At 39.3% G+C, this 144,179-nt stretch overlaps 1 protein-coding gene and 1 long non-coding RNA gene across 2 annotated transcripts; one reads left to right on the plus strand and one right to left on the minus strand.

The window, feature by feature from the left end:
- Positions 1-26,590: 26,590 nt before the first annotated feature.
- Positions 26,591-109,769, minus strand: LOC142102423 (uncharacterized). Its single transcript, XR_012679263.1, has 3 exons — positions 109,527-109,769; positions 38,945-39,033; positions 26,591-28,797 (listed from the first exon to the last, which is right to left on the minus strand). It is a non-coding gene; the product is annotated as an uncharacterized LOC142102423 (long non-coding RNA).
- Positions 109,770-109,880: 111 nt separating this feature from the next.
- Positions 109,881-113,202, plus strand: SLITRK2 (SLIT and NTRK like family member 2). The gene is made up of 2 exons (XM_075187322.1): positions 109,881-110,015; positions 110,215-113,202. Exon 2 carries the CDS (start codon positions 110,258-110,260, stop codon positions 112,799-112,801), a length of 2,544 nt encoding a protein of 847 aa, XP_075043423.1. The 5' UTR covers positions 109,881-110,015; positions 110,215-110,257; the 3' UTR covers positions 112,802-113,202.
- The last annotated feature ends 30,977 nt before the right edge of the window (positions 113,203-144,179 follow it).

Consider the following 144,179-nt stretch of genomic DNA (forward strand, 5'->3'; position numbering starts at 1 on the left):
CTTTGTTCAGCCTTATTAACTGTATGGTTATGCAAGTGTTGTTACTCTATGTCTATTTGTTCTTAACACATATTTGGTGCTGATATGTAATAACGCCTATCAAGTGGTCAAAGTGGAAATTTAGAAGAGGCGGTATGGAATATGTAAGCGAGTGGAATTTAATATGTTTACAATGAAAGCAGGAGAAGTGGCAGGAGAAGTACCATCTTATACATCCCACTTCGGTCGCTGAGCCTATCCCTGAAGTCTGTCCTGATAGCTGGTACATGCTGATGAGGTGGATTTACATATATAAGAGCTGTTTATTATCAGGTCAGTAAGTTTTCAGGATCTATTATTTATTATCATTTGCATGTATGGGAAGTTCATGCGGAATGAATTTTGACATATTGCCGAGTGATAAAAGAAGAGATGAATGCAGTTTAGGAATACTACAGCCATCTCAGACCCTAACAGATCTGATGACAATGCATCTATAGTAAATAACATTTTGTTTTCTAATATTTTATATTTTATATCTTATATTTTATATTTATATTTTCACTGAATTCAACTCAAAACAACATTTTCAATTTTGCATTTGTACAAATGAAGCACATTTTAGTAATGATCAAGAACCAATTGTACTGGACAGGTTTAAATTATTGCGATGCTAACCACCATGGCCATCGCACTTCGAGGGTTTCCGGATCATGATTTTTTTTTCTTTAAAATGTGTATCATTCGTGTTTATTTTTTATTTTATCAGGATTATAATATTTTATGATTCAAATCTATTTATGTTCCAGAAAAACAATCACACAGCTCTGCTAAAAAGCTGCACTTCCTTTGCTTCGGATAGTAGCAGAAAATAAATAAGCTAAAAGGTACCTCTTTCAATAAATGCTGACTTTGGATACAAAAGTGCCAATGCTGCATATTTAAATATATTCTCCTTGACTACAAAAAAAAAACAACACGCAAGGCTAAATATATCTAAACACTGTTCATATAAAAAATACTTTTCAAATGAAGAATTACTTTAATGTCAATGTAGGAAACTCAATTGTCCAACATATTATTTATTTTATATAATAAGTACCCACCAATAACAAATTGACTATATTTAACAATAAAACCGGTATGCAAACAAAATACTGTATATTAGCATTAAATATTATCATTTATATCATTAGAACAACCTATCCAGCTGTGAGCGGATCAGCCCAATTTATGAAGATCATTTGGGGGGAAGTTTTCACTGAAACACTGTATGAGAATTATAATGGGAGAAACACATACTATGTAGTTATTAAAAACGAACAAACAAACAAGTAAACACTGACCCTGCTATAGCAGGACGACCAGCACTGTCATTAAATTTTTCCCCAAAAATAGAACATGTGGATCCCACTCCCATGCCCGGGATGCATAAGTTTGTTTTGTTCAATTAAATATAATGTAAATCAATTAATTGATATTAGCGTGTATTAATCAAGATATTGATCATGTTGCATAGTGGCTATGGATTACATCCTGCCAAAAATTATTTATTTTCAATGTGGCAAATGACAGAGAAATTGTGTACCCATTGCAGTTCTTTAATTAGCCTTGTACATAACAATACCCTTATTTGTATCATACTAAAGTTTAACTCAAATGCACTGTTTAAGCAAACAAAATCACACAATTCGTCCCCCACTGTTAAAAAAAAATGTTTCAAAGGGTCCATTTAGCCAAACAAAAAAAATATTTACCCTTTGCACTTATCTTGAGTCAATGATGACCAAGTAGCTTTAACCATGCCACAAAAAAAGGAAAACAAAGCAAAAGCAGTTTTTTGCCAATAATCTTAGTCTGATATAGTGCAGAATGGGGTAGGGAAAATTAACAAACAAAAGCAGACAAATAAAGCATACCTATAACAGCAGGGGGCAAGCCACGATGACGCGTGAATCGCGTCTTAAGCCCCGCCCCGACCACTTAATTAACTAAAATGGAAAGGAGCGGTGAGGTTGCCTTGCTCTAACAGAAGTCTGGGAGGACTCCCAGAAATTCGGGAGTCTCCCAGACATTCCGGGAGAATAGGCAACTATGGAATAAAGTAGATTGTTAAAATGAAAGTTTATTTAAAAGTCATGTATTTTTCATTATGTTAAACTGTAATTTGCATATTGGAGGTGGCTTTATGGATTTCTTCCTCTTTTTTTTTTAACCAAAGACCCTGATGTTACATAGGGTCCTTACTGCACTATCCCAGTGCCCAGAGCCTAGGACAGTCATGATGAACCCCTAACAGAGTTTATTAGGTTGTTCTACATATTATATTCATAAAGAACTTTGTGAAGGGTGTTTCTTTTATTTTTAATACCCAGACACGAGTTGACCAGCAAAGGTAAATTAATTAACATCATTTGAGTGAAATTTGGGCTTTTCTTCCTTTCCAGATCTGTTTCGGTAAATGCATATAGTCATTCTAAGCAAAGATTTGGATACAGTACACTTTCTGATAGTTAATAACAAAAGTTTCAGAGTGGGCCTAGATGAACAAAGAACTGAAACTGTCAGCAGGTTGAGCAAAACTGTGAATTTACTCTATAATGTCCTGGGGAAAAATATAACAAAAGCAGTGACTTCAGTTATTGCTTGTATAATATACACTGTACAAATGAAACTCGCCAGAGTCATTCCAAAGAAAAATCTCAGCTATTCCAGATAGTTATTTATTGAAAATAATTACTTTGAAACCGCTGGCTAAGATATATTCGGGAGCAGCACGGTGGCTTAGTGGTTAGCACTTCTGCCTCACAGCGCTGGGGTCATGAGTTCAATTCCCAACCATTACATTATCTTTGTGGAGTTTATATCCCCGTGTTTGCGTGGGTTTCCTCCGGCTGCTCCGGTTTCCTCCCACACTTCAAAAACATGCAGGTCGGTTAATTGGCTGCTATCAAAATTGACCCTAGTCTCTCTCTGTCTGTGTGTGTTAGGAAATTTAGACTGTAAGCTCCAATGGGGCAGGGACTGATGTGAATGAGTTCTCTATACAGCGCTGCGGAATCAGTGGCGCTATATAAATAAATGTTGATGATGATGGTATTCATAGGTAATTAGAGCAAGGAGGTTGGTATTAAGTTGTTTTTACTTTTGGGATAAAGTTGGCGACAAGTAATGGACACATTTTCTTACATATAACTAGCAGGTCTAAGTAGATGTACGTTACCACACACAACAGTGAATAGACATTGGACCCAGGGCCATCTTTTCCATTGGACACGATGGGCAGGTGCCCGGGGGCCCCACGGACAAGGGGGCCTGATAGGCAGGGCTCTTAATTAGAATAAATAATCCTGAAAAAAACAAAACCTGCAAGATAAACCTTCAAGGGTCACTGAGCAAGTACATCTATCTATCTTTATCTCTATATATCTATATCTGTATCTCTATATATCTATATATCTATCTATATATCTATATATATATATATATATATATATATATATATATATATATATATATATGTAGGGGCCCCGGTGCACTGCTTTGCCTGGGGGCCCATAATGTTGTTAAGATGGCCCTGATTGGACCTTAGTCATTAAGGAGAGTAAAGCATAAAAATGGAGTAAGTTTGCACCTGGGCAAAACCATGTTGCATTGGAAGGGGAGGTACATTTAAAATATGGGGACAGATTATAGTTGGGATAAGGCATATCCTAGATCAGCTTTAAATTTCAGTGTAAAAATAAAGCTAACAAGTATTTGTGTGCTACATGAAAAAACAGCCAGTATGTAACTTATGTGCAAAATAATAAACTAATTTATACCCCATGCATTGTACATGGTTTGTCCAGGAGCAAACTTACTCCTTTTTTTGCTTTACTCTTCGTAATGCCTCAGGCAAATTGCCTATTCCAAAAATGAAGCCACATGAATGAGACAAATGATACATAGAGAGAGACATAAAGATAAACACGACAAATCATTTTTCTGCACCTTCTCGTATCTCTTCTGTGACTGGATTAATAGGAAAATGAAAAAATATAAATGATTCTCTTGTAAGAATTATACATTACCATACCTGGCATGACTTTCCCCCATTTAGAACATAAACACTGGCTTTTCTCCAGATTGGATCTGGCAGGAATGCAAAATATTAAATGGCAAAAATAAAATGTAACAAAATTCCTTACAACATTAAAATGGTAAACATTTTTTAAATAACTCAAAGTAGATATTTCTTAAGTATAATTTGCATTATACAAAATATTCACATTCTGCTAAAGTGGCAAAATTAAAACTGAGCAAAACACAGTTTTTTTCTATTTGATTAGCTATTGGTCAATCAATAACCACATCATTACCAGCACTACTAGGCCCAGCTAGATTTCCTAAAAACTGGAGTTTCTCAGTCATCTGTTGGTCTCTTTGTGAGACACAGCTGCTAGCACAGATACAACAATCGTTAAAATGACATTCGGCACATCGTACTGCCATTCATGTAACATGCTATGGTACTTTTAAGTAAACACATTGTATCATGTAAAGTGTGTTTTTCGAAGCGTTAAGTTTCAGTTATCTATTTTACACGCAGTTCCCTTTTTCTGCCCCCAGATGTCACATTATACTGACAGTCACATTGAAATAACTAAGGAAACTTCATAATTGATAAATAAAGACAAATCCATAACCGGTCTCAATGGTGGACTCACTAAAACAGCAGGACAACAAGCTTGAGGTTTCCAAAAGCACAAACCAGCCCCAGATTAGACATATAGCACATTTATAATTGTCTTGCTTGATAATCCATAAGGCATAATATATACAAAATTTATAGACTAAAATATGCAAACTGTGAGCACTGTGAGCACCTGGGGCCTGATTCATTAAGGATCTTAAATGAAGAGGATCCTTATTTCATGCTACCATGTTACAATGCAAGGGGTGCAAATGAGTGTTCTGTTTTGCACATAAGTTAAATACTGCCTGTTTTTTCATGTAGCACACACATATCAACTTTAAATTCCAGTGTACAAATAAGCTATCAAGTATGTGTGTGCTACATGAAAAAACAGTCAATTTTAACTTATGTGCAAAACAGAACACTCATTTGCACCCCTTGCATTGTAACATGGTTTTGTCCAGGAGACTGAAATAAGGATCCTCTTCATTTAAGATCCTTAATGAATCAGGCCCCTCATGCGCAATAACAGTGAACTTCACAATTTAGCCAAGTACAAGTGGCTGTGCTTGTTTGAGCGGTGAAGGCTTGGCTAGGTCAATTCAGTTCACAGTCATTCAGCACCTGGTATTTATAGTGAATAGTTCACATTGTTTAATATGCATTTGCGAGGATGGCATTTCTGTGACAAATCAGGAAGACAAATTTTAATTTTGTAGACTACCACACACCAGTACTGGTTAGTCACAAGTGTTTGCTGACAATGTCTGCCAACGTTCATCAATCCTGAGATTTTGAAATGATGCCTGATTGTTCCCAAATTCACTAAAGAGTCTGTCCACAAAAGACATTTGAAAATCTGATAACCAATATCTGGATTTCGATACTTGATGACAACAGTACGCTTGAGCTGATAAATGAATCATTAACTTTTTCATATGGTCAAAACATTTCAGGTTATTGTGTTATGTTATGAATAGCTTTTTATATGTAATGTGACATATGTTTTTTTTATATTTAATCAATATAACTTCTTTATTTCTGAATTTAGTATGTGTTTTGCTTCATAGGCGCATTCATGTAATCACCTGTCCCCTCACTGCAGATAGCTGTTGTTGTTGTTGTGTGGAATATTTTTTAAGGTGTTTATAATGTAAGTTATAAGGCTGGGAAGAATTTTGGCAGAGAAGATAAAAAGAAGTAATTGTGATGTCCTTCTGTCACTTCACTTTCCGCCTATTGTTTGGACATTAATGATCTCAAGAGCAAACGGTGTACAGGACACCATTTTTAAAATTCAGTACAAAAACCTGTATGCTCCCATGACTAGTATTTTTTTAAATTCTTCAGAACTGTGGTTAGCACTTCTGATGGGCAACGGGACAGTTTTTCAAGAGTGCGTCCACATAAATGGTCCTTTAAAAAGTGTGAGGCACATATAGAAACCGTTGTAGTTCCTACACTGTTCATCTGATATGGATGTAAATTCCCTCAAATTAAAGCTGAAAGTCTGCAGTTAAAGCACATCTTGTTAGTTTCATTTCAAATCCATTGTGGTGGTGTATAGAGCCCAAAATATGAGAATTGTGTCGATGTACCAATATTTATGGACTTGACTATATAATGGGCGGCCATCAGATCATAATTAAAATTTAATGTTACATCACCTTGTTACCACATGGTCGCTGCCACTGCAGAACAGTACTGACATTTAGACAAACAGCATGGGCAGCCAAGTGGCAGTAGAATTATTTTACAATATACTATCCACTAGTAGTTCCTTGTTTGTACAGTCTATGGAGAAAACCTTAATTTATCAATAACTGAAAGAACTTCCCATACAATTATGAAGTTAATACAAGTCTTTAAGTGGTTTGTTAGGGTTCCCGTGTCGGACGCATACATTATATTTTAAACATCACAAAAAACAAGCATGATGCATATTTATAATCTACTGTATAAAGTGCAATGCATCTGTGAAACATAGTGATTCAGCCACAGAGCTTACAATCTTTTATGCAGTTGTATCCAAGAGTTCCTTTATGGTCCATTGTGGACATAAATACCTCTCTTAATGGTAATTTATAACATCATGTGTCAGGATTAAGGACACTAGGTAAACATGCTTGTCCTTTTTCCAAATCCACATAAAGTTGCAGATTGACTGTACGTCATCTGGTACGAAAGAACCAGCTCCAGTTCTAAGATTATGGCCAGAGAATGTTAGACTGCAGTATACTCATCACAGCACATAATGCCCTTAATGGCCATAAAGTAACTCTTGAGCTCAGCTGGAAGATGAGGTATAAAGAGATATGTCTGTATTTGTGTTTGAGGTAAGTTTAAACATAATTTCTACAAACAATGATTCTATATATTTTTTCCTGTAGCTGATAGTACAATCAGGGGCTGAAAATAAATGTGCAAAGCCTTATTTAAAAAAACAGTATATGCAGTGATATAATAGTGTAGAAACAGCAAAATAAAATCTAAGCTTCTAAGGGATAGACACTGAAATTATAAGCCTCAAGAATCAAGTACATAAACCAATATCCTCAGGGTTTAAATCATTAACAATTAGCTACCATGGAACGAAACAAAATACCAATAATATGCACTCTGGCAAGCAAAATTGGCATATTTGATATACAAAATGTCACTATAATGCAATATAAAAGATATAGAGCGCATCGTCAAAGCTACAAAATTAGCCCTAAGCATATGATTTCAGCAATGTCATGAGATGAAAAACAAATACAATAAAAGTCCAGTCAATGTCCTGTCCAGTTAGTGTCCAAACAGTTAAAATATGGATAAACACATATCAGCATGAAAAATGTTAATAGTGTGAAGAAGGCAGGAGGACACTAGAAGGACACAAAGCTTCCGATAGAACAAGCTTATAAAATGTATTCAAAATAATACAGAATAAGAATTGCACTTACAGAGCCATAAAATAGTACAAACATATCATGGGTTAATCCTTTGCATGTCCTCCTGCTACGCATTTCGGAAAGGTGATCCTTCAACAGGCAATATGAGAACATTTCATAATAGCCCACCATGACCTCAATTTGTAAAGAATAGGCACAGGTGTAATTAGCTGGGTGATTTCATTTTACACACATCTTCAGTTAAGCAGGATCATATTACTAGTACATAAAATCCCCAAAAAAGGTAACCACATAAAAACTACATAATTTTTCTATTTTAAAGCTATATAAGCCAGAAGCATTCGAATTAAATTGATTTTTAAATCAATTAGGGATTAAAGTTTTAAGAATCTATATCCAATAGGCTTCCTTCTTTTTTAAAGTAGCAAGTCCGCCCCCCACCCTCCTCTATTGCTTAAAGCAGTGGTTCCCAAACATCTTGAGTTTGCGGCACCTTTAGAGTCTCCATAATTTTTTCAAGGCACCCCTCCAAAATAATTACCAAACAGTCCCGGTTTATAAGTCGTTGGGTCAAAATAATGTAATAAGTATTTAGTCAGGACAGAAATATTTAGTAAGTTGTTTTCAAAAATAATACACATAAATCCAAGGGAAAATAATATTTTTATATATTTTTTTCAATTCTATTTCTGTCAAAGACTAATTTACAGCTAATATTAAGAGGAATAAGATCAAACAAAATAAAACAACATGTACAAAAATCATCACAATGTGCCCCTTTAACTTTACACTGTGCCCATTCACGATCACACTGTGCCCCTTTATCCTCACACTGTGAGACCCTTCATTCTCACTCTGTGCGCCTCTTCATCCTCACATTCAGTGCCCCTTCATTCTCACACTCTGTTTGTGCCCCTTCATCCTCACTCTGTGCCCTTTCATACTCACACGCTGTGCCCCTTCACGGTCACACTGCGTCCCTTCATCCTCATACTCTGCGCCCCTTCATCCTTTCCTATCACCATTTCCCCTCCATTTCTTTACTAACCATTCTTGGCCTTCTTTCTTCTATTTCTTCTGTCTTCTCTTTTGCCTTCTTACCAATCCAGCGGGGCCCAGGACCCAGCATCCTCCTCTCTCCTGCCACTCCTCACTGAATATGTCAGACAGCATGACGTCACACCCAGCATTAAGTGACAAGCAAGGAGGGAGAAGAATGCTGGGTCCCGGGCGCCACCGGATTGGTAAGTTTGTTTGTTTTTTTCCCCTGGCCACGGCACTCCTGGGTCAGCACCGCGGCACTCCTGGGAGTCGTGGCGCACACTTTGGGATGAGCATTGTGTATTTCATTAAAATAACAGTTTATAGCATGGGTCTCACTCCATAATGTCTTTGTAATGTTCATATATATGTTTACAAATTTAGATTTTAAACTGGAGACTCTGGTATATATAAATCTGGGAATTTCTGGCAGCTTTGTTTCCAATAAAGGGCAGCACGATGGCTTAGTGGTTAGCACTTCTGCCTCACAGCGCTGGGGTCATGATTTCAAATCCCGACCATGGCCTTATCTGTGTGGAGTTTGTGTGTTCTCCCCGTGTTTCCGTGGTTTCCTCTGGGTGCTCCGGTTTCTTCCCACAATCCAAAAACTTACTAGTAGGTTAATTGGCTGCTATTAAAATTGACCCTAGTCTCTCTCTCTGTCTATCTGTCTGTGTATGTTAGGGAATTTAGACTGTAAGCTCCAATGGGGCAGGGACTGATGTGAATGAGTTCTCTGTACAGCGCTGCAGAATCAGTGGCGCTATATGAATAAATGGTGATGATGATGATGTCGTTAAAACACGCCAATTCTTATTAATAATAGTTTCCATTTTCCTATAATTTATCCAGAGATAATGAATATGAATATAGCGAATTAATTTTATGTTTTTTTATTGGGTTCACCTTTTAAGCACCCTTACTGATCTATTGCACCCCATTTTTAAGACTTAAGAGAGGAATCATATACACTTTCTTTAAATCTTTCTGTAAGAAATAAGGATTGTTTTTCATAATCATCCTATAATGTAAATGCATTTCTAACTCCCAACAATTGACTTTTTGGGATTGCTCTAAACCACATGTTCTTTTGACTACTGTGTGCATCAATATATCTATTATAATCCACTTGTGTAGAAGTGGGTATGAAAAATCATATGTGAATAACAGGTGTTTATACAAAGATTAAGAAAAATAATGGATGTATAACTCATTATATGGGTAAACACTAAAATGAAAGTATTTTTATTTAAGCAAATGAGATGATCAGTTCAGTGGGGATTCTTTACTGTGAACAACAATAAAAAATAATTCACTATATTCAAATATGCTTTATATCTGGATATAATAACACTTATAGGAAAATGTAATCTATTATCAAGAAGAATTGGCTTATTTTGAAAACAGAACCTTTATTGAAACCAATACTGTCAGATATTCCTAGCTTTACATATACCACAGCCCCCAGTTTAACATATAAATTAGCTCCCTGCTTTCCTGGAGAAAAAAACAAATAAGCTGTAGAGATAATGGGTGGATGAGTTGAGGAAAGTGCAAAGTGTGTGCCCTGGGATGTAGCCAAATAGAAAAATATACTCTTATGTCAAAGGATGTTATTTCCACTTTAAAGGGAAAATAGGGTTGCCAATCATTGAATGTCATAGGTCTGTCAAAATTTTCTTACATACATCAAACAATTATAAACATTGTGAACGTATATATATGAACATCAGAGACACATTCAGATACATAGGGCTAGATTTACTAAGCTGTGGGTTTGAAAAAGTGGGGATGTTGCCTATAGCAACCAATCAAATTCTAGCTGTCTTTTTGTAGAAAGTACTAAATAAATGGAAGCTGGAATCTGATTGGCTGCTATAGGCAACATCCCCACTTTTTCAAACCCACAGCTTAGTAAATCTAGCCCATGGAGTGTCCGATACTATATGCTATCCTTTTAATAAAGTACGTAAAGTTGATCTGTCACATTTAAGATTTCTGGGAATGCAGTATATCCCTTTAAGTAATAGAGGAGCGGACAGACTTGCTCCTTTAAGAAAGAGGGAAATAAATTGGACATACTCTTAACACTGTGATCTGTACTAGTAATAGGATCCTGATTGACTGCAGAACTGTGTAAAATGACATTACCAGTTAATTCATGCACCAGTGCAAATTTTATACAAATTGGAGTTTTTGTGCTGAGCCATTATTAAGTGTTATTACATTGTCTGCTGCCAGGTCACCTATCCGAAACCCATAGCAGGAGGACACAGAAGGATTAACCCATGGTATGTTTGTACCATTTTATGGATCTGTAAGTGTAATTCTTATTTTTTATTATTTTTAGTAAATTTTATATAATTGATATATTGGAGGTGTCTGTTTCCTTCCAGTACTCTGTCTTCTTATTATTATTATTATTATATTCTCCACTGTGGCAGTGGACAAGATCACCCACAGGCAGTGGCATTTGGGTTAATTTCCTATGAGACAACACTCCCATTCTCCTTTTGGCAGGTTACGTTGTATGAAAATGATAATGACAAAAGCCTTCTTGCATATTAGCAATTAAAATGTATAAGAAAATATCCCGTTTTAATCTGATATTTATATCATAATAATTGTTAAAAAATAACAGAACTAATACATGCATGTCACATGGGATGATGTAATAGACAAGATCCGGACCAAGCAACTTAATTTTATTGGTGTGGTGCTGGGATTGAGCAGAGTCACACTGACAGAATATGAGATGTCTTTGGTGTCTCTATATTAACTTCATTATTCAGAACACAGTTGACAGTGCTTCTAGCTAAATTATATATAAATACATTTTTTTTATATTTGACAAACCCATTCTAATGTGCATTATATTACTCTGCCTTGATGGTTCAGGCAGCCATTAGGTCATTATTATAGCAGTGTGTATGTAATAAACTTAATCACTTTTGTACTTGCACTTTATTCCAGTCTATTAAAATATTGTGTATTAATTAAGAGAATGTGCTCATATGTCTTTATCAGGAACTTCATTATAAATGTCAATGTTGGAGGGTTTGTTTGGTTTTTTTATCAATATGGATTGGTTTTGCATAATTGCCAACATGTAGTATGTGGCATTGATTTTCAATAGGACATATAAAATAAACCTGATTTATATGTAATTACGTAGGCTGCTATTAACATCACATTAGCTGTATAATTTCATAAGACTTGATATGACAGATATCAGTTTAAAGTGCATGATATTTTCTAATAGGGCCACAAGTTTTTTATATACAACACAACATTCTGTAACTGTCATTTTCATGGTATGATGAGTACTTATTACAAGACATTGACTGTCCTTTTAGTGTATTTGTCATTTATCTTATGACATAGCTGAAATCATGTGCTGAGGGACAATTATGTTTTCCAGCATTAAGCTTGAGCCATTTGTAGTGTGCACTGTTTGGATATATGTGACACAAATCATATTTATTAGGCAATTTGGCAATCACAATTCATCTTATATGAGTATTTCTCTTCCTTCAATGGCTGTAATTAAAATATTAGATTACACCACCCTGAATGTTAGTTAGTTTATAGCCCTGTTAATCTACTTTGCTTCTATAATTAACAATTAATAAACATACTAAATGTTTATTAGAAAATCATTATATAGAGTAACATATTATAAATATCAACTTTAATTTCAGTGTATGTACTACAAAAAGATCATTGACTAGCCAGGAACTAGCACAATGCCTGTAATTATCAAATACCTGGACGCAGAAACTAGCACAGTGCCTTTAATCATTAACTGCCCAGAGCCAAGATCTTTCAAAGTGGCACTAAACAATTGTGGGGTCCTACACAACACATAACTTATAAAAACAACCTCACAAATAGTTAAGTTAAAACCTGACCGATAACTAATAGTTCATAACAATTCAAAGGATCTATAATTTCTTCTAAAACTAATAATGTATAGGTTTTCAACACAAGATCATTAACCAGCAAGACCATCTAAAAAGAAAAAAATAAGTATATTTGAATCCTTTTAAAATCAGTACCCATCTGGCTTACCTATCCTGGCTCCTTCCCCCCCCCCCGTCTCGGGGATGAAGTCTGTGCGCTTCTCTCCTATTCTCCCTCCACTCCAGGGCCGTACTGGGACTAAAAATCAGCCCTGGCATTTATAGCACACAGGCCCACCTGTTGTGCGCTCCATGCACTATATTGTTGCGCACTGATGCTGGCACAGTGAGCGCTGCTGGTGCTGCACAATATGATGTAGTATGAGTGTATGTGTGGGGGGGGGTATTTATTTCTCCTAATGACCCTCAACTTTACATTGTTAGCACACCAATTACATCAATATAGACCATGGCAATACATTATTAGTACCCAAATTAAAGCAATAAATAACCTCACACACACACTCATACTACATCAATACCCACCCACATTACAGCAACCAGCATTACCCCCCACATTACAGCATCCAGCATCACCCCCCACATTACAGCAACCAGCATCACCCCCCACATTACAGCATCCAGCATCACCCCCCACATTACAGCAACCAGCATCACCCCCCACATTACAGCAACCAGAATCACCCCCACATTACAGCATCCAGCATCACCCCCCACATTACAGCAACTAGCATCACCTCCTACATTACAGCAACCAGCATCACCCCCACATTACAGCAACCAGCATCACTCCCCACATTACAGCAACCAGCATCACCCCCACATTACAGCATCCAGCATCACCCCCCACATTACAGCAACCAGCATCACCCCCCACATTACAGCAACCAGAATCACCCCCACATTACAGCATCCAGCATCACCCCCCACATTACAGCAACTAGCATCACCTCCTACATTACAGCAACCAGCATCACCCCCACATTACAGCAACCAGCATCACTCCCCACATTACAGCAACTAGCATCACCCCCACATTACAGCAACCAGCATCACCCCCACATTACAGCAACTAGCATCACCCCCACATTACAGCAACCAGCATCACTCCCCACATTACAGCAACTAGCATCACCCCCACATTACAGCAACCAGCATCACTCCCCACATTACAGCAACTAGCATCACCCCCACATTACAGCAACCAGAATCACCCCCACATTACAGCATCCAGCATCACCCCCCACATTACAGCAACTAGCATCACCTCCTACATTACAGCAACCAGCATCACCCCCACATTACAGCAACCAGCATCACTCCCCACATTACAGCAACTAGCATCACCCCCACATTACAGCAACCAGCATCACCCCCCACATTACAGCAACCAGCTTAACCCTCCACATTACAGCAACCAGCATCACCCCCACATTACAGCAACCAGCATCACCCCCCACATTACAGCAATACCCTCTCCTACTTAGTAGCAATACTAAGCCCCAAACACACTACAACATTGCCACCACCACACCACCCCATACTACAGCAATTATACAGGCGCCATTGTAGGAAACCAATGTTTTGATTTTTTCAAATCTCCCACAAAATAGCAACAACAGAATACTTACACACATATAGTTAACAGGTACCCTTTTCCCTCAATTAAATAGTAATGGCAGAATTTTCATGAATCATTCCACATGAATGGAATGGCTATCTCACAAATATATCAGAAAAAACATAACTGTTGAATGATCATTTGAATCCACACGGCCAAATTAAAACTATTTCCATCTACAGCAAAATGTCAGAGAAAATTTTTTATTTTACTAACAACTGGATATGCGTCTTTTCTATTTATTTTAAATAACACAGTATATAAATTAAGGGGGATACAGGAGGTGGGTGAGAGATACTTGGATGAGATCCATCAGTTTGATTAGATAGGAAACATTTAGATTATTTACCTGGAGACGTCTACCCTCTTGACTCACAGGCAGGGCCGACAAGAGGAATTTTGAGCCCCGGTGCAGTAACTTCTTTGGATCCACGTCATATTTAACAATGAGAGACTTGCCTTTGGCAGAAGTTCATATTATGCCCCACCGTAGTGCCCCCAGTTCATATTATGCCACACCGTAGTGCCCCCAGTTAATATTATGCCACATCGTAGTGTCCCCAGTTCATATTATGCCACTTCGTTGTGCCCCCAGGACATATTATGCCACATAGTATTACCCTCAATTCATATTTGGCTATGAAGTAGTGCCCACAAATCATATTATGGCATAGTAGTGCGCCCAAATCATATACCCTACAGTAGTACTCCAAATCATATTATGCCACAATAGTGTCCACAAGTCATATTATGCCACAATAGTACCCCCAAATAACATTATGCCATACAGTAGTGCTCCCAAATAACATTAGTGCCCAGACAAAAACTCATTCACAAATAAAAATTGGTACAGCATATCAGATACTGAGAGTGTGAGTCCCAGGAGCAGCTTAATACACCATTTACAATGCAAACAAAAATAGATATATTGACACAATCACAGATAAAATTTATGACAAGCAGTGTTTTTTTGTCTTAATTAAAAATCTCTGTACAGATAAATATGCAAGAAATATTACAGCGCAATAATGAGCAATACGTAGTGTTTTAAATGTTATTGGATACACAGTAGTGCCCCCAGTTCAAGAAAGTATGGTTAAAAACACATTGCACACGAGAAAATATATGAACTTACCTTATTATGGCATCCTGTGTTCTGTTTTCCTACTGGGCGTGCTGGGCGAGGAGGGATCAGCAGCTGTTAGCTCACACAGGCATTTCGGAGAACGAGCAGAGGGCAGTGGTCGAAGTGGAAATTTAGACATGGGGGTATGGAAAATATAAGTGAATGGACTATGAAGGCTTGATTTTTTATTTTTTTTAACAATTGTCCCCTCTGTGCATTCCCATTCTTCATTACTATTTGTGTTTTATGATGACTGCATCCCTGACATTCCCATTCTTAAGATGTCTCTCCCTTTACACTTTCTTTTACCTATGCCCCGGCACCATCTTCTCCTTTGTCCCTCTCACTTAACCCCCTGCACCTCCTTCTCCCCTGGCTCTCTCACACGTCTTCCTGCACCACATTCTCCCCTGGCTTTCTCACACGTCTTCCTGCACCCCCTTCCACCCTGGCTCTCCCACATGTCTTCCTGCACCACATTCTCCCTGGCTCTGTCACACATCTTCCTGCGTTCCCTTCCCCCCTGGGTCTATCAAACCTCTTACTGCTCCCCCTTCCCCCTGGCTCTCTCACACCTCTTACTGCTCTCCCTTGCCCCATGGCTCTCTCACACCTCTTCCTGCTTCCCCTTCCCCCCTGGCTCTCTCACACCTCATCCTGCTCCCCCTTCCCCCCTGGCTCTCTCACACCTCTTCCTGCAACCCCTACCCCCTGGCTCTCTCAACCCTCTTCCTACACCCCCTACCCCCCTGGCTCTCTCAAACATCTTCCTGCACCCCCTTCCCCCTGGCTCTCTCACACCTCTTCCTACACCCCCTACCCCCTGGCTCTCTCATACCTCTTCCTGTACCCCCTACACCCCTGGCTCTCTCACACCTCTTCCTGCACCCCCTACCCCCTGGCTCTCACACCTCTTCCTGCTCCCCCTTACCCCATGGCTCTCTCACACCTCTTCCTGCTCCCCCTTCTATATGGTGCTTTTAAAACCTCTTCCTGCTTCCTTTTCCCCCCTGGCTCTCTCACACCTCTTCCTGTACCCCCTACCCCCTGGCTTTCTCACACCTCTTCTTGCACCCACTAGCCCCCTGGCTCTCTCACACCTTTTCCTGCACCCCCTTCCCCCTGGCTCTCACCCCTCATCCTGCACTCCCTTCCCTCCTGGATCTCACCCCTCAACCTGCACCCCCTTCCCCCTTGGCTCTCTCACCCCTCTTCCTGCTCCCATTTCCCCCTGGCTCTCTCACACCTATTTCTGATCCCCCACCCCCCCTGGCTCTCTCACACCTCTTCCTGCACCCCCAAACCCCCTGGCTCTCTCACCCTTTTCCTGCACCCCCTACCCTCCTGACTCTCTCACACGTCTTCCTGCACCCCCTTCATCCTGGCTCTCTCACAACTCTTCCTGAACCCCCTACCCTCCTGGCTCTCTCACACCTCTTCCTGTACCCCCTATGCCCCTGGCTCTCTCACACCGCTTCCTGCACCCCCAACCCCTCTGGCTCTCTCATGGCTTTTCCTGCAACCCCTTCCCCCTGGCTCTGACCCCTCATCCTGCAATCCCTTCTCTCCTAGGTCTCACACCTCATCCTGCACCCCCTTCTCCCTTGGCTCTCTCACACCTCTTCCTGCACCCCCTTCCCCCCTGGCTCTCTCACCCCTCTACCTGCTCCCCCTTCCCCATAGCTCTCTCACACCTATTCCTGCTCCCCCATCCCCCCTGGCTCTCTCACATGTCTTCCTGCAGCCCCTTCCCACTGGCTCTCTCACACCTCTTCCTGTACCCCCTACCCCCCTGGCTCTCTCACACCGTTTCCTGCACCCCCTACTCCCTGGCTCTCTCCTGTTTTTTCCTGCAACCCCTTTCCCCTGGCTCTCACCCCTCATCCTGCACTCCCTTCCCTCCTGGATCTCACCCCTCTTCCTGCACCCCCTTCCCCCTTGGCTATATCATCCTTCTTCCTGCACCCCCTTCCCCCCTCGCTCTTTCACCCCTCTTCCTGCACCCATTTCCCCCTTGGTTCTCTCACCACTCTATCTGCACCCCCTTTTTCCTTGGCTCTCACCTCCCTATCTGCACCCCATTTTTCCCTGGCTCTCACCCCTCTTCTTGCACCCCCTTTTTCCCTGGCTCTCACCCCTCTATCTGCATCCCCTTTTCCTGGCTCTCACCCCCTTTCCTGCACCCCTTTCCCCCTGGCTCTCTCACCCCTCTCCCTGCACCCCTTCTGCTCGGCTCTCTCAACTCGCGGCACCGCCACCCCCCACCCCACATGCAAGAATCGCGGAACCGCTAGACGCTACCCCTCCTCACAAAAATCACAGAACCCCCCACCCGCTCAAGAATCCCCCTCCACGCCCCTGCCTGTTCAGGGGGAAAAAAAATCTGGAAACTTTGTCCAGATTGCAGGGCACAATGCAGAGGATAAGGAGGGAGGGAGCAGAGAAGCCCTCATCTGGCACGCAACAGAGGTGGCTGGTTCCTGGAGAGGAGCCAGCCACCAGGAAGTGTCGGGACGGCCCATCTGGCATTTGCCAAAAATGCCAGATGGCCAGTCCGACCCTGCTCCACTCTATCCTTTCTCACCTCCTCCAATAATTCTCTGATGCCTGCTCCCACATCTCCTACCTTATCAACCTGCTCCTCTCCTTCAGTACCTTCCCCTTCAAACATACCTTGGTTTCCCCATTCTAAAGAAACCCTCCCTTGATCAAGAACTGCCTCACCACCTTCCACTCCTCCCACTCTCTCATGTACCTGTTTTCAATTTGGCTTTCAATCTCTCAATTTCACTGAAAATGCTCTCATCCAGGGTTGCTATGTTCTTACTGCCAAATCAAAGGGTCGTTTTTCTCTACATATCCTTTTTTACCTCTCTGCAACATTTAACAACATTGATCACCATATTTCTTGCAAACCCTCTTTGGCCTCCATGACATTGCCTTCTGAGGATTCGCCTTCTACCTTGCCAATCAATCCCTCTCTGGCTCTACCACTGCCTCCACTTCCCCTCTTCTAGCCCTTCTTTTCCCAACTTATCAGCTCTTTTGACCTTCAATAACAACTCTATGCCAACAACACCCAGATTTACTTCCGCTCCCCAAACCTCTCCACTACGCTTGCACCACCACTACCCCAACCTCTGCCCCGCTCAGCTTCTCTCTTTTTGTGTCGCCCCCCCCCCCTCTTTCTACAATGTAAGCTCTCAGGGCACTCTCTCCTAATGTTTTCATTACCTAATTATGTAATTTTGCAGGCTGTGATTATGTAATTATGTAAATGTTGACGTGCATAGTTATGTAATTTTTGCTGTTTTTGGATATATGTAATTTTGTTGTTTGTTCATTACCGGTATGTATGGCACTGTAGACCCCTTGTAGTGCCTTATAATTAAAAGATAATAATATACAACAGATTGGTAAGCAAGAAAATATTATATTTTACTGCACCAGGGTACAGAGTACTGTATTCATTAAACTTCATACCACAGATTCCTTCTTCCGCGCACAACCTCTCCTCATGTACAATCATACCTCTTACCACTAGTAAATAAAGACACCGACAACTTCAGCTATGGCTTAAAAAAGGTCACAGTTTATTAAATGTATAAACCTGGTGGGGCGAGAGCACTTGCTTTCAGCTAACTAAATAAAAGCTAAACCAAACAGTGTACGGCCCCCCGGCCTACCACTGATACCGGGACCTAGTCCCTTACGATTGGCCGGTGCTAAATCTGGCGTAATAGTGACCACATCACTTCAGGGCTCACGAATGAATTGCCGTACAATGCAGAACACAGGGTTCCCGTACCGGGTAACCACGAACCAAGATGCTTCGAAGTATGTGGTGGCATTACCCAATCAGCGATAGCACCGTACGCCCGAGTTGCCAACTGCAAGGGCTCTCCTGCTTAACCTTACTTACTCTGTGACTACCAAACCTTATAATATAACAAAGAAAAAACAAACAACAGGGTGGGTGGGAGGGGATTTCTGCGACGGAAGAGACCCAGCATCCTCTGCGTGAGAATATATGGGCACACAAACCTAAACACTCCCACAGGATTCTATTGGCTGGAGGTGACCAACAACTTAACCCTCAATGGGTAAGTGCTATGCCTCTGAACATGTGGATAAGTTTAAGGACGTTTGGCTTAATGTGCCTCACTTCTCATAAACTTCATACCACAGATTCCTTCTTCCGCGCACAACCTCTCCTCATGTACAATCATACCTCTTACCACTAGTAAATAAAGACACCGACAACTTCAGCTATGGCTTAAAAAAGGTCACAGTTTATTAAATGTATAAACCTGGTGGGGCGAGAGCACTTGCTTTCAGCTAACTAAATAAAAGCTAAACCAAACAGTGTACGGCCCCCCGGCCTACCACTGATACCGGGACCTAGTCCCTTACGATTGGCCGGTGCTAAATCTGGCGTAATAGTGACCACATCACTTCAGGGCTCACGAATGAATTGCCGTACAATGCAGAACACAGGGTTCCCGTACCGGGTAACCACGAACCAAGATGCTTCGAAGTATGTGGTGGCATTACCCAATCAGCGATAGCACCGTACGCCCGAGTTGCCAACTGCAAGGGCTCTCCTGCCAAGCTGACGACCTTAAAGGTCAGACAGCCCGCCACCAAGTGACCTAATGACCTCAACCAAAGACAACCCAATCTGCTCTATGAACGAATCATTCCCTACAACCGACAAATGTACCCCGTCTTGCCTATATAAATGAACTTTTGTAGCTGTGATCAAAGGATGAGGAATAACCACCCCTCCCAGGGACTGCAACGTCTTTCTCGCCATTCTATTGGCTTTGGAAAGCAGTGTTTTCATAATGGCCATCGATATGGGGGACCTCCACCTAAGCCTAGGTATAATATTAGACCAGCATATGCGCACTTGCGGCCAGTAAGCCTGAATAGCGCGCAAATCTTCTCTTATTGCTATAAAAAGATCAAGGGACTTCCCTTTACCCAAATCGTTACCCCCTAGATGCAACACTAAAACGTCTGGTCTTCCTTCACTACACTCCAATTTCTTCAATAAAGGAATAAGAGCACTCCACTCCATACCCCTATAACCAAACCATTTAATTTGAAACGAATCAGGTATTACTGAACCTCTTACCTCCCTATCGTGCCTGGATGCCCAGTACACATAGGAATGACCTACCAACCATATCTGTCCCTCTCGATCCGATGGACCTGTAAATAAAATCCGCATTAAAACCAGATCGCACACCACGATCCTCCTGATCCATCAACCTCAGTTTACAACTCCTTTACCTGCCACCTTTACCACTCCTCTGATAAAACCTCTTTCCAACCACTTACCATTCCAATATCAGCTCCATATCAACCGTAACCACATATCATATATAAAAACATTCTTTCAACAAACCTTCAAATAATATTATAAGCCTACAATAACAGTAAAGTGATATGGGGTTTAAACGTTGACCCAGGTGGAGGTAAACACCCAACCATTCATGGAGGCGCACCACTAATCAGGCCTTGATCCAGAAAGGATGAGAAAAATCCCTCCACGCCCCCGCTAAAAGCGACGAGCAGAGGAGCCCTGGGCTAACGTACAACGAAGGGGGCTGCTAGCCTAGCTCAGGTCTAACATATTTCTTATAAACATCAGACTTCCATCTACCTATAGACTTAATTGCAGATATAGACGCTCCTCTCCCAGCCGCTGCAGTAGCTGCCCCAATCCTAAAGGAGTGGGTACCGTACAACTCTGGGTTCAAACCAACATGCTTCAGCGTAGCTTTAAGTACTGCATTGAACTGAAACTTGGTCAATGGAGCCCCATCCGCATGTATCAACCATGGCTCAGATCCACTGCGTCGGACCCCCTCCAATCTGGAGCATAACATAAACGCACAGATACTCTGGTCCTCATGAGCTTTGATCGACATCCAATACCCTTTGCTCATTTGATCCGTCTTTGATCTGAGAATCTTACAAGAGAGGACATTATGTGCAAGTAAAACATGCCTGGCCATTAGCGCATTGCCGATAACATGTTTAGAGGGGGAAACCAATTCGCTGACTCTGAACGCGCCAAAAAAGGCAAGTGAAAATGCAGTACTAAACAACAGGGTTTCATAATCTGACTTTGTAACACTAGCCAGCGCAACTATCAACTGCCTCAATAGACTCGTCTCTATGGGCCTGCGATGATCCTCGACTGATGGCTGCTCCCTCGCCCAACCTCTCATGGCCCTTGATATAAGAAAACCCTTTGTTACGTCATTAAACCCATATAAACGGGCCATAAAGGAGATGCCCGCTAACATGGAGGACATAGCCGCCTTAGATAAACCCTCCTTGAAACGCTCCCAAATAAAAGCGTCTATATCCTCTTTCTGACCTCCATCTTGTCGACCCTTTGATTCCAGAAATCTACACCACTGCTGCCAGGCTGCCTGATACACTCTCCTGGTAGAAGGGGCCAACGATCTTACAGCTAGATCTTGCAAGCCTGTTCGACAATCTGCCAGATAGATGGGGGACACGGGGAGCCAGTAAGCTTAGCTTGAGGAGCCAAAGTTCTAAACCTTGTCCATTGAAAGCGCGATAAGGCATCTGCTATGTTATTGTTTACGCCTGGAACATGCCTAGCGCTAAAAGTGATGTCCTTGTCCAGGCAACGCAGCACCAAATGTCTTAGTAAGGCTATAGCGGGAGGAGATGAAGAACTCTGCTTATTGATGCACTGCACCACCCCCAGGTTATCACACCAGAAAACGACTTGTTGACCTACCAGCCTATCGGCCCACAATTCTACCGCAACCACAATGGGAAAAAGTTCCAAAACCAGCAGGTTTTGAACTAACCCTCTAAGCCGCCATAGATCGGGCCACAATGCAGCACACCACTCCCCGTCAAAGTAGGCTCCGAATCCTGTCGAGCCCGCTGCATCAGTGTACAGGTTCAGCTGCTCGTTAGAAGCGATGGGACTAGGCCAAATACGAACCCCGTTAAATTTAACGAGAAATGACAACCAAATGCGCAAATCCTGCCTAATTTCCTGCGACAGTGTCACCCAAGCATGAGGACGAGTGAACCCAATGATTGCCATTTGCAGCTTCCTGCAGAAAACCTTCCCCATGGGTATTATTCTGCACGCAAAGTTAAGAGACCCTAAGAGAGACTGTATGCTCCGCAACTTCAGGGACCTAGAACGCATGGCCATTTGAATTAAAGTCGCCAGCTTGTTAACTTTTTCCAATGGCAACCGACAACATCCTTTAACTGTGTCAATCTCTATGCCTAGAAACGACAGGCAGGTAATAGGTCCCTCAGTCTTGCCCTGAGCTACTGGAACCCCTAAAATTGAAAACAGATACTGCGCATCGCGCAATACGTTGGAGCAGACTGGGGAATTGGCTGGCCCCATGAAAAGGAAGTCGTCCAGGTAGTGAGCAATACCCGGATGACCAGAACCTGCTTGCACACACCAGTGAAGGAAGGAACTGAACTTTTCAAAATAAGCGCAGGAAATAGAACACCCCATTGGGAGGCATAAGTCTACGTATATACCGTCTGGAAGCCTAAAGCCCATATAATGGAACGACTCTGGATGCAGGGGTAACAACCTAAAAGCCGATTCTATGTCTAGCTTTGCTAACAACGCCCCTTCCCCAAATGATCTAACCAACTCCAATGCTTCCTCAAACGACTGGTACAACACTGAACTATCCTCCGGGTCAATAGCGTCATTAACTGAACTTCCTTGGGGGTGCGACAGGTGTTGTATCAATCGATACCTCCCCGCTTGTTTCTTTGGGACTACGCCTACCGGTGATAACACTAAATCTGCCAAAGGAGATACTTCAAACGGCCCTGCCATGCGACCTAAAGACACTTCCTTTTGAACCTTCTCTAACAAAATCTCGGGAAAAGTATAGGCAGACTTCAAATTCTTGGCAGCCTGGGCGCACACAGCACCCTTGATGGGTAAGCTAAAACCATAACTAAATCCTCTAAATAAAAATTCTGCTAACTGTTGGTCAGGGTGAAGGCGCAACCATCTAGCCAAAGCTTGCACCTTCACTGGTGAACGTGCTTTACTGCTTAGCACCTGACGCCTGCCCTCCTCTGCCTGCCCCTTCTCTACTTCTTGTGCAATCCCGAGCCGGGTGAGTCCCTCTGCATAGGGTGCAAATGTGCTTGTATTTGCAAGCGACTCCCCTTGTACATGTACCGCTATTGAAAGCGAAGCATTTATTGCGAGCGGGAAAGGAGGCCCCCTGCCTCCCCGGCCCTGGAAACCTGGGCACGGCGTTACTTCTCAACTCTGAAACTGAACGTCTAACCATATCCATCCATGTTTCAACATCCTTGGTACCAAACGGGATGTCCCTCTTACCACTCAACCTTTCTCTGAACACCTGATCATACTCTCTCCAGATAAATGGGGCATCTGACTCGTACATCACTGTTATCATATGCAGATAACGCAGAATATCACGCATGGCATCCGGTCTGGTTTCCAGATATACCGCGGCAAATGAGCAGAAAATTGAAATCCACTTGGTAAACGTTTTGTATGTCTCCTCACCCATACCTCCTTTACTTGCTGCCTTTTCTAACTCTTTTTTCGCACGCCCCGTGATTGAAAAAATGTCTACATAAAAACCTTTGTTTATTCGGTCTCTTATGCATGGCCTAATACCGGTAGTAAGCCCTGTGTTAGCGCAACGCACTTTGTCACTGCCATCACCTCCTTCTTCATAAGCAGGTACTGCGTCTCCTGAATTCCTAACCCCTTTTGCCCCGCCAAAATGCTGTTGCAACACTTTCATGAGCTTGCGCGGCCCAGCCTCTGTGTCAGATTCGTTGCTACCCGAGGATGACATGGGAGGACTACATGAATGAGCTACCGGAGAAAAACAATTTAAGTACTCACCGCTGCTTGCTGCTTCCTGCCCGGACGCAGGCGAGGCCTCCCTGGTTCCGTGCGACGTTGAAGTACCGCCCTGTGGACCCGACTCGACCCGACCATCAGCGGAAACACACTCGCCTCCTGGCATACCCTGTAATACTGAATGACAAGACATATCAACAGCGGGACTGCTCCCTTGTAAATTCACCCCCGTGCCCACCGCCCCACTGTTAGTACTGGGAACTTGGCCCGGGAATGGTACTAAGTTGAAACCAGGCGGCATAGGGAATTGGCTGGACGGCGCCTGTGATTGACAGGCAGAAGTCTGCATCATTTGAAGGTGGGCACTATGTACGGTAGCGGATATCGTGCCAGCATAAGGGGTAGGCAAAGACATGGGAAAATTAGGAGGGGGGTAAGGGGCGGACCATTCCCCAATGGCATCACCTCTGAGCGGCATCCTTTGCTGAGACTGCGTCTGCGTACGAAACTCAACCTGTGCGGGCTGGGGAAATGGGCTTCGTAACGGTAGATAGGAACCGGGACCAACTAATGTCTGAGAAGGCATATACCATGTATGCGGTTGCGCCTGACTATGCAACACATTTCCCACCTGACCAAGCTGTGGGAACCCTGTCCCGTTATTGTGCCAGGCTGTCGTGCGAACCTGAGGGATGGGCTGGGTAGGGGGGAACGGGGTAAATGAGGAACCGCTAACATCCTGTGAGAATAATAAAGGAGACATTCCCTCCGCTTGAAAGCTAGAGAAGGGGGGCTGTGAGTTAAGAGCTGCCCTCTCCCTAGCCTGATACTGAACAAAACTGTCTTGTGATTGTACGTTTTGGTGCAACCTGGGGTCAGGTATCTGAGCAGGCAAAACCAGATCCCTCGCAGGCTGAGACACAGGGATTGGCGGTGGAAAGCATGCCAAAGACATGAGAGGTGGGGCGCTGTTGGGCCTCGTGTTCTGCGGCTGCCTCCGCACCACAGTCCCTACTTCTGACCGGGCATATGATGGGCCGACTTCCTTACCCTGGTGCCTTTGAGCCACGGGCCTCTGTTCTCTTCCCCCCGCCCTTGAAGGGTTAATAGTGCGTCCTCTACTGTTTTCAGCAGACCGAGCAAACACCAGAGAGGGAGACCCTCTCCTTGCCGTGCTCTGTCTGACCCTGTCTGGAGCTGTAACGCCGGAGACTGGCTGCACAGCCTCTCTCTCTGGCGCATGCGCCCTCCTATCAATGGCCGCCGGGGTTGCGCCCTTCCCCCCTGCTGAACGACCGCGGCGGGAAGAGCGTCTAACCCTTTCTCTTCCCCGCCCGGCCGCACTAGGTGCTGCGCGCTTCGCCCCGCTGCTGCCTCGGCGTGCAGACATAGTGTCAGCGCCGGAGGAAACAGCGGGCATCTGGGCTGTAGAGGAAGCGGGGGGGACATTGCGGGGAGGAGAATCAGCTCCCTCCGAGAATCTAGAGGGGGCAGGGGCACTTCTCTTCGGGCGGGACATGTTTTATGGCCAAAATACACTATGCAGGGAAAGAATTAGGCGATGGAAAGGATAAAGGCAAAATAAAGAAATAAACTGGGAGTTTAAATTGGGAGTAATGGGAAGCAAAATAAACCGAAATAAACAGCAGTAAAAGTAAAGAAACAGCAGTAAATACAATCCCACTGTCTATGTCAAGCTTCAATTCCCACCACTACCGCAAAAACAGCTAGAAACACAGTTGAAACACAAAATGCAGCTACTCAGCCTGACACAGCTATTCCCAGGGGATTTCTGCGATGGAAGAGACCCAGCATCCTCTGCGTGAGAATATATGGGCACACAAACCTAAACACTCCCACAGGATTCTATTGGCTGGAGGTGACCAACAACTTAACCCTCAATGGGTAAGTGCTATGCCTCTGAACATGTGGATAAGTTTAAGGACGTTTGGCTTAATGTGCCTCACTTCTCATTCTAAACAGCAAGTGGCGCTTATGTGAATGCATGCTCTCTGTCTTGCAACCATTGTAGCTCTGTAGAGCTTAAGACTTAATCTGTTTCTACGTGGACTATATAGAATCAAAAGATAAAAAAAAATTAGTTTATGTTTTAAAACATAAATAAATGAGGGTTTGTAGTGTCATTTTTGCAAGGACAGTTTGTTTTTAATTTTGTGTTATTTTTGTTAAATAAACAACAAAATAAATAAAACAAAACCTTAGTCAGCATCATTGTTAGACAGCCTGGGATAGTTTGCATTATTATTATTATTATTATTATTATTATTATTATTATTATTATTATTGTTATTATTATTATTTACCATTATAGAAAAAAGTAAAAATAGATAACACACAATTTTAAAATAAACTTTCATGGTATAAGATTCATTCAGTAATTTATCAAAAATACAATAACATTTTATTTTCTCTTTTTTTATCCATTGTATTCCAAATTGGAAAAAAATCCTAGAAAAAACTCTATGAACAATGATCCACCAGCTCACTACGAACAACTGCCACTAAATTAGTCTGACTAGGAGTAATCAGGACTTCCCTTTGCTGCCAGCCAATCACAAGTGGCCAGTGTGAGACAGCACTTTTGTTTATCTCTCCCTGCTTTAGTGCAAACCAAGCTATTCAATTATGTTGCTAACTAAGGATTCAGGAGGGGGGCACTCTAAACATTTTTTAAGTTTATCTATGTTGTTATTATCATTACACAGTGCGCTCTGTCATTCCTCTTATGGGTCATTTAAATTTCATTTAAAGGTGGGACATGCATAGAAAGGAGTGGCAGGGACTATCACAAATCCATGATTAATAGCAAGGTACTGTGTGAAACGACAGCTGTACATAGACCACCGTGCTGATTTGCAATGTAATGCAGCTTGTCGGATGGGTGACAGCACGGCACAAGAATGTATCAATCTGTCAGATTGATACATTAATAGAGGGGTCCTTGTTGGAATTGGAGGAAAGTTAAAGGAGTACACATCTGTGTACTGCTGCTCTTATGACAGAACAAGGTGTGCAGACAGATTAATTATTCCAGTGCCCGCAGTATTTTTAGAGTAGTTTGCTCATGGCGTGTTCTGTTTTGAATATAATATGAGCAAATGCTGCCAATGCTAGTCTGAACTAGCCATTTGTCAAGTGTGGGCATATTGGGCAGGGATACCATTACATGGCTCTCTGATGAGAGGGACTATAGCTAGTAGCCTGCTTAAAACAATTGTACACACACTACAATAAAAAAATATTATCTTACCTAGTGGGTGCATCAATGTAAGATGCAGACCTTGGTGGAAGATTAACAAAGAAAGAATATCCGTGAATAAAATCACTAGAACAGAATAAAAGGACGCATGCCCATCCCAGCTCTGCTTTTTATTTTTATTTTTCAATTGACAACTTCAACAAGTTTTATTAGAACAAGCAATGCAAAGCTAGAGAATGTGGTGTATTTGACAGCTCATTGTACAAATGCTTTAAAATTACAATTACTTTACATGGTGAATGGATACTACTACATAAAGCATTTGTATTGCTGAAACAGGGAAATTGAGACTCATATAAGCTGCATTATTTAGCTCAGCACAAGTAACTGCAAGCTAATTAGAAAATTTGTGATACAATGCATTTTGTACTGGGCCGAAGGTGGTATGTTTCATACTGGAAATGAAGATATTTACTCCCTGCCTGGTTTTATTCAAGGTTTAATATAATCAAACATTCAAGTGTTTAGGGATATTTTGTCTATGTATTGGTGCTTGCCCTATATGTGTATACCAGGCGGAGGTAAAAGATTTACAATCCTGGATCACAACTCCAATAACTGGAGCCTAAGATTATTTTTTATTAACTGCAAGGGATGGGCTAGGAAAAAGGAAAGTTGGTATTAGTTAATAAAGTCATACAATGTTAGATGAGTAAAACAATCACATATTACATTACTCCAGATACAGTAAGTATATTAACAATTGCACGATCTAAGGGCCTTCTCAATACACAAAACACATTTTAATAGTCAACCCTTCAACAATCAATCCTTTCTCCTTCTTTGCTAGCAAAAAAGAATCCCTAGTGTCACAGTGTTGGTTGCTCCCATGAAGGAACCATTTGGTTCGTCTGTCGTAGCTATCAGAGACAAACCGCATTTGGCTAATCAACTTAGTCCTGAGAGACAATGCTGAAGTCAATGGGTAGTAGAAGGCAGAATCGTGTTGGACAAATCCAAAGTCGATGAGTTGAAAATTCTAGAATAGTGAGGGCTGAAGTTGAAGTCGATGAACAGACAAACAAAGCAAGACTTCTTGAAGCGCCAACAGTGAAATGCGAATCCTAATGTTGCTTGTACAAAGCTTGGTAGGAGTGAGGGCCTGCATACAGGTGATGTCACTTTATCTTGAAGGACTTGACCTTTAGCAGAAGTGCTGATTGTAGTAAGTGTTCTATAATATATTGCATCATCTAGTAGGCTTTTGTAGTGTAATGCTGCAGGTAAGGTCTTTTAGTCCTCATTTTCTTGATCTTTAGCAGAGGTGCCGAGTATGTAGTTTTACAAGTGTTGCAGTTTGGCAATGTTGATGATGAACTGCCACCAGCCATTTGCAGCTTGTATTGTGGTGAATCCTTACACCTAGAAACAAGAAAGGCAGCTTGGTATAGACGTTGATCACCCTTTAAAAAATATAACTCATAGTCAAGCAAACTAATGCAAATTTCCACTTTGCGAAACTAGACGTAAAAAAGACAAAAAAAACCCAGGAAGCATTGTATGCTCTCACTGTACGCTGTCAGAAGCTTTCAAAAAATATACATTGGGACTAAATCCCTATTAGCTCAGGATAAGTGCACAAATCAAGACTTTTTTGCGGAGTGTAATTGGCCATGAGCCCCCACACACAGCAAGGAACATTCCTACAATGTGTCCTCTTTACCCATTTATTTCATTTCAATACTCTTATTTTTGCACAGATCAACACTTGCACTTGCTCTGTATTTTACAGGGAACATCCACACTCCATCTGACTCCTCTTCTCTGCCTATATCTGCTCTGCAAACCTACTCACTTTTGTAGAAATCTAGGCTTACCTTCAAAAACTGAGCTGCACAACACCTCCAAACAGGGTTTTGTGCTGTGCCTCATAAATGAAACCAACTGTGTTTTGCATTATGCAGACATAAAATGCAGCATGCTTATTTCAGACAAATGCTATACCAGGGAGAAACACTTGGCACCAGTGCTATCTTTCTCAAACAAACCTGTTCCACCTGTAGCTAGCAGTAAAATGTTAGTAAATGCATTATTGTAGAATTGCTATACATTTTTGGAATTGAAGCATAAAATCTTCACTTGCCCTTCTCCTTCCTCTTCAGATTTTATCCATTTGATAAAGAAGTGTAGCATAGCAAGAACTAGACGTGTATGGAACAATTATTTCATTTTCAAAATTTGATAGGTTCTGGCTGACCTTAGAGTCTCAAACTAATTCACAAAAAACACTTTCTTCCATTACCAATTTTGTAACAATTTCCCCAGTAGCCACAACCAGATCAGGGTGGTTGGGAAGAGCCCTAGAGCTTTACAGCACAGGGCTGGTAGTTTATAAAGGCACCAGTCCTACACTGACAAACCGGAGTTAATGGACAAAATGGGATCCCTGGATGGAGCAGCAACTTTGCCACACGATTGGTCCCAGTATAGACCACTGGAAGGTTCCTAAAACGGCTGCCAATTATACTACAATATTAGTGTATAGTGTAGTACCTCACTATAATGAAAGCTGTAATTAATTTGTAAATAAAATGTAAATAAATAGAATGTACGACAAACTGCTTACTGGGATCACCCAGAAAAACCTTTGTCACTCAGCCAATCACAAGTGGCTTCTCAAGTGCAAGCCAATCACAAATGGCTAGAGTGGGAAGCTGCTTGTTATTGGCTGAGTGGTGAAAACTTCTCTGGGTCCATTCAGTGTATTTTTACTGTGTGATGGGCCACTGAACAGAGAAGTTTGTGTCAAATGTTACGTACTATTGTAGTTGAAGCTTTGATACTAAATGTTTAATAACTATAAGTGTAATTATCACATGGGCCTCTGACTCAGAGGGGCAGATTAAATTACCCGTGTTGATCTTTAGAACAAGGCGACTGTGCATTATTACCGTTACTACGGTAATTTCTCCGCTGATTTTTGCTTGCAGCTCTATGAGTTGCGAGAAAAAAATCAGCAGAGATTTTCTGTCAAATCCTGTGGCCGCGTTGTTCTGAAGAGCAGCGTGGCTAATTAAAACTGCCCCAGAATCTGATAGAAATGGAAAATACAAATGCAGCACATGGACAGATTGCACAGTGCTTTCTATACAGTTTTGAGAACAGTGTTGCATGTCATGAATACATAAACTCTTAGGGCCTGAGTCATTAAGGAAAGTAAGGCAAAAAAGGCGTAAATGTTCTCTGGGACAAACCATGTTACAATGCAAGGGGGGCAAATTAGTTTATTATTTTCCACATAAGTTGAATACTGGCTATTTTTTCATCTAGCACACAAATACTTGATAGCTTTATTTTTGCACTGACATTTAAAGTTGATCTAGGACATGCCCTACCCAAACTATAAATCTGTTCCCCCATTTTAAATTACCCTCCCCCTCCAATGCAACATGGTTTTGCCCATTTTTATGCTTTGCTCTCCTTAATGATTCAGGCCCTAAATATTTAACTGATCAAATTTACTGCAATTGTTCATTAAGAATTTAAAATGTCACTCAGCTTCAAAATTAAAAAAATAGACAGTTCTCATTCATTTTTACATAGGTTGAAAGTTAATAGACACTGCTTTCAGTTCAGAATGCAATTTCCTAAGAGTGAAAAAAATAATAATTTCAGTGACATGCATCAGTAGCTTGGCGTTCACAAAGTATATGCAACAAAAGCATTACCATAACACTGCAGACAAATATTTATGGACTTTCCGAATGAAGGATACATTCATATATATTTCATAGCTCAGTATGTAAGGCGTTTTATTTACCAAACAGCTTATAATATACCACTTAAATCTGCATAAATGAAGTAATAAGCAAACAGTGACTATGTAGATAAAATTAAATGAAGAGAAGGGATGATATTTTGGCACAGTGTATCATAGCATGTACCTAAACAGCTGTGTACCTCACAAAGCCTTGCAAGTAAAAAACTCATAACATATCAGCAATAAAACTGATATAAAGATAACCTACGCTAGTACTATTTAGTACTGTATAAATTATACTTGCCTACTTTCAGTAGGCGACGTCCGGGAGAGGGGCGTTACTAATAGGCGAGAGAGGGCGGGGTGCCTCGAATTGCGTCATTTTAGCCCGCCCCCACGAGTAAAATGACGTTTTGTCACAGGGGCAGGGCCAAAATGACGCGATTCTCTGTGAATCGCGTCATTTTAACAAGGGAATTGCGGGATGCGGGAGTCCAGGAAAACGACCCCCACTTCTATGAAACTCCTACTGTAGCAGGCACTGTCAAGTCAGTAGTGAGGATACAGGGTAATTTCATACATCTGACTTTTAGGGGGGTATTAAATTATGCGCTATGTGCTGCCGAACTCCATGGGTGCGCACATTTCTGGATATTACAGTGCCCCAAAATTGTAGGTTTACCTCTACGGGGTTAAGTAAGCAAGAAGACAGCAAAAAGATACCTCAGGGGATGATAGTATTTATAATTTAAGTTTTACAATGAATCATTTTGAAATCACAGAGATAATGATAAAAGGTCTGAACAGGTCTTTATACTAAAATATTGAAGCCAGAGTAGCAGCAGTTTAGATAGATCAATGGATATAATCATTATTGAATCTGGTTAACATGCCCACATGTTAAGAGTCTTACATATGGTGATAGTAATATCCCAGAGGTAAGTTAATCTGCCCCAGTACTGTTTATGAAACTATTTATAATACTGAGCAAATAGATCTGCTTTTGATAAGTCCATTCTGAAATATTTTATTACCTGTTCAAATAAAAATGAACCTGTATTAACATTTTTAAGATCTCAAATTCTGCAGAATAATTCCCACATGCCTAACAAACTCTCTAATTTAGTCTTCTCAATATGACTCAGTTATGTGGTATTATTTATAAAATATAATATTAGTATTTCTACTACAACTACTGCCTAATATAATTAACAAATGTATGTGTAAACAAATAATACATTTTATAAAAATGTTTACATTATTTTAGGGTTAATATGAATTGAAGAGGGCAGTACAGTACATTTCCTGTCTATTCCAAAAGAAAGCACATTTTCATCATAGAATAATGAGTCATCATCCGTATGATACATTGCATTTGACCTTGATTTTTCCTGACCCTGATAGCGTGCTGCCTGTCCTGACCCTTGGCTTTAGCTTATTTGATAACTCTTCTATAACCTAATTTTGCTCCTTGCTGTCTGTTTGTTTTGACTTTTACTCTCAATTGAACCTGTCTCTGGTTTGTGACTCTGTACCATAGTGCCTGTCTGTTGCTAAGCCAAGTTTTAAACCTTAATCTGCCTGTGGATTTTGTTTTGGACATATTAACTGTGTTATATTGTGAATTTGCTATTTGGTACTCTATACTATAGTGAATGTCTTGTCCTAGGGACAATTCAGTGACACAGCTCATTAAGCACATTGGGCCTGAGAAATTAAGGAAGGTAAGGCAAAAAAAGGAGTAAATGTTCTCTGGGACAAACCAGGGGCCTGATTCATTAAGGATCTTAACTGAAGAAACTTCTTATTTCAGTCTCCTGGTAAAAAACATGTTACTATGCAAGGGGTGCAAATTTATTTATTTATTTTTTTGCACATAAGTTAAATACTGGCTGTTTTTTCATATAGCACACAAATACTTGATAGCTTTATTTTTACGCTGACATTTAAAGTTGATCTAGGACATTCTCTACCACAACTATAAATCTGTGCCCATATTTTAATTTTACCTCCCCCTGCAATGCAACATGGTTTTGCCCAGGTACAAAGTTATTCCTTTTTTATGCTCTGCTCTCCTTAATGACTCAGACCCATTGGGCCTGAGTCATTAAGGAGAGCAATGCAAAAAAGGAGTAAATTTGATCCTGGACAAACCATGTTATAATGCAGGGGGTGTAAATTAGTTTATTATTTTTCATGTAAGAGAAATACTGGCTGTTTTTTGTCATTTGTGTTCCTCACTATATAAGGGGTAAATAATTTGCTTTTCATACAATTAATAGTTATGATACAAGTTCAGGAATAAAAAAGAGAATTCTCACAGCACAGCTGAAGTATAACTGTAAATGTTTCTTTATATCATTTAAAGCACAATCATTTTAACTGATATTGATATCAGGTTTTAAAGACAATGTGATGTTATTGAAGTAAAAAAATGATGGGATAAGGAGGAGGCAAAAAAGTCAGTTGCCTTATGAACAAAGAGGCTTTGGGGATGAGGTCCAGCTCTGCATACAATCAGTGTTTTTCTTACTATCAGCAAGAGGAATGTGTTTTAATGTCAAGTCTGCCTGTGACAACCATCAGTAATAAATATTCCCTACTTTTTATGGCTGTTTAGATTCAATTAATGAACACACCTAATGGTAAAATTTAAGTTTCACAACATTAATATGCAGTATCCATTCAATCATGTTATGTGTATGTGTAGAGGACTAGAGTGTTCTCTTAATAATTGAGCGAATAATTTGGCTAGTTGGGTAGAGTGCAATTGGGGTAGTGGAGAAGCTATAGTCATTGGAGACCTATCTAGGTTGGGATCTATTATCATATTAAAATCACCTCCCATCAGCAAGTGGCCCTGAGTTTCTTTATTGACAAGACTAAGTAGTTTTTGAAGAAAGGGAATCTAGCCATTGTTTGGGGCATAGCAACAAACTAGTGTAACTCGTAGCTGGCCCAGAGAATCTACTAAAATGAGGAACCGGCAATCTGGGTCTGCCATCGAATGGCGTACCACTAATGGCACAGCTAGTCGTACAAGGATTGCCACTCCTCTGTGTTTGGATGTAGCTGAGTCAAATAATATTTGAGAGAAAAGTTTTCCTTGGAATATCGTATGGGATTGAAGGAAAACTATTTCGGCCTGTGACTTTTTCAATGCGGCCATAAGTATGGAAGGCTTTTGGGGGGTATTCAGCCCCTTAACATTGACTGTCAAAAGCTTAAGTGACTTGTTGTAATAGGAAATTAGGGCACATCAATGAGGGGCCCCTCGAAGCCTGTGGTTTCTGAGTAATACAATAGAACCAGGAGTGCGTGTGTTGCTAAGTAGATACGTGACAAGGGGTGAAAAAGGAAGGAATTAAACGGTGTGGGGGATGGACAAGAAAGAACTGTCTGCAGCCTTTCAGGGAGGGGGAATTCGGGCCGGTCATGGTGTACCCGGCCTATGGTTGCTCGACTTCATGTAGAGGAGGGGGCGCCGCTACAGAGCGCAGCATCCAAGGGGGGAAGATAGGGAGGGGGGTTGGACTAGTGTAAGTTAAGTCTGGGTAACAGAGATAGGGAGGCGGGGGCATCGACCTATGTAAATATGATACGTAAGTACAACATTAACATATAAGAATATTCTTTTAGGAAAGAGATATAAACAGTAGGAGAACATTTATGTCAGAGCAATATAAACTTTGAGGAATTAGAAAGGCAGAATAACTATAAAAGATAAACATCACCATCGTAGAATTGTCCATAGCACTTGTGAAACGGGCAAAAGGTTAAACTGCAACCTCAAGATTAGGAAGAGTCCCTCAGTGGCATTAGTAAGGGTAAAAGATGAATTGAGGAAACTTCTCCAGGCAGCATAACAGAGTATGTCCAATCTGTCTATGTAAAGATAGTGGTTATGTCGAATTCGTACATGTTAGAGAAAAAGAGAAAAGGCAAAAAAAAAAAAAAAGGAGGACAAAGGAGCAGCAAAGAGCCAGCATTAAAGGTCAGCGAGGGATGGGCCAAAGAGGGTTTGGACTATGCCCAGTGTTCTCCAGCAATTCTCAGTTCTGTAGCAACATGAAAAGATCTATTATTAGAAATGTCAGTCTCTTACATGTGCAAGACGTGCTCCATTCGGCCGGTGTTGTTCTCGTTGCCGTTGTCACATCCGTAGAAGGTGCAGCGTCGGAGGATTGCCCCAATTTTTCAAGAATTTGGGCACCTTCTGCTGGGGTCTTAGTGAAGACTTGGAGACAAAAAGGAAAGCACCATCGGTAGCGAAATCCATGTTGGTGTAGAGCCTTTATGATGTCTTTTAGCTCACAGCGTCTTTGAATGGTGAGAGGAGCCACGTCCGCAAACAGTGGAATATCATTTCCAAGATACGCGATGGAGTCATGATTCCTTGCTGCCTGCATGATCTTCTCCTTTATATGGTAGAAGTGCATATGAAGGATGACATCTTTAGGTTGCTGACCTGGAGTGTACCTAGGACGCAACAATCTGTGTGCTCTGTCCAGAAGCAGATCAGCTTCAGTAGCGTCCGTTAGTAAGGTCTTAAAGAAGCCAAGCAGAAAGCCGGGGAGAGCTAATGCGTCCACTGATTCAGGGCTATTTTTAAGGCGAATGTTATTCCTACGGACTCTATTTTCGATATCTTCACACTTCTCCATCAGAGACACGACATCAGAGCGCAACGATAAGAGCTCTTGAGTGTTATCCGCTAAAGATTTGCAGATCTCGTCCATCTTGGTCCCTAAAGCATCAGTGCGTTCGCCCAGATCGCTGATACCTTTGCGGAACTCTTAGATTGCTTGTCGTAGCTCGTTATGGAACGTCAACTTGATATCTTGAACCAGCGAGCTGATTAAATGTTTCATAGGGGGGGGAATGTCTTCCTCTCCCACCGCGGCTAAGCCCGGCGAACGGTCCGGCTGCTGTTGAGACGTGGATGCTGCTTGCGGTTTAGTGTGCTTCTTGCTTCTATCAAAGAAGCTAGAGGGGTCCACAGTTAGAGGGGTCCATTGTGGAGGTACGTTTTGTTCTAGTAGTCATTACAGGTCAGCTGTATTCTTACAGTAGGTCAATGCTGCACGATTAACGGGTTGATGCCCCAGCTTAGCGTGGTTAGTACATACTAGTTAAAAGAGAGATCCGGTGAAAATGATTGCGATGAAATGGGTGGTTAGCGCGATATCAAGCCTCAGTCTGCATGGTGCATGAACTTCAGGTGTATTGTATTTTGTTAGCACTGTGAGACCAAAGTACCCGACAGCCTGCAGTAGCAGTCCCTGAGTTGTAATAAGGAGCTGATCAGAGATTGTAAAATAGATAGCTGTTGGAAGAGGGAATCAACCTTCTAGCCTCCAGCGGATCTGCACAGCCTCTATCCAAGCCAAAAGGGTATATATATATATATATATATATATATATATATATATATATATATATATATATATATATATATATATATATATATATATGTTAAATACTTGCTGTGATGATCACTCTTCTCAGACTAGCTATACAATTCTGGAACACACAATGAGAAGTCAAAGATGCTATGGCAAAGCCTGCCGACAATTCTATGGAGACAGAAATGGCACTGAGGCACTGTGCAATACAAGGAAAATCTTCACCAACCTGTCTGCTTATGTGTGTCCTGTATTAGGAAGCCTGTCCCAGGATCCCAGCACGCAGAGTTGATACGTTAATGGGTGCAATGTTAACCTCTGTGCATTCACAAGGGTGTTCAATAAAGCAGGAGGCCAGTGCTCAGTCCGCCAAAAGAACAGTGCCCCATGTCAGCGCCGCTCAACGGGTCCTGCTCCGTTGGCCACCCCGTGTAATTTTACCGTGTGTAATTTTAACTAGTATTAGTGTTTGTATTTTTCTAAAGAGTGCTATAATTTAAAATGTATTACTAATTAGGATTATTGAAATAAAAATTAAACACTTCAAATGCATAGCAAGCAATATTAAATACATGAAAGGAATTAACAGGCATGACAAACAAGATATATTTATAAGTGTTTAGTAAGTTTTATGATATAATATAGATTGATATGGAAACATAGGGTAATAATATGCATGACTGGCCATTTAATTTGTATAATTACTCCCTTTTTAGAAGAAAGAGACCAAATACATAAGGTAGTGAAGTGTGTGTCGAACAGATTTTATAGTCTAGCATCAGGAGGAATGTCTTATAGGGATGCATACTAATTTTTACATACTGAGGATATACTGCACTAAACGCCAATATTAGGTCAGGAAGAAAGCAAAAATAAAGTACACAGAAAAATTCAGAACAATTAATTTATTGAATCAATGTTATAATTTGGTTTATATTAGTGAAATTGGCTAATTTTTAGCAAATGGAATTTTTATACAATTATGTAGTATTTTGTTAATATTATTGTAGCCCATACCAATATAGATTTTCTTTTTGCACAAGCCCTCGGGAGAATTTACATGCCAATTACGTGCAAAGGAAGGAATTGACTTATGCCTTCCATGTTAGAGATTAAGGGCTAGATTTACTAAGATGCAGGTTTGAAAAAGTGGGGATGTTGCCTATGGCAACCAATCAGATTCTAGCTTTCATTTATTTAGTACCTTCTACAAAATGACAGCTAGAATCTGATTGGTTGCTATAGGCAACATCCCCACTTTTTCAAACCTGCAGCTTAGTAAATCTATCCCTAAGAATTTTTATTTTAAACCAAGATGTGTGGTCCACCCTTATTTTGTAGCTAGGACATAACATGCCAAACCGGGTCTCTACTTGGTGATGACAACGCTGCAACTCTCTATTCTCAAAACAGAGTGATGATTAAGCAATAACAGTCCTGAAACTTTTCAAACTTGATATAATCAGCTAAAGCCTTGGGAGTGTTGCCTATAGCAACTAATCATATTCTAGCTGTCATTTTGTAGAATGCAATAAATATATGAAAGCTAGAATCTGATTGGTTGCTATAGGCAACATCTCCACTTTTTCAAACCTGCAGTTTAGTAAATATGCCTCTTGAAAGTTGTGAATATTTTGAGGTAAGCTGGATCACTATTTATTTACCATATAATTCAAAACTGTATAACTTCAAGCATTTAAGACAACCTTTAAAAGAAATGTAAGACCCAAATTGGTTTCATGCCAACCTCTTGTAGCTAAAAGATGTTTACTTGAACTTTGTCACATAAATGACTGCTATCAAGCAATCATCTTTTTATTTTTAATAGCATAATAAGTTTCTCTTTGGAGAAGTAATTTAATGTAAGGACCTGTTATCTATGATCACGCCTTTTAATTTATATAGTTGGGGATCGTTTCCAAGTGTCTGCAAATTGTTCTAAGCCAAAAATTAATTATGCTTATATGTCTTTGAAAATTGTCTTAAATATATGTTTAGTCTTTTGCAACAAGGGACATTTTAATAAAACTCAGTGATGTGTGTATAGAAAGTTTAATGGCATTTCTTTCCCAGAATGTGGGTAATAGAAGGTATTCCCATTAATAATGGAGTTACAGCCATTACATAAAAAAAACCCATCTGTAATATTCTTTTCATTTTCAGAAAGAGGAGGATTGATCTTATATCTGTGACCGGGATTGGCAGAAACCAAATGGTCCCCAAATAGTGCAATCTCTTTTAAATATATTCAAAGGAACTTATTTCATAATTGGACAACAAGTCTAATCAGAGACTATGATGTTCCAATATTATGCTTTATGATTTGATGCTATACTTGTACAAAAACTTATTCTTTAATTGTCTTCTTTATGACTTGTAGCTGTGCTTGTCTGTTCAAACTTACTTAAGGCTTTATTAATGACAGGTCCTTCTCCCACAGTGACAGAGCAGCATCTGTCATCCTCTAGCCTCCCTATAGCCTGGTAGGATGGCCTGGATTGAAAAATGAGAAAATAGAAATAAATAATTCAATGGAAACAATTAAAGTGATTTTTTGCATTGTTAACAAGAAACTAGGAACGGATTGCAAAAGACAAAAAAGTTGTATTGTAAAGTAAAAATTATGGAAAATGTAGGTGTTAATAACTAAATATTCATTAAAGCCACTCAAAATCGAATGAATGAGGAGAAGCCTAAGATTGACCTTGCTCAATGACAACCCAATACTACAAATGTCTCGGTGGTAATCATTTATACAATGACTGGATCGCTGATACCAGATACCCCGACAGGAATACACCGAAGGTGTATTCCCCTGCACACTGGTAATACTGACAGCTGGAAACAGTGACCGGAGACCCTGCCGATGAATGAAGAAGTCGGCAGGTAACAAGACATCACTTTCAAGCTGCACATTATGTTTGCTGTTCTTAAGCTACTATTTTAAGGACCCGCTGCCTGTACAATGTTCTTTAGAAAGCTTAATACATTGTACAGGTGGTGCCTCCTTAAAATAGCAGGTTAACAACAGCAAACATAAAATGCAGCTTGAAAGTGACATCATCGTTACCTGCCGGCTTCTTCATTCGTCGCCAGGCTCTCCGGTCACTGTTTCCAGTTGTCAGTATTACTAATGTGCAGGGGAATACACCTTCAGTGTATTCCTCTCGGGGTATCTGGTATCGTCGATCCGATCATCGTAAAAAGGTACCCCATCCTGTCTCGGTGGTAATCATTTATACGATGACCGGATCACCGATACCAGATACCCTGACAGGAATACACTGAAGGATACTAGCTATAAAAAATAAAACTAAAAACAAACAACAACTTAGTTTTATACAGAGGACGTGTTACACAAGTGCCTCTGTATGCAATGAAGTAAAGAAGAGGACTGGAGGCCAGCACTTGAGGGGGACCAATCAATATACTGAAAGGAGCCTGAATGAGCGCATTAAAATGGCTGAAAATATTTTCTGCCCTTGTTGCACTTTTGACATGCTTTTTATATACTTTTGCATTACATAGTTAAGCAGTACTCCATTGAGAAGTATGACCTTCACAAGCGTTAAGATGAGTTTCGGATAAGATGCATGCTCTATACTCCAAATATTGCATTTGAGGACATATTGATGTTTATTGCAAAATTCTTGGAGTAAGAGGCTAGCTATTTATAATAATACACTTGAGATGAGTGTCCTCTTTAGTGTTATTAAAATTTAAACTCCAGAAGTATATGTTTATGACAGTGATCATCAGGGCCGGATTAACCCTAGGGCTAACTGGGCTATAGCCCAGGGGTCTCGGGCATCCAGGGGGCCCTTGAAAGTGCTCAGCAGCAGTATTGATCGGTCGGGGGAGGGGGCGCCCCCGGCACGATCAGTACTGCTGAGCACTTTCACTGCGGTCCTTCCCCGGCGGGCTGTAGTCTCCTTACTGAGGAGATCTCGTGAGTCTCACTCTCACGAGATCTCCTCAGTAAATAGCGTGCAGCGCGCCGGAGAAGGAGGCAAGTGCCGGGGGGGGGCGGCTCGGATCACTGGGGGGGGGGCCTCACGGGGGAATGGAGGCCCCCTTAGCCCAGGGGCCTCCACTCCCTTAATCCGGCCCTGGTGATCATGCATGAACAAAAATGTGTATGGGAGGGGGTATGATTTAAGCAGCTCCCAGCGCCAATTGTAATCTTAATCTGTCACTCTGCATATACACATGGAAACAAGTACATCCTCAAACTCAAATCCACACTTATCCACCACTGGCTCTTTATTGGTCCCATGATAATACAGCACCATTTTTTCAAGAATTAGCATAAATGATGCATATAGATGCATCAGTTATGCTTCAGAGCCTTTCTCTTCCAGCATCTGTGCAGGATTATTCTTGCATCATCAGACCTCTGTCCCTCCTCATGGTAGCCACATTATATTGTAAATTAAGCCAGAGAAATATGGGTTGATGATATAATTTGCTCTTAATTTAAGCTTATTTTAACCCAAAGTGGTTCATTTGCAACTGAAAACTTTTTAGATGTACAGATTTCCAAGGTAAATAAAAAAACAACAATTTAATCTAATTTATTTAATCACATATTTTAAAGATAAACAAAACTTTAAGGTATATGTTCAGATTTCAGTAAGGCAAAACTGCGGAAATTGGAAATTTAAAACTGTAAAAGAAATGAATATGTTAGCAGGAGATTTTACACGTTTTTTTTAAAAAAAAAATAGATGATTAGGAAATCGTATTATGTTATACAACGCATTGCAGTTTTTTCTTCTTTTTATTTTTTGCTTTGTATTTGACACTTCATGCAACGTATATTTTATAGGATGTTGAAATTATTCTCCTGCCAAATTCTTGACAGTCACAACAATTAAAAATAACATGGTAATTTATGCAGACATTTTTCTTACATGGTATTAAAGCTGCTAAGAATAACGTTAAATTTATTCATCATTACGAGATAAGCATATGCTTAAATATTGAACACTAGAAGCTCAACAACAGAATTCAATCTTTTTTGGCAGAGATAGAGTTAAACTTCTTTTATAGAGAAATCATTCCATTCTGACTTATGCTATTGCAATTAGAATTGTGGTGGGAAAAATTACCAGTAGGAGCATCACAGGTGACTGGCAGAAAAGAGGTTAATGTCCCATAACTTGGCAAACAAATGTGATTTTTTTTTTCTTCTGTAGAACACTTTAAAGCAAAATAAGTCACTTGATATCCAAAAGACTACCAGATGGCCATTATAAGAGGAACAGCCAGTTAGTCAACCAAGTGGAACATGTTTTGAGTTTTGAATACATTCCACAATACATGCTGCTTTTTTAATCCTGTAGACAAAATGCAACTCCCTAAAATACAGAAGAAGATGGAGATAATGCATATATACAATATATAATATACTGTATGGTATAATGAATCCTTTACTGTAAAGTCAATGGATATAATAAGTCACACAGAAGCTTTGTGATCATATAAGGAATGAAGCCACATGTAATATCCATAATCATATGAAGTAGCGGTGGGTTATTCCTTGTACTACACAATATTTCCTAATGAATTCTGGGGCTATGACATCAGAATTGACTACTTATAAGCAATGATAGAGGAATGCACTGTTTATACAGATATTATTTGAAGTTTATTATAAGGGTGAATTAAGCCAGAGGGAAATTAAAAGCTGAGGTGATTGTAACTTTATTTGTCCCCCTTTAAGGGGTTAAAGTGAGCAGGCAAAGTGAATCTAGGGTACGCCCACTGCTGTGTCACAGTGGGAGGTTATAAATGCCACATAATAAATTTCCCTGACTGATGGTGTTCTGTCAATAGTCTGCAAGACAAGTTGTCCTCCCTCCTTCCCTCCTTCCCTGTTTTTGGAAGTCCTCTGCAGGTGCAGGTGCCAACACCTGCTCACAACATGTTTTAATAGTATCCCTTGTAGGGTGGTTTTGGTTTGGGTTGCAATACCCTTAGGCTTCATTGTTGTGTGCTATTTTTGCTCATGGTGCAGGACTTTTTTCGCTGGTGGTTTGGGTCCTGCAGATTTGTGTTTTGGCGGAAAACATTGACCAGTCGACTACGCTTGGTGGGTGCACATTTGCTTTATTTATGTTATGACTGAACCCGCCTCCCTTCAAGAGTAGGCTTTGGTTTTGGTACATGCACTGTCCTAGGAGGTGGGATTGTTGGCCCCCTAGGGACGCAAGTTCTCGGGTGCTTGTGATTAGGATAAGATGTACCCAAGTTTAAGGATAAAGGTATGCCTGGGTGAAATGGTTCCCCAAGTGTTGATATTAAGAGGGAAATGACCTCACTTTGATGTCAGGAGCATTGGTCTTAGCAGAACTTCTTATTGTTTTCTCCTCCATTATACAATGATTGAATTTTAAAGTCTTCTTTTTTTTGCCAAGCTCTGTTTGTGTAAACTTTATCATTCAAAGATTGGTAAGAAGGGTGGTAAAGAGGGGAACTGACTGTTATGTGAGATCATCAATTGTTAAGCATGTTATACATAAAAGAGCATGATTTGTTTAGCACAGTATATCTCTATATATACTCCAAAATCAGGAAGATACTGGGCAAAAGGACACTCATGGGAGATTAGCAAGGTGGAAACCGCTGCTAATCAAGAATAATATAAATGTAAATTTTTCACTTGCCAAGAAGCACTTGGATTATCCACAAGCCTTTTGAGAGAATGGTGTATGGACAGATGTGCTAAACAAGAAACATTGTTGATGACTTGGGTCCCATTATGTCCAGTGTAAAGCAAACATGATGTAAATAGGATAGGGTCCAAATGTCAGGCAGCTAACAACAAACATCAAATAAAACCAGATCATTAGAGATAAGTACAAACAGTCTGGAGGAAAGGAGAGAATGGTTAAGAGATGGTTTCCTTAAAATTGGTGACATTGGGAGGTGTGGCCTTGATGGCGAAGATGGCAGACGCAGCATAAGGGAGCTTCGTCCAACGATTCTTACAATCCAGACACATCAGAATCTTATTACACTGCAGTCTCCTAAATCTAGCAGATTCGATCTCCTAATATAAATATCTACTTGCTGATTCCACTAACTTGCACTTGGGAACGGCACCTAAGCTTGGGTGCAGTGTCCGGTGCACATCTCACACTAGAGATACCACGTCACATTGACCCTGCACTATTTCTGCTAGGACTGATTGTTTTTGGATTCCACCTGTAGACTTGGTGCCTGAAATGATATACACACCACAAGTAGACATCCCACAGACACCAACCAGAGATTGCTCGGTCAGTGGCAATATAAAAATGCTGGAGACACAGACTCTGTGGAGCAGCGAAATTGGCCTTCCTAGGCCTCCGAAGCCTAAATTTGTGGAGCCTGCTTGAAAGGACTGGATCATTCTGTCTACCTCCTAGTTGGACATTGCTAAGCACCCACAAGCAGATTTTCACTGGCCTGGAGCAACAACATTTTGCTACCGCAACCCCGGCACCCCTCACCTCTACTTCAAACAGGATGGCAGACACCCTGTCCCACCCAGCATCTCATCTAATTGCAATTCCAGACTCCTCTCCACTCTATCTGGACATTAATTGACAACCATGCTGGAAAATTCACTCACCTGCATTTAGATCCTAACATAAGAGGTCCCTGTGTCTTCATTATTACATAGCTGAAATTAAATAACCTTGACCACCTAGGCGTAAATCTGTGAATAGCACCAGCCTGCTATAGCTCTGTGCATAGTGAGTAAACTCAAACTGCACTAGCGAACACAGTCTCTTGTCAACTGTATCAAGACTGATCCAGGTCTATATATTTGTACATCGGGAGCACCAGCTCATAATTAAACATTTTACATCTGATACTACTAAGACATACAGTAAACTTACTTTACTCTGCTTGCATAGCCCAGTAAATATCCACACAAAATGCACGACTGCCACCTGCAGATCCTATATATATTGTCTAATTGATTGAGTTCAGATTCTTTATAATCAAAGAGAGAAGGTAGCAGATTTCTGAGACTGACATTTACTGCTAATATTTGTTCTTACAACTGCTCACAATTAATACTATACCGAAGGACTGCAAGTATCTAATCTTTGTAATCTTGCCTGAAAGGGTCAGTGAATAATGTAACCTATTTCCGCTCTCAACTATCACTGGATTCAAGCTTCCCCCCTAGAGAAAACAGCTCAGTGGTGAAAGCACTAGTGCTTCTCCCACACCCCTGGGGTGATGGTTGTGAGGTACTAAATAGTTAATTGATGTAGATATATATTTCTTCTCAGGTATGCTGGCACTTGTAGTACTAAAATTGCCTGTATACCAATGGCTGCCAGAGCATGCTAGCCCTGGATGCTCGATGGGACCAGTAGTTCACCAGTAAAAAAAGAACACTGAAATAAACACACACAGACACATCATCTTAAAGTCCTTTAAGAAAAAAAAAATCCTCCCCAACTCTTTGGCACATTTATTGCTCACATAAATCCATGGGGGGGTCCTCTTCTTTTTTTTTTAGCTTTCAACCCATTGGATAAAAAAAAACATGTCTGATCACACTTAAGTGAACATGCTACTACTTTATGATTGCTCACCTCTTCCCTCTGTCCCAACTATCAGTGCAGAAAGTGTAATGTAATGTAATGCAAGTGTAAGATGCGTCCCTATCTGCATGCGTACATAGGAGTATGCGCTTTACGGTATGTATGCGCAGTACAAATTTGTGTATTTTATGCCAAGCAAAAGAGCATAAGCCCATCTCTGCATCAGCCCCATTAATAAGGTATTTCCCAGTGATGTACATTAATGCTTTACATTATTTCCACAATTACCGTTCAACTAGTTGAAAAAGGCAGACCGGCAAATTTTGCTCTGGGAAACAAACACACAGCACTGGCCCGTGTGTACTATTTCTTATGTCACCTTAAAAGGTGACATAAGATATAGTACACAGGGGCTGAATTATCAATAGGCAAAAAACCCTTTTGCTGGAGAAAAAATGTTTTCACCAGCAAAAAGGCTTGATTTTGCTTTGCTCTATATATCAATATGCTTATAGCCACTGTTAACCCCTTTTGGAGAGCCTTTTTATCAAGATTAGTGGTGGTTCTCATGGTTCTGTAAGCACCATCATCAAGTCACGGCAATAGGGTTTCTGAGATCTGTCCCGGGACCCTTGGGACTAGCTGTGGCTGGAACCTAGTGGAAACTGCGAGGCCAGATGAATGTCTTGCTCATAGGGGTTACTCTATTCCTGTATACCGGATGTTAGGAGGAGGAATGATGGACTGGACTCTGTACTGGAATAAACGACTGGAATCTGGACCTAATGGACTGGAGCCTGGTCATGGGAACAGGGAGGATCTGAACCCACGACTAGAGACTCAGTATCCCCAAGAACTCAGATGAATATAGTACCACAACCGGGACTAGGAAAACTCAGAACTCAGGCAGTGAATATACAGAGGTGGCAACCTCCTGAACAGAATAAGTCTGGAACTGGCCTTGGACAACTCAGAAATCAGAACCTGAGCTAGGCCTGGAACTGGAAGTCAGTACCCAGAGACACAAAGATGGCTCCAGAAAGTGTATGACTCAGAACAACAACCTACTACCTCATATAGCCAGTAGGAGAGACAGGAATAGACTGATGAGAGGAGGATCCATACAGAAGGTAACAGCTGGAATCTGTACATGAGCAGATAGAATGAAGGTGGATCCACACAAGGAATAAATAGTAGGTAGAATGAAGCTGGAATTACACAAAGGGTTAATGGTCAAAGTTTGTATCACAGCAAGCAGATTGAAGCTGAATTCACACAATGGGTTAATGGTTGAAGACCATATAACAGCAAACAGGATGAAGCTGAGTTCACACGAAGGGTTAAAGACTGAAATCTGTATACAGAAGTCAGAATGAATCAACAAACAAACAGCAACTGTGGTAAGCTGGAACTAGGAAAGTGCTGCACTGGCAATTAGCTGAGTGTAGAATGAGACTCTTATAGTCTACAGAGGAAGCTAATTGGTGGATGAGATCAAGGGGTAAATGTATTATAGTCCAGTTTTTTCAACTCGCCGGGAATCGACGAGTTGACAGCTAAAATTTAAAGCAGCGCTGGCTTGTAAATGCAAGTTTGCCTTTACAAGCCAGTGCCGCTTTAAATTTTAGCTGTCAAATCGCCAATTCCCGGCGAGTTGAAAAAAAACGGACTTTAATACATTTACCCCCAAGTGTTCAGACTCAGCAGGATGTTTAGCAATTATCTCTCCCAAGATGGCAGCCTTCGGTACAGCAGAATGAAGTCACACTTTGTCCTAGGATTTAGAATACTGCATTCTGACAGGAGGCAGATGTACGGTAATATGATACAGCCAAGTGGCGTAAACAGGACTAAGACCCCATTTCATGACACATCAAATATTGTTACGAGAACAAAAGATTAGAATAAAGTATTTTTTTCTAATGCAGTACTACTTACATCATACTTGCATACTTCCAGTAGGCGACGCCCGGGAGAGGGGCGTGGCTAAAGGGCGGGAGGGTGCAGGACGACTTGAATCGCGTCATTTTGGGATGCGGGAGAAATGCCAGCTCTCCCGGGAGTCCGGGAGACTGACCCAAATTTCGGGAGTTTATTACAGGTGTCACTGTAGCTCTCCAACACCGTGCCACTTCCACTGGAACCACTGTTTTCAAATCTTCTACTACTTGGCTTAAGTCAAGAATCACTCAAGCGGAAGATTTGAAAACTGTGGTTCAAGTGGACAATGTGTCACTGATGAACTACAGAGGCATCTGTATACTCAACAAGTACCAAAAAACATTTTTATCACTAAAAATAAGAATAATATATTAAAATACTGAAGATCCACTTACCTAGATAAAAAATGTAAATGTAATTTCTTTCTTTCTCTTTCTCTGTTTTTTTTATGTTTTCTCCTCTTTTGTCTCTCTCTTCTTTTACTATGTAATGACTATATGGGAGACTCCTGCCTCATTGTTAATAGGAGGCTGCTGTATAGGCCACATTTTTGGATATATTTATAAAAGGGCAAAAGCCCTGAAAAGCAATGTATACTGTACTTTTCAGTATGGCTCTCTTTGTGAATATGCTTTTAAATTATAGGATTTGTTTGTGTCTATGACAGGGTAGTGTAGGACAGGGTAGTATAACACAGAGTAGTGTAGGACATGGCAGTAAATGACAGAGTAGTATCAGTGGATGTAGAACAGATTGGCAAACATTTGTCAAGGAATTATTTTACATTGTTATTCTCTCTCTTTCTTTTCTATTTGACTTATAAGCAGGGATATTCCGATAGGGCTAATTTCCAGTAATGTTGTTATTTAGCTAGAAAGACAAGTCATGTATTTAGTTCATGATCTTATCATATGGGTTCACACCTCTCGGCAGCTTAACTACTGACCTGCCCTCCTGTCTACACAATTGGAAGCTCAGTTTTATTCCTCAATGATTTTCTTTATGAAGCCCATTATGGGAGCCCTGTAAGATCACTACTGAATGACACAACTGCTCATAGGCGACCAGCGGCCACATCAAGTTCCACTATTGGAAGCTGAAGAAAGTCAGACGCAGGTACAAAATAAACTGTGCAGTGCAGCTCCTGCCTGGGTCAATAAGGGGGGTGCCCAGGACACCCATGGACCTTCCCTTGGCCCTATGTGGAGGTGACAGGCTTTATTTTGGGAGCACAAGATAAAGTAACTTATAATGGTGAACTACAAAATGAAAACTGACAAATTGATAATGTGGATACTAAAATGTACACAAAATATTTACTAATCGTTGTATGCTGCTACAAATCTACTTTGATCTAAAATTATTTGTTATATACTTTAACCCAACAGATAAGATAGTTACAGTAAACTTACTGAGATTAAATGCCACTGATTACTCCTCTTCACCACTTAACACAGATCTATCATTTGTTTAGTAAGATATATCTTTGATAATAGCCAAAAAGGAGCATCTACTGATAGCTGATAAAACCACTGTGTAGAAAATTAACAGTTCAGTTTAAATAAGTTCATCAATAAACGTGTTTCTTGTTTCACAATGAAGTTTAGTTTTATCTTTATTATTTTCTTAGAAACTGTTTCACACCCAGAGAAGCATTTTCATATGTAAAACACATCATTTTAAGGCCATGGGACACTAAAAATTATCGAGGGAATGCAATGTTTACTCTAAATGAATGCTTGTAATCATGACTACTTGAAAAGTTCATTTTAAATATTTTGTTTACCATATTTGAAAAGCAATCTAGCTTTCAAGCACCCATTAAAGAAATTCCAGAGAGAAAGCTTAAGAAGAACAAAATGACTTTGAACCTGAAGTAATGATGGATATAATGAAATCATTCTCTTTTGTTTATTTAAATGATCATAATGGAATGTTTTAATCATGTAGTTTCACACAGTTGATACTTTTTCATAGTATAAATCAAAACAAGTCTTAAATTGGGTTTAAAGAACATAGATCAAAAGTAATCTATAAAGCTAAAATATGCAACAATTTATACATATATCCCATTGTCATTTGAAGGAGATGTTGTTCTCTTGTTGTAAATTCCAATTGGCTCACTGTTGGTTAGATGCTGCCCTCTACAGCACAAAAAGACCCTCCCCTAACCTCTCCTGATTGATTATGATTAGTATTTATGGTATGGTATGGTTTGATAGGTACAACCCGCATAATTCATTGGTTAACAAAGAGTAAACCCAGAACATTCTTTTAGATCTACTGATTCATTATTCTATCCCCATTATGTGTTTTTTAAATCAACAAAATAAAGTAAACTTGTAAGATTACCAAACTATTGAAACTAAACTGTTTTATGACAAATAGTCTGACTTACTGATTTTCTATTATCTATAACCTATCATGTCCTGCTCTACATTACACATGTGAGCTATCTCCATTCTAATGGTTTTATTCTATATGAAGCTTCTAACAAAACTCATTTAAAAAATTGTTTGGGATTTGAACTACCATTATTGGCAACTATCCAAACCAAATGACTTAGCTCTGATAGCTGGTACAGGACACACATTCACTTAAAGTCTGAGCCATTATAAAACATACAGTGGAAGACTACGCACCCTTATTGAATTGGCAGATGTTTGTGATACAAAGTCTGAAATCAAGATACATCATGTTAGACCTTTTTCCTTCGTTAATGCATTCCTGCAACCAACAAAATTCAAGTGAAAAACCAACAGACATTTTTGGAAAAGGAAAAGAAGTGAAAATAAAAACACTACAATACCCAAGTTGCATAAGTGTGCACAACCCTAAGCTAATACTTTGTGGAAGCACCTTTTGCTTTTATTTTGAATAAGTCAACTTTGCACACCTGAACTTTGTAATGCTCTCCAATTGTTCCCTGCAAAAAAAGTTCAAGGTCCTTTAAACTGTAGGGGGATCTCCTGTGCACCGGAGGTCTTTAGGTAATTCCACTGGTTTTCAATGAGCTCTGACTGGGCCATTACAAGACTTTGATCTTCCTTTTCTGAAGCCATTCCTTGGATGACTGGAAGTGAATTTTGGGTCGTTATCATGATGGAAGGTGAAATTCCGCTACATCTTCAGTTTACTGACAGAAACCAGCAGGCTATCTTGATATTTTAAGCTATTTATTATGGCCTCTATCCAGCTAAAGAGAAGCAGCACCAAATAATGATTCTGCCACCATCATGTTTTGTCATAATTATTGAGTTGAGTGATGAGCTGTGTTGTCTTTGTGCCAAACAGACCTTTTAGAATTACGGCCAAAAAAGCTTAAGACATTTTCTCACATAGCTGGGGTGATTGAATGTTTTTTGTTTTCTTTACAAAATGTAGACAGGCTTGGCTGTCCTTTTCTGAGAAATAGCTTCCATCTTGCCACCTTATCCCATAGCCCAGATATGTGACAATGTTGCCAAATGCAGGGAGTGACCAGTTCCAACCACAGGCCTCCTGGTAGCCATTATGAGTTTTCTCTTTTTTCTGTAATCAACTTTGGAGGGACTTTTTAATCTTGGCAATGTCCATGTTGTGTCCCATTTTTCTCACTAGCTGATGACAGTCTTCACAGTGTTCAATGGTAACTGGTACATCTGCCATTGAAATTCTTTTATTATCTCCTAATTGATACCATTCAACAATTAACACATGAACAACAAATTAAACATCCTGTAAGTGTTTTGAAAGCTCCTTCTGAACCATCTCAGTTGGATTAAACCAGAGAGGGGCTGGCAAATTTTAGCCCAGGGGGCGAGACACGGCTCAGCAACCTATTAGATAAATTTAAAAGGGGAAAAAAAATTGCAGCAGGCACAGTGACTCAGCCCAAGGTAGTCCACTATGGGACCGGCCAAGGGTGCAGGTGCCCCCCTGCCCCCAGCCTGTCCCTGGATGCAACTAAGAAAACTGCAAGGAAATTGTACAAAAACAGCTAATCTTTATTTAGGTTACTCACTGCATAGTGCACTTTGTGCTATTCTTCAATTCAACAAGGGACATTAAGTAAATCATGTTAATTTTTTTTACACAGATTAAAAAATTATACATGCACATAAACAATAGAAACAGTTGTTAGTCGCTTAAGTTAAGAGACTGTGTACAGTGTTTGATTGCTGAAGAGTAGCTTAGCTGTGCCCAATTGGATTCCAAGTCCTGGGACCTGAAGTTAAGTTCAGACTTTAGTTAGAATTTCAAGTTTTAGAGAGACGTCAAGTCGGGTCTATTTTTACTGTTTGACACAGTTTTATGTCCATAAGTTATGCTTAAAAATTCAGACACAAAGGAAGAAATTTAACTGTGCGTAAAGTCATTTTGGAGCCTTTCATGATGTACACCTGCATGCACTCATGATATTACAGTAAGTAAAGCATCACTGATTTTTCTTGCACTTCTGTGTGGTGCAATCAAAAAATAGTGATGTTTTAATACTGTAACATCCTACAGAACTTATTATTATTATTTTTCTGCAGTAAATAAAAAAAAAAAGAATTATCAGCTGGAGGAGTCATTATGCAAACAGCCAATCAGAAGAGGGTACATAGTGGTGCGGGTGTCATCATCAGTAGCACTTATCTTTACACCAAGCCTCCGGTATACACAAATGACATGCCTCTGAATAAGCATATTTGGAGGTCACATTTCCAGGAGGAAGTGTATATGCCCTTACTATGCATTACTTAAGCTTATAGGGCCTCAAGTTTAATATATGCACAATTCTAATATAGATGCATTTAGTTATTCATGCTGAGCCCAGACTTGCTTATTTATGCCCTTTTTGTCTAAGCTTAATTTATCTATCTATCCCTTCGAGGGTCACATGAGGCACGGATATCACTTTACATTCAACCACTTAACTGATCAAGTGAAAGATTCGTAGGATACAGATACCATCTCCATAACCATTTTATAGTTTCCTGCCACTATTTGGATTTAAAGTTTTATCTATCAAGTTACACCTGCTGCTGTTGACATTTCCTATTGTTCTGGCACGCATCGGAAGGACGACTCCGGAGAGAATATACATTTTTTCATCTAGAATTTCTGATACACATTGCAGCGATTGTCTGAATTGGAGCCATATACCACAAGAACACCGTCTTTAATTACGGTATCTATATGCATTTGACATTTTGCTAAATACCTGGATATACAGGTATATACAGAGTCCATTCTGATGGTCATCTGACACGCAGCTGGGGGGAGAATATTTTCCCGCATTTGTCCTATCCATGAGTTAAATTACATTGTGGCTATAACTGTATCCCATTATTGAATTCAAACTGAGCTGAATGATCGGAGGGACTGTTTCAAGTTCTAATTTTATTGCTGATATTATCTATATCTATAGGAGAACGATTGGATTTTTCAAGTTTCTCGTATATAAAAAGACTGCCTCTTTCAGCACATTATGCAGTCACAAGATTAACTGTTTAATATACAGATTTACCATAATCATTGTGCGCAATACTCAGTTCCTTCATGCTCTTTGATTTTGTGATATTTATTCAGTGCATTGAACATTAATGATATGTCCATATCATCATTGTTATTTTTATAGGTTTATTTTTAGATTTTAGATTTTATCGTTGATTGAATAAATTTATTGAATTATCTAACTTCACGGATTCATCATTTGGTGGTCAGTGTTTTCAGTTTCCAGAGCTGTTTATTGTTTTGTTTTTTTGGTACCCTGTAATATGGGTCTAAATTCAGGCCGTGGCGCTTACTACTCATTTAATGGCTGCTGATACTTGACTGTAGCAGTTCAGAGACTAAGGTCAATTAACCTACTAGTATGTTTCTGGAGTATGTTGGAAACTGGAGCACCCGGAGGAAACCAACACAAACACGGGGAGAACATACAAACTCCACACAGATACATGGTTGGGAATCGAACTCATGACCATAGTGCTGTGAAGTAGAAGTGCTAACCACAAAGCCACCGTACTGCCCACTTCCTCGAAGTAGCTCCGGAACTCAGAGGGAGAGCGAGTGAGAGTCCAGTAATGCTACAGAGAGCTAGGAGTGTTTAGTCTGCTAACCTCTCCTGTGTGGGAAACAAACAGGAACTTTAGTATTCAAACAGTCAGACCAATTTTACTCTTCCTGCAATGATGACATGGAGTCTAAACAGGGGCGGGCTGGGCCGGGGGGCAGGGGGGCATCGGTCCCCCGGGCCACTCAGTTTAACCACTGTTTATGATGCATACATACTTGATTATTAATGTACAAAATGAAAAATAAATAAAAACATACCGCCACTCTAGGTCCAGGCCTATGTGACCATTCAAATGTTTACCTGCCATTCATGGCTTTTGACAAAACACATTCTTATTGCAGCATAGAATACTTACTAAGGTAAATATAATGAGGCAAAAAAATGAGTACGTTTTCTCCTGGACAATACCATGTTACAGTTCGAGGGGTGCAAATTAGTTTATTATTTTGCATATAAGGAAAATACTGGCTGTTTTTTCATGTAGGACACAAATACTTGATAGCTTTCTTTTTACACTGACATTTTAAGGTTGATCTAGGACAGGCCCTATCCCAATTATAAATCTGTCCCCACATTTTAATTTATCTTTCTTTCCAATGCAACATGGTTTTGCCAATGTGAAAAGTTACTAATTGTTTTGCTTTACTTTCTTTAATGAATCAGGCCTAATAAGTGATAAAAATGTACATATTTATTATGTATAATAAGGCAAAAGAAATATATACATCAGATGCATATGTCCCTTTAACTGCCCCAATTTAGCATCACATATCCACATAGAAACCTCAGCTCAGTCCACAGTGACAAGCACAGTTTACTGTCTGAAACTATGCAATCACCATGAGACTTGAGACACAAGTCCCAAACCTTGAAACTCCACTGTACCTTGAGAGAAGTCATGTATGGACTATAGAAGAAACATTTCCTGTTTCACAGTACATAGTTTCAGTGGAAGTGACAGCACAATCTTACTTCTGAAATAGAAATTTAAGAAATGCAATGGCTTTTTCACATTTCATCAATTTATTGCTGATTTAAAGGATATCACACAACATTACCAGGGATAGAGTATGTAGGCTACACATATTTCAAACAGCTGCAAAACCAGTACAGGTGATGCGCAAGTCCCATGGGCACTACATACAGATGGCCATAGAGTAAAGAGCAGATGGTGGTACTGGTATTGTGAAGTTAACATTATATTTAGGTGCAAAATGTACATTAAAGCATAGCAACCAGACCCTTGCTTTCATTTTAGAGCTTACACTAGACAAATAAATGCTAATCATTGAATGGCTGCTGTGTTTCAATGCAAATGTTGCACCTAAGTGAAATATTAGTAAATCAGACCTAATGCTATTTAATGTTTATGTTCAATTTCTAAATTAGGATTAGAATTACATTAAATAAAACACTTGGCATTAAGCCATCTTCATCTCCCTCCGGAGCTGTATGTTCTCTGTCAAAATATGATATGATTCCAATATGGCAAATTGCCTCTCTACCCTTTGGGTCAATTCAAATATAACACTGTGAACATCTGGTCACCTTGCATTATTTATGATACTCTAGTAACACATGAACAAGAAGTATACACAAAGATATTACTGGATCCTAATTCCAGACTGTCTTTACAAGCTGCACCACTGTAACCAATAAAAGAGTGTAAACAAATAACACCTGTCATTATTGAATGACTATTTTTCTATACATATTCAGACATAGGTCATCACTAAAACATAACAAAGGTCATGTGTCTACATATCATTGTACCAGCCTATGCCCCCACACTCCATGTAGTGTGTACATAATCTACCATGCATGTGCCACAGACATGTCACCATATGGACAACAGAATATACATATAAATAATGCAACTCTTCGTCATAACAACTGAACAGAAGGGGAATATTAAAAATTGGTTCTAGCTATAAATATACACCATGCTCAAGTTGTATAACACTGTCATTAAAAACACATCTAGCAGGATAACCAGAGTGTTAAAGCAAGGATCTCTCAGCTGCAATACCACAGTTACAGTTTTCTGTGCAAGGGAGATAACAATGTAGGAGACCACTTCTGTATTTGGTGTGCGTGTTTTGGGAATTATTTTAAATGGAGGTCATAGTACATGCTCTAGTTACCAGGGTGCATTTCTTCTTCAGTGGCCCCTAACCTTTGTAGCACTGTAATACATTTGCTGACATCGATTCCCCATGATCCCTTTTTTCGTAGCACGTCAACATTAAAATATTGCAATAAATAAAACCGATATCAAAAGTAAATATCACTGTTTGAAAACCAAAGCAAATTACAGCATATCCCTTTACAATTAACACATATTTACTAGCATTAAGTCCTACTGCCAGTAAATATGTGTGTTTTGCCTGTCACATTGGCTCAATAACGTATCACCATATCGATGGGAGAGCTTATTTAGCAAGTATCATGGTAGTCAAACTTCTTTTTGTATTACACAAACAGTACATAGCGTCCTTTACAAAAATTTGGTTTGTCATTGGACATCTTCCTCTTCCTCACCATTTGCATTACCATGTAACACCTAGCTATTGACTACTTAAATGACAACAGAAGTATATTCTTCTTCATAATAGCAGCTTAAAGATTTGCTGAAGAATTCTACTTGCTATCCTCTTTCTTCAAAACACAGTGCTTCAGGGAAAGCATAAAGTTCTTTGGCATTTGCTCCCCCATTTTTGCAGATGACCTTCACCTAAACTGGTCTTCTATTGCTTTCCAACAATATTTAACCTTAGTTAACAATAATTTCCCACCCTTCCTCTAAAGTTAAGTCATCCACCAATTTTTCACTCCCGAAAATAACTTTCGGAGTTTGCATAGGGACAGCTTAAGTGTAAGCATTATTAATCCCTTGATAATCTTCCTGGCAGGTATGTGGCTAGTCCATAGGGCAGTATGACTAGTGTTACAATCCTTGCTTTTACTACTACACGGTAAAATATTATGGCAATATAGAAGTAAAATAATAGCAATCCACAAAATGTAGGCATTGTGGTTACCTGGTTTTTGTGATTGTTACGGCACTGCCTTGCATTGAGGTTGTGTAAAATGGCTCTGGATTGTTTGATTCAATTAACTGAAGAGCTACAGAAGAGCAGAGTGTAATTTTTACTTGTAGATGTGTTTAACTAGTGTCCTCACATTTTTTATTATAATTCTTTACAGTGTGTTTTTCTGGGGGAAAGTACAGTAACTCTCCTTTCTGTGAGCACACCTACACTTTGCTATCTCTCTTCCTGCCTTTCTCTTCTCTCCGTGGGTCCATTCTAACTCTCCACTGGCCCACCACACATTTCATCCTCCTCTCTGGGCCCCGTCCACCCCTGTCAGAAATGCAGGAAAAATTGAAATAAAATAAAACTGACAGTCTTCTTCACTCAATGTAAGTGAACTATATTTATCAGGATTTTTTCCTTTACAGTACAGGAGCAGAGACATAACATATTATTTGTTAGCTTTCAAAGCAAGGTCAACTAGCTCTGAACAATTTAGAACACAGAGACACACAGCTGTTCAAAGAAATTACAAAAACACACAACCAAATTACCTCCTAACATTGGACATATTTTCTTTTCATTTATCTCTGTTCGTTTTCATAACAAGTTAAGGTTATTAACAGCTATATATATATATATATATATATATATATATATATATATAGAGAGAGAGAGAGAGAGAGAGAGAGAGAGAGAGAGTATACATGTTATATATTTTGTAGTTAACATCATTATTATGACAAATCACAAATATTTTTTTTAGTCTTAGAATATAAAATACTCAGTAATTTACATAAAAATCAATAAGGGAAGGAAGGGGGTATGACGACAGACAAAAGGAGGGAACATTAGGAGAGGTAGGGAAAGGATAGAGGTAATCTTATTGTAATTGTATACTGAGGGTACTTACAGAGAAGAAGAATAACGACCATAGCATATATTAAATATAATATTATTATTATTATATAACAGAACAGTTAGATTTCAATTCTAATGAAAACACAGGTGTACCAGTTCGCTGGTTGAGAAATGTTGTAAGTCTTCCGAGCAGAGGAAATAGAAGAGGCAGCAGTGAAGTGCACTGCCATTTGCACAGATGTGTAGACTTCCCACTGAAGTTAGTGCAATTCTCCTCTGCACAGCGTAGAGTTTCATGCATGACTCTCTCTTCAATAAATGATTAGTGTTGACATAGATAAACTAAGAAGGGGGCAAATGTTTTATTTAAAAGTGTACAATTGGGGATACACGGTGGCTAAGTGGTTAGCACTTCTGCCTCACAGCACTGGGGTCATGAGTTCAATTTCCTGACAATGGCCTTATCTGTGTGGAGTTTGCATGTTCTCCCTGTGTTTGCATGGGTTTCCTCCGGGTGCTCCAGTTTCCTCCCACACTCCAAAAACATACTCGTAGGTTAACTGGCTGCTATCAAAATTGACCCTAGTTTCTCTCTCTGTCTGTGTTGTGTGTATGTTAGGGAATTTAGACTGTAAGCTCCAATGGGGCAGAGACTGATGTGAATGAGTTCTCTGTACTGCAGAATCAGTGGCGCTGTATAAATAAATGGGGATGTTGATGATGATATTGTTGACCATGTAAGTAGAGAAGTGTAACAAAATGGTGATGTACTATTATTCTGGCATGTTTCAACAGAAACAAAGCACTGATTCCTTATCACCTGCGTGTTCAAGTGTGACCAGCTTTGAAGTGGATAGAAAAAAACTATATCCAATCAGATCATCAGAATGTTCATAGCAGTACAAGGTGTTTCAGGAGGTTATTGTGTTGATCTTGTGGTAGGCAGAGAATGGTGCTAAGAAGAAAGAGAGAATTAGACAGTGGAAGAACAACAGCACAAAGATTGGAATATGTACTGAATGTAATGAAAGTCCAAAACATATTCGCATTACAATTATCTGCAGTATAGATTTTGATTCTACCTTACAGTTTAAAATTGTTGGCTTGCACCTTTTGCCAAGATAATGTTTCAGTTTAAAAATGTATCAGTTTAAGATCAATCATGTGCGCACCATGTTGAACATAGTCAAATGTGGAAGAATTTGTTGGACTTTCTTGAATTTTTTTAATTGATTAAAAATTTGAGGAATTACAGCAAATTTTCTAATTTTTGTATTGATTGTTTAAACTGGTTTGAGAATAGATTCATGAGTAGTTCAAGCATCTAGAGATGTGAATCTGATGTCAAACTAGTGTTTCTGGAAGAATGTGGAGTTATTTTCCTAAATATAAAACAAATTTCACACGTAAAAGTTGTTAGTTATGTACGTAAGCAAATGTCTACCTGCTGCACAGTTAATGTTGAGGTAACTAGCTATTTGTGTTAACAAACTGAAACATATAATTGGTGAGCAAACCGGCAGTGAAGGTGTTATCATTCTTTTTTGAATGCATTAGGCAACCATATAATGAGCTCATCTTATGAGTCCCATGTAGGCGACACAGGCTCAGAGCTGTTTCTTCAGAAGTCTTGTTTGTTTGGGAAAGCAGGCAATGCCTTAGTATATTGTAAGCTGGCCAATTATTTTTCCATATACTGTTTTCATGTTGATGTCAAGCCAAATGTTTTACTTTAATAAACATAATTGACTGATCTTTTCTGCTTTATATTTTCCAACATGTTGTGGGCTTTGTGTTTTACATTTTCTATGCTTATGAAGTCCACTTTTCTTTAATCGAAGCAGTGACATAACTGCACACTTTCACTGACACAATGTAAATCTGTAATGGTGCCCTTTTAGCTTCTGTAGTAGATGAGAACATCACAGGGCAGCATATGGGATCCCAAAACAGTATATAATGCAAAAGATATAAAAGCATAACACAACTATATGTATAATAGCACTGACAAAAGCCCCCATTGAATCAATTTTGACAGTTTTCAATAACAGCTAAATAAACCAAAGTTTATTAAATAAGTTAGGATTTTTTCAATTAGAATGCTGAGATACCACATTTTCACCCATATAGCGTCAGCAGATAAAGACATAAAACACAAAAACACATGTTTTGTGCAGTTTATTACATGGTCATTGTTGTCAAGGTGCAGTCTTGTCCAACTACTTTTGCACAATAAAATTACTCATACTGTGTCACGACCAATACCAGATATTGGGGATCTCTGTTATCAGCCAGAATTATCGTTAGCTGGATGGAGGCATAGAGTCTAAGGAACCCCCAGGTCTTCACCAAGAACCGCTGCAGCTTTGTATGAGCTTCGCTGCCAGTAGCCTGCAGGTCATGGCCCTTTGAACTTCCTTCTGGCATGATGGAGTGAGTTGAGTATACAAGAGCATAAGGCAGGGTCAACAATCTTGTGTCTGGTACAAAGACGAACTAGCAAAGGGCCAAATCAGAATACAAAAAAAAGCATGGTCAAAATACAGTCTGATATCAAACTCAGGAATCGCAAAATGGTAGTCAGGTAGGAAATATTGGGAGTATTGAGCCAGAAGCTATGGTTGGAAAACCTGTTGCTCTAGCACTGAACTGAGTGTTCAGAGCCTGTTTAAATAGAGAGGAAAATTTGAATGTCCTGCAAATAGTCTTACAATCACAGAAATGCAAGTATTATCCGTCGAAAGTGCTGTGCACCTGCTGTACATTGAGTGATGTGAGTTAAGAAAGAGAACCTGTCACTGAAGAATTGAAAACAGCACCCAAACGGCGCTGATTGGTGGGACCCAAAGGTAAGTTTATCACATACTTAAGGACGGATGATTTTAACCCACTTGATTGCAGTTGAAATGTAGTACAAATATTTGGCAGATGTAAAATATCAAGAACTAGCAAACAAAGAGACCTTGCACTCTGGACAAACGCAAAGACACCACAATCTACCCTAGACATTCATTCACCTCAAACAACTCAATTCCTCTTAAAAATTACTTCTGCTCTTTTCCAACACTGATCTTTATTGAGCTTCATCACGGCCCTGCCATACAATTCTGCATCATGATGCTGTAGAGGGGGGGAGTGCCAGGATCACGGGATTCACAGCAAAGCATATCACCAAAGCTCCGTCCTACCCAATTCCCAAAATTCATCAGAATCCCAGACAATCCAGGAGGGTAGGTGAGTATGCCCTATAGTAACTCACAATCTATTTGAGAATAATACATTTTTCTAGCATTTTCCATTGAACAAATTGCCCATAACTTCACATGCCTTCTCTCCCTTTATATTATTTAGTATGTGAAAAAATTTGAAGACACATCATTCCTGTACTTGCCGTTACTAACGCCCAAACAATACTGCTTGATATCTCAAATGGTATATATGACATTAAAAATATATATTTTTCTTCCACTTGTCATTCGCACAAATGGCTATCTACATGTACAAATACCCAGGGGAAACAATATAATCTAAAGTGGGGTATTTTTTTTTCAATGCACTATTATGAGTCAAAAATGTGAAATAAACAATGGGCTAACCCATATTGGCTAGTCACATGCTAATGAAACTTAAGACCACTATCATCCCCTTTATCAAATTGGGACACAGGGCTTTTTATTTATTTAATTATACTTTGCTAGAATTAAGGAAATAAGTCAGGTCCTAGAAGTGGTGAACACAATGTACATTTGAAATTAAAAATAATTGTCATTGACTATTCACTACAGTTGGAGGATCAGCATGTTGACATAATAGTACACCTAGTTGAAAGTCATTCTCAGAGGGTTAACGATGAGAATTATACTCAAAGGTGGTCAGATTAGGATAGAAAATGACCACTAAAGGATAAGTATAAATCTGTCACAGTTAGAAAAGTGCAAGTGAGAGCAAACTACCCAAAGTTCTATATACACTATACAAGAAAAGAAGCAATGTTTCTCAGAGGCTCCTAAAAACCAGGGGTGTGCATCGGCCACTTTTAGTGTTTTGGGTTCTGATTAGCTTGAGGTTTTGGGTTCTGATTTGTTTTGCCAAAACACCTGACGAAAGGTTTTGGTTCTGATTTAGGGTTTTGGGTTCTGATTTATTTTTAAAAAAGCATAAAAAGTGCTAAAATCCAGTTTTTTTGTTTCTTTTCACTCCTACGCTATTATTAACCTCAATAACATTCAATAACAATCATTTCCACTAATTTCCAGTCTATTCTGAACACCTCACACCTCACAATATTGTTTTTAGTCCAAAACGTTGCACAGAGGTAGCTTTCTGGACTGCGTAGTGGAGTGGGCCCGGTACCCAATTTGGTACCGGGGCCACAATACCTCCTCCAACTGGTCTGAATTCCACTGCACAGATGTCTGTTCCTACCTCCTCCAACAGTTCTGAATTCCACTGCACAGATGGCGGTAACCGGATGCACGTCTAACACCAACATAGCTGTTAAGGCCGCAGTTATTTTTGGGTACAGCAGCAACAGTGAACGTAGTTTGACTTTTAAATAGCAGTACCTAGTTTTTTTTGGTACAGCAGCAACAGAGAACGTAGTTTGCCTTTTAAATAGCAGTACCTAGTTTTTTTTGGGTACAGCAGCAACAGAGAACGTAGTTTGACTTTTAAATAGCAGTACCTATTATTTTTGGGTACAGCAGCAACAGAGAACGTAGTTTGACTTTTAAATAGCAGTACCTATTATTTTTTGGTACAGCAGCAACAGTGAACGTAGTTTGACTTTGAAATATCAGTACCTAGTATTTTTAAACTGATTTTTTTATGTTTTTTTTCAATTATTTTTGTATAATTTTTTTAATTTCTTTTTTAAAAAAATTGTTTTTAAGTTTTTTATAATTATTTTTTTAATTTTTTATAACTTTGAAATAACTATGCCCTTAGCAGAACAGAGCACAGGACACAGGCAGCACCACTGGACTCAGCAGGACAGAGCACAGGACACAGCACCACTGGATTCAGCAGGACAGAGCACAGGACAAAAGCACCACTGGACTCAGCAGGACAGAGCACTGGACAAAGCACCACTTGACTCAGCAGGACAGAGCACCAGACAAAGCACAAAGAACAACTAAACTGATCAGGAGCTCCCTAACTACAACCTCCCTCACGAGTGATCACAGCCAGAATGAAGATGGCGCCCACAAGGGGAGTATTTATAGCATCCGAGTCTCACGAGATCCGACGCAAGACTTGGATGTCATAGCCTCGGTTTGGCTCCGTTTGCCGCCTGGAAGTTCCCGAACAGTGCTCGGATCGGCCTCGGATCCGCACTGTTCGGGTGGGCTCGGATTGCGAGAATCCGAGTCCGCTCATCCCTACTAAAAACCACATTATTGTACTTGCTGAGGGTGACGATGATGTACATGTTGATCATTCTGGGGCTCAGGCTACACCTGATGACAACTGTAATGTGGAAACTGTAACTTGTCAGCAGGGCCGGATTAAGGGAATGGAGGCCCCTGGGCTAAGGGGCCCTCCATTCCCCCGTGAGGCCCCCAATGTGAGCCGCCCGCCACCCCCCGTGAGGCCCCCCCCAAGCACTTACCTGTCAGTGCAGTCCTCCTTCCACGGCGCGCTGTAAGCTCCTTACTGAGGAGATTTCGCGAGAGTAAACAAACTCTCGCGAGATCTCCTCCGTAAGCAGATTACTGGGCGGGGACGGAGGACTGCACTGACAGTGCTCAGCAGCATTGATTGGAATCGGAGCGCCCCCGCCCCCGGACCGATCAATAATGCTGCTGAGGACTTTGAAGGGCCCCCTGAATGCCCGAGGCCCATGGGCTATAGCCCAGTTAGCCCTAGGGTTAATCCGGCCCTGCTTCTCATTCATCCCCACTTAAAATCTGTAATAATTAACATTTCAAACCAGTCTGGGCTATAACTGCCAACCATCGCTGCTGGCTGTATTAACTGGAAAAAGTACAGCAGGACACATCCTAAATTACTACCCCTAAACATGCACTTAGCACAAATCATGCCTTTAAAAGTATGCCCTTCAAGGTGAGAACTGATGGCCTGTGCAAAATTGGAAAGGAAAGTTGTTAAGACATTTTTCAAACCAATTTTAACTTTTAAGCACCCTCTGAAGCTTTTATTTGCTGTATTGCGCCACCTGCTGCTCTCACAGACATTGAAAGGACGTGAGCATGTTGAATTACATACTGCAAGCAGATTTTTTTTTAAAAACTCTCTTGTTGTGAATTTTGAGTTAGAATTCGGCCAAATTGTGGCAAACAGGATTTCTTCATACAACCCTCTGCACACGATTAATAACAATGGCCCGTATTGCATTCAAACACTGAAACTTTTTGGAAATCAGCTGGTTTATTTATTCTCCATAGATAATGATAAATAACCTGAAAAGTAATTGTTTCTCTAATCAGGCTGAAATCACACCCCACCATGACAAATGCAGTGAGGGGCTGTTAGGCATTCAGCACTGGTTTTAAAATGTAAGTATTCAATTTACAGTGATATTAATGTTGAACTTGAAGGTCACCTGTAGCTCTCCAGGTCTTGTGAAACTACAAGTTCCAGCATACCCTGTGCGCTATAAGCTTGCTAATGGTTGGCAGAGCATGTTGGGACTTGTAGTTTCGCAAAACATGGAGAGCTACAGGTTGTCCAGGCTTGTTCTAGGTAAACAAACTCAAGGACATTACTAAACTGCAAAAGAAAACATATTATTATTATTGTTATCACTGCACAAAAAGGCATTACTCAGTGTGAGAGAATGGAAAGAAAAGATAGGAACATGTTGTTTTTTTCCAATTACAATTGAGTAGACCCCTATAGATAAAACTGATCTTTGAATATCTCTGAAAGCTTCACGAACAGAAACAGGAAACAAACAAATAATCAACGAAAATTTAACACAATTTAATCAATCTATACCTATACAACATGAGTGCTTTAAAATAAATAAGTGGAAAAATGTGTAGTGCTGATATTGGCAGTGATTTGATCTTTCTTCACAGAGAAACCAACATTATCGTCTTTTTAATGAAATACAAAAATGCATTTTCACTTGCATGACTGGACATTGCTATGATAAAATTATATAGTTGTATGGATTATTATCATACTTGCCAATTCTCCCGGAATGTCCGGGAGACTCTTGCATTTTGCGAGAGTCTCGTGGACTCCCGGGAGAGTGTGACAATCTCCCGAATCTGCCCACTTTGCTAGGAAGTGCCCACTTCCTAGTGAAGTGGGCAGAATTAGGTCCCAAACTCCCGGTGAATCGCGGCGTTTGGCCCGCCCCCGTTGTCAAATGACGAATTTGCGTCATTACGTCAAGGGGGCGGGTCCAAAATCATGCTCATTTTGGAGCCGAGCCTCCATCACGCCCACCACCCCGGCAGGCTCCCGGAAACCAACTTTCTAAAGTTGGTAAGTATGATTATTATCATATAGCAGTATGTGTACTTATCAGAGCAAAGTTGTTTGATAAATATACCCCTGTATATTAGAGGTTGGTGGTTTGGATTTTGTTTAATTCAACACTTTCAAGTTTACATATTTGAGTGGAGCCATGGACTGACTGACTTGGAATTGTCTGTGCTCCTTGGATCTGAAAGACAGGCAAAAAACATTTTGTTGACTTCGGAATCTCAAGAGATTTTGACTCTGCCTGTTTATATAGCACTTGTGACAGTCAACAGTTTGTCTTTAGGGAAAGCATATGGGAGCATAGACAGAGCACAAACACAGTAGACAAAAACTTTTGTTAGTTAATCAGAGCCCTTGTCTTCTGCAGAACGTATGTTTCCTTTTGTTAAATCAGCCCTTAAGTTCTTTACCTAAAATAATTTTTAGGGATGGGTCACTGCTCATGGACCAGTGTTGCATACTCAGGCTAAAATTTGTCAACCCGTCCCTGGGATCTTGAGCACTGAATAGCTGCCAACCATTCTGCTCTGGACCCTGCTCTTCTCTACCATCTCCTCTGAGCAAATAGTACAGTGTCTGCAGTCAGCAGGGAGGTAAATTTGCTCCCTGCTTTGTGACCGTTGACATCATAAGGCACGTAAAGACCCAGAATGCATTGCAGAATATACATTCCTTGCAATGGTGCTTACGAAGGTACCTATACCACTTGCATATATATATTCTTTATTGTTTAATTCTATGTAATGTTGTTTATTGATATAGTTTCATGCCGGAGATCCAAACACAGTAAATAGTTAATGGTATTTTAAAAAGAATAATAATTTTCAGTAATTAAACTGTAGAAAAGTGTCAGTTAATAAAAAGTAACCTGGTGTTTAGTCCCTACTGCTAACTGAACTAAACAATAATTAAAACTGCATTAAATCTAATGCTGGGGGAAATAACTGGATTTGGTTGTAATTGGCTTTGTAGTGGCAAATTTATTTTACATAATGTGACAGACATCTCTCTATTTCTTTCTCTCACTCTGCTGCAGGTTGTTGTCCTTGTAACTGTTTTTCTTTTTAATATGTGCTCTACCTTCTGCTCTCTAGAGGTTTATAATTGGCAGTATATCTATCACATCAGTGCAATAAAAAAAATCAGTTTTAAATTAATCAAAGCTATTGTTCCCAATCTATTTTCCATAAACTTCTAATCTGTAGTGGGCTATTATCACCAACCTAATTTAAACTTGCACACACAACCCACTTCTTTCCCAGAATATGTCACATTGTAATCATTAATATGGTTCTTTAATTTAGCTTCCAGCTATTATATGCACATTTACAATTCCTTATCACACATAATGTAAGGCTGGGTACACACTACAGTGTTTTCAGCCAAGCATTGGGCCAATCACCCGATAAACGACCATTCAGTCCAATATTGCATTAATGTGTACACTAAGACAATGAACGATAGTAGTTCCTAAGCACCGACCATCGATTGTTTTGATTGTTAAGAAGAGCTATAAATCTTGTTCAGCTACAACGGTATACTAGTTTATATATCATTTATATATGGTTGAGGCATTTGAAATAAAGTGGGATCTGGGGAGGAAGGTGGGTTATTATTTTTAAGTAATGTTAGCCTGGTCAGTATGTGGCAGGGGATAGGGAGACAGAGGCTAAGCCATTTGGTAGATCCATTTACAAATGCCCATCAGCACTAGCTTGATGGGCAGATGACACTCCCACACTTCTCATCAGCTGCTTGTTTGATGACTGTTACTGCAGATAGGTCCTGTAGCTGTGGGAATAGGCATTTCCAAACCATGTAAGTTAAATCAGACTCTATACCATTATTTTGTCACACATATGTTCTTCACCTGTTTATCTTTTAAACTTTGTGCACTGTTGCACAAATGCTTTACTCTACTTGCATTCTTTCTCTGCAGATTGCAAGCTAAATGCCTCCCTTTGTTACACCACTTAGAAATAGGTAATTTGTTTGCCTCAGGATAATCTAAGGTATACAGTTTAAAGGGTGATCCATTCATGTCCCAATCCAAAATAGATGCTTTTAAAGTTTCCTCAAATATTTTAATCTTTTGGCCCTTACACTCTAGACTTTATTGTTACTTATTCCATTACCTACTTAATGTGCTTGAGGTTATGGCAGTTATTAAGGCTCCTGGTCCAGAATGGTCCTCAAACAATTTTATTGCTTTTAAGCAGCTAGCTCCAAATTCATGGGACCCCGACTTAGAAGGCTGTTGTTGACCGCTTTTCCTATGAGACCTTATTTGGCTTAATAAATAATTAAAAGCTATTATTACTGGCATGAGACAATTACATGAAAAACAAGCAAATAACTTCCTTTCTTTCAGTTCTCAGCACTGGTACTGAGTTTTTCTCAATTCAAAATTCCAGACAATGATTTCAGGCACTCCACTGCTTACAAAAGCTACCAAAAGGCTTAACAGAAGTGGAAATTGCTCAATCAATCAATAGGTTCATAGAAGGTGCTTGAAAGGGCGGGGGAATCCTGAAAGGAACAAACACAGGGAAAAATCCCCCAGCACAATACTATAACCAGCAAAGGAGCTGCTATTTATTGTTGTACAAAAAAATGCAGAAATCTTAGTTGCATACATTTGCAAATGTATGATAAGCAACCCGCCCCGTCAAGGCATTTCTGCTAATAGTGTGGTCCTAACTCTAAACAATGAGAGTTCCTATTTTTTGGCCATACTTATACTATATGGACAAAAGTATTTGGCTACACCTGTTAATTATTGAATTGAGGTGTTTCAATCAGACCTGTTGCCAGAGGTGTATAAAATCAAGCACCAACCATGCAATTTCCATTTGCAAACACCTGTGATACAAAATGGGTCATTCTGAAGAACTCCGTGACTTCAAGCATTGTACTATGATAGGATGCCACCTTTGTAATAAGACGGTTTGTGAAACTTCATCCCTGCTGTATATTCCATGGTCAACTGTAAGTGATATTATTAGAAAGTGGAAGTGTTTGGGAACAACAGCAACTCAGCCACAAAGCGGAAAACCACGTAAAATCACAGAGCAGGGTCATCGACTGCTAAGACGCATAGAGCGTAACCGTCGCCAACGCTCTGCTGTTTCCATAGCTGAAGTTCCGAACTTCCACTGGCATAGCCTCTGTCTCCCTAAACCCCTGCCACATGCTGACAAGGCTAACATTCCTCCCCAAATAAACGCCCAGCTGTAACCCAATAGAAAGCATACTTAGTCACTATCTCTCATTTTTAGCATATCACACTTTATTTTCAAATGCCTCAACCATATCTAAATGATATATTGACCTCATAATGCTCTACAGAATATATGGGCACAAATTCCCACAGAAACACTGGGGCCAGTAAAAATAAAAACCTGTTTGTTTCACTGTCCACTGTGTCTGATGCTAGGAAAGCTGGCCAGTGTCTAGAAAGCTAGTCTCTCTGTTTATTTAATGTTCAGGGCCACAAGAAACTGTAATGAATATTTATGTTGTCAAGTACTTTAGATCAACTTTAGACTGTGAAAGATTCCTTACCACTGGGTTGTAATCTGGCCACCTAATAGGTATAATTCTGATTTATTAGTTTACTGAAAAGGACATTTGTTAAATATAATCAAGTCATGGCACAAATGTCATATTTTGTACCATTGTACCATTGGCTTACTTAATAATTAACTCTAATGGTCCCTAGTGAGTAAGGATAGATTTATCCATAACTGTTGTTGGGGAGGATTAAAATATCCCATTATAAACAAAGTTGCCTGAGCTTCTGGATGTCTGCAAAAAATCCAAGGGAGAGGTATTATAATTGGAGAAATGCTGAGATACTAAAATGACGAGCTCTTTCTCCAGCAGCCCTACTAGCATCAAATACAATTCTGTATGTTTAAACATTGGAGGATGTAAAATGGCATCTAGCGTTTAATAGAAGGGGAACTCTGTTATGATTTGATTGGACATTAGACACAAAACACTGAGGGAAGTTATTGTCAGATATTCAATGAAGGGTTTAGAAGAAATGTGCATCTTGTGTATGGCTATGACCACAGCTTTAAATTGGTGGAAGGACTGAGGGCCAAATGAAGTTTGTCTGAGGAGTGTATAGGACCTCCCAGAAGAGTCCCAATAAACTTCCGGTAACCCTGTTGCAAAATGGGTGTGTACAAGATCAATATGACCTTGAAACTGAATGGAGCAACGAATCAGGTAACTAGGGCATAAAGTAACTGGACATAACTGAAATACTGAAATAACTCTCTTTAGAATCCTAGCAGTATTGCCATAATATATACATATATATATATATATATATATATATATATATATATATATATATATTATGTGCATTTTTATTGTTTACATCAATACTGCCATCATACAATTGACAGTTCACACTGTTTGCATAACAAAGTTGGTGCTACTCCTAATCATGGCTGTACCTGTGTCTGACAGCACTGATGCGGCCCTACAAGCAGCAGCTAACAGAGGAGATTCTGGACTTAATATGTATTCATTTGGTACCTTTTAACAATAATAAGGACACTTTTCTCCTTTTTGTTTGCATTATGGGACCTGATGTCTATTACTATTATTTTCTGCCAGTTGCTAAAGATTTCTTTATTGAAGGAGGTCTGTTTAAATAGTTACTATGGTGACCACAACAGGATTATGAGCTGATTATGTTTATACTGATTTTATTTCTATATAATTACTATTATGTTGATTTTGTGTTTGATATGTTTGCAATTTGTTTTTTGTATTCAAATATAATGCAGTTTATTTTGTGTTTTAGTCACTGTATTAACATATGTGTATATAATTAGGACAGCTGATTCTGGGTGCCTCAGAATGGTATAAAAGGATAGCAGTAGTTTCTAACTAATGCCCCTGATGAAAGTAAAGGGAACTAAAATGAACACTGGGCAGGAAAAGTTTTGTAATGTATTTCTTTCTTGGAGTGTTTTGGAATTTTTTGCATTTTTCCATTAAAATTCTTCTGTAATTTTGTACTCTGGCTTGCTGGTGGTGGTCTGTTCATTTTATTGTAGCAATTAAGGATATACACACACACACACACACACACACACAGACAGACAGACAGTCAGAGATAGATAGATAGATAGATAGATAAACAGATATATACACACACACACACATATATATATATATATATATATATATATATATATAACTCCCATCAATGGTTCTGTTTGCCCTGACATAGACGCACGCTCTCTGTTTGCTTTGAGGAGGACCATTTCAAACCATGTAAGTTAACCAAACTTTAAACTATTGTTTGTCACACATAAGTTTTTGCAAACCAAAAACAAAAAGAAATGGCCCAGGTGCACAATACTCTCTATTATTAGAAAAGATTGGGAATAGAGAGAGATACACATAAAACTTAACTTTTATTAGTACAAACAAAAAAAGCGAAATAAATCCGACTATCCTCATTTAAAAACAAATGTATGTATTTAAAATCCACTGATAGAGTGATTAAGCCTCTTATTGTAAATGTAAGGGATTAGTCCTAGGTAGTATAGTAGGGGATTGCTAGTTTAATATAGTTATGCTGCATGAAAGAATGTCTATCTGTACACTATTGTAAATAGATCCCGCTATAGTAACCGCTTTCAATGCAACAAGTTGCAGGTATGAATAGGTAGGTAAAATAAAGCACCGTGTCTTGCTAATTACCTAGCTGTTGCTCCTTCTCACTTTGGATCTAATGGAGCAGTATGCAGCAATTTTCCCTAACGTGTTTTGCTAGCTACCTAACTATTGCTCCTTCTAACTTGGAATCTATTGGAGCAGTTTGGGACAACAATCCCTATAGTATAAGGAGGCAGGCACTCAATCAGCGGAACGCCGATGCGCGTTTCGCTATGTGTGCTTAGTCATGGTATTTTTCATGGTAATAATTAAGGAGTTACTCTTGTTTACTGGTGCGACATAACCCTCTTTTCCCCTTATCGCCACACATAAGTCTTTATCTGGTTTATTATCAATTTAGGTACATTACGGCACAAATGATTTACTCTGCTTGTATGCTTTTTCTACATATTGTCAGCTAAATGCCTCCCTTTGTTACATATCCCTCTCTTTAGCGTCTCCAAGTAGGGGGACGCGGACTTCGCGAGGAGCGCATGTTTACGTGACAACGCATCTGCATTTTTGTGCTGAATCCCAGGTCTATGTTCTACTGAGAACTTTAAAGGTTGCAGTGCCACGAATCAGCGGGTTACCTTGGTATTTACCTCCCGGTTGTTCTGCATCTATCGCAATGGTGCATGATCTGTTATTAAGGTGAACTTTCTGCCTAGGAGATAATAGCGCAGAGCTTCTGTAGCCTATTTTATAGAGAGACATTCTTTCTCCACAGTGGCATATTTTTGTTCCATCGGAAGTAACTTACGACTTAGGTACAGGACAGGATTTTCTACTCCATTCTTCTCCTGTGACAAGACTGCACCTAAGCCAACAGCAGAAGCATCAGTTTGAAGGAAGAACCTCCGGGTAAAGTCCGGTGCTTGTAGAACTGGAGAGGAACAAAGTGCTAACCGATGATCAGACCAGGTGGCTTATGCAGAGTCAGACCAGATTAATCTATCTGGACAACATTTTTTAACATGTTAATAAGTGGGGCAGCTCTAGTGGCGAAGTGGATTACAAACCGCCTGTAGTAACCTACTAAGCCTAGAAAGGTTCTTAACTGCAATTTTTTGGTGGTCTTGCCTAATTTTTGACTGTCTACACTTTGTCTAGCTGGGGTTTTACACGTTCTCACCCAACGTACCCCAAATATTTGGCTTCTCTCATGGCTATGGCACATTTCTCTGGGTTAGCTGTTAGTCCTGGAGACCTTAATGAAGCTACGACTGCCTCGACTTTGGCTAGATGTGATCCCCAGTCTGGGGTATAAATCACTATATCGTCCAAATAAGCAGCTGCATACGCTGTGTGAGGTCGTAGCAATTTATTCATGGCCCTTTGGAAGGTGGCAGGGGCCCCATGCAACCCAAAGGGTAGGACTTTATATTGAAAGAGACCATCAGGGGTGGAAAATGCAGTCTTTGGCTTGGCCATGGAAGTCAGGGGGACTTTCCAATAACCCTTTGTTAGATCAAGAGTTGGCAAATAGTTAATGCCAGCAAGATTTTCTACCAGTTCAGCCACACGTGGCATCGGATAGGCATCGAACTGGGACATACTGTTTAGGCACCTAAAGTCATTGCAGAACCTAATTGTCCCATTGGGTCTCGGGATAAGCACAATGCGACTATTCCACTCACTAGTGGACTCTTCAGTCACGTCTAACTGGAGCATTTTCTCAATCTCCTTTCTGACATCCACCCGTCTGGCCTTTGGAATGCGATACAGCTTCTGTTTTACAATGACACCTGGCGGAGTGACAATGTCGTGTTCGATTAAGGTAGTGCGCCCAGGAATGGAAGAGAAGACATCCCTGTTACGGGGAATCATTTCTTCAGTCTGTTGCCTCTGTTTAATAGACAAAGCTGGCTCTATGGGCACTTCAGACTTTTCAATGGCAGTACTCACTGCCCAGGGAGAGGTTTCCTCATCATGCCGAGGTTTAAGGTAACATGGTATATCTGCTCCTCCCTTCTCCTACCTAACTGACTGACCCTGTAATTGACAGGACAGACAGCCTCTAGAACTTCATATGGACCCTGCCAATTGGCGAAAAGGTTCTAGTCCTGGTGGGAACCAGGACTAGAACCTTGTCCCCAGGCGTGAAAGATCGAACAACAGCACTTTTGTCATAACTTTTCTTCTGTCGTTCCTGAGCCTCTTTTACATGTTGTTGTACAATGGGCCCTATCTTTCCTAGCCTCTCATACATTTGGGACATACATTGTACCAGATTTGGCTCCCTGGGACCTTGCTGCTCCCACCCTTCCTTTAACATATCCAAGATACCTCTGGGCTGTCTCCCAAACAATAACTCAAAGGGACTAAACCATAGAAAACTGTGTTGAGTTCTGCAGGTCATAGCTCCATAAGGATATATATATATATATATATATATATATATATATATATATATACAGAGAGAGAGAGAGAGACTGTACAAAGGAGGGCAACTAAAATGGTGCATGGTGCCTACATCACAAAACTTATCCAGAAAGACTAAAAGATCTTAATATGTATAGTTTGGAGCAAGAAAAAGAAAGGGGGGACATGATAGAAATTTTCAAATACTTGTATATCAAAGGTGTTTTCAGGGTACAGGAGGGATACATTCTTCAAAGGAAGAGAGGTATTAGAACACATGGACATGCACTGAAACTGGAGGGAAGTAGGTTCAGAGGAAAGATAAGGAAAAATGACCTCACCGAAGGGTAGTGGATAAGTGGAATAGCCTCCCATCAGAGGGGGTAAAGGCTAGCACAGTATAGCAGTTTAAACTTGGGATAGACATACGGATATCCTTACACAGAACAAAGGATGTTTCTATGGATATATGCTAGCATGGTATAGAATATTAAATGATTTGGTTTGGCGGAAATATAAAAGGAATATAAGAGAGATGTGGTGAAGGACTTAACCTGCTTCCACCTTTTAAAATAATAAAAGGAGAATTGGTATAGAAAATGTAATTGCGTACTTAAATTAGATTACATTTTCTATACCAATACACCTTTTATTAATTCTTCCAAGTCTTTACTAAAAAGGTTTTAATTTCTATCCATAAAACTCTCCATCAGTATTTTCTAACCCCACTTCATAGTTATTGATTTTTAGGCTATTCATACTTTAAACAGAAAATTGGAACTTATTCATGATATACAATTTTCTCTGCCCATAAAAAACAATGTTTTTGGGTACCAAACTAGTTTTAAAAAATCATATAGGCAAGAATAGTTTACAAAAGGCCATGCAGGGTTGACAACCTGACACCAATTTACAAAAAAGTCTGAAAGTGAATTAAAAGTCAGCTTTTGAACATATTTATAAAGCGATAGAGTACCTATGCCTGATAATACACATTGTAAAGAATTGTGAATTAAAAAAAAAAATTTTTGGATAGGTTTGAGGATTTTGATAGGCATAAACTGGAAGTTGATTATGAAACTAGGACACTTGGGACATTTACCCAATTTAAAAGTTCATTCGTGCATAAAATATTACTACGCCTCTGTAAGACACCGCAAGTCCTTCAAGTATACAGTACCACTCATGTGTAGTACACTTAAAATTCATCATCTACTATAATATTTCCATTTAAGAAGGTGAAAGCAGGTTAACATTAAATAAAGTGTCAAAATACCTCCTCAGCACATTTGACCACCCCCCTTCCTACCCAACACTATTCTTTCTGAAGTTATTTAATTGTCTTTTCAGCTTCTCTTCTTTGTTATCCTTCTTCTGTATTCTGCTGTCTGAAGACAGTCCTCTTCTACATTCATCATCCAGCCGCCAGCGTGCTGTAGCTCCTGGCTCTCCTCGATTCCTCTAAATCTACTAGCAGCATCAGATGTTGCATGGACAGAGGGCAGAGTTCACAAGTCAGTAAGAGCCGGGTGCTGGGCGCCATTTTGGAAGCACTGGGCCGCCAGATGCCCAGCGTCTGTAATCTGCAGTTTGCAGTCACAGATACCAGAGTCGAGGGAGGACAGAAACTGTCACACAAAGAGGATTGGGGGACAGAGGCTGATACACAAACAGAGGGAGGGGGGGCAGAGGCTGACTCACATACACACATGCACACACACAGAGACACACATGGAGGGGAGCAAAGGCTCCAGTAGAAATGGATATGGGAGGAGGCAGAAGCTGTCACACTCAGGGGGATTTGTTGAGAAGACATAATATGTACATTTGGGCAAAGCTTCACCCACTTTTGGAGAAGCCCAGCCCCTTCAGTAATCACTTTTACTTACATCAGCCCTGTACGGCTAAAAAACACATACCTAAGAGATGCCCATAGCTTGAATTGGACGAATGTGTGTGCGACCTTGGAACAAACCTTACTGTACATTGTCTACATGTGTCCACCTCGTTGCGCCCAAGTTGTTAACAGTTATGTAAAGTCCATTTCTGAGCATTAAGTCCGAAGATGAATCAGGCCCAATATGTGCAAAAATCTCCAAACCATAACATTACTGGCTGGCTAAAAATGATGTCCAGTATAACTGTTGTCTAAATAACCATTAAAAATTGTTTTGTGCGGGTGAAAAATGAGAACACAATATGAAAGGCCGCTATTGGGAACAGGTGTAATACCCTGCAAATCACAGGTATATTACTGTATGCACTCAGAAAACTACAGTTCCACAGAGTGCCTCTGGGAAGTTAAATACAAATTGTGTTGGCCATTTTTCGGTGGACAGACTGAAAACTACAGCCCAGGCTGCTCTCTAGAGCACAAGAATGTACTAGAAGGCTTCAGGGAGATTCTTGGGGAAAAGAGGAGGAGCTAAAATGGACTGACTAAAGAGAGAAGTGATGTGTGTGGCAGCTGGCTGAACTAATGGAGGTTCTTCCCATAAAGAGCCACTGTATCTATGGTTGAATTGTTGTCCTGAGGGATGTTTGTAGCCAGCTCAGAAAGAAGCACGTTTGCAGTATAGGAAAAGACCTAACTTGCCACTGCCTATGAGATGTCAGCAGGACTCATATGAAGACAGATAAGTTTCTTTTGCTTTGCTATGTTCAAGATATTTAAGTGAGACATCAAAACCTCTGACCGGGACCATAATATTGCTATTGAGAGGTGTTATAGCACTGGCTAAAGGAAGAGCTTGTTCCAACCAAATCTGCTGTATTTAAAGTTATCTACAAGCTGACTGAAACTACCTAAAATGGATGCTGATGAAAGAATTGCAAGTTCTTTAACCCTACAGTTGCTGGGAGAGAGTTGCTTATTCCATTAGACGGATTGCTAAGTGAACTACTGATTAAACCTGTGGATTATAATTTACCCCATTGGGTTCTGTATATCATAGTGAACTAGAAAACATCTAACCTGAAAAAGCTGGATTAATCCTGGTTGCATCTCTGCTGATTTTTGTCTGATAAGTATAATCGGTATAATTGCACTAGAACTATTGTGTTGATTTATGTTTGCATATTGTTGCACCAAGATTCCTGAAATGTTGAATGTTTAATGTTGAATAACATTGCATGTTGATGGTATTGTGCTATTACTTCTCTACACTGCCGCTACTGATCTGCTGCTGTCGTAAAGCCTTATGTCACAAGCAAAAAGAATAAACCCACGAGTTTATGCAGTTTTAGCCCTATGTTCCTTGTTTTATTCCAACACTATTGGGGGGACCTTCACCTCTCTACCATACAACCGGGCCTGTAGAATCCTTCCTTATACTACTTTTGGGGTGCCAACTATCTGCCCCGTTACAAAGACAGCGCATGATCCGCACAGGTTCTGAGACAGTGAAACAAAGCAGGTCCCAGGCATGTGCTGAGGGTACCAAAGAGAAGTGGGTCCAGTGGTTACAATTGAAGGAGGTCGTGAATTGTAAAAGGTTTTTATAACTTTTCAATTTAAGAAAAATTTTAACAAGTGCCCCTCCTTGGGGAGTGTAAAGAGAAAGTCAACAAACCATAACAATGCAATGATAGACATTTAAAAGACAAAGGGGGCCAAGAGAAGGCAAGGACAGTGATGACATGCAAAAAAGAGGGGAGTCAGACCATTTTTTTGTTATAGATAACATACTATGACACCCTTTCAAATCACTAACTATACCATACCCTGCACACACTTCATTGCACATTACTCACACATTGTTAGGGCCCTGATTAATTAGATACACTTCAATGAGGTAAGCAGGTGTACCATTACTCAACATAAGTTTACTCTATATACTAATTTCACTCTGCATTTTTATTACCTCTGTTCAACAAACTGGTATTTTTTGGCTATATTGTAATTGATAGCTAGTTAGTTTTGAAAAGGCCATGCTGAATAAAATAAAAGTTTTATATAAAATAGGCATATTATAACACCATTACAGAATTTGAAACCATTTGAAATTTGATTTGCCTTCGTTATCCTTTTGACTGCAAGCTATTGTATGCCATAATTCTCCAATAGAGGCCCCCTGGCGTGTCCTTCAATAGGCATTAAATGGAAGCTTTTGGTACTTTTAAATGATGTTATTCATGCATTAAAATGTTAGCTCAAACATGTGTACATCTGTCATGTTCCTGAAACATTTTAATATATATTTTTTAATCTTATCTATTTCATATAAAACTATCAATTCAAGTTTAGTGCTTCTCAATTTTAGTTAAATGTGCTGAAATCCATGGCTATATCTAAAACTGACTGTTAATAAAAAAAAGGGGGTTTTCAGTAAAATATATCCTGTAAGTACAAATGTTTGTCAGAGAGATATTAAGCCAATGTTCTTCTTTTACAGACTCTTTAAAAACCCTAGTTTCTGTACACTCATGGAACGAAAATGTAAAAATTGCATGTATACAAATGCAAAAGTGTCAAAAGAACATGCAAAAATGTGAAATATGAGAAGTCAACAAGGGCAAAGAGTTGAGAACTGTTGCCGGAAACAGAAGAAAGCAGACTGGAATACTATCATTTTTGTAAACTATAATGGGTTTTAGAAGGTCACGTATTGCAATTCTAAGCTCTCACTGGTAAAGTATGGCATTAAACAATTTATCCTCAACACTTTTCATTGTTGTGAACATAAACTGCACACATTAATATGAATATGTAAGATATGAATTATAAAATGTCTATGCGTAATTAACATTTTTGTTTGCTATCAAAGTAGGACACTCACTATGCTGAGATCTATAAAGATATTCTAGAGCTGAGAGACCTGGGGGAAGATGTAACTCTGATCCATTCTGCAGTCTCTGCTTTGAATATTTCCTGAGCAGACGTTGACAAGCCGTGCTGCCATTCTCAGACCTGTCAACCTCACAGTATCACCTAGCACAGTGTGACACTAGACAAAATTAAATATGGCATGAGACACCAAAGTCACTAAAACAAGGCAGGTTCATTTCCGTCAAAGTCACCAAAGTGGGTGGAGAGAGGATGGAGGTCAGTGACACCCCATGACTAAACTAAAAAATATTTTTATTAATGCAGGATTTTTTTAGGGAGAATATACAATATTCAATATTTGCAATAGCATAGTTTGAGAAAGTAGCAAACTTATGAGATTAGATGTAATCATACAACATCAAAGTGTTCTAGAAAATTATAATTAAATGTTGAAAGTTCATATGTGCCGAAGACCTGGAATATTTATAATTTCCAGTAAACAATGTGTTAAAGTTAATAGCTTTTATCTCCAAAATAATTAACATTTTCTTTTAATTACTTTGTTTCAGCATTTTATTATAGATTAACTTTCATTTTCTTTCCCAGTTTATAAGATTAGTGTTTGGAACAGTGGGGATTTTATCTCCCTCTCAATACAACAGTGTAATTTTTACATTGGTACAAAAGTATATTTTTGTCTATAAAAACAGCAAAGGTACAGAAGTTATTTTTCAAAACACTGCCAGATACTTGCAGAAAGAATAACTCTGACATGACAAGATAAATGGAATAAACAAAGCTGCTAGAAAATGAATATTTTCCAAAACATATTCAAGCTCAACTTTTTTGTTAGATAGAAAATGAGATCTCTGCTTAGTAAGCTTTTATTTAGCATCTCTTAGGAGAGGTTCTAGCATACTGACAGTGATTGATTAACTAAGGACATTTTTAGCAGGTGTAAAATAAGTGTTTAACAAAAATAATTTTGCTTACAGGAGTTTTTTTCCAATAGAATTACAAATTCAAAGCACTAAATGATGATGAATTTTTTTACATACGCTGTTATTATTCTTGTCAGATTGACCATTTAACATATTTTCAGAATTATAATTGAATTAAAGGGCAAGAACTTGATTTGCAAGCCATACTATGTTTGCAGGAGGGTATAATTATAAGCAAGTAAAGCCTGTTACAGTTTTGCTCTATTTTTAAAAGTGTGTGTGTGTGTGTGTCTAGTGATGGAGAAGGACTTATAGGGGCATATTCAATTGTCGGCGGAAACGGCGAAAATCTCACGCTCCGCGCACTACTAATGTAATAGTGCGCGGAGCGCGGAAAAAACGTTATTACCGTAGTTTTTTCGCTGGATTTCAGCTCGCAGCTCCCTAAGCCGGTAGTAGTTTTAACGCGGCGGGGATATTCAACAATTGAATATCCCCCATAGAATCAAAGGCAGGAGCCTTTTTGTAAATTACTAGTTTTTAGGTTCAAATAAGGATATTTAGCTAGTAAACCTTTCATTTTAATATAAAACACCTTAAAATAGCTTCAGCACCAAATGCAAAATGAACTCCTTCCAAAAAAAACCCATTCAGGACAGTACCTCCCTTCTTGTCCCCTCTCCCCTCTCTAACCAGTGGATAGTTAGGCAGCTTACCATTTTATCTTTCGTGGATGGACAACAAAATACACAGTCCTTGTATAGCTGCGTCTCTCTCCTCAGCTAGTCACTGTGACCTTTCTCTTAGAAACAGAGAACTCTCCTGAGGTCCTATAAGGCAGAATCCAGCTCTCCTGGGACAGTCCTCTTGTTTTTCGCCAACTGGTCCTATGTCTGGGCTTGCCAGTTCTCTCTCTGTCTCACCGTGATACAGGGCTATCTTGACCTCCTTCCTGGCAGAATGTAGTTCTGTTGCATCATATATCTCTTGTCTGTCTCCAACTGGTCTTATCTCACCTTTTCTACCTCTTTCAGGATGCACAAATGTCTTAAACTGGGCCCTCTACAGAACACCCCACTGAGCTCTTGATATTTTGTTGGGGTGGATCCCAAACTCCAGAGAATGAACAGGTTGAAACATTGCTCCACCTACACTGAAACAATGACAACATACATACATTCCACACACACATACACAGCCCCATCCGTTCTATGTCAAATGGTCATTTTTGTCATATGTGGTTTTCCAATAAATGTATCTAATTTCAGGTAATGTATCTTTTGATAGGTTTATGAAGGAAAATGACAGTGTGATTCTTAACCTTCATGTTCTCTATTCATGGGGTTGTTTATCATGTTGTGATTTCTGCTGCAATAATATATCTAATTTGCAATTGTCTGGCAACCCCAATTCGTGAAGTAAATTTGACCTGGACTGTTAACATTAATATCAAGAAGGTGACATCTATGTAACTCCTAGGCTAGATAGAAAGAGACTGAGGGCTTCATGTGATCCATGGCTTTGGTTGCCAGTCAATATTGTTTGTTTATATGGTTCCTCAAAATGTGCAAATTTACATGGGGAAATAGAGCATAGTACAAATACGTAGACACAAAAAAGCAAAGAAAAAATACAGGACTTTTAAGAAGCTTACATGCAAGAATAACAAGGAAATAATTAAAATGTTGTAAACACGTAAAAGATAAGGTATTTAACAAACAAGTGTCATACAGAACATGCAAGAGGTATAATACGGATGGATGAGGTGCGATCAGACATGAGGAAACTTGGACAAGTAAAGCTGTATTTTTACATTAACATAAGAAAGTCTCTATATTAGTAAACTAAATGATATACTTCCAATAGCAAATTAATTTATCCTTATCAAAATTATAAACATAAAAATCATGTGTTCTCGGTTGCAATAGTCAATACTAAGTTCCAAACTGCCTCTTTCAACACAAGAACATTTGTTGTGAGTTTCATGGATTTGAATTCCATGGCCAAGCAGCCACACACAATCCTCACCATACGGAGCACCATATATTCAATGGAGTAGTGTGAAGCACACCGCCACTGGAAATTAGAGCAGTGAAAATGCATCTAAAGTGAAAAATAAGCCTTCACCATCTGGTAGTCTAACAGATGAATCTGGGTTTGGCAGATGATGGGAGAAAGTTTCCCACACTGTCACGTTCCAAAACTGAAATATAGGATCCCCCGGTCTGTCTAACTTGTCACTACTCTACCCAGAGGCGTGAAGTCTAAAGGGACAGGTTGTCTTCACCAGGAACCCCTGCAAGGAGGTATGGGCTTTGCAGCCACTGCCCCACAGGACACGGCCCTCAGGGAGAGAGTTAGACGAGACACGTATGGAGAACGCAGAAGTAGAAGAAACTTTGCAGCGAGAAAACCGCAGAGAGGTGTGGGTGAGTGGTATTGAACAGTAACTAGGAAATCACTGGAACAGCTAGCTGAAGCAGCATGAGCAAAGGGAGCCATGTCTGTGCACTGTCAGGGCTTCACACACAAAGAACAGGCACCTGACTTCCAGCTCAGGTGCCTTAAATACCGTTAATGAGAAAGGCACCAATAGTAAAGAAGAGGAGGTTTTAAAAGAAGATTGAGTCTGCAACTGCTCAGATCCACATCCAAGATGACCACCGCCATCGGAGGCACATGGCATGAAGCAGGTAAGTGTGCTGGGACCCGAATGCAGGCCCGGCGTGTGATACACATGAATGCGTACAGCCAACTGAAAAGTTTGGTGGACGAGGAATAATGGTCTGGGGGCGTTTTTCATGGCTTGGTCTTGGCCATAGTACCGGGATAGGGAAAGCTTAATGCATACAATGACATTCTATAGAATTGTAAGACAACAAACAAATAGTAAAAAGATGGTTTCAGTGGGAACTTTTACATGTTATCATTGGACTGTTTTCCTGTATTCGGTTGCTGCATGTTGATCCGTTTAGCCTGACCCCGGAAAAGCTTTATGTATTATATGCGCATTGAAACTGCTCACCAGGTACGAGTCCATTTTCTATTTTAATAAACGAAAATCTTTTTATCTGAAGATAAGGCACTATGTGTTCTCTTCTTTCCTAACAATTTTACACATGATCGGAGCCGTGAACCTATGAGAGGGAGCCGATTACCATTAGAAGGAGTGGCCATTTCCTGAGACGCCTGAGTATTGGAGGTAGAGGGAATGACATCACTGTGAGGCATTCTGGGTGCTGTTTTCGAGTTTTGGGAGTCACGTTATAAGGAGAAGCTTTTTACCCACCCAGTTATTGATATAGTGGTGATCCATCTCACACACTCCATCGTTTGATTTTTTGATTGTACATTTGAGTACATTTTACCAGATGATAAGTACTGTTTCACATCTATTGTCCCATATTGTGTGAGAACTCTATTGTGTAGGGGTCATATGTAGTTTATACTGCTCATGTTTTATACCTATGTCCGCCGGATTTATATATATTGTTTGAGGACTATGAGTACTATATCTATCCATTGAGGACTATATGACATATGGGTTACAAGTAGTACTCACTGTATTTTACCTTAGACGTTTGTGTATCATTTATTCGATTCACACTCACAGATCTCTAGGTATATAAGAGCGCTTGTCAGTTCCTCATATTTGTTTGTTGGCTTACTGTATGTGTCACACGCCGGTCCCATAGATAGGTGCCGGCATTGTGACTTTCCTCTAGAAACTGGGATTGAGTCTACTCCTGCTTCTAAGACACTATTTTTACTCAGGTGTTCCTTGCTGTCTAGTTTTGGACCTCCTCCCGATTCTCATTGGTTCTGGAGTATTATTTAAACTATCCATGGTCCTTGGCTCATTGCCTGTTCTTCGTGTTACTCAGTCTGCATTAGGTACTGGCTGCCATTACCTGACTCCTCGTTTATCCTCTGCTGAACTTCTCGTTGCTGTTCCCTACTTGCTGAACTTCTCCCGGGTGTTACCTGCTCGCTGAACTACTGTTGTCTGCTGCCAAGGGTGCCTGTTACTTGTAGTTCCACGCTGGTCTCATCTGAGAATCCTCGCGTCTGTCAAATCTGCATGCTGAACTATTACTGTCTGCTGCCAAGGGTGCCTGTTACCTGTAGTTCTACGCTGGGCCCATCGGATATTGTCATCCGCTGTTACCTGCACGCTGAAGTTCTTCTGCGAGTTGTCTGCTGCATCCGTGGCTCATTCTACGACTCAAGTTCCTATGTCTACTCGGCTGATCCTACAGCGCTATTGATTCATTGATAATTCTATTACTGAGGGTACCTGTCATCAGTAGTTCTACACACGGCTTGGATCCTCCTCATTCCCTGCTACTTCTAGGTAACGAACTGTTTGACGTTCCTTATGTTTATCTTCATCATCTGGGACTGCTACTTGTAGAACCAACAAGTTCAACGTTTATTGTTTTTTCATCCTGAGAATTACCGTGATACCTGTAACTCACCTGCTACGTAGAATCACCTCTGTCTTCGGATCAGCAGTTCTACATTGTCATTCTGTTGGGACTATTGCTGTACCAGTGATTCACATTTATCTGCCGTGTGTTACATTATTGGATCTACGTATTCTCCGTTTACCATCTCTACGTTTGAACTATTGTTTTACTCATCCCATGCAGTTGTCAAAAGTTACCAACAATGAAGTAGCATGATATGATCTGCATTCTGCCTGTAGTCCAATTGCCGTGTGTCTAGTATCTGCCGATATATATATATTATTCGTTTCTTTGTACCATCAGTCAATACATTGTCCTGCAGCACTACTGCTATCTCCAGTGTTTTATTACTATTATTACTTAAGTTTATGAGCCGTGAACTTTATCCTGTGAACAGTTCCATCTCCTGGTTCATTGTGTGTTGCCTCCACTATCCTCTGTTAATTCTTGCCTGGGAGACCGCGACCTGCGGAATCGGAGCAGCGGAGTCCATATCCCCTTGCGGGGATCCCTGGTGAATACCTCCTACCTGTTAGACTCTGCACTCCTGGGCAAGTTCTATAGACAGAGGCAAGGGATCTACAAAACCATTCAGAGTCGTGACAGTATGTTTGGGGCTTATTAGGTGTTTTTGCCCAGAGGTAGCTACAAGCAGCTCTAAAGTGGATTCTATAGAATTGTGTGCATCCAACTTTGGGGCAACAGATTTTGGGAGGCTCTTCCATTTTCAGCATGAATATGCCCTTATTCACAAAGCGAGGTACTTCAAAAATTGCTTTGTCAAGTTTGGTGTGGAAGAACATAACAGCATTAGGGTTAGGCCCATCCTAGAGATAAATTACAGTGGTTTGATTTAATTAAATAGTTGTAGTTATGGAGCAATAGTTCTATTTGTATTTAATTGTTTCACAAAAGTTTGTATATAATGTGTGTCTGTAAAATGTGTTATTTCTTTAACATCTTAAAAAAATAATTTGTTCTAAAAAAATGGAATTTTAAAATAGTTTTTTAGTAATTTTACTTAAAAAATATCACACTTATTCTATGAAAACCTGTAGCTCTGCTCCCACTTAGCTGTGGGTGGTACTTATTATGTTCACCATTTTAAAATGACCTGTGAAATGGATGTAAAATACAGGAGAATCAATAAAAAGAATCAATCTACATGCCTGTAGCTTTTTATTATTCTGCTGTGTGATGCACTATCTGATATATGCTAGCTCTACCAGACTGTTCAATTGTTACTGAAAGCTCAATATGTCCAAAGTAGAGCTTATCATATATCCTCCTCCCTAAGTCACCATCTCCCTTCAAAGCTCTGCCACCGTCAACACCACAATTTCATCAATCTCCCAGGCAAGCTGCCTTGTTGTCACTATTAACTCTGCACTCTGCTAATACCTAACTGTGGCATTCTCTATCATGTCTGATCAGACTCTACTCCAGTTTTCAAATCCCTAAATATCTCTGAAAACCTTTTTCAACCTACCATACTCTCTCCTATATTACTGACACTTGCTGCTGTTCCAATCATTAGTGGAGTTGTGGACTTGTATGAGAACTAACTACACAAGTTGGAATTGGTGAACATTGTTAGATTTTGATTGGACATCTCCTGGTGTGGAGGAGTCTAGTGTGGTAGGTTCTGTTCATCTGTTCTGGATCTGCTGAGGTGTCCAGACCAGAAGGAGGGGAACTTAAGCCCAAATTCTTGTTGAGGTGGAGGAATAAATGGTAATAAAAGGTTAAAAATATGATTGCTAGGTATTAAAAACTGGAGAAAAAGATGTACAGTGGAAGGCTTTTCTGATTTAATTGAGTAGTGTAGATGGTTTGGGTGCTACTGGGAGAATATGGTTAGGAGACTATTGGTGAGAGAAAAGTGATAGGCTGGTAGTTGTGTGTTGAATTCTAGGTTAGTTCTTAGTTTGTTAATTTCCTACTTGATACAATTGCTCTTCCCATTTGAGGACACTACTCCTGTCGCATGCTGTCATGTCCTCACTAAAATAATGAACAAAGGTCATTTTTTCATCTGCCTCCTGCAAGATCAGAATTTTCTCGTTGCCCTTCTGCTCCACGGGAGGTTTCTGTCCTCCATGAGTTTGCCTGTTGTGATCAAGCTGATGATCTGATTGGTTACTGGTCATTTTAGCCCAACCTACTTCAAACTGATTTGGGTTCAAAAGAGGCTCTGCACTTTTGAGAGAAGAGTCGGGAATCCATGGGTATGTGGAGGTCTCAGAGGGCAGGGAGACAGCTCCAATGCCAATTGTTCCACTATTGTGACATGACCTGCTCTCTGCTGTAACAATCAGCACAACTCTGGTATACGACTCCTAGAGGTTACCAATTTCATAATCAAACCAGTTATTTGAAAGAAAAAAAAGAAGAAAAAAAGTTAGTGATATTTCTAATTCCACATCTATTCAGTACCCGAGTATTTCTAAAGTAAATCCTCCTATCATAGAATTCTATTGTCCAGGCAGATTTTGTTATTTTTACTTCCCTTAGGTATGAAACCAGATATGCTGTCATCATACTGTCATATCTCAGCAGATCTGTACATCTATCCACAAATCTGATCTCATCTGTCCAAGGGTGACGAAAATAAACAAATTTACCTGGACAGTAGACTTCTCTAAACGTGGAGTCCCCTTTTAATTATATTTCATGCAGGACATTGTTTCTTACCTGCAGTCTTTAGATGCATCTTCGGTCTTGAAGCGTCGCTAACTGCATAACATTTATTAAAACAAGCCATAACCATTGACAAATCCATCTAAGTAAGTGAAATAAACCATGTTTGATCAATATGAAACATCTCTTAAACCTGGCTTTTTAGTAGCGCATAAGCACTGGCATTTATGTGATTATGTCTATAAGCTATTAACAGCATTGCATTTTTTTTTTTTTACCTACACTGGTTCGCTACGAATGGCAGCAATTAACCTCTTCACTGCAACACTTATCAATTTTCTTTCAAGCGTCTGTTCTGTGAATATTACTTAAGATTTGTTGTTGATTGTAAATGATAAAAAATATAGTCTAACATTGCTTCAATATGAAACAAATCACTGTGCAATGATCAACTTGCGCACATTTAGTTGCCGCAGAGATACAAAGTTACTGCCTTGGTTGACACAAGTATTTCTAATAAAAAGTATCGATATTTACTATATTTCAACAGCCTGCACAGCAGTTTTCATATAATGAGTGTAATATTGCATAATGTAATACTTTACAGCTGAGCTGAGTAGGTACAACAAAAGATAGCTTTCTAGTCTGAACATGTTAAACTTATTTCATTGCTTTATACTGATTAGACATTTTTTTTCTGTTGATTACACAGTAATTCAATTATACTCTTCCTACATTTATGTCAGAGACCATAACCCTTTCTCATCTCCCGCCTTTTTCCCCTGCTGGGGATGGCTAAGTGCTAATCACAATGTATAGCTCACATCACACTGTGTGAGGTTATTAGTACAATCTGTTCAAATCTTCCAATAAAGAAACAGTGAGCAAACAATTTCACATTTGTTTAAAACAAGTTAAATACTCAGACATAAATCCTAGCATGCTTTTGTTCCAAGAATACATTATAGCCTATACTCGCTGTGTTCCAAAAGTAACGGCAAACTACAGTTTTCTTAACCATCTATATGCTATAATGATTAACTTGATACATTCATATTGGCCTAGCACAGAGCACTGTCTCGTTCGATTAGAAAACACATTTTAACAACCTAATTGCCTTCATTATATATACAAAGTGAGGGTAATTTGCAAACTGGAAAATAATGTTGCTGCTCTGTAAGGCTAGGTACACACTGGCCCGATTATTGCACGAAAAACCTCCTATCGTTTGGTCAGATATCGATGATCTAAAGTCGACTCAAAGTGCCGATCATCGTTTCATTTGGTTGTTTAATATTTTCCGACCAATTGCCTTCCGATCACGTAGTGTGTATGCAGTGCAAACGACTATCGGCTATTAGTGTATCTTAGATTGACAGTTCTCATTCACCTTGTCTGCTGCTGATTTTGTCCCACTGTCTTTATCATGCTCTATGGTCTCTGTTAACTGTCTGCGGCTGTCAGTGTCAGAGGAGGCACCAGTGATACAGACTGTGTCCCCCTCTCTTCCCCTGGCCAAAGAGACTGCGGTTAATGATGTGGGCTGCACCACCCTCTCTTCCTGGCCATCGCATGTCTTCTTTACCCTCTGTGTGCTTCCCATTCTCTTGGCCGGGTGAGTGAAAACTTGAATGCACTGCAAAGTACAGTCCTCTGGAGAGCATTGGTACAGGGTTAAGTACGGAGAAGTTATGCAGACAGATCCCTGACAGCTTGAATGTAGGGGAGGGTGACCCAGCCGTGTCCGGAGCAATAAGCAGTGAAAGTGACAGGTTCAGCTTATAGTTATGACAGATAATGAGCACAGATCTGCAAGTAATCGGCTATAGTGTGTACACATATATCGGCATGCTGATTGAGCCTTTTTTTTTGTCTGTCGTTGCTAAATCGTTAATCATTACCCTTTCCTGTAGTGTGTACCTAGCCTTACTTCATAATCTAGCACATATTTGCCTACTTTTAAAAAGGGGAGATCATGAGACAAACGTGTCACCATGGTCCGGCCCCCGGCAATGAAATGGCAAAATTCACGGCATTGCTTAGCGGCCTAATGAAGAGATTGCGTCATTAAGCCCTGTCTTCACCAAGACCTGAGAGGATGCCTACTCTTCTGGTAGCCTCCCGGATATTCCAGGAGAGTAGGCGAGTATGCTCTAGCATAGTTCAACATCAACATTTATTTATATAGCACCAGCAAATTCCGTAGAGCTTTACAATTGGGAACAAGCATTAATAAGACAATACTGGGTAATACATACAGACAGAGAGGTAATAGAAGCCTGCTCGCAAGCTTACAATCTATAGTTGCACCTGTTTCATCTAGCGTAGTTATGCATAACAAAATATCATCGATTGGGCTGGAGGAAAGTTTTTGCTTGTTATTTTGGGATGGGCTGACCAAGGTGTCCCATGGAGAATACTGGTCATTCACAATAATGCAGCTTCTAATCACAAATTTGAATACTAGATTTCATTTTGTGAGATCAGAATGAACATCAGGGATTGGATGCATTCACATTTTAGTGTGTATCTACATATTCTTTTGTCATTTAAAATGGCTAAAATTTTAAATGGATGTCAGACATTACCTTCAGTGCTTCATCTTTTTGCTTCATCAAGAAACCTTTGGCAGCTGCCATGCATTAATATAAGCCAAAGTGATTCAAAAATGATCATTTCAAATTGTAAGGATTGACAAATGTCCTCTTACTGGTGAGTTGTTTAAAGCCTAAACAAAGCTCCAATGAGCAGTACTTACAAAAAAACAACTTTATTGATATTAAGGTCATGGTTCTAAGCAGAGAGTAAGCAAAAGTTTTACGTTATTTTATCAGTCTTGCAGGCATGCACATTTCTTTCTCAGACCACAAAGTACCATTCAAAGTTCTGAACAGGCAACATCAAAAACATTGCTCCATTCATTTTTGACACTTTAATTCCCAATTTTTTATTTATATTAACATTTCCTTTGTAACTGACTGCTCAATCTGTGATCAGGCCCCACTACATGAAAAGGTAAGCTAGGATGGCAGAGGGACACTCTTCATTTACATGTCATGACTCTTTATTTTTTTGTTTTGGATATTAACAATTTACAATCTAGGTTGAACTATTAACATGTTTTTTTTTTCATATATGGGATTCAAAATATTTTTAGGACCATGATGAACTACAGGGGCAAGTGGTTGCATAGGTAACACAGAAAAAAAGTTTCACTGGCAGATCACTAAGAACACAATACACATAGTTTGTGTTACCAATGGTTACCACAAATTGAGGACCACAAATTATTAGTTAGCCTTGTTGTAAAATCACTGCTGTAAGCTGCCTTCCGGGAGACTAATGTGCTCTGCTTGCTTTTAAGGATACTTGATTTTGCCAAGGAGTCACGAGTGGGAGCCTGCTTATCCTGTGGTAACTGTGCGTAGATCTTCACTCTGAGAGAAGCTATTTGTTTAGCTGCTAGTTTATTAGCTTTTGATGCACTACTACTCAACCTTCATCTAATAGTGGTTTTTGTGGGCATCCCATATGACTCCCATTGGCAGTTCCTCGGACAAGCACAGGTCAAAGTAGTTAGTAGTCACAGATTTAAGCTCTTGAAAATCAGAGTTGTTTAGGTGTAGGACTTCATACAGGTGCCACCTCCAGGATAAGCAGGGATGGGGTAGTAATAAGGTCTATTAATATGTAGAGTCCTGCACTGTTTGTCCATAGAGTTGCCTTGATTTACTTGGTTTAGTGGTGTCTCCTCCAAAGTTGTTTTATTAGCTATGCATGCTAACGCTACTGCCCAGTCTCAACTTTGCAGCTCATCTTTGGTCAAGAAAGTTTACGAACCCTCCTGCTCTGGGATGATGGCAATAAGGGGTATATATACCCTTCCCTGCACTGGGGGTACTGCTCACTCAAATACAATTTAAGCCCAAAAATCCACAGGGGATACACAGCTCATTTATATGCCCTCTTACAAGAAGCCCCCAGAGGTTTCACTTTATATCGGTAAATTAGATTATTAACATTCTACAAGCTAGCAGTGGACTGAGAAAGATTGGTCGTCTCAGGTGTATTACTTGAAAACTTAATCATTGACATGATGAGAGAACAGTCTTGTTATATATGAGACCAAAATGCTACAACAAAATAGACTGATACTATGCGGAGATTTGGTATATAACTCACTGATTAAATGATTAGCTGTTGGGGACCCTGTTTTCAGTGTGGTTGCATAGTTAAGACCTATGTATATTTAATAGGATCCTGGGATCCACCATAATAATGATACAATGCCTTTCATCTTATTAATAACTAATCTCATTAATTATTGGGATATAATGCAATTTGCGTCTTTTTCGCTATTTTAGTCACGTCGAAAAATACGCACCCGTAACATCTCAGATGTACTTTAGAGGCATTATTTCACTCAACCTTTTGAGCTTTCGCCTAGTACCATGCCAACCATAAACAAGGTATCCCAGTTGTTATGCTTGCGCATCCCAACTAGAAATGCGTAAGAGCGACTTACGCGATTCCTGTGTTTGACAAGGCTATATATATATATATATATATATATATATATATATATATATATATATATAATATATATATATCTCCTAAATATTACACATCTATTGACTTCCACGTCCAATAGCCCATCATTATGTGTTAATCGCTAAATAAATGCCAACCTATCATTTACCTCACTATACTGCATTATCTATATAAACATCCATTCATCCTTTTCATTCCAGTTATCTAAACATACAAAACAGGCATACAGATACAAGTCTTTTACTTTAGAAAGATAATCAAGCATACTGTACATAAATGCATACATACAATACAGATAATAAATTATAGATTAAACAGGCAATGCTAAAACTTCAGAAGTAAGTATAAAATATCCTATTCTGTTGTGTATGTGTATATATATATATATATATATATATATATATATATATATAATTATATGTACTAGTGTATATGCTGTAAGACAGAAATGTATAGGAGAGTATGGTCAGTATTGCTCTTTTGTGTAGTGTGTGTATAGCTGTAACAAGAGAGAGAAAGAATTTATGAAGAGAATGTGTTTTAAGCAAGCTGATGTTCGTGTATGTTTAAATGTATACAAATGTGTTTTAGTGGTAGGTAAAGAAAGATTAAATGAGAGAGAGAGAAAGATATGAGATAAATGAGAGAGTGCATAATGCATGTGTGTATACCATGTGGTGATGCCTAGAGAGAAAGATGGGGGATGGGAATCCATTGTAGTGTAGATAGCAAGCATTCCTGAGAAGCTAGCCCTTGTAAAGTATGTGTGGAAAGGTTACTTAAAGATTCAGAAAGTTAATAGAAAATAGATATAAACTTTACATATATGTGCAAGTAAAGTATATTATAAGTTGCAGAATACATATAAGGTAAATAAACAGATAAAGATTAAAAGGAAACTTAATAGAAATACATGCAAGATACATTTGCACAGACACACTTCTAAAAACAGAATCAAGAGTTGGGGTGGAGACATTTAAGAAGGAGTTTTGAATTTTTTACAGTTAGACCCACAGCCTTTTCTTTCTTGCAAAAGCACTAAAATTCGCCAGCATGTCAGAGGTGTCAAACATCCATCCTTGCCATGTACTTTTAATTGAAGGAACCTTGTACCTTCCAGTTAATTTTCATGAAATACTCAAAAGAAATACACGTAGTAAAGATAATCCCCTCATTCTCAAATATAAATTAAGGCATAAATTATGCTAAAGCGAGAAGTATTTTAAACTTAAAAGTGTAATAAGCAAAGCCACAATAAAGGTAATATCCTCAAAGAAAGAAAAAGAGATATTGATTGGGTGATAATTTAAACCTTAATCACACTTGATCTTCCAATATCCAAGCAAAGTAGACACAATAGCTTAATACACCTTACAATTGCACACCTAACATTAATTAGCTTTCCTCATGTCAGAGCCACAGAAACTACCTACTCTTCACCTTTTACATTGCCCTGCACCATTTGGATCAATTGTTCCTTTCCACTCTCTCATTAACTACCCCAGCTAATACACATTCATTCACAACTCTCTGACATACACCTACTCAATTTACACTCGCCCCTATTTACAATCACCACACTTCTCTTTAAACTGGAACTTACTTTTCAAACCTGCAGTCCGGCATGCTTCCTCTATTCGTCCCTCCACTCCAGACACAGAACCTTGTGCCATAATAATAATACTTTGTACAACAGAGGGTGCATGGTCCTTTAAGAGCTCTGATCCTGTGATCATGTGTTTTGTCCTGAGACCCGCCCTGCTTTTCAGCTCAGCTATTTAAACCTGCACAGTGCACAGGACTATGCCAGAGTATTATGCTCCATACCTTTACTCCAGCATTCCTGGGCATATTGTGGCTGATTCCTCTGTATCCTGACCCGGACTGTTCCCGACTTTTCTTCTACCTGTTGTTTGATACTGTGTATTCCTGACAGTTGCTGACCTGGCTTGTTCTGACAGTTCTTCGGTTTCCTGATTTGGCATTTTGCAGTCTGTTGTGTATCAGTCCCGGCTACATTGACCAATTTTTTGCACCTTGATACCAGCTCGCTCGCCTAGAGGCAGTGCAGAGGGATGTAACCTGCAAACTTTTCTGCAGCAAAGCCCAAACCTACTTGCGTGGGTCCCTGGTGAAAACCGGTGGTTCACTAAACTCCATGCCTCTCTTATTGATGGTGCTAATCCAGGTGGCCGAAAGTGAATTCACTTTATCTGCTAGAACTGTGACACCTTCACTCATTCCCTTCCTTTTAAGTTCACACTATACGTCTATTTTATCCTTTTTCACCTTCGTGTTGTTGTCATTTATCACTCCCCAGGTCCGGTTTCCAGATTTTTTGAGAACTTTGCAGCCTGGCTCCATTATTTCCTATCCTTTGACCTGCCTACTCTCATACTAGGCGATTTCAACATTCCCATTGATAATCCCACTGTCTCTTCTACTACTAAAATTCTTTAATTTACTTCCTCCTTTGGTCTCTCCCAGTACACCTCATCTCCCACTCACTATGATGAACACTCCCTTGACCTTGCCTTCTCCCAGTACTTCTCCATCTCTAGTTTCATGAACTTAGCATTCCCACTCTCCGACCACAACCTCCTTTCCTTCAGCCCCACCTTACCTCATGCCCTCCCCCTGCACCCAAATCCATACGTACACAACGACACTTCAGTACCCTTAACCCAATCCATTTCTCATCTTCAGTAAATCAACTATTTTCTCCTATATCTGCATTGTCCTGCCCTAATCAGGCCGCCTCTTTCTACCAAAAAACTTCATCCTAGACAGTGCCGCTCCAGCTACCACATACAGTCTCAGACTATTCAAACCCCAACCATGGCACACCAGACCTGCTACCTGCAAAAGTGCTCCCACACTGCAGAGTGCTACTGGAGTAAATCTCGTTCCTATGCTGATTTGCTACACTATAATTTCATCCTTTTATCTTACAGCACTGCCCTTTCAACTGTGAAACAAACATTCTTCAAATCTCTAGTATCCACACAGTCTTCTAACCCATGTTGTCTCTTTGCCACCTGTAATCTCACTTCTCTGCCCACCTGCACTTCCTCCCTTTTCCTCCCTAATAGCCAATGATTTGCCACCTATTTCAAATGAGAAATCATCAGCATTTGACAAGATATTTGCCAAATTTCACACACTCCTTCCTTAATTCATTCTCTCCATTAACTGAAGACGAAGTCTCTACAGGCATCTCATAATCTCACCCTACAACCTGACCCCTCAACCCTATTCCTTCCCAACTTCTCTGCTCCCTCTCCTCCACTGCAGGCCCACACCTAACTCACCTCTTCAACCTGTCTCTCTCCACTGGTACCTTTCCATCCTCCTTTAAATCTCGACCAATTATAAAGAAACCTTCTCTCGATCCAGTCTCTCTCTCCAACTATCGCCTTATTTCTCTCCTCCAATGTGCCTCCAAATTACTTTAGCGATTAGTGTACAAACGTCTGTCTCCCTTTCTCTTCTCTTACTCCATTCTCAACTCTCTGTAATCGGCTTCCGTCCCCAACATTCCACTGAAACTGCTCTCACACAAGTGATCGAAGATCTACTTACTGCAAAGTCTAAGGGTCACTTCTCCATACTCATTCTCCTGGACCTCTCTGCTGCTTTTGACACTATTCATTACCTTATTCTCCTACACACCCTTCATTCCACTGGCAACAGTTCTTTCCTGGTTCACTTCCTACCTATCAAACCGCTTCTTCAGTGTTTCTACGTCTGGCACATCCTCCCCTCCACTACCAATATGTGTTGGGGTCCAACAAGACTCTGTTCTTGGCCCTTTACTTTTTTCATTGTACGCCTCTTCTCTTGGGACAATAATTCGCTCATTTGGCCTCCAGTACCACCAATGTGCTGATGACACACAAATCTATATCTCTTTCCCTGACCTCTCACTTTCTGTACATCTTGTGTAACCAACTGTCTTTCAGCTATCTCCACATGGATGTCCCAAAGCAACCTAAAGCTAAACATATCTGAAACAGAGCTTATTATCTTCCCTCCTGCCAGAATTACCATCTCCCCTCAAATCTCCCTCACTGTTAATAACACCACAATTACCTCAGTCTTCTACGCCCACTGACTTGGTGTCACTCTTGACTTCACCCTCTGCTTTATTCCTCACATCCAGACTTTCTCCCAGTCCTGTTGATTCCACCTCAAAAACATTGCCAGAATACACCCTTTTCTTACTCAACATGCTATGAAAACTGTTATCCATTCTCTAATCATCTCGCCTCTTGACTACTGCAACCTCCTGCTATCTAGCATTCCTGACACCCATATATCATCCCTGTGTTGTCCAGAATCCAATTCAAATTACTTACCCTTACCTACAAAACCCTCAACACCAACCTTTCATACATCTCAAATCTCATATCAAAATATTCTCCCTCCCGCCCTCTTAGGTCTACCTCTGATCTGCACCTTGTCTCGTTTCTGGTAACCACCTCTCACTCGTGCCTAAAAGACTTCACCCGTGCTGCTCCCTACTTATGGAATTCCCTACCACACCCAATCAGGTTTTTCCACATCCTTGAAATCTTTAGATGTTCTATAAAAACCCAGCTCTTCTTTAAAGCTGATCTTATCCCTGATGACACTATTCACACTAATACACCCTCACAGCTGTCCCACTCTCCACTCTAAGCCAGGCTCGCTTCTCTTTTCAGCTGTGCCCTCTTCCACTTCGAATGTAAGCTCTCTAATGAGCAGGTTCCTCTACCCTTTGTTTTCATGTCTGCATTTATTTTGTCTGCATTGTATGTCCTTGTTTTATGTATGTTCTTTTTTCCCTACTGTATGGCGCTGCGGAGCACTGTGGTGCCTTACAAATCTACGATGATAATAATAATAATAATAATAATTATTAATAATAAATTAATAATAAAATTAATATTAGTCATATAGTCCTATATATGTTTAGGGGAGAAGCTGCTGCTTCTAATGTAAATTATTGTGTGATAATTTAATATAGGTTAACCCATAAAATAAAAAGAAGACAAAGAAAGCGCAGCACAACCCCCCAAACTTAACATACAACACATTCTGTTAACTTTAAAAATATTATTTTAATTTACTAATCATAAAAATCCACTTAAAAGACAAATAAACAATAAAATACATAAATGCAATGAAAGAAATACACAAAAGAACCCAACATTAGTCTTCAAAAATAAATTTGTTCATTCTGGAACTCCATAATTTAGCATGAATAAAAAGTGAATATGTCATCACATCGCCAGGTGGAGCTAATCATTATTTCAGGTGAAATATTGCCGACAGCAGTTAAACCAATAAAAAAGCAGATTATTGTGAGACCAAAATAGAGGAAATACAGACTTACCCTAAACACGGCTGATGTTAGTTGCGACTGGAGAACAAGTTGGCTGTGGAATTCTAGTCACTTAAAATGGCCACACTGGGATTGCCAGTTTAAAGAGGGCAATGGCAGTAGCTGCCGCATCTATAATCTAATCTAACAGTTTGCTCTAGGATTAGGGTTACAATTAGGGGTTGGCTATGGCACTACCCATCGCATCTATAATCTAATCTAACAGTTAGCTCTAGGGTTAGGGTTACAATTAGGGGTTGGCTATGGCACTACCCGCCGCATCTATAATCTAATCTAACAGTTAGCTCTAGGGTTAGAGTTACAATTAGGGTTAGGATCAGCGGTTCCACATTAAAGAACGTCAGCTGTGTTTAGGGTAAGTCTGTATTTTCTCTATGTCGGTCCCATAGTAATGTCCTTTTTTTTTTTATTGGTTCAACTGCTGTCTACAATATTTCAGCCGGAAAAACGTACCCCACCCCAGCCAGGCATTTGAATATTTGAAAACAGCATTTAAACAGCAGCTCTGGTGAGATACAGCAGCATCTGTATAATTAACAATTGCCAAAGAAAAAAAATAAACTTTATTCATTCAAATAAGTTTAAGTTGAGTTAAATAATAACATTTCACAGTATCTAAATTTTAAATATTCTGCATTTTCCCCCTCTATAATCTAAGGTGAGGGTTACGATAAGGGTTTAGGTAAGGGTTACATTTAGAATAAGGGTTACATTATAGAGGTGGCGGGACCTGGCATTGCCGCTTTAAAACCGAAAATCTCACTCTCGCCATTTTAATTGACGTCCTTTGCAACTGCCGAGATTTTCTGCATTCGGAATGTGTAGGTGGCGTATCAGTGATGTTGTGGGTCTTTTTCATGGTAAGTCTTGATTTCCTGCATATCGGGATTATTCTAATTGGCATTCTTTTGTCGCGATTGCAATTGTGGGCATTGTGGAAATCATAAAAACGTACCCCACCTGTTCAAGCTGGTATACACACGGTTGAACTTGTTTGATTTTCTCAAATTTAGCTTGATTCCTGAGAACTTTTAAATCTTTGTAGGGATTAGATGGACCAATTAGAGAAACTATACATGGCTGGTTTGAGCATCTGTACCTGCGCCTCCCTCTCATTGGCAACCTTTGATGCATATGAAATAATGTATAACTCCCTGTCTAATGTATCATTCCTTTCCTTGAGGGCTCCTAAATAACACTCCTCACCCAGGAAAGATAAGCTTGTTATATCTGCTAAATAGTTATAAAGACAGTATATAGTATGCTGACGATAGCTGTTCTTCAAGAACATAGATACAGGGTTACTGATTTAACATAGGAATCTCCAAAAGGTGCTAGAAAGAAAAATATTTCAAACATACTTTAGCCCAATCCCTTCTAGAATATAAAGTACTCTAGTAGCATGTACTAATCTTCATTATCTGTCGCATTTAAAGTACCAAATAAATATCTTAAGATATATCACTCACTATATAGTTAAAATTAGGGCTGGAATGATGCTCATAGCAAATGTTTTTGCCTAATACACAAAGCATCTCAGCATTGCACACCCCATGATCCCCAATTTATCTGCATTCCTGTGCGCTCACAACCCAAATTCTTCTTATCATCTCTCAAGCAGTTTGCCTCCTCCACCAAAGACTACAATTAGTTAATCCCAACAATGGCCCCTCACAGTCACACTCTACATTTTCCTTTATCATTTGTCAAATTGTATCTCCCCTTGCTCATATTTGCAATTCGCTCCACATACTCTATATGTCTTTTCAATTTGCAGCTTCCCTCTGAGAACACAGATATAAAAAAGATAATGCCATTTATATGAAGCAGTCCTACTGTCTAGCAGGACCTGATTAAGGGAACGTTAGTGCTCATCGACATAATATTTGTCCAGAAATTAATATTGCTAAAAACATTAGTGAACACACATACAGCATGGTCGCAATGCAATTTGTACTGTTTTAATTGACGGACTCTTCAATCTAAAAACAAATGTACTTTAGGAACCAGTGGCCTGATTCATTAAGGATCTTAACTTGAGAAACTTCTTATTTCAGTCTCCTGGACAAAACCATGTTACAATGCAAGGGGTGCAAATTAGTATTCTGTTTTGCACATAAGTTAAATACTGACTGTTTTTTCATGTAGCACACAAATATCAACTTTAAATTTCAGAGTACAAATAAGCTATCGAGTATTTGTGTGCTACATGAAAAAACAGTCAGTATTTAACTTATGTGCAAAACAGAATACTAATTTGCACCCCTTGCATTGTAACATGGTTTTATCCGGGAGACTGAAATAAGAAGTTTCTCAAGTTAAGATCCTTAATGAATCAGACCACAGATTACTATAAAATAATGCAAGATAGTATGAAATTGTGAAAGAAAAAAATGAATTTGACCATCTTTTATTACTGGTTCCAACTGTGACTACATGGGTTCCCCCTGATACGATGCCACCACCAGAAAGAGGCTGGTGGCGCTTTCTCTAGGTTTCTTAAATATCGCTATGTGTACGATTAAAACATTTTTGCACGTCTTTTATTTTTCATGATTTAATGTTTACTAATTATTTTAAGTGCAACTGTTGAAATGCGGCCTTCCATATGGACTGGTTAGTTTGCTATTTTTTCAAGCTATTGCATGATATGGAGAAAGGGGGTGTTGGACACTCAGGATAAGCTTCCACATCAACAGAAGATCAGTGTTCCCCATATCCTTTCATGCTCTGAAAAAAATGTAAGGTGTTAAACTAGGGAGGACTTATTGGACCAGTACTATCATTGGCAATGTACCCCTTTCTGAGAACAATAGGATTATATGGCCTACAGCCAGGGCCGGACTGGGACTAAAAATCAGCCCTGGCATTTAAAGCACACAGGCCCACGTGTTGTGGGCTCCATGCACTATATTGTTGCACACTGATGCTGGCGCAGTACAACATGATGTAGTATGAGTGTGTGTGTGGGGGGGGGGTATTTATTTCTCCTAATGACCCTCAACATTACATTATTAGCACCCCAATTACATCAATAAACACCATGACAATACATTATTAGTACCCAAATTACAGCAATAAATAACCCCCCACACACACTCATACTACATCAATCACCCCCACATTACAGCAACCGGCATCACCCCCCACATTACAGCATCCAGCATCACCCCCCACATTACAGCGTACAGCATCACCCCCCACATTACAGCGTCCAGCATCACCCCCCACATTATAGCAATACCCTCTCCTACTTATTAGCAATACTAAGCACCAAACACACTACAACATTGCCACCAGCACGCCACCCCATACTACAGCAATACCACCAATTATACAGACGCCACTGTAGGAAACAATGTTTTGCTTTTTTCAAATCTCCCACAAAATAGCAACAACGAACAGAGTACTTACACACATATAGGTAACAGGTTCCCTATTCCCTCAATTAAATAGTAATGGCAGAATTTTCATGAATCATTCCACATGAAATAAAACTAACATATATCTAAAAAAAACATAACTATTGAATGATCAATTGAACCCACACGGCCGCATTAAAAGTATTTCCATCTACAGCAAAATGTCACAGAAAAATATTTTTGTTTTACTACAGTAATTGGATATGCGTCTTTTCTATTCATTTTAAATAACACAGTATATAAATTAAGGGGGATAGAGGAGGTGGGTGAGAAATAATTGGATGTGATCCATCAGTTTGATTAGATAGGAAACATCTAGATTATTTACCTGGAGGCGTCTACCCCCTTGACTTACAGGCAGGGCTGACAAGAGGAATTTTGGGCCCCGATACAGCAACTTCTTTGGGCTCCCGTCATATTCAACAATGAGAGACTTGCCTTTGGCAGAAGTTCATATGATGCCACACCGTAGTGTGCCCAGTTCATATTATGCCACATCGTAGTGCCCCACGGTCATATTATGCCACATAGTATTACCCTCAATACATATTCGGTCATGCAGAAGTGCCCACAAATCATATTATGGCATAGTAGTGCCCCCAAATCATTAGTAAAGCTCAGATAAAAACTCATTCACAAATAAAAATTGGTACAGCATATCAGATACTGAGTGTGAGTCTCCCAAGAGCAGCTTAATACATAATTTACAATGCAAACAAAAATAGATATATTGACACAATTACAGATAAAATTTATGACAAGCAATGTTTTTTCCTCTTAATTAAAAATCTCTGTACAGATAAATATGCAAAAAACTTTACAGCGCAATAATGAGCAATACATAGTGTTAAACATTATTGGATACGCTGTAGTGTCCCCAGTTCAAGAAAGGATGGTTAAAAACATATTGCACACGAGAAAATATATGAACTTACCTGATTATGGCATCCTGTGTTCTGTTCCTAGTAAGCGCGCTGGGCGAGGAGGGATCAGCAGCTGTCAGCTCACACAGGCAGTCGGGAGCAGGAATAGAGGGCAGTGGTCGAAGCAGAAATTTAGGAGTGGGGGTATAGAAAATATAGGTGAATGGAGTATGAAGGCTTGTTTTTTTTTGTTTTTTTAACGCTTGTCCCCTCTGTGCATTTCCATTCTTCATTACTACTTGTGTTTTATGATGGCTGCATCCCTGACATTCCCATTATTAAGATGTCTCTCCCTTTACACTTTCTTTTACCTATGCCCCTGCACCATCTTTTCCTTTGTCCCTCTCACTTAACCCCCTGCACCACCTTCTCCGCTGACTCTCACACATCTTCCTGTACCACCTACTCCCCTGGCTCTCTCACACATCTTCCTGCACCCTCTACCCCCCGGCTCTCTCACTCCTCTTCCTGCACCCCCTACCACCCTGGCTCTCTCACCCCCTCTCCCAGAACCCCCTTCCCCTTTGGCTCTCTCACCCCCTCTCCCAGCACCCCCTGGCTCTCACCCCCTTTCCCAGCACCCTCTTTGGCTCTCTCACCTCCTTTCCCAGCACCCCCTTCGGCTCTCTCACCCCCTCTCCCAGCACCCCCTGGCTCTCACCCCCTTTCCCTGCACCCCCTTCCGCTCTCTCATCCCCTTTCCCAGCACTCCCTTCCGCTCTCTCACCCCCTCTCCTAGCACCCCCTGGCTCTCACCCCCTTTGGCTCTCTTACCTCCTTTCCCAGCACCCCCTTTGGCTCTCTCACCCCCTCTCCCAGCACCCCCTGGCTCTCATCCCCTTTCCCAGCACCCCCTTCAGCTCTCTCACCCCCTCTCCCAGCACCATCTTCGGCTCTCTCACCCCCTCTCCCAGCACCCCCTGGCTCTCACCCCCTTTCCCAGCACACCCTTCCGCTCTCTCACCCCCTTTTCCAGCACCCCCTTCCGCTCTCTCACCCCCTTTCCCAGCACCCCCTTTGGCTCTCTCACCCCCTTTCCCAGCACCCCCTGGCTCTCACCCCCTTTGGCTCTCTCACCCCCTCTCCCAGCACCCCCTGGCTCTCACCCACTCTCCTAGCACCCCTTGGCTCTCACCCCCTTTCCCAGCACCCCCTGGCTCTCACCCCCGCGACCCCCCCCCCGAAAATTGCGGCACCCCCGCGACCACCCCCCGAAAATCGCGGCACCCCCGCGACCCCCCCTCCGAAAATCGCGGGCACCCCCCGAAAATCGCGGCACCCCCGCGACCCCCCCCCCCTCCGAAAATCGCGGGCACCCCCCGAAAATCGCGGCACCCCCCCCTCTTCAGTAAAAAAAAAAGCAAATTAGAAAAAAAAGACAGGAAACTCACCAGTGTAACTGGCTGCACAGCATAACGGGGAAGGGAGCTGGGGAGCGCGCAGCAGAGGTGGCTGGTTCCTGGAACCACCAGCCACCAAGAAGACAGGGGGAGTTGGGCCGGCCCATATAGCCATCGGCCCTTCTGGCATTTGCCAGAAGTGCCAGATGGCCAGTCCGGCCCTGCCTACAGCCCAGTCATTAATCAGACATGTTGGAGTCATACAACTGGGGGGGGGGGGGAATGAGATTGCTGTTAAACTCTGCTGTCCTCAAATTACTTTTCCTTTTTTCATTGGTCAGGGTACCACCAGCTCCTCCCTGTGGGTGTGTGACAGCATGGAAAAATGAGGGAACTCAAAACAGAGCAAGGGGCTATCAGTAGGGGGATGTCTGACTGACTGGTCAAGATTACGGTCCTGGTTGGATAAATGATAGCCTTTCATAAGAATCTCTAATAAATGCTAGAATTAATCTGGCTTAAATATACTTGCCTAGGTGTTAATATATGAACACACATTGAATATAAACATGCTAGATAAGGACCATGGCAAGCCCACCCCCCTTAGTATAACCACTGTTCTATATGATAAGTGAGTCTTGGGGGCTGGGATCTTGAATAAATAAAATAATTGAAAGCAATGTTATAAAGGTATAAAACAAATCTGTACGTATATGTACGTATATGTGATCCATTTGTTGTTTTTCCAAACAAAATTTTTACAAACTCAAAGTTTGCTTAAGCTGCACTACCACCTAAAGTGTCCCCTAGAAAGAACCCCAGGATTTCCAACATTCTATTTACAGGCTTGGACCAAAACCATGGGGGAAAGGGGGTTCACAAGTCACAAGTCACAATACATATGTAAACACATATATGTTATTTCTGACAAAACTGTCTTTGTGCTGTAGGGCAGGGGAAAACTCAGGATTTGCAAAGGGGGGTTTCCACACCACGCCGCCAGTGGGCGTGACCAGCATGCGTGGGAGCGTAGCTATAATTTTTGAGAGTGCTTGGCTGCTCTTCAACTCTCCCTATCCCCATAATAAACATGGGCAATGCTGCGTGTACTACTGTTAGGTGCATGCAGCTCTCTCTTTTCAAGCAGAGCCGTGCGAAGCGAGGGCATGGTCCAGCCACCTCAATTATAAAGTGGCTCAGGCTTGGAGGGGGGTTTCAAAGAACTAGGAAACCTCCCCTTGGTTAACTTATGTAGGGGGTATCCCTCTTGTCATTAAATTATTAGATTACATCCACTCCAAACAGTGATGCATCACATGATCTTCATGACAAGTGATAATATGCAATCACATAAAAATCCTTATATAATCAATTTCATTTTAGAAGGCCATTTACAAGTATGGGGTATGTTTACTATAGTGAGGTTCTGCAAAACTGCACATTTGTTTTACATTTTTTATGCAAGGTTTAAAAAAAACGAGTTACTAAAGACCAAAATGCGCATAACGTATCATGTTTGTAAACCACACGGTTTGAATCCACCATCTTGATTTTTTGGCAGGTTTAAAAACTATGCAATTTATGAAAAACCACATAAAAAATGACAAGGTTTTTCTAGACGTGGTTCTTGGCAAGATAAGAAATTGCTCCTGCTTGGCTGGCCGGCTATCAATGGCTCGTCAGACCTTAATTTATTTCATGTCAGATGCTCCTCCCGAGCATGGCATCCAATACATATATTTATTTTTTCCATTTACAAATGGATTATATCAAATCAGGACAAGATGAAAGATGTGAGATAAGTATTTTGAGAATTTATTGCAAGCGTATGCTTTTTTTTTTTTTTTTTTTTTATTGTGGTCAAAACCATACTTGCCAACATTCTAAAGTTGGCTTTCGGGAGCCTGCCGGGGGAGGTGGGCATGATGGGGGCGGGGCTCCAAAATTTGCATAATTTTAGACCCGCCCCGTGACGTAATGACGCAAACGCACCATTTTACAGCAGGGGGCGGGGCCAAACGCCGCAATTCCCAGTGAATCACAGCAATTTGGACCTAATTCTGCCCACTTCCTTGTGAAGTGGGCAGAATTGCGGGAGATAGCCACACTTTCCCGGGAGTCCGTTAGACTCACGCGAAATGCGGGAGTCTCCCGGACATTCCGGGAGAGTTGGCAAGTATGGTCAAAATAATTATTATGCGGACATTCACTCATTATAAGGGCACTATTATTTTCAATAATATGAAATGGGGCACTATCTGGAACTAGGGAGCTGTGAGCCCTGATGCAGGGAGGCGGGGAGGAGGAAACTGGGGACCTCCGACCCTCTGCATCTGCCATGCAGCGAGCCCCATTATCTCCATGGGCCCCGGTGCACGGCTTCTGCTGCACCAATGGTAGTTCCACCACTGGACACCACTATTTTCAATTATATGAGTGGGGATTCTACTATTTTCATTAAGATGAACGGAGGCACTACTAGTTTCATTAACATGAATAAGGGCAATAATAGTTTAATTAACTGTACTGCTATTATATTCATATTTCCCAAAATGGTACACACCATGAGGAGTATCAGGAGGGGCCCAGTGTTATTCATCATTGGGCCGGTCTACTGTTAAATGTGGGCCCTGATAATCCCCGTCCCCCCCATGCTTACTAGCACTAGCCTTTAAGTTAATGTATTGTAAAACTGAATGTTTCCCAACTGGCTTTAACTTGTAGTTTTGCCTAAATCACTTGTTGTGGTTTAGTGTTTTTCAATGTGCATGTGGTTTGATTTTTCAACCTTCAAGCAGCAAAATGGTAAATTTTGCAGTTTGGAGCTGAAAATTATATCTGATAGGTGGCGGTTTGAAAATCATTAAAAAAAACTTTGTTAAAGTGATAACCTATAATTTACCCCAGATACTGTTCCATATTTGCACTAGGCAGACTGTGAATGGCTAAATCAAATATGTGTTACTGTCATACTTATCTACTTTTGACAGGCACCCTCCAGGAGAGGGGTGTGAAGGATGGGCAGAAGGGGCGGGTTTCGCGACTCAAAACATTTTAGCCCTGCCCCCCCAGTGATGTATGCCTGTTTGGGGTCTTTTTACAGTGGTAAAGACCCAAGGCAGGCATTTCGTCTATGGGGGCGGGGCCAAAATGACGCAAATCGCGACGGGCCGTCCCCTTCCGCCCATACACTCCTCTATGCCGGCAGATGCGGGAGAATTGTCAGCTCTCCCGGGATTCCGGGAGACTTACCCAGAATTCATGAGTCTCCCGGACATTCCGAGAGAGATGGCATGTATGGTTACTGTATGCATGAATATGCACCTTGATTTCACCTCAATTCCTGAGCACTATATGGCTTTTGCTATACCAAATACCCCCTAATTGTGAGTTTTAAAAATCCCCCTTGGTGATGCAAATAGTTATAACTTAATAAGACATTAATAGAGGCTGGAAATAGCACATCTATAATTAACAAACAAGATAAATAAAAAAATATATACATTTTACCCATAATTAAGCCACATACAAAAAAATTTATATTGTGGGTCATGCGTGTGTATCCAACCAAATATCGGGACTTTAATATGCTGATCAAGTGGTGACCAGACACCATACACGTCGCCAGTACAAATTAAATCATGTCAGAACAATGTCTATGTGGTATTTATTTAAATTACTTATTTTGCTAAAATTTGTTAACCATATTGATACAGGAGCAACCATGGGAAGGGTTATTGAACAGGAAAACATGAGCTTTTGGGGTGCACAATTAAAAATTAGGGGCATCACAAAGTCTAAATAGAGTACTTTGAATTATATAGTGCTAGTGATTACTGAGAGATTGTCAAGGTGAATCAAGCGATATTCATTCACAATCTGCCGTCTCAGTAAACCGTGATGAGCTCAGCTGGGCAGTATTCAGCTAACACACTGTGTATAACTGCTTAGTAACGTTGTTTCTGTAAAGGATCTGTATGATGTTATGCCCCTGTATAAAGACAAGTACAGGTGGTCAATGAATTACACGCTAGCAACAACACATGACAGTAGCAGTTATTACCTGGAAATAAACCCTAGAGGCACTGGTTAGAAATGAAAAAGTAAAACAATATGATGTGCTAAGAGAAAAGTAAAAATAAAACAAAAAACATATATGCTATTGTAGCAATACATTTTGTTTTAGGTACATACATTTTGGAGTGCTGCAGTTTAATCTTTACTGTGGTAAGCAATGCCTAAGTGATAGTGGGAGGGAAAATTGCATGTTATTGCTTTAAAGTAGGGATGTTCATTGACCCCCATGTTTCAGTTTTGGTTTTGGACCTGTATTAACTTTGTGTTTTGGTTTTGGTTTTGGCAAAACCGCCCTCACATGTTTTGATTATGGTTTTGGATCTCTATTTTTTTAAAATAAAAAAAAAAATGCTAAAATCACATAATTGGGCTCTTTTTTTGTTCCTACATTATTATTAACCTCAATAACATTCATTTCCAGTTTTTGTCAAGTGACAATAACGCTGCTACCCCTCGTTTTTCTGTATGAGCAATGGCACTGAGCAATGTCACTGGAGACTGGAGAGTGACAAGAACACTGCTACCCCTGTTTCTGTATGTGCAATGGCACTGAGCAATGTCACTGGAGACTGGAGAGTGACAAGAACACTGCTACCCCTGTTTCTGTGTGAGCAATGAAGCTGGATATCTTGGGGAGAGAGGTACTTATGGAATCCAACAACGCACCAATGGCGTTTTGCCTCGATCCGGATCCGAGGAACCAGGAAAATAAAGAGCCGAGTCTGCCGAGTACTCGGATTAGCAATGTTCGGGGGGTTCGGTTTTCGGAAAACCAAGCCTGAGCATCTCTACTTTAAAGAACCACCGATTCCTTGATTGAAGGTAATGCATATAGTTCACCGTTACCCTGATATCCCTCTAAAGCACTTTTGAAAAATAGAAGTTTGAAAATAGCTGTTTCTCTCCATTATAGATAGCTGTAATGTCCATCTGATGCAGATTAAAAAGTTGAGGCTGCATTGATATGTTCCAGACTCCAGCTTGTGGAAAAGCCAAAAACACCTGGGCCAAAGTCAACAGGAGTGCAGAGGTGGCACATTGGGACATAAAATGTTGTGCTGCTTAGTACCATGGTCACTGTAGCACCCTAAAAAATGCTGTTGGGCAAACTAGTGGGGGGGGGGGGGGGCATGGTGAGGCCAGAGTGAACAAGGAGGAATCCTAAATTGTGGGAGTAGAAGGAATAATCTGTGGGTTTGCTAGTACCCTTATGAAGAAATAGTTTCATTATATTTTCATTATATTTCCAGTCAGCTGGCTATCATTCATTAGCACTATATATATATATATAGAGAGAGAGAGAGAGAGAGAGAGAGAGAGAGAGAGGAGTGAGAAAGAGGGAAAGAGAGATACAAGGGTCTGTTAAAACACATACAGTATGTGCTCTATTTTCGTTATTTTCCAAATCAAAATACACATGTACATATGTGTATAGAATGGAAAAACCTTATCCACTGTTTTGTACTTACCACAAATAGCAATAGTAAATATAAACATGAATCTGTTATATTCATAGAGGGAGTTCGGGTCAATTTTGGGGCAGAGTTTATTTTGAACAGCTTTTTTTTCAAATGTTGGGAAGTATGCAAGATACTGAGTGGCTATGTACAAACGCATCACAAATCCTTCTTTGTCTGACCACAAGCAAAAACCTACTGCCAAAAAGTGAAAAACAAGACCCAGCTCCTCTCCTGTGGCAATGTACTGTATATTCCTTTTCTTTCTACTGTTTCTATGCACCCTCCTGCAAAAGTTGACATTACTGGAATAAAAGGTAACACTAACACTATAAACACAGCTTCTACACAGTCCTCTATGCTACCAACACTGTGCACTATACCAAGCAGATAACAATACCAATATTTGGGCTTTTAGCGATTGACAAATTTTGGGTATTTTGATTCGCCGTTCAAAAAATTTGCACATTAAACTTTTTTTTAGTTAACAAAAACATGTGCACCAAAAATTAAAAATTCTGATGGGCTGGATGTAAGAATTTACTGAGATTCACTAATCTCAAAAATGCAAGACCAGAGGACTACATGAGAGAATGACGATATAAAGGTAAGGGAAGGAGCATAGGTTTGTGGATCATGGACATCACTAGCCGGACCATTGATGGGTATCAGTGATTGAAAATAAAGGAGTACTGTTTGAGTGGTTGTGCTTTGCGAAAACAGACAAGAGCTCTCGGTTAAAGAAAAAGAAAAGCACTCTAAGATTTCCCTTCTTACAAGCAGCTGAAGCTTGGCGACTGAGTGTAGCTTCCTGTGATTCAATAGCAACATTCTCTGACAGGGACTCACAGAATCAATGAGTGGGCTGTGGTCTGTAGCACACAAATCTGCCTGAATCCTAATGCAGTATATAAGACATAAAACTTCAGTGTGCACCTATGCAGCTATAAGACAAAGTGTGTAACACCAGCTGGTATGACAGAGATAGACCACACATTGCTACATCCTACTCCCTTACACACTAAATTACAATTAGTGGGTGGATGGCCAAGAACAAATCTAATTCTGGTGGGGATCACATTTCCAACTTTCCCTTCTCTCTTGTCTGCTACTGAATGCTTGGTACAATATGTGCATCAGCGATATGCAGAGAAGGCATTGGAGCCGTCAAAATTTGTTAGCTCTATTAAACACTGTGCTATGAGATTTTCTTCTAATATCTAAGTAAAACAATGTGTGTGTATGCCTGGAATTGTAGACATGACACATAGGCCCAGGGCTATGGTGGCAGATTTACAAGGGTGATACTCTTTCTACATTTATTTTCTATTTCTGTAATATTACATTTGACCATAAACTCAATTACCGCTGCATTAGATCCATGTCTTTATCTTATACAGATGGGTTTGCAGTGGGGGTCAGAACCAAGAAAGACAGCAGCAGAAAGGGGAGAATGGGACAACATACAAAAGTGACCTAAGCGTGCCCAAAATATAAATCTGCCTTTGCATGTATGTTCTTGTACACCCGATAAAGTAATTCCACACAAAGGCAGGACTTATGTTACTACAGTTTTTTTTTACAAGCTTTATTGCTAATGCCAAAACACCCCTGCAAATGCCATCCTGTATTTCTCTCCACCACCCACAGTGCATCCGGCCAGGAAACAATCAGTTCACTGATCTCCACTTTATGTGAAAGCAGTTGAGAGAGAGAGCCCAGAGTTAACTCCCAGGCAATGCTACTCTGATGCAGCAAGGGTTTGTGCATTGGCGCCAACATCAAGAAAACCTGCATTCTTTGGCTCTCTTATAAATAATGCTTTCTTTCATCATCTCTAAGACAACCTTTACTGTCTGCACTTATTCTTGATGTTGGAAGTCTTGATATTCTTTCTGCTTTTAAATAGGCATGTACACTGCTTACTGTATATGCATCTTTATTAGTTAATGTTTTATATACTACTGTGCTATACCTATTCCACCCATCACCTACTTGATCTTTTGACCAATAATAACAATTAAATGTAAAAATAAATAAACTGTAAACATTTCTTTAGATGCAGCAACACCACTAAAAGTCAGGGGCAAACGGAGGATTGTCGGGGCTGCTGCGCATGCCGCGGCTGCTGTATAGGACAGTGCAGCTATAGCGGCCACTTAGTTAGCGCAGGGGGGGGGGTTCTGGAGACTCAGAAACCCCCCCTGCGTGCGCCACTGAAAGTCTCCTGCTTTTCAGCAATCAGTGAGTCCCTTGCAAACCTTCTACTTCTCTCTAGCAATCAAGGGGTTACTGAGCTTTCTAATAAAGTCAGTGTGTCTCAGAGTACATAGGGTTACTAAGTGAGCATCAACCAGTCAGTCTACAGCAAGCCACAGATTTATGAATCTTCACCAATAAGAGATAATGAGCTTGTAGTCACAAATAGGTTAATAGAGACACCACTGACACCCCACTGAGTAATTGCTGTAATAATGATCCAAATATTCTACAGTCCAACACACAGATGATTTTTTTTATATGGTCCACAAATAATTACATCTAGACTAAAGGACCTAACTCAGAATTCCTCCCAGTAGTCCCATTAGGGGACAAAATCGTGTTTGAGGATGAAAAGCTGTCCATCAAATCCTGTCTTATTCCTACCCCTTCTCATTACAAGTTGCTAAAGGTCACTTGGGCATCCAGAGCCCAGCACATGAGACTGGGAATACAGAGGCATTTAACTCCTTTATGACCACACTTCAGCGCACAAATACCAGGAATGCATCAAGAGACTTATTTCTCAACAGTTAAAAATATCTGACAGTGTTGGAGATGGCAAGCTGATGTCCACATTTTATAGTCAACACACAACCAGTTAAATGTAATCAGTTATGCAAATTAGTTTCAGTAGGTCAAGCATACACAGTAATTAATACAGACATGCATATCAGTCCTCATTACTAAGATTTTCAATGCATATGCTGCACAGATGTACATACCAGACATGCCAGAACAGGTGACACACTTACACAAGAATCATTCATATGCATCTGAGGATAACCAAACAAATAAAATAAAATAAACTTACAGCATTTTCCTCAATATAGTGCAGCTTATAACTGATGCTCTGGAGAGGGAGGGAGGGGTCTCTGCGCAGATACTGTCCTCTTCAGACAGACAGCATCCAAGGATCACAATGAGTTTCACACTCCCTTTCCTATAATGAAAGGGACAGATCACATTTGAGCTTTGCAAGAGAGTACAATAGACAGGCACAACGTGTTTGCAGTGCTCCCCCAGCAACAAATTTCCAGAGCGTGACGTCATCCCCTCTCGGTCCGAGGGAGCCTGCAGAGCAGAATCCTCTACAGAAACCCCACTCAAAGAAAGCAGAGGAGGGAAGGCAGCCACGGCAGCAACTACTCCCAGTCACCACCGACTCACATTTAGAGAACTTCTACCCACATCTCCCCAGAGATTATGCATGGGGACAAATGAGATGAACTGGAGCAGTATGCTTTGATATGCAACCTGCATAGGACCTGCAAGGGAGAAAAGCCTCATGCTTTCCTGATGTGTAAGTACACAGTTAATATTTCTCTATGGCTTCTGAGATTATGCTGGGGATCACTACAGATCTCTTTGGGATCAGGGGCACGGGAGCTTGCAATTAAATATACAGGTAACAGGATATTTCAAGCATCCTTTGTACATATTGAAATGTGTTTATTGCAAATGTATTATCATTTTTTTTTTCTTTCTATTTTATCTTGAAGGTTTTAACATAGGCACCAGATCTTGGATCTGTGGAATATAAAGATGCTGAACAGCATTTTGTTGCTGAGTGTTATATCAGTGACTGCGATCTTAAAGATAGAGAGTCGTAAAACTGCCAAAGATATATGCAAGATCCGCTGTTTGTGTGAGGAAAAGGAGAATGTGTTAAATATCAATTGTGAAAATAAAGGTTTCACTAGCGTCAGTTTGCTGCTGCCTCCGCAGTCCAGGATTTACCAGCTTTTCCTTAATGGCAACTTACTGAGCAGACTGTACCCAAATGAGTTTGTCAATTACTCCAATGCAGTGACTTTACATTTGGGCAACAACGAGCTTCAAGAAATAAGAACTGGAGCTTTTAATGGTCTTAAGACACTGAAAAGATTGCATCTAAATAATAACAAATTAGAAGTCTTAAGAGAAGAAACTTTCCAGGGCCTTGAGAGTCTTGAATATCTGCAAGCAGATTACAATTTTATCAGTGCTATTGAAGCTGGTGCTTTCAGCAAGCTGAATAAATTAAAAGTCTTGATTCTTAATGACAATCTTCTGTTGTCTCTCCCGAACAACGTTTTTCGTTTTGTACTTTTAACTCATTTGGATCTGAGAGGCAATAGACTTAAAATGCTGCCCTTTGCTGGTGTCCTTGAACACATTGGAGGGATAATGGAGATTCAGCTGGAGGAGAATCCTTGGAATTGTACTTGTGATTTGATTCCACTGAAAGCCTGGTTAGATACTATCACGGTATTTGTGGGAGAGATTGTCTGTGAAACCCCCTTTAGACTGCATGGGAAAGATGTCACTCAGCTTACCAGGCAAGATCTGTGTCCCAGGAAAAGTGCTAGTGACACAAATCAGAGATCTGTACACCCAGCATTTCCAGACACCCGTATACAACGGATGCCTCCAACTTATAATCCTGCAATAAACCCAACGAGAGCCCCTAAGGCCAGCAGGCCTCCCAAAACCAGAAACAGACCCACTCCGAGAGTAACAGTGTCCAAAGACAGGCAGATTTTTGGGCCTATAATGGTATATCAGACCAAATCTCCAGTTCCTGTAAGTTGTCCTGAAAGTTGTGTCTGTCCCTCACAGGCCTCTGACAGTGGCTTAAATGTTAATTGCCAAGAAAGAAAAATTAGCAACATTTCTGATCTTCAACCTAAACCCACCAATCCAAGGAAGCTGTATCTAACAGGTAACTATTTACAAATTGTATATAAAACTGATCTCCTGGAGTTTAATTCACTGGATTTGTTACACTTAGGAAATAATAGAATTGCAATTATACAGGAAGGTGCCTTTTCAAACCTCACAAGCTTACGCAGACTTTATCTTAATGGCAACTATCTCGAGATATTATATCAGTCCATGTTTGATGGCTTATATAGTTTGCAATACCTTTATTTAGAGTATAACGTCATTAAGGACATTTCTACACATACATTTGATGCTCTGAGCAACCTTCAGCTTTTGTTCCTAAACAACAATTTACTGAGGTCATTACCAGATAATGTATTTGGAGGCACTGCCCTTACTAGGCTAAATTTAAGGAACAATCATTTCTCATATCTGCCTGTAAAAGGGGTTCTTGATCAGCTCACAGCCTTTATACAAATAGATCTTCAGGAGAACCCTTGGGATTGCACATGTGATATTTTAGGTCTCAAGAACTGGATAGAGCAATCGAGCTCCACTGTGGTTGTTCAGGAAGTAACATGTGAATCACCTCAGAAACATGCTGGAGAGCATTTAAGGATTTTGTCTAAGGATGCAATTTGTCCAGAGAGTGAACATTTTGCTGATGCCACAGTGTTATCTTTCAATCACAAACCAAACACACAGCATCCCTCTAATGCATCACCAAGTCCTTACCCAGAACTGCACACTGAGGTCCCACTCTCAGTGCTTATTTTGGGATTACTGGTAGTTTTCATCCTGTCCGTCTGCTTTGGGGCAGGACTGTTTGTCTTTGTACTGAAAAGACGAAAAGGGGTACAGAGTGTTCCAAGCAGCAGTGCAAACAATTTAGATCTCAGTTCTTTCCAACTGCAGTATGGGTCATATGATCCCAATTCTAATGATAAAACTGAGGCTCATGTGTATAATTACATCCCTCCACCTGTTGGACAAATGTGCCAGAACCCAATCTACATGCAGAAAGAAGGAGATCCTGTTGCCTATTACAGAAACCTACAAGAGTTTAGTTACAGTAAACTGGACCACAAAAAGGAGGACCCATCAGCTTATACAATAAGCACAACTGAACTGCTGAATAAGTCCTCCACCACAGCAGAGCCAGAACTTCTGTACCAGAACATTGCAGAAAGGGTAAAGGAACTGCCCAGCGGAGGCGTCGTTCATTATAACTTTTGCACCTTGCCCAAAAGGCAGCTCATGCCTGCGTATGAAACGAGGCGTCAGAACCAGGACAGGATAAATAAAACTGTTTTATACGGCACTCCCAGAAAATACTTTGCAGAACAATCTAAACAAGAGCATCTTCTCCTTCAAGGAAAAATGCAATCAGAGCCAGATTACCTTGAGGTTTTGGAAAAGCAAACTGCAATAAGTCAGCTGTAGGCAACATTTCTCAAAACATTGCTTCAAGCTTGTTGTTTATATGGAATGTCAGAAGCAATTGTGCATACACTGTATGCCTTTTTTAAGCTACACAGGTACAGATGCATTGTGTTACCATTGACTTTGGGGGCAATGCATCTTCTTTCTCTGCTATTCTTTTCTTTAAATTATTTCTATATTTTACTTATAGGAACAGACTACTTTAAATGAATGTTTGCTTTTTTTATTACTATTGCTTTGTTTTTGTTTTGTTTGTTTTTTTTTCCTTTTTACATGTTAAGTAAGAGTGATATTAATCTAATGTTCTAAACAGTACGTAGAAGATCTCCAAAGATCTAAGCAAACTGAACTTTTTTTTATGTAAATACCATGTTACTGTTATAAATCAATTACCAACTGCTGCCACTGGGCGTCACTTTTTTGAGTTAAAGTGCCTTTGCACTTTAAATAACCTAAATGTTGCTTTTAGCTTTTATACCATGGATATATTTTGATGTGCAGTATTTCAGAAAAAAATATATATATATTATATATCCCCTTAAGTAAGAGAGATCTCTTTTTGTATTTCACATTGCATTGGTATAAAATGCCCTTAATTTTTGACTTTACAGTACAAGTCATTAAAATGTTTGTTAAAACTGTAAATCTACAGCATTTCTCTCCTTTAAGATTTCATTCAAGATGTAAATTTCAAGCAAAGACTGCTAGAAAAGTAGAAATGAAATGCTTCCTCAGAAGGAATATATATATATATATATATATATATATATATATATATATATATATATATATATAATTTAGTGTCATTGCTTAGTTTTTTCCATTTCTAATGATAATAATGCTTATTGTTTTAAAACTATTTTCCTAATTAAAAAAAAGAGTTCCACAACCGATCATATTTTTGTGTATCAATGCTCAGATAGATATTCTTTGCACTGTACCACTTGAAATATGCTTTATTTATAAGTACTATAGTATTACTACATGCAGTACATGTATGTTTTAGATACAATAATGACTCAATTAGAATGATCAAAGTGCAATATCTACATACTAAATAGTCAGTAAACATTTCTTAGGCAGGCATAATTGTGTGAATTAAACAACTAGTCATTATTTAAAACAAAAACAGTTTTGTTTTTGTCTATTGTAAATCCTTATGCAACTGGGATGGTGATCTGCATATAAATGAGGCAAAGCTTTTCAAATCTTTACTAAAGCAATTGATGGAGTCTGAAAGAAGTGCACTGTTTCCCTTTTCATAAATAGGTTACACCACATAATAATCCGTTATTATCATGCAGAGATTGAAGTGGGCACTGCTGACTGTGTTTAAGCATTTCTATAAATTGTAACATATTAGAAGTAACTCTGAGGATGTGCATTTAGCAGTGTTTAATTACCATCTTAATCTAATCCAAACTTTGAAGACCAGGAGAAGACAGATCTATATTTAAGTAATGGGATATTCTGTTATATTCTGTTATAAGATATATTTCTGTTAACCAGTCTGCCAGTGTGAGTCTGTAACAAATGTAAGTTGAACCATACTCGGTAATCAAAAATTAGCAATGATGGATTTGATAATATAAAACACTTTCTATTATTTAGTTGGCAATTCCCAATGTAGCCTTTGAAACAGGATTGTAAGACATACTGTATGAGATGACAAGGGAGTGGTGGAAAGGCTTATAAAATCTTTGTGCAATATTTGGGTTGCTTAAAAAGATTTAGATCATTGCTGAATAACTGACCTGCTAGGTGCAATGAAATTTGGGAATAATTGCATTGTTTAACAGCGAATCAAACCAAGTTTATTAAATAAGCATCAAATCATTTTAGCTTTTTTTTTTGTCATATTACTTTATATACTACATTTTGCATTAGTTAAGAAAGCAAATGTTTATTACAGTTTACCTAATTTATAGTGTGGTTACTATGTGAAAATTAGATGTTTGCTTTTTAGCAAATGGAATTCATTGTAATGCCCATAATAGATTTTACTCGTATAAAGAAGATACAGGTATTCCTGATAGTATATTGAGCAGCATTGAGCTGGCCTGGGTTTTATACAGACATGTGCCCCTGATACATACAGTATTCATTGGTAAGCACTTGGCCTAATGTGCTGAGTGCGGTACGTTATTACTCCTGGCACACACACACTTAGATGCCTTCTCTTTTCATTCACCTGTGTAGTACTCTCTTAATGTCCTTCATAATTCACATGAGGAATAAATTACCTTCATCTATTTATATATTTAAAGGGCTTTTCTGCTTAAATTTAAAAAAAAATCCTTTTTCATGAAACCCCCACCCCCCAGTGTTTTTTTAACTTATCCGTTCCAATCCAGTGATTCAGTAATGATTGTCTAACATTCAGCTACTATATGTCTCTCAGATCTACACATACAGCTTGCATGGTAAAGAATTTATGGTGTCTGCATTTCCCTGCTGCACACATGCAGCTCTAATTACACAAAGCACAATTCAATGTATAAGTTATTACAGTAAACCCTTGCAGTATATACAGTATAGTTTACATTTGATTGACTGTCCTGGGCTACAGTGGCTTTGTACTGTTTGTTTGATGCACCTTTTAATATACACTAAACCATCTGAAATTAGAAATGATAAAAACTGGACTGATTACAAAAAAAGATTCATCCTGCAGGGTTGCACTGAGCAGGATATTCACAATGCTGTACAGTAACTTGTGTGCTCCCAGAGTACTCTGCTTGTGGTGCTCATTGAAATTAGACCCTTTGCATGCTTCAAATAATGGAATCCGGCGTGCTCCACACAAAAAAATAAAATAAAATCAATTGGTCAATCCTGGGTTGCATCCTTGCAATAGTTTTTATATTCTACAGTATAGTGCAATATAAAGGGGAAAAAAATATTTTAATTCATAACAATCAAATAACATACTTTTATATAAAATAATCTATAGTCATAGTAAAATAATTTCCCAAATAATTGGCGCTAATATAATAAAAAACATTGTATTCAAAAAGCAATGAATTGTACATGTGATATCCAACAAAAATCATATCTCATGATTGTAATAAAATAATCCAACAAGATTGTGATAAAATAATAGGAGCAAAGTGCCATTATGATTGTGCCTTGATAATTATATTAAATATTCAACAAATATTCTGCCTTCAACTCAAAAGTATGCAATTTTATATCCCATATGTAAAGAATAATATCTGAAAACTGATAGTGAACATTCAAAACGTGTGTAGCATAATTATAAATCACATTTCAATGTCGTTAGAATGTCTATTTTGTTATCCCAATTTAGTGATATACAGTAGATAGTGCCAGTAAACAATGCATGAACCCCATTCATTGATAGCATAGTAGATATCACTGAATATTCTCCACACTATAGTGCGCCATCTTCAGGGTCCACCAGAGAATACACATACACCTTCTCATGCTTTACATAATTTAGCATTTAATTAGTGTAGTCACCAAAAATCAGTACTGGAAGTATGGGTGTATACGGTGGTATGCCATAGCTTCACTACTCCTTCTGCCTTCACATGACACTGTCAACTTCATTCACTTACATTCTCATTACATTTTTCATACCGCCACTTCTAAATTTCCACTTCGACCACTGACAAAAACAATATCTAACAATTATTAGATTTACCTGGGTTCGATTCTGACCAGGTTAATATCTGAAAGGAATTTGTATGTTCTCCTCATCCTTGTGTTATTTTTCTCATGGTGCTCTGACAGTCCAAATAAAATAGTGCTAAATTGGCTTCTGATTAAGTTTACCGTAGTATGTGTGTGTTTGTATGTCTGTGTAAGGGAAATAAGATTATAAGCGCCATCAGGACAATGACAGATGTGAATGAAAAACAGTATGGATTTGATTTTGATTTAGGAGCAAAGAAAAGGAGCAAATTTGCACCTTGGTAAAACCATGTTGCATTAGAGGGGGAGGTAAATTTAAAATGTAGGGATAGATTTATAGCTGGGATGCGGCATGTCATGGATCAACTTTAATTTAAGTGTAAAAATAACGGTGGTAGTGGTGTTATCGGCACCACCAATGCCGACAGAGTTTAGAACTACAAAATAACCTCAAAACCAATAATAACGGCAAGACAATAATATGGATTTACCATATAGCAGGCACTTATTGTGTCCGGCAGGTTTAATGATGTACAAATGGAAAATGTGACTGTCGTCCATATCTACATAAAGAAATGATGTCATTTCTAATAGACACAGTGCAAATGGCACTTTAAAAGCGACAATGGCCGTACTCGCTGCCTGGATTACATTATACAGATGGTGGGGCCGGCCATTGCCGCTTTAAAAGCGCTATTTGCACTGTGTCTATTAGAAATTACATCATTTCGTTATGTAGCTATGGGTGACAGTCACATTTTTCATTTGTACATCATTAAACCTGCCGGACATAAATAAGTGCCTGCTATATGGTAAGTCCATATTGTCATCTTCCGCTAATATTGCTTTCGGGGTTATTTTGTAGTTCCACTCTGTGTCAGCATTGGTGGTGCCGTTAATTCATACCACACCCAAACGGCCCGTATTTTCCTTCCGTGCAAAAAAATAAGTCAATTTGTACCACTTACATTGTATCATAGTTTGTCCAGGTGCAAAGTTTCTCCTTTTCTCTGCTTTGCTCCTAACTCAAAATCAGGCCCTGTACAATGCTACATAATATGTTGATGCAATATAAATAAGGGTTAAAATAATAATAATAATCTACTAGCTAGGTAGAAGCATTTTGTAAAATGTTTGCAGAAGGAAAATAATCTATATTTTACATTTAATCCCCATATTTTGCTCCCCACAAAAACCTGTTAATTGGGGCTGCCTCCGTTTGGCCTCATTATTGGTATGCTCATGGATTACAGCTACACTTTAACATGGAAAAAAAGAGAAGGAAACAAACAAACAACAAATCTATCAAAACTTTAGATTTTTTTAAACCATCACTGCTGTTTGCTCCAGCCTTAAAAAAAATACCTAGTTGTTATTGCTTCCAAAGACATTATCTGTATAGGAATCTCCTGCCAGTATTTCTCGTTTTTTATACATATTTTTGTACCAGTTTTAACATATAAGATTATAATTGAAGAAAAATATATAGTTACAGAAGAGTAAAATAAATACAACCACTGCATAGCATATAAAAGCAATTAGAGAGGAAAGTTATTAAAAAGAACTAATTAAACACATTCTTAAGCATAAAAGCTAATTGCAACAAACTCTAATGAGGAAAGAAGAGAGAGCACAGAGAAAAATCTGCAAAACAAGTGTCATAGTTGAAGCTGTCCTTTCAATATTTACACTTATCGTAAATTAATGCAGGGTTGTAACAGTGAACAATACTATACATTGCAGTGAAAATGTAATTTTATTAAATGATTTATTTACCAATAAACCTTAATTAAATGATTATGTTGCTTTTTGAAATGATAAAATATTGACACTGGAGGAGAAACAATTGTTGTTATTTAATTCTTTTTTACATCATTTATTGCTCTCTGTGTTGATGTGAGTTGTACAAATTTTGTAATGAAAATGGGTATTTTGCTTAGTTCATGAACATGTATGTGTAGCATGTTTGTTTACATGCACAAAACATTATTATTATTATTATTATTATTAATAATATTATTAATATTTTTATTATTGGCTTAAAATGGCTACAAGCTGAAAACACCACTGGTCAACTTTTCGAAAAAACCAAAGACATACCGATATGCACAAATAAAGAAGAAATGCAATGCCCTTCAATATGAATTGAATAACTTTTTATTGTTGTATAAAACCTGCAACACTCCACACCTGTATAACTAACTGTTTATCGAGCATGCAGATAACTTGTGGCTTGCGGTTGAGTGCAAACGGGAAGATTATATTGGGACTTAGAGTTCCATAACAGCTGAAAATGTTGAGGTTGTATACGGTGTGTTGCAACATTAAAACATTTGTAAGTACATATCAGAGTGTCTTGCATTTCTTCATTTCTTGTGCATATCAGAGTGCCTTGAATTTATTTGTTACTTGTGCAGTGGACGTAACTTGCATTTTTTGTTTATTTCTGCATGTCAGAGTGCCTTGCATTTCTTCTTTGCTTGTGTGTATTGGAGTATCTTGCATTTCTTCATTCTTTGCTGGAATTTTGTCATGGTTCATACTGAAAGCACCCAATACAAAAGTGCATTAGCCCGTGGTGAATGCTGATACCAGGAATCATTGTGCGTATATATTATAATAATTCATATGTTAAGTCATAGAGTAATTAATCTGAACTTATTACAATTTAAGTGGTGTTGCTACCATTACTGTCTATGGTAAAGTGAGCATTTTAGTAGTTTATACTCATGAAGAAAAGACTTTTATTCTTCACACACAACTTTGATTCGATTACTTTACACTTCTTTTTGAAGCTGGCTACACATGGGCCAATCGGCTGAATGTTGAATTTGGCCACACACTTAGCGTTCTGGCCATTCTAGTTGGAAAGTTGGACTACTCCTGGTGCCTCTTGTGGTCAGAAGATGGCCAGACACACAGGTTATCTTCCAACTGCATTTACCAACATAAAAATGATCCAGTTGATTTACTGGGTATTGTTGTCCGTGTCAGTCCACACACAGTGCAATATCACAGCTGATATTGGGTAATTTGTCCATTATTGCAGTGTTTGGCTTCATAATAACTGCTATTGCCAATAATTATCCTAGAAATCAATAAGTTTATTATAAGGCATAGTGGCATATTCGGTCAGAAGATTAAGTTGGTCTGCATATATAGTAGGCTTTCTCCTTTGTGCCTTTGCATCTAGTTTCTGCTCAGGTACAGAATTGGCCGTCACTGGCTTGGCAGCCGCATTAAGCAGCTGCTGCTTTTGGTAAGGACAAAACCCATGTGCAGAGGGAGAGACTGGCCAAAGGGTTAGTGAAGACACTTGGCTTATTGTAACCTGTAAATGTGAAAACGTATTCACCTAGTGCCAAAAGAGGAAGCAGAACCACATAATTACAATGCATAGGAGGAACAATATGCTGCACATAGTTTAATGTCAATTTAATTTTAAGTTTATTATAAGGCATAGTGGCATATTCGGTCAGAAGATTAAGTTGGTCTGCATATATAGTAGGCTTTAAAAGGCTGCATCAAGTCCAGAAGGAATCCAGTCTCTTGGCCCAAGATATGATCAGTTGGATCTTATCTTATTTAAATTGAATAATGATCATTTCCTTCAGCTCTCTGATTGAGCTACAGGATTGGCCTGTGTGTAGGCACCTTACGACTCGGCATCTTGAAGTATTAGCAATATAGAAAAATCTTTTCCACCACACTCAGCAAATTACTTTATATGAAAATTAATGGATACGTTTCAAAATATATGTAAATGTTTCAGGGACGTCTAACAATTATATACTATTATATTTTATTGAGCCCTAATATGCAGTATCCATTCATGGGCCACCTTATTACAAGATAGCAGGGGGGTGGAAGAACTCCTTTTAAGGACTTTGTATGCAAAATTTGACATACATGTTTGTGATTCCAGCCATGTATGACAGGCAGTCAGTGGCAGACTAATGATCCAGTAAGGTGGCTTGAAATTGTTTCATTCAGATTCTGGCCACCTGATTCTGCAAACAACATTTAAACTAGAGATGTTCACTGACCCCCCCCCCCCCCCCCCCCCCCCTGTGTTCTGGTTTTGGATTTGAATCTTGATTAACTTTGTGTTTTGGTTTTTGCAAAACCGCCCTTGTGTGTTTTGGTTTTGGATCCGATTTTTTTCTAAAATCCCTATTATTTATTTTGTGCTAAAATCACATATTTTTGCTTTTTTTTTCCCCCTACATTATTATTAACCCCAATAACACTAATTTCAAACTACAAATTAGAGATGAAAACTACATCACTGGCCCCAATAACCTCAAATTAGGCCGGTGTCTGAACATGTCTGGTGGCCTATACATGTACAGTAACAAAGTTTTGGCTTCACTAAGCTTGCACTGACATTATAGTGGATGCAGACAGCAGTAGAACTACCTATGTTGCATGGTGTGGTGGTGATGGTTCTCCTCTCATCTCCAAAACCTTTATCCGCTGCACCTCCTGCAACGCCGGTTGTTCAGTTACTGTGTGTACGTACCTTTCTTGGTGACTATGCAAGTTCATTGGTGAACATCAGGAGACGGAACTAATTAAACTTTGAGGTAAATATCTTGTGTTGCACTAATTGCAAGAAAAACTACCAAACCACATGCAGAATCTAGGAAATTGTTTTTTTTTTTACTTTATCTGGAAAACTCTTAAATATTTCTGCATGGACATGTTAACATACATAAGTATCAACATCTTGAACAAGCTCCCAGGACAGTTAATCTGTGCTGTCAAGCATCTAATTTGCAAACTCCAGCCATAGGCAAAGGGAATAGAGAACAGGTCTGCTATAAGACAGCGGTGCTCAAACCTAGTTCTCAAGAGCTACCAACAGGTCATGTTTTCAGGATTTCTGTCTTTAGAAACAGGTGGGATAATTACTGACCTAGAAAAAGAGATGAACTCATCTGTGCATGATTAAAGAAATCATGAAAACATGAACTGTTGGTAGCTCTTGAGGACTGAGTTTGGGCGCCTCTGCATTAAGAGGAATAATGCAATCACTAAAATGGATTGTGCATGCTACATGCATATTTCTAGATGATCAGGGGAATGAAGATATTCCTCAACTGGGAACATGGATAATTATTCATATTATTTATTTTGTGTCAACATATTACACAGTACTGCACAGAATTTGATTCAGGCATATTGGCCCCTACTCATTTTCCTATGCACATGCAAACAGCATACACAAATCAAGGCCAATTAATTCATTAACCCCCTAGTATGTTTTGGACTATCACAAGGACTAGAAGCACCTGGAAGAAGAAGCCCATGCAAATATGGGGAGAACATTACAATTCCACACATATAACATCCTTGGTTTGAATCGAACCCAGAACCCTGTGCAAACGTAAGCAAACATACTACTGCTATAAATAGACAAACATTATTTTATTTATACAGTCTGTATTTTATACACATTGGAAAGATTCTTATTCTTTATTTTACAAATAAAAAAAAAATCAATAGGAAAACATTTGGTGGGAATATATTCTGTCATATTTGCAAGTGTCTCATCATGACAACAACAATATAATCTTTGCAATGATGGTGCTATATATTTATAGCTTCCAAACACATAGAAATGATTTTCCCAGGCACCATAACTTTCTCCTTTGTGCCTTTGCATCTAGTTTCTGCTCAGGTACAGAATTGGCCGTCACTGGCTTGGCAGCCGCATTAAGCAGCTGCTGCTTTTGGTAAGGACAAAACCCATGTGCAGAGGGAGAGACTGGCCAAAGGGTTAGTGAAGACACTTGGCTTATTGTAACCTGTAAATGTGAAAACGTATTCACCTAGTGCCAAAAGAGGAAGCAGAACCACATAATTACAATGCATAGGAGGAACAATATGCTGCACATAGTTTAATGTCAATTTAAATGAACAATTTAAAGGAAACTAAAGCAATGTTGCCCAAATAGCTAAGTGATCTCAGTATTGACCATACATGTTTAGTTTCTCACTGGATGTTGCTATGCCCACCTTGCTCTCTAGGCATTGATTTGATCAAAGGTTATATAAGTCCATATTAGTGGGTTCAGTGTATTTGCAATCTTAATAGTCAGTCTAATGTGTAAAATGTGTAGAAATGATGCCTCATTAACTGTTGCTTGTTTTCCTGATTTCAAATATACACACAAATATATATATATATATATATATATATATATATATATATTATTATTATTATTACTTTTTATTTATAGGGCGCCACAAAGTATCCGTAGCGCCGTACAGGGACAAACAATGGCACAGTGCAAGGTGAAACAGCACAGTACAAGTAACAGTAAGCACTATAACTCTGGGGGCTCAGGCACAGCATGAAAGAGAGGGAGGGAGGGGAAAAGTGAGTATAGGCAGGTAACTATGGCCCAAGAGGGTGGGCACAGATGACAGGTTGAGAGTCACTGAGGGGAGCGGAGAGAAGCGAGAGGAGACAGAGGGCAGAGGGACCGAGAGGAGGTGAGCAGAGTAGCTGGAGAGCGCAGTTAAAAGTGATGGAAACAGGAGTTAGGAGAGCCCTGCTCAAAGGAGCGAACAATCTAAAGGGAGGGGAAGACAGACAGACACATGGATGAGACGGAGAGACGGGAGAAACGGAGACGGAGTCGAGGAAGGGGGAGAAGGGAAGAAGGGATGAGAAAGAGAGGTAGCCGACCGGTGGGAGTTTAGGCATGAGACTGGAAGGCTTTAAGGAAAAGGTGGGTTTTCCACCATATATATATATATATATATATATATATATATATATATATATATATATATTAAAGCCTATAGCGGTAGCATACAGGTATCATATTTTGCTTGCAATTCATTTACTGTTTACTTTTAGAACCAGATAAAAATTTCACTAATGCAGAATTTGTAAGATTTCTGATGAAACTGGTCTGGTTATCTGCATGTAGACAACAATGTGTATTTGTTGGATTGAATGGTAAGTAAAATATACTATGCTAATTGTTTCGATTGATAATGGGAGCATAGATAAAGAGGATTATTTTCTTCCAGCAAATATATGCTTTGTGCTTTATCATGTGGTTAATATAAGTGCATAAAAAGCAAACTTGATTCTGCATGGTTAAAGCTGGCCACAGATGTAATGACCTCATAATTTGGCCTGATTATCAATGAACTCATTTTGAGACAATTTGGTCATACACAGGGTCAAAAGTGCACAAATATAGACACTTGTCAGGAGTTGTCCGATAAAAAGGGGCCCTATGAATTATGGTCACCTGATGCCAACTTGGTCTTCAGTTATGCCCATTCTAATCATACATTGACTAGGTAAATGCAATCAAAATGTGTCCAATTCTACTTAAAAATACAAATGTAGCAAATGAAAATGCACTATGACAGTAAACATGCACAGTGGAAAACAACTGTATCACATGATACAGTATGTGAAATAATATCAATTGTCCAAATGTCGCCAACTGTGATCCTCAATTGTTAGTTGCAACTATTAGCCTTGTTGAGAACTCTACAGCAGCTTTCGGCAGTCTGTGGCTGTCCAAGTATTATTGAAGTATAATATCCTGCATGCTCTGTTTGTAAGATTTATTACAACAGGGAAAAAAATTATAATGTTATAGCTCCCATGGACCATAAATATTATCAAGCATTGTTCTGATGGTATGGTTTCTGCAAATAATGCATGTATTATTCTAGTCCATAATCTAAACGCATGCAAGTTTTTGTTTTACTTTATTTTAATATATGACCTTTGGGGGGCATCAGCTTTTCTTACCATTTCCATAGTCTTTGTAAATGAGATTATTATTGTTGTTGTTGTTATTATTATTATTATTATTATTATTATTATTATTATTATTATTATTCCAATAACTGAATTTGATTGCTATTAAAATTAAGATGCAAATTCATAGAGCACCATACACTCCTTTACCAGGAATTACTTTCTCATTTCTCAGTCTATCCAAGCAGATTATATATTATTTTGTCAGGGTGTGTTTTTTCAGGCACTACTCTAATAATACTTTTCTTATTGTATGGGCAATAGATTGTGGAAAACAAAAAAAATATACCCTTAATTTGTTCCATAGCGAAGCCTATTAACATAGTATCAGCAATTACTGGTAAACACAGTGTTACATTACTGATGGTACAAGTAAGTGGGGGTAGTAGAATCCCCCCACTGAGGCTTTTACCACCCCTGTACTGAGCCTATTTTAGCACTTTTTGGGCTTGTCACATCTCAACATCAATATCAGTAACTTTTTTATTTAATAGCTACAGAAATTATATTTTTCTCTTTTCAGAAGACTGAATTTTCAAAAAGGGATTTTTTTTAAATAGAAATTTCAAGAAAATGAACTAAAAGTGTGTGGGTTATTTTTCTGAACACCATGAAGAAATTCTTTCTGGTTCTTGCCTTGGCATCAATCCACCTTTTCAAAACAGCAAAAAAACAGGATTTTTTACATATGTCTCAAAAAAAAATATGTACTTGAAAAATGGTTATTACTTTATATTTTTCTAGTTAGCATGGTCTTGGATGAAATGCCTAAAATGTGCAGAAATTATATTGGTAGCCCTTTTTTAAAAAAATAGAAGAATCAAATTAGGGTACAGCTGTGTTTTTTTTTTTAAACCATGATGGGGGGGGGGGGGGGTAATCTAGGCATTTGAAATCCCCACCCCCATCACTAGACTTCTTAACACTTTCTGTACTTTAGGGTGCTACTGTCTGTTGATCACCAGACAACAACTACTAAGGGGGCATATCATTTTTGATAGGGGACTATTCACTTTTAAATGAGGGGTCCCCATAGTTTCTTGGAGCCAAGATGGGGGAGAGATATAGGCATTGCAAAACCATTACCTCATCCTGGGCTTTTCTGTAGTGTAGGGAATTATTGTCTAGTGATCACATGTGACCAGTAAACAATAGCTACTAAGTGGCTACATAATTTGAAAGAGTGAACCCCTCTTTTAAATGAGGATGCTCCTGAGTTTATTGAAGCCTGAATGGGGAGATATTTCACCCCTACACTTCTTAATGATTTCTGTAGTGTAGGCGGTTATTATCTGGTGATCACACTGATCACCAGACAGTAACTTCTAAGGGCCCAGATTTTTATAAAGAGGGGGATCCTTTCTTTCTCTCCTTGCCAAGACGAGGATATAGGGTACATTTAGTGCCCTCTCATCATCCCCTGCACTACAGATTTCTTTTGTAGTGCAGTGGACTATCTCCGCCCCCTCAGTGACATCATTGCGCAGGTGTGCAATGATGTCACTGAGGGGAAGCTTCCACATGGAAGCTAGCGTCCATCTTCACCCTCCAGTAAAGGATAGTACAAGCTAGCTATATATGAACAAATTACCGCTCACTGTCAGTAGAGATCTGGGAGATAAATCAGATGCATGTTTCGCCTAACAAAGGAACCATGCAGATTTATGCCCACACTATCCCACGATTCAGCTGGGTAAGGAGACCATTTTAAATGTTGAGTATTTGCAATACTATTCTTCTTTTATATTTGAACATTTTAATGTTTGTTTATGTATGATATTATAGTTTTGAACTTTTTGTAATTTGTTAATTTCAATCAAACCTTTTTTGAGACAATTAATTTTACATTTGGAATAAATATGGTGTTTTTAAACATGTTATAAGGACAGATTGTACATTGTCCACGAACTGTTGCTATTTATTTGAAGTCAGGACTGTTGTATTTTTCACCTTACATTGCATTGTGATTTATAGTTGGCACCTGCATTTAACCTTTGCTGAATCAGTTTGAGGTACTTACAGTCCATTCAGAATTCAATACTGCATGCATTAGAAATTACACATATGAATAAATCAACATAATTAGTGCAAGCAATAGGTATCAACTACCCCTAAACCAAAACTTTCAAAAGTATTCACTGCAAGCATTTAATACAGGATCCATATGCAGTGGTAGGCCTGTACTTCTTCATAACAGCCAACAGCTGCACATTCCATTGCGTTCACTCCATTAAATCACATAGATTCACCATGTCTGAGCATTGGTTATGCAGATGTATCAAAAAATGTGGCTTATCCTACAATTTACTTCTGTAACATGTTATGTTGACTGATTTGTATATATTTAAATATAGTGAAATTCTATCACCCCTGAACAATGCGCTATATCCATCTTTATAAGAGTACTAAGCAATAGGAGATATAGTTTATTATGTAGGATACGCTTTATAGAAGCACGGTCTGAAATAACATGTCTGAAATAATGCTGAATTATAGAGATTTCATTAATATATTCATTAATCTGTGCTTGGCATAGTTGCTGTGTTAATATTATTATTAATATATTCCACATTACTAAAGCTTTGGGATTTATTTATTTTCTTTAAAGTGGACCTGTTACAGACATACAAAGGAGCTCTTTTTGAAGTGGACCCAATGAGCACTGCAAAACACTTAGGTTTTACATCAATGCATCTCTACTATTTGCCAGTGCACATCAAGAGCCTCACTTCATCTCTCCTTAGTGAGGTGCAACTGTGTGGCTCTTAATATCAGTGCATCTGCTTCCTGCTCAGGGGATCCACATGCTGGCACAGACTCTTCACATCCCTGGGATCTGTAGGTTAAAATGTGCAAAGGGTCCTTGCTCATACAAATTTGAAAACATGTTACCAATAGGACTTCACAAATACATCAATACAGTTCACAGTTGCAGTACAAAAATGGGAGGCAGACCATCTCTATAAAATCCACTATTTTATTAAGCACCTCGAGCACATACTTAATAGTTGATAAAACTTGACAGCGTCCCTTAGATGTTGCACAAGAGCTAACACCTACACCTTGGGGATAATGGCTCTTGTTCTGTACAGTGTCCTGATCCTCCTGAATCAGGTTATCACCACAATACTTAAATTCTTTGAGACAGCTCATGCTCCTTTGCTAGCACAGCCTTAAACTGGGTACACACTACAGAAATTTTCTCCCCATGTGTTATCTATAATGATTTTATCAGCGAATGATAAAAAAAAAAATCCTGATCAGCATGACGATTCATGTGTACACACTATACATTTACAAGATTTACCTTCAGATCTGTGCGACCTTCATCTGTTATAACCATCGGCTGAAAAGATCATGACTCTGTAAACTCTATGGGGAGTGAGTGCATACATACTGCAGATTTGTTCGATGAACAACATTTTTAATCCGGTTTAAAAATCAAATTAAACATTATGATGTGCTTGGGTTACTCACTCATTATTGAAACATACACATTTATTGGGCGATTATCCTGATAATCGGCTGAAAACCCTGTAGTGTGTACCCAGCCTTACTCAACAGGTTACATTCACAGTTTGCGGCTTGGTGCACTATAGGTCCAAGCATTCCTATAAATGCACTCAATATCTCTGCAGCACCACATGGCTTTAATCTCCCACAGTGAGCTCTGTTTACTACATGTCCTGTCTGCAGCTGTCTCTTCTGTTAGCACTTGGCTCAACATACCTCCAGATTATTACCAGACAATAGTTATACTGATGGGCTTAAACTCATCTTGGACACTACTCTTACTCAAACAAACTCTCTAGAGCTTGATTCTTGAAAGTCCATCTCTACCTCAAGCTGTGAGAATGACACACTCTTTACTCCTCTTTATCTGGACCAGCAATGCAGTGCACACCTCTCTTGCAGTGGGACTTTTCTCTGTCTTCTGCTTCTCATATCTCATGCACAAAACGAAGATTGAACTTTGCCATTTAAAAATCTTCTGATCACTAATTAATAATCTCTTTCCCTAAGGCAAAACTATCGGTCACCACCACTAAGGTGTGCCACCCATTGAGCATCACATACCTTAAGGGGAATTACCGTACATTGCTCTCAGTACTCCAAGAAATATATTTCTCAACCTATGGTCTTTACTTTTAGTAAGCTCTGTTTGCAAGAGAAGCGTCATTGTAGACACACTCTTACCTGTAATAAATATAGTCCTATGCAAGTACATTGTAAAAAATGAAAAGAGCTCTTTGCCCCTCCCACAAATCCTCAACCTACCCCTGTGGTCAGTGCAGAAGTGTTACCTCTATGGGTACAAAAACAGCATGCTCCCTTTACCCATTGGCTACTATTCAGCTGAGTTTGGTGGGTAACTAAGAAAGTGATCCTTACAGTGGAAAATGTTTTTACTTTCTCTCTTATCCATTGTAGTTTAAATGCGACCTCCATCAAAAAAATGCCAATAAAAAATTACCACTATAACCAGAAGTATACAGGACTCTCCTTTACCACTTCCCCTTAACCAATCACAAGTGTTTCCCTCCCTAGTTGCTTGTGAATAACTGGCAGTGAAGGAGAATCCTGGAAAAAAAAAAACTGATTTGGGTCATTTAGTGGCAGTCATTCATAGTGAGCTGGTTATGCTATTTGGGGGTGTTTTTTTTAATAAAAATTTAAAAATTGTGCATGTGTGTTTTCATTTACTTTTTTTTACTCTTTTGGCATAATTGACAGGGATCTTAGGGAGCTCTGTCGATTGGATAGGGACCATTAGGGAGGAAAAGTTGCCATTCCAGTGGTCTCTATCCCGTTAATTATCCCAGAGCATTCGACAGCCCAGAGTATCAGAAACAGCCCCAGTGCCACTCAGTGCAGGTTTCATAGACATTTTTTGCACCCACTCCTGTTTTTTATAGTTCCCTCATAGAGGCAGCAGCACTGGGCTGTCCAGTCTGGTGCTAGTTTTCACTATAGAAAGGGAACCCCTGTTAAAGTAGAAACCAGTCCAGGTTAGACCATAAGACTAGAACAAGTACAACTGCAAGCTTGTCAGGAAACTGATCTTGTGATTCAACAACTGTTTTTGCACATCAAGTCCTTCAGAAGTACTATAAAAATGTGTAACCTGGTATGAATTAAATAGAACAGTTTCTATACACACAAGAGATGATTTTGTGTTTATTCTGTTCGATCGTAATGCATGCTTTCAGGAAGATTTCCTTTGGTTGTGTATAAGCTCAGCATCAATCCACGGATAGCATAAGTTGGTTTTGACACTGTAGAAACAGGTGGGATAATTACTGACACAGAAAAAGAGATTAATTGCATAATGAAAGGAATCCTGAAAGCATGAAATATTGGTAGCTTGAGGACTGAGTTTGAGCACTTCCGCTCTAAATGCTTCGATGCAAAATCAAAGCAATTTGTGGAACGCATCAAGTGCGCTTCATAACTGAAGTCCACTATGTGTGGGTGAGAGATCCACCAAAAAGGACAAGTTCACCAGTTCTCAGCATAATATATTTTACATACACTATTTAAAGTTTTATTCATTAGTGCTTACTATGCATTAGTAGTCATTATAGCGATTAAGAAAACACTGACAACACTTAGCACGACATGGTCATCCCGAAGCTGTCATTCCTGACAGACTGCTAATCCCGACTGTTTGAAAAAGTGACTTTCGACACTTGCGATCAATCAGTATCCCAGCACAACAGATGGACGTCACTTTCATCGCTATTGTTCCTGCTGTTAAAAGGGCACTGCAAGGAAGCGCCGGCTGTACAATGTAGAAGCCTTCAGAAAAAACTTTGTACAGCCGGCGCCTCCTTGCATTACTCCATTAACATGGGTATTAGTGTCGCCCTTGAAAGTAACGTCCATCTGTGGTGCCGGAATGTTGATTGGTCGCAATTGTTGCAAGTCACTTTTTCAAATAGTTGGGATTAGCAATCTGTCGGGAATGACAGCTTTGAGATGACCATGGGTTACATACCCCTTGGTAATACATTTTACCTAAGATAGTTATTTCATGTTAAGGTCTACTTGCTCTGTATATTATATAGTTCTTGCTGATGCACATGTTGCTTTCAGTATTTTTTTTATTTCTTCCTACACATAAAACACATGGGAGAGAGCATAAGGGATACCGTGTGCTGCGTTAATACTAGCCTACGCCAAGAAATTCTATAGATGTGAAGGCTTATGATCTGCACAATGATGTAGTAGCTATGAAAGGTATTTAAAAATAAAAACCAGATATCAGCAGATAAAACAGTAAAAACTTGGAAGCCCAAGGTATGTCATACAGTACGGTATCTGTTTGAAGATCAGCTACGATTTAAGCTGTGAGAAATAATCAAAAGCTGTCCAATTTCAGTGTGAAATCCCCCGCTCTTTGCTGTTAGCTAACAAAGTCTAGCATTTTGGTTATTTATTTCATTATTTTTTTGAAAGCAACATGATGACACAGTTCATCTGTTTCATTTTCAATAACATTCCAATTTCTCTATTGATTGCAAGATAATTTTACCATACTGATATCAAACGAAAGGGCTCTCCATTGCATTATGAGACAAATATTAAGTATATTTGGTTCATGATGCTAAAGGATACTAGAAATCATTAGAGTTCCACAGCCATATAAATTTGATTTATAAAGATTTTCATGAATAATTTACAATATTGAAATTTATTAATTATAAATTCCCAAGTTTTCCAAATAAACACTGAAGTGATGGTGTCAGACTGCACAGTTTATACAGATATAATTTACAGGTGTTTATACATGTATTCACATCACATGTATACTGTATATGGGTAATGTATATGTGACTGGGGTATTGTTGTCTAAAGAATTATGCTTAATTAGATATGTTACCTTATGTGTAGAATATAGGAGGTAAGACTATTTTTTTCAAGGTGATCAAGATAAGTTCAACTCCTCCATCTATGACAATTGTGTAATTATCAAAAAGACAGGACGATGTACTGATAAGAGAACTATATTGTCAGGCGCGGGCTGGGAGAGTGATGGCCGGGGGGCACACAGACGGCCGCATCGCATGAAACGGGATGCGGCTGCGTCATTGATGACGCGGCCGCATCCCCTGTCATGTGATGCGGCCGCCTGTGATGTAATCAGATGCGGCCGCCAGTGAAAATTTTCTATATTGCATCCGGGGGGCGGCCGGCTGGCCTACCCCCCGGCCCTAATAGCGGTCTGACCGAGCAGCCCCCCGGGCCAGCCCGCCCCTGTATATTGTCTCCTTCAATCTTATTGCATACTGTGCAGGTATTTCCTTTATTTTTTATAGTTTCGGGCAATAAAAGTACTGTAATTCCATTAAACATTTAGAGAGTGTCCTGAACTTGCATTGTGAATCTATGCTAGTGTGAATGCTCTTCCTAATATGTATCTGATTCCTAAATCAACATGATTTTGGTTGTTCTCACTTTATAGAAGCCTCCAAATATTGATTTCTAGCACAATAAAGCGTTTTGCAAGAAGAAATGCAGATGGTAGCGCTATGGGAACAATGAAAAGAGATATTTATTATCCTTATTATTATTATTATTAACACAAAATTGTAAGGCTCCGCAGTGCTGTACAGTAGGGAAAACAGTACATAGATAAAACAGAGACATAACAGGTAGACAAAATAAACGTGGACATGAAAACAAAGGGTATAAAGGACCCTTTGTATTAGAGAGCTTAAATTCGAAGTGGAAAAGGGCACAGCTGAAACAAAAGGAGCAAATGTGGTTCAGAGTAGAGAATGGGACAGTTGTGAGGGTGCATTAGTGTGAATAGTGCTATCGGGGATAAAGTCATCTCTAAAAAAGAGCGTCTAAAGATTTGAAAACTGTGGGAAAGTCTGATTGAGCATGGTAGGGAATTCCATAAGTAGGGAGCATCACGGGAGAATTCTTGTAGGTGCGAGTGAGAGGTGGTTCCCAGAGAGGAGTCAAGGTGCAGGTCAGAGGTAGATCTAAAAGGGCGGGAGGGAGAATATTTTGATATGAGATTTGAGAAGTATGCAGGGGTAGTGTTGTTGAGAGCTTTGTAGGTAAGAGCGTGTAATTTGAATTGGATTCTGGAGGACACAGTGAGGCAGTGTAGGGATTTGCAAAGTGGTGCAGCAGATGTGAAGTAGTGAGAGAGAAAAATCAGCCTTGCAGCAGCATTTAGGATGCATTGAAGTGATGATATATGGGTTTCAGAAATGCCAGATAGCAGGAGGTTGCAATTGTCAAGACAGGGGATGATGAGAGAATGGGTAAGAGTTTTGGTAGCATATTGAGTAAGAAAAGGGCATTTTCTGGCAATGTTTTTAAGGTGGAGTTAATAGGACTGGGAGAGAGTCTGGATGTTTTAGATTTTTTACATTTAGATTGTAAGCTCTCCTGAGCAGGGCGACCTCTCCTCCTGTTTGCTTGCTCATTTCCAAATCATTCACTCTACAAGACTAGATACCTTTCCTATTACATCTTATGCACAGTTTCATGATTACATCCTTGCAATTCTTGCAATTATGCTTCTTGGCTATGGGAAAAATTAAATGAGACCTCTTAGAAAAGCACTAGACTTTAAGCTTTCACAAGCAGGGCCCACTCTCCTCCTGTCTTCTTGTTCACTTTCACCTCATACCACTTGTATGTTCTGTACACTACTGTATACCTTACATATTGCATTGTATGCACACTGTTATGCTTAATGTATTTGATATTCTTGTATTTATGCTTCTTTGATGGCCTGTATTTTATCTTTGCTGCTTTTATATTTTACCAGTTCACTATTTATTTTTTTTGTGTGTGCAATGCTCTATTTCCCATTGTACGGTGCTGCAGAATTCTTTCGCACCATATACATAAACAATAATAATAATAATAGTGTGCTCTGTACTGTAAATTATAAGGATAATAAGTCACAGCTTGCAGGCCAGGTAATGATACATGTCACATCTGAGATTGTTTCCAATATCTGTAACACATTACAGTAGGAGGTGCATTATTCCTTATAATATTCAAGGCTTCCTAATGAACACTTAAGTGATGCCATAAAAATCCACCATTTATTCACATATTTACAAACCTCACTTCTCTGTTATATATTGAGAATACTTTTATAATCTGTATATTATAAAATGATTGCAATAATGTAATATCAGAAATTAAAGTATTATAAGAATATTAGAAATTGGAGGGGCATTCTATAACCATTCATAAGGTCAAGCTTTATGGCTCTGAGTTAACGGCTAATATCCACTCACAGATTATATATTTCAAGGTCAGGACTATGAAAACATTGCTTGTTTTTTCTATTGGTATACAATTTTAGTAATTCTTCTTCTTGATTCTTCTGGATTTTTAAAACTAATTCATTTTAAATATTATAACATAGTTTCACATGCTATAATCTATATAAAAGCACTTGTTATGCATCCTATACTGTACTGAATGCCTGGCTAATATAATAGCTAGTTATAAAGGGACTAGATTAAACACTCTAATAGACATCATTAAAGCTAACAGTTGAGGCTGAAATTGCAAAACTTGCTTAAAACTTGCATTTTTTACATTTGTTTAGGTGTTTGTTTGTTTTATTCCTATACAGTGGTCGAAGTTGTGGTATGGATAATATAATGGGAATGTAGGTGAATGGAATTTGAGCATGTTACTATGAAGGCAGTAGGAGAAGTGATGGTATGCTATACCATTGTATACAACCCTACTTCGACTGCTAGTTCTATGTTCATTACATTTAATATGAGTTGTTGCCAGCAATCAGCAGCTTGAAGATCAAAGGAGGGGTAACCATGTAAAACTGTGGTTGTAAACTGGAAATGGTCAAGCCAAGAACAGAACACATAAGTTCCAATGTTATACTTGACTAGTATTTAGCAAAGTCATCACCAAACTGCGTCATACTCTGAGCCTATCACTGACACTGATCACATGACCACACAGGCCACCTCCATTGCCCACCTGATCTTCCATACTAAGGTCAGGTAAAAAGAGGCAGGTTAAGAGCTGGACAGAAAACATTTATTTAATTAAACACACAGCCCCTCTTCCCCACTGTTAGCCAATGGCAAAGGGTGGGGTTAATTTAGACCCCTTGCAACTAATATGTGTGGAAACTGTAATGTCCGTAACTATCCTCACCAATGAAGATTGTCTGATGCGATTAACATGGTTCCAAAACACAAAGATATTTAATAGCAAACTATAACAAAGTATAATCGATACATATGCTGCACACTGGATCCAGTAACAGTTCATCAATCCTGAAGTCTGTGTGGTGAGAGCGAGTCTCATACTGTCCAGTGGCTTTTTATACAGTTTGGGTTGAAAACAACAGTGATGATGTCACAGTGTACACAAAGATAACTCTTTCTTTGGTTAAGGGTTTACGATAGTCCAGTACAATTGAGGTCATAGGTCAGTTTAAACGATGCTTCTCAAAAGGTGGGGGCAACTCACGCCAACAACTGTGTACATGTCTTGCCTCAGGGAACCCCCGAAATCTGGTCTAAACTAATCCATTAACAGAGCATTAATCTTATACTAATCATAACTAGTGATCACAATGTTCAATTACTTATCCGATTTATACCAGATTCCTACTAGTGAAAAGTGGATTAATATAAGATCAAACACAATACCTTTCTTATCACCTGAACCATAAATGCACAGGGAAAATAAAATCACTGAACCAGGGTTTTAGGTGCTACCTAAACTATGTTGCCCTAGGTGACCCCTTCCCCCCTAGGTTCACCTAGTGGTAGGCACCAATCCTGAGTTCTAATTTTCAACTGGTTGATTTGAATCATGATTAGAGGACATACAATAAATTTCACTTGCACTATAAACTGGGCACATTTGTTTGCATTTAAAGGGTTACTATCCCCAGAAAAACAAATAAAATATTTGCAAAGAAATCATTATGTCTGTTGGTAGTATTGATTTAATTTCTCTGGGAACACAGCCAATCATTTGATTTTTGTATTTCAGCTAATGAGAGGTGAAGTAATATGTTTGCATTTCTGATCTAATAATCTGTTCTTCCAGAGGAAAGTTTACATTGGTTTTCTAGTTCTACAACAAATAGATTTTATAGTCATTACGAAGAAAAAAATCAGTTACCAAGTTGCATGTTAACTTGTAGAAATAGATACAGAAGTTGCATAACTGAAAATATATTTGGCTCGATGGTATTTGAAAGTAGATTGATGGAATTAGATGTGTATTCATTAACAGACCTTTTAATGGAATTGCTTCATATTTATCAATCATAATCATGTTACTTAACAGAATATCGCTCAACACAGCCAGAGTTCTGTGCTCACATATAGTGAGACTAATAATTTCTGTTTTCAGAACATTATTTTCTTTCCAGGAGAGGAATATTTTGTAATTAAACAAGACACAATATTTTTAGTTGAATTAAAAAAGGCATTAGGCATAGGAAATTACATTTTTGATTGTTTTATTTTCCATTCCCATTTCATTTTCCACTGAGTTTTTCCTGGTATTCTTTCATAATCGTAGTTTTAGTTAAAGGCAATTTTAAAAATGCTCAACCCTTAAACATGTTCTCTATTAAATGTATCTAGTACAAATGACTACTACATCTGCTAGATATACAGTAGTTTTATTCTACCCATCTGTGCAGGCTGTAAGTAATAATTAAGGGATTGAGACTGCCTTGATTATGTCTAATTTTTGTAACCGCGGTACTTTCCGGGTCTCCATTCAGATTGTGCCACTCCCCAAACGTTATCATGTTATCCCTATTCACATAGATTGCAATCCCAAATTGTTGTATTGTGAATGAATTGTCACATATGAATACAGTTAATAAGAGGGTTTGGGGAAGAGATAAAGGGCTAGATTTACTAAGCTGCGGGTTTGAAACAGTGGGGATGTTGCCTATAGCAACCAATCAGATTCTAGCTGTCATTTTGTAGACGGTACTAAATAAATGACAGCTAGAATCTGATGTGTTGCTATAGGCAACATCCCCACTTTTTCAAACCCGCAGCTTAGTCAATCTAGCCCAAAGTGATTTATGGAGTGCAGACAAATTAATGGCTTGGTAGGTAAGCTAGACTCTGCAAACATACTTAGTAACACCTTTATATAAGATGCAGTAATAAAGCACTTTCAACACATATTCATCACATAGTTTTTACATTGAACAATACAAAGTGAAAATTGAAATATAGGGTTAGCACACGTTTAAGTTACAGTACAACATTTATAAAAATCATCTATAGTATGAGTGAAAGTAATTCAACTGGTTGATTTGAATCATGATTAGAGGACATACAATAAATTTCACTTGCACTATAAACTGGGCACATTTGTTTGCATTTAAAGGGTTACTATCCCCAGAAAAACAAATAAAATATTTGCAAAGAAATCATTATGTCTGTTGGTAGTATTGATTTAATTTCTCTGGGAACACAGCCAATCATTTGATTTTTGTATTTCAGCTAATGAGAGGTGAAGTAATATGTTTGCATTTCTGATCTAATAATCTGTTCTTCCAGAGGAAAGTTTACATTGGTTTTCTAGTTCTACAACAAATAGATTTTATAGTCATTACGAAGAAAAAAATCAGTTACCAAGTTGCATGTTAACTTGTAGAAATAGATACAGAAGTTGCATAACTGAAAATATATTTGGCTCGATGGTATTTGAAAGTAGATTGATGGAATTAGATGTGTATTCATTAACAGACCTTTTAATGGAATTGCTTCATATTTATCAATCATAATCATGTTACTTAACAGAATATCGCTCAACACAGCCAGAGTTCTGTGCTCACATATAGTGAGACTAATAATTTCTGTTTTCAGAACATTATTTTCTTTCCAGGAGAGGAATATTTTGTAATTAAACAAGACACAATATTTTTAGTTGAATTAAAAAAGGCATTAGGCATAGGAAATTACATTTTTGATTGTTTTATTTTCCATTCCCATTTCATTTTCCACTGAGTTTTTCCTGGTATTCTTTCATAATCGTAGTTTTAGTTAAAGGCAATTTTAAAAATGCTCAACCCTTAAACATGTTCTCTATTAAATGTATCTAGTACAAATGACTACTACATCTGCTAGATATACAGTAGTTTTATTCTACCCATCTGTGCAGGCTGTAAGTAATAATTAAGGGATTGAGACTGCCTTGATTATGTCTAATTTTTGTAACCGCGGTACTTTCCGGGTCTCCATTCAGATTGTGCCACTCCCCAAACGTTATCATGTTATCCCTATTCACATAGATTGCAATCCCAAATTGTTGTATTGTGAATGAATTGTCACATATGAATACAGTTAATAAGAGGGTTTGGGGAAGAGATAAAGGGCTAGATTTACTAAGCTGCGGGTTTGAAACAGTGGGGATGTTGCCTATAGCAACCAATCAGATTCTAGCTGTCATTTTGTAGACGGTACTAAATAAATGACAGCTAGAATCTGATGTGTTGCTATAGGCAACATCCCCACTTTTTCAAACCCGCAGCTTAGTCAATCTAGCCCAAAGTGATTTATGGAGTGCAGACAAATTAATGGCTTGGTAGGTAAGCTAGACTCTGCAAACATACTTAGTAACACCTTTATATAAGATGCAGTAATAAAGCACTTTCAACACATATTCATCACATAGTTTTTACATTGAACAATACAAAGTGAAAATTGAAATATAGGGTTAGCACACGTTTAAGTTACAGTACAACATTTATAAAAATCATCTATAGTATGAGTGAAAGTAATTCTCTGTTAAGTGGACACAGGGCTGTTCAGGCCGCTTCTGCCACCCTTTTATCACGTTCATAACCGTGTCCTTGTAATGCACAATGAATGAAGGAGGGTTTACAGTAACGCTATATACTCTCCATTGCTTCTTTAGTGCTCATTTACTAACATGGCATTTAGGTGAAAAGTTTGCATGTATTATATATTATCTGCAATTCCCCTTGCTACTATGTGCCACTGTGCTGGCATTATACCTCTGTGTAGTACCTAATTCTCTAAGACTATACTTATTAAACTATTGCTGTGATCCATTCCTGCATTGACAGTGTGCGGTTCCACTTGCTACAACCTAGCATTGAAGTACGGCGGTATTTTGTTCCTGCACTGCCTGTGTCCAGTTCCACCTACTGCTATCAAACACTAAACTAATGCTGTGCCCTGTTCCTGCATTGGCTGTGGCCAGTTCCATCTGCTGTTATCTAGCACTGAACTATTGCTGTGCTTCTCTCTTGCATCGGCTGTGCCTGGTTCTACTTGCTGTGATCTAGCTGTGTACTACACATATACTCTATTCCTATATCTACTGTGTCCGGTTTTCTACACCTGCTGAACTTTGGGGATCAATGGTATTAAAGAAAAATTAGTGCCTGACCTGTCTTTACTTTGTAGTTTTTGGTGTGCCTCCTACTACAGTGTCGGTATTGCAATACAGTTCATCAACTTCTTCCTTTTGTGTTTGCTGTTCGAGTTCCTTGAGTACAGCTTATTATGGGAGTCAAGGATGAACTTCTTCCAGCTTGTCCACTTTATTGCTGGTAATTACTCATCCGATTGTCGGTACATCTTCCTGCAAGTTATGGCGCTGAGTTTCATTGCAGAATTGTGTGCTTCCAACTTTGTGGCAACGGTTTAAGGAAGGTCCATTCCAGTTGCAGCATATCAGTGCCTCCATGCACCAAACAAGGTCCATTAAAAAATGGTTTCCCATTCTTGGTGTGGAAGAACTTGATTGGACTGCACAGAACCATGACCTCAACATAATTGTATACCTTCACCTTTTGGGTGGATTGGTATGCCAACTGTGAGCCAGGTCTTATCACCCAACATCAGTGCCTGACCGACTAATGCTCTTGGATACGAATCCCTGCAGCCATGTACCAAAATCTAGTGGAAAGTTTCCTAGAAGAGTGGAGGCTCTTATAGCAGCAGGGAGATTGAAAATGGGATGTTCAACAAGCAGATATGGATATGGTGTTTAGGTATCCACATAGTTTTGGCCTGTTCCTGTTCTACCTTTCTAGACGTAAGGAGACACAAGTCAACGATATATACAAATGTATAAATCGATGTACAGTATGCGCATACAGTTTTGGTGCTCAGGAGCAGTGCACAAATGCATACCATACATAAAAAAGACAGATATATATCCAACTCTTAATAAGCACAAATATATCCAAGGCATATTTGACAAGTAGAGGTGACTCTGAATGTTAGAAAAGCAAAAAGAAACCCCCATCACGGGTATATTCATTCAGTTAACAACAGCGGCGGTAATGAAGAGGTTGCAAAAACTTCTATCAAATACAGTAAAAACAAAATACACAGAGGATGAAACATACAGTCCCTGGAAATCAAGTTACTTAAAAATGCAAAATAAAGGTGTGATTAATTAATTTGTGAATTGTTAATGATAAAACAGTCTCTAATTTATTGAATTGACAATAAAATGAACACATTCAATCCATAGAGCTGTACATGCTAAAAATCAACCAACAGTTTGAAAGATCATCAAACCCATAGAGTTACAATAATAAACCATATAAGCAGCTGAAAATAGGAACAGTCATCCCTATGACCTTAGTAGTAATCTCCCATTAACATGTCTAATAGCAATGCAGCTGAGGTTGGAATACTACTACTCAGTAAGTTTACACAAGCATGGCACACCTAACACAATCAGAATATACTTTATGAGAATGATAATTAGGGATACTTGTCCCAATGGGAGCAAAAAAAAGGATCTCTATTTCCCTTTAAACTTTGGGCGAGTTTAAACTCACCGATGTAATAGAGTGTGAGTTGATAGTAAAGTGTTGTTTTCAAAATTGCCATTCCCAAAATCACTATAAATCGCAGTTCCAACGTTTTGACACTCTAGCAATACAATGTATGAAGCTGCGATTTTGCAAACTCGACCGAGATTGATGTGAAAATCACCTGATACAACACGCTGCTTTGAATAGGCGAGATTAGCAAACAGATCACTTTTCCACTGCTGGCCAATGTTATTATAACAGGAGACACAACATAAGTTTTAAATATCTGAATTCTAGCTTCCAGGGGCTCCATTAGCAAGGCAAACAGAAGGGGCGATGGGGGACAACCTTGCCTTGTACCTTTACAAATTGAGAATGGGGCGGAAGAGCAGCCATTGGCTAGAACTGTAGCTGTGGGGTTAAATTACAATGAAGTGATTCCATTAAGCAAGGGATCATAAATACCTGAGGTATTTAGTACTTTGCGCATAAAGGGCCAAGAAACACGATCAAATGCTTTTTCAGCATCGAGGGCCACCACGAGAGCAGGAGTCCTAAGTCTATTAGTGGCATATATTAAATCAGGGGTCAGGGAACTTTATTACCTTTAACCCCAAAATATATTTAGATACGCCGATGTTACCCCCTTGATTTGAAAGGAAGGAAATCATATATTATTAATTATTGGAATTCCATACTTTTGTTTCCCCTTCTCTTACTTCCCTCACCCTATGTGCCTCCATAGTTTTGTTTCCCCATCTCTTACTTCCCTCACCCTATATGCCTCTGTTATTTTACTTACTTTTCTATTGACTTTTTGTCTTCTTTTTTCTTCTTCTCTGTTCTTCTTGTCTTGTTTTCTTCTGCCATTGCTCCTCTCTGCTTCTCACTAAAAATGATGTTGGGCCGCCCGACATTCAGTGGGAGAGAGGAGGAGAGGAGACTGCTGGGAGCCGCAGTGCGTTAATGTGATTGAAAAAAAATCACATGACCGCCGGTGGTATGTCTCGGCAGCATTACACCCAGGAAATACATTTATACCCCATTTGGGGTAATTTACCACGTTTCCCCGACCACTGTATTAGATGAATGGCTTTTCTGGTATTGTCTGCCACCTGGCAGTTTGGTATAAAGCCTACCTGGTCCGGGTGGCCCAACGAGTATATAACTCACACCTGTCTATTGGCTAATATTTTGGTGGATAATTTCAATTCCACAATCAATAGGGGGATGGGACGGTAACTAGCACAATGATTGAGGGTCCTTCTCCTCGTTAGGAATAACAACTATATTGACTCTGGTGATGGCCCCATCAAATTTATTTCCCAAGTATATAGAACTAAAGGTCTAATAACATGTAAAGCCATCCGGCCTAGACAAGATGCGTTTTTATGGGACGTAATAGTGTACTTCAATTCCTCAGATTTTATTTCCGTGTTTAGGTAAGCAAGCTGGGAGTAGGAGTCTGCAGTTCCACGTCACGTCAAGGTACCACTGACCTGTACTTAATCCTATACTACACCCTCAGCGCAACAGGGTATTACAAAACCAATCTTACAAAGAAAAGTACAAGAAGACACTCTGTTTTTTTGCTCACAACAAAATATATACTTAATCCAAAATATTCTTTAAAAATAATATGCAGTTTTGACCTGACATGTTATTTGAGGCAATGACCTCTTAATAGTTATCACAACACATATTAAGAGGTTCGGCATGACAAATATTAAGAGGTCATTTTTATTTTTAGTTTTAATTTCTATTGAACATACCATCTATTCTAGTATTACCTGAGATTATTATTTATTCTCAAAAGATAAAAAATAATCTGAGGGCTGTGCAAAAATAGGAAAACATAATACTGATAGCCAAAGGCAAAGAAACCAGAAAAAAAACTATAATATATAAAATATATAAACGATTTTTTTTAATTTAAATGAAACTTATTTAAATTAATTAAAGCTTATTTTGTACTGTTGCCACTTGTCAATTATACAAAAATCACTACAGCTTTTTCCACCTTACTTTGAATTTTGAAATCTTCCACTGCGTGGCTGACATGATGACTTGGTGACTGACTTGAGACAGGCAAAAGAAGATTTGAAAATAGCAGTTCATGTGGAAGCAGTAAGGTGCTGGTTAGTTATAATAGTGCCCATATAATTGATAAGTATCTATCTTATTTATAAATAATTACAATTATTTAAACATTAATGTATTCAGAGTAATGCTTTATTTCATGAATAAAGCTTTTTTTAATGCTTCTGTGCTGGTAAGGGGATCTGAGGATTGTTTATCAGAACAGGGGGCACCACCTAATTTCTTGATAAATTAGGCTCTACCAATGGAGGTTATCAATGATAGTAACCCTACTAATATATATGCCAAATAAAAAATGAACCCCTTTGTCGGCATTCATTTCCACAAGTAAAGGGCTTTCAACCTATCATAAATCAACCCCTGAATTTATAACTCAAACCTTCTTTAAAGATGGGCTGCTGTGCATGGGCCAGTGCTGTGTGGTTGCCCCCCAGGCTGAAATTTGCCATGTTTACTGCTGTCTACATGTTCATGGTAAAGTATAAGTGAATAAGCTTAAAGACAGGACAAGACCAGTAAGCTCCAAAAGGCACTTGATTTAATTTTGCATTATGTCTGCTTTAAAGAGATGTAATCACTCAAGACAGTTAGTGATGTATTATACTGAGTTATACACAAGCTTGCACTTGGTTTTGTGCATGTGTGTGGGAAGATGGAGTCTTGCACGTAAAGATGGTGGATTCGTGGTGCACAAAATTCAAATTGAAAAATGAGCGAATTGGAGCAAACCATAGGTGTAACCAAAGTTGAGCACTTCCACGTGGCGCAATGTTAAAACAAAATAAACGTAAGTGCTGATGGGTATTTAAATGTGTTAAATGGGATTTACTTATGTAAAGGGATTACGTGGCCTGCAAGGCTAGATTTTCATGACAGTTCAGATAACATGTAAACATGGTTTTCAGTTGGAGAGTTTGCTCTTCTTGGGGTGCAATCAACACTCTTGGCACACATGGTTGGGGGGGGGGGGGTCAATTAGCCACAAAGTGTCCCCAGAACATCCGTGAGGCAATTTGTATCTGATATTTCTTATAAATATCCACTCGTTTTATGAGGTGCGAGGGAAAATTAGCGGAGATTTCTAATGTAATTATATATTGTATCAGGGGAATAAAATTGCAGTCACAAGAAAGCATTGTCATTAAAATATAATAACTGACAGTGCAGACACATGTATCCCCTCCTCACTATTGTAAGATGTTTAATCACAATTTGGGCACATAAGAACACAGGCGCTGCTTAGAGATGACTTTCTTAAAAAGTTAAAGTAAATCTAACCCTATATTTTTTTAATCCCCATTGTATATGTCTGCTATGAATTTTAATGTATGAATATATTTTAAATAGTAAAATATTGTTGTTCAATGACTTTACCTAGTTGCTATGATAATGCTAATAAGTTTAATTGCATAGCTGACCATTTAGTACAGTTACATTCATTGTTTGCTTTCTCTTCCCTAAGATCACTTTATCTCCTTCCAGAGCTCTGCTGTCAATCTAACAGAGGTGTGATAAACTTCTTGCAATACAATAACTTGAAATTCTATTTAGCTAGAAAGCTTCCAAATCTCTCTTGATCCTTCTTTTCTGAAGACTAATAGTTCCTAAGACGAGGAATACTCTTCCACCTCTGTATATTAAAAACTTGTTGTTCTGCTACTCTACGTAAGCTCCCAAATCCTTGATATATCATGTAGAAATACTGACAGACTTGATAAAAAGATGTGCTTTTTTCTCTCTTTTTTTTTCTAAATGTACCACTCTTGGAAATAGCGCAAATCTAATAGTCCAGAGATTTCAAGCAGGGTTTCTCAATGGAATTTGTTTTACCAAAATCCTGTATGCCTTGTTTTTATAAAGTGGACCTGGGTTTACAATGCCCATCATCCCGAAAAATCTATGGTGGCTTTACAACACAGACGCAAATCTTTTACTTACCCCTCCAGTGATATTGTGTGTATCTCAATATGCTGAAATTGCAAGAAAGTCTTCATACCTAGGAGACAGCTTCCAGCACTCTG

Source organism: Mixophyes fleayi, chromosome 9, assembly GCF_038048845.1.
Source record: "Mixophyes fleayi isolate aMixFle1 chromosome 9, aMixFle1.hap1, whole genome shotgun sequence".
Lineage (NCBI taxonomy): Eukaryota > Metazoa > Chordata > Amphibia > Anura > Limnodynastidae > Mixophyes > Mixophyes fleayi.

Excerpts from the sequence above, each read along its gene's own strand:
- SLITRK2 (XM_075187322.1), top strand. The coding sequence starts at position 110,258 with ATGCTGAACAGCATTTTGTTGCTGAGTGTTATATCAGTGACTGCGATC.